The sequence below is a fragment of the Neomonachus schauinslandi genome, chromosome 6 (assembly GCF_002201575.2).
Source record: "Neomonachus schauinslandi chromosome 6, ASM220157v2, whole genome shotgun sequence".
Taxonomy (NCBI): domain Eukaryota; kingdom Metazoa; phylum Chordata; class Mammalia; order Carnivora; family Phocidae; genus Neomonachus; species Neomonachus schauinslandi.
Window position 1 is genome coordinate 20,719,614 of NC_058408.1, and position 144,179 is coordinate 20,863,792.

Genomic DNA, 144,179 nt, shown 5'->3' on the forward strand with positions numbered 1-144,179 from the left:
AGACTCCCTGCTGAGCAGGGAGCCTGATGTGGGACTCGATCCAGGGACTCCAGGATCATGACCTGAGCTGAAGGCAGTCGCTTAACCAACTGAGCCACCCAGGCGCCCCTATATACATATATATACATACAACACACAGTTGCAGCACATTCTTCATTCCCAGACCACAGCTGTTGCAGCAGGTCCTAACATCAGGGACTCCCAATGGTGAACCCCTGACTGCTGCAGATGTAGCAGTTCTGCTGGTGGGCCAGTAACATAGGTTTTGCTGGGAGTCATTCCTGGAAACCCAAACTTGAGCCTACTCCTCCATATCTTCCCATGACCATGTAAGAAACTAGGTAGCTTTCAAAATGCTCAGTTATTAATCCCCATTCCTCTTCAAATAGCTGGAGTGGTTTGTTTCCTGCGAATAAGTTGTCAATGTTACAAAGATGATAAATTGCATATCATCTGCTTTAAAAATAACTTATAGTACATAAACCTATTTTGGCATATGGGGAGGGCATGCAAGACTAACACACAGAAACACACACATATGGGGAAAAAGAATCACTAAACACACTAAAACGTCAGTGTAGTCATCCCTGATGGTAGAACAATCGGTAATTTAAATTTTATTTTTGCTTATCTTTCTTCAAATTTTTTAAAGGAAAAACCTTAAAAGCTTTTCTCCCCTGCAAGACACAAAATACTCCTACAGGGGGAAAAAAAAAAGTGATTTCTGAATGTATCTTGAAATGTTTTAGGCAACTAGATTAACTGAAGTTATTAATCTGCATATAACACCATAATACACACTGAAGTATGTATCATGGTCTAAATAGGGGAGCAAGTCCCCATGGTTCACGATCTCAGAACAAGTATTTGTCTATTCCAGTGGCACAGTCAAGCAGACTGCTCTCTGCTAGAAAAAGGGCAGCTATCTTGGGAACTAAACACATGAGGTGAGACTAGCCAGTGCAGCAGCTGCTGGCAAGCTTTCTTTGTTTATGATAGCAAAAGTATATTGCTTAGAATCAGCTAGTTATTTTAAAAGGCACAGAACAGAATGGAAGTGCCTTCACCTATCCAAGCATTAAATGAGATTTCAGAAAAGAAAGGGCAAAAGTGAAATGAACAAAGGAGACTTTCTTTTAAATACTCCTTTCAATACACCTTTTTAAAAAAGAAAAAACTTCCCACATAACTAACATATATTTCTGGATTGTTCTTCATTCATCCATTTTCTCTACCCACCACCTTCATGACCAAGACCCAGACAAAGACAAGTCATATTTCTTTATTCACTGGCAAACATTATCATGAAGGATCACAATGCATTTACAATTATCCAAAGAAGCAGCACATAAAATAAGCCGTTCTTAAGCTATGGAAATTCCTATCAAAGAATTTTATTAGAATTAGATTATAAGAAAATATCCTTATACCTATTAACACAGTTTTATAAAGCTATTTTTAATGTCATTTGATACTGGTTATTCTTATTAAAAGCATCTTTCAATGACAAGTTTTTAATTTTTATAAACAGATTTTGGATCTTTTATGGTTATTGCTTTCTGTGACCTAAGAAACCTTTGGCTACACTCAAGTCACAAAGATACTCACCTATGTTTTCCTCTAAAAACCTTTGTATTTTAGCTATTAAATGAAGGTCAATGATCCATCTCAAATTCATTTTTGTGAGGAAGGTCTTGGTTCATTTTTTTTCCACATGGAGGTTTAGCTGTTCTGGCCTCATTTACTGAAAAGACTTTCTTTTTCTGTTGGATTGCTTTGCGACCTTTGTCAAAAATCAAGTAACCACATAAATGTGGATTTATTTATAGGATTTCTCTTCTGTTCCACTAATCGATTTGTTGTTGATCCTCATGCTAGTGTCACACTGTCTTGATGACTGGATACTACTGACTATAATATTCCTTGTATTGCTTTACAAAATTTAAGCCTCTATGAAATGGGTATATAAGGGCACCTGGCTGGCTCACTCAGTGGAGTGTGCAACTTTTGATCTCGGCATTGTGAGTTCAAGCCCCACGTTGGGTGTAGAGATCACTCCAAACTAAAAAAATCTTAAAAAAACAAAACAAAACAGTATATAAATTAAGTTGAAATAATTGCATGGGATCAAGATGAGCCTAAAATAATCCTTAAGAAATCACTTTTTAAAATTGTATCATGGATTTGAAAGCACTCCATAATTACTATTGTATCCAGAGCAAAATACATTTACCCACAAATGAAAAACTACAAATTCTTTATTACCTTCATCTAAAATTATGTATGAAAAATATTTCATTAATTTTTCTACTCAATTTCCCACCAGATTTTTTCACATTAGTTATTTAATAATACCACAATGTAGTAAGTTTTAAAATAATCCTTAAAAAATTCATGTGTTTGAAGCTAGAAGATGAATAAGCAGTCACTCTATGTATGTTTAAACTTTTCCATAATAAACTGTTGAAAAAAAAAGTCATGTATCAATTTCAGAAATGTATCTAGTAAGGAAAAAAAACTAGATAATTTCCTTTATAAAAAGAAGTTCCATAAAATCTCCTTTAAAGTTTAACTTGGAGAAGATTAGGAGCAAGAATACAATTATTTCATAAAATTAAAAAAAAACAAAGCAACTCCCAAAAGTAATTTTAAAAATTCCATTGTGAGCGAACTGTACATGGTTCTTGAAACTATTGGGCTGTACCAATTTCATTCAAATTGGCATAGAAGAATCCTCCACCACCACATCCTATTTTTTTAAAAAAGCAGATAGCCTAAATTGTCAAACATCTGATTTTTTATAAAGATACAGCTTAGCAGCCTAAAAAATGTTGCCAGACTGACAGTTAACACCAAAAATCTTTTAAGATTTATCATTTGTTCTTAACCTGAAATTCTGCTTTGAAGCATAATACTCACACCTTCCTGAAATAATTCTAATAACAAATAACCCCAAACACTTAAAGAAAGTCGGCTAAAATAAACTGAATGTTTATTACTTTTTCTACTGGCAGCAATAAAAATCACTAGAAACTATACTTTTGTCTTTTTCAAATGATCTGCATTAAAACCATACTTTCTCAAGATAAAATTCAGTTTTAAAATCCTCAAAATGTTTAGATATCATACACAAATACTGATTTTTTTCATTAATGATAAGGAGAAACAAGAGATCTAATTTAATCAAGATCTGACATTCATAAATTTTAAGCATGTAACTGAGCTAAAAGATTGAGAGATTAATTATAACAATTACAGGTAGAGAATAACATTTGTTAATTCCTAGGTTCATTATGATAGTATATATCCACAGAACCAACAGCAGAAGTTCTCAGATCCAATGTCAAATAATGGAATTTGGGCAAGCACTCTGAATATCACTTTTATTTAATATGCACTACATGCACATGATGCAGGTAGGGAAAGAATCCATGCATTAAAGACAAGACAGACTGGTACTATTGCCAAACGTGCATTGAGTCAATTAGGATGATGCTCAAAGTTCTTTATACTTAATGGTTTCCATGAAAATAAGTGCAGAAGCAGAAATGTGTATACATCCCAAAGCATCTTCTTCATTTGGTTTCCTGTGCTTTCTTTGCATTCTGTTTTTCTTTTGCCTAGAAGTTAAAGATAGTATTCTATAAAATCTTAAAAGTCCATTTTAGATCACGTTAAAATGTGTGTAAGTGGGCATTCTTAAGCTAAAAGGCTTGAAATGCATTGTTTTCAAGATTTCTAGAGTATTATCTTTCATAACTCAAGACTTGCAACAAACTACTGCTGGACAAATTATAGTTATGTTTTGCCCTCAGTAAAAAAGGATCATGTTCGGTTTACACTTCTTTCTTATCTGCAGTTGAAATATATTATTATAATTGTAATAATTTAAATATACATAATTACTCATGCCACAAAGTCATACTCATTCATAAATACTTCAAAACGATATATTTACATATGTGCCCATTTCTCATTCAAATTGAGTGTAAGAAAAATCTTATATTAGTTTCTGCATGTTTGAATGAGTTTAACAGAATATCACTAAAGGATCACATGTCTGTAGTATTAAGAAACATTACTTATAGAACCTTTTTAAAAAATGCTCTTACCTTATTTCATTTGATCCTCATAACAATTATATAGCTTGAACCCAGTAATTCTATTTTATTTTTCAGCAGATGAGAAAGATAGCTTATAGATATCAAACTTGACAAAAGTCACACAGCTAGTATAAAATAGGACCTCAAGAGGTCAAAAGACACATGTCCTATAGTGGTGCTTTTCAACGTATAGACCAATGACCTGGGGACCCTGCTATAATGCTGATTCAATAAAAAGCCTGAGATTCTAAATTTCTTTTTTTTTTTTTAAAGATTTTATTTATTTATTTGAGACAGAGAGAATGAGAGAGAGCACATGAGAGGGGGGAGGGTCAGAGGGAGAAGCAGACTCCCTGCCGAGCAGGGAGCCCGATGCGGGACTCGATCCAGGGACTCCAGGATCATGACCTGAGCCGAAGGCAGTCGCCCAACCGAGCCACCCAGGCGCCCGAGATTCTAAATTTCTAACAAATTTTTAGGGGATACCAATTCCACTGGTCCTCAGATGACACTTTGAGAAATAAGATTTTAGAGTACTAGAATATAATGTTCTTTCCACTATGCCACTTGAATCAGAAAGGAACAAATAGAGTTTTGTTATCACACAACTAAGAATAAAAACTTCCTTAGATTAAAAAATAGGGTAATTACAACTACAATATTTTTATAATGTATTAGGTAGTATAATTATTATACAACTATATGATAAAATAAAGTGCTATGCCTTAGAATATATTAAGGCAAAATATTATATGTACCATATAAAATAAAATTGCTTACATGAACATTTTTAGTTAGCATAATTTATAATTTGATATGTATATGATTTTTAACAAAGAAGTTCTGTTTCCAAATAATAAAAATACAATTTAATTTCAGATATAATTTGAAATAAAAATATGTACTTTTCCCATACTGATCTCTGAATATACTCTGAATATACGGAATGTTTAGTAGGATTAACAAAAATAAACTTACTGGTTTATGACATAAATTTTACAATATAATTAAATGAGCAGACATCTAATACAGAGAGTGTACATACATTTATTAAACTATACAATTCAGATAAAGTTAAGAATAAGTGAAATAAGTTAAAAATAATTACCACCATTTATTGAGCACTTATTTATGTACTTTATAGATATTTAGTCCTCAAGAATGTGAAGTAGGTATGATTCCTAATTTATAGATGAAGAAATGGAAACTATAAACAAATAACTTGCCTAAAAGCACCAGCTAAATTCGCACCAGCAATCTAAAACCAAAAGCCTGTATTCTGTTCAGCCTTTGTTATAAATAAAAAACAATATTACGTTTCTACATAGCATGGAAAAAAGGTACATTGTTACCTTCTATACAGTATGTCAATGAAACATCAAAAATCACTGACTCAAATCAGATAATTCTGTAATAAGAGATATCAATGTAGGTATTATTGTGAATACCAACTATTCTTCTACTTTATTTCTCTTAAGGAATAGAAAAAGTAAGTTCTAAAGATTATTATTATTTTTTAAAGATTTTATTTATTTGTTTGACACAGAGAGAGAGAGAGGGGGAACACAAGCAAGGGGAGTGGGAGAGGGAGAAGCTGGCTTTCCACTGAGCAGGGAGCCCGATGCGGGGCTCGATCCCACTACCCTGGGACCATGACCTGAGCTGAAGGCAGACGCTTAACCGACTGAGCCACCCAGGCGCCCCAGTCCTAAAGATTATTACCAACTGAATTATAATGTCTTAGTAAAATGTGGACAAAATTCAGTATTTTGAAGGTGCTTTGAATCCCACAGCAACTGATTCTATGATTTTATATTATGGTAGGTTATTGGTGATTATTAAAAACCTGGGATAGACAATGATCCAGAATTACTAGGTTAAGGTAAAAATATTAAAAGAATTTTACTAAGTATACCTGAACTCAGTAAAAGTTTCACAAATGAAATCTTCAGCTAGCTGATTTTATATGTTAAGAAATAGATTTGCTATAGGGCACAAGAAGTTTAATAGCTATGTATTTTTAGGTTATTTCCCAAGCAGGTATTACATAATGTATATTCAACTCCTCAGAAAAGAGTAGAAGCCTCATATAACAAAAATGCTTATAAAAGGTAAGATCTTAACCTAATTCATTATAGCCATATGCCCTCAGGAGAATCAAAGTCTTGATCTTTTCTTTATTATTCTGTAAAATAAAAAGATGTTCAAATTCAAATACTTTCATGCCATCACAGGCTCTAACCAACTACCTCAGTTACTCAGAGATCTGATCCTGGACAGGGTTGGCATTTACACCACTGCCAAGAGTAGCCACATCTTTCCTCTTTGGTTCTTTCTACCTCTTTTATACTTTGTTCCTTTATTCTACTTTCCCTTGGCATAGGGGACTGAGGGGTCGGGGGAGGAACAGTTAAACTTATTAATTTCTTAGTAATTTCAACTTATCCATTTCTGAATTCTACATGTTATTTTTCTTAGAAGTATTACTATTAAGCAATTATCACTATTAAAGCCTTTGTATTGTATATAATTATAAAATCTCATCATTATTGTTTTTTCATTTGTAACATGTTTATCTGCAGAGAGTAATATTCAATATGATGTAATGATTTATTTTTTTCAAAATGTGATGAACAAAATACATTTATGCTTAAGGAAGCTGATTTATTGGTAGAGAATAAGCATTTGATTCTAACCACAGATTTAAAATTTTATGGATGTGAAACTTCAAGTGGCATAAGGCTATTAAGGAGCCACCCTGTGCTCCCCCAGGACTTTCAGCATGTATTGATTCTGGCACTTATCAGAACCATCCTATTCAGCACAATACTATAATTATTTATTCCTTTCCCCAACTATATCATGAACTGCTTAAGAGAGAAGAGTATATCTTAGTTATACATATATCTATAGACTTTAAGAAGTCGTGGAATATACTTACAGCTAGATAAATGTTTGATGAATAATCTTAAAATTTCAAAAATTTTAATCAAATAATGGATCTGAATTCCTTATATTCCTTAGGGGATATTCCTTAGGGGATAACAGAATGATTCCTTTAAGGGAATTCCTTAGGGGATAACAGATATTGTATATACACAAGGAATAAATGTAACCTCAATATTGCTTATGCAATATTATGAATCAAAGAGTAGTCTGAAGAAATAGGCAAAAGTAGATCAATAACTATCCCTTCAAAAAAAAGGTGTAAACACAAGAACACACTGAGCTGGTGTCCCACTAACACCAGGCATTCATATACTGCCACCCTGTGTCCAAAATGTGAAGTAAGAAATTACAGTTCAATGCCTGTTCTCCAACTATGCTTTCAAAAATATCTGGGGATATATTGTCCTCAAAATCAAACAAGAACGGTCGTTTTCCTAATTTGCACCAAAAAGTTTATTCACAGACCAATTTTAAAGAAAAATACATACATTTTAAATTTCTCTAATAACATTTGGCCTTTAGTAATATTTATCTATAGTTAAAATCTGATGCAACAGATCATATGATTTAACACAACAGTATATTATTATTTTAATATTTTTAATAGAGAAATATTTCATAGTGTTTCATACAAAGAACACAGTATCTAGGAACTTCTGAGAATCACAGAACCCTAATTGTTCATCTAAAACTTTTAAAATCAGTTTCCCATCTTAGAATAACACCATGGGATACATGAACAGAAAATCTGTATGGAAAAGAGAAGACTTAGCCGTTTTCTGCAATAATTTGTGCACTTGGTGCTAAAAGCAGAAGCACACGTTTCAGGATCTGGATAATAAGGTATACACAAAAACCTTAATTCTCATTTCCTATTATTTATGACGATATAAAAAGGCTGGGTTGAAATGTATCTTTGCTTCAGAAACTTTAAAATTAATAAGAAACACATACCTACCATGTACTCTGCTCTTAAGTTAATGGTCCAAACTTTTATTTGCCTAGTAGTATCTTCTCAAAGTGTTCCTCAAAATGTGGTACACAAACCAGCTGCTTTAGGGTCACTTGGGGTAACTTATTAAAGATTCCTTCCCCTATATCAGAATATCTGGGGAGGGGCCAGGTAACATGTATTTTAAAGAGTATCCAGTGATGGTCACTTTCAGAAACACTGATTTACAATATAAACTTAAAAACAATTTAACTGTATTGCAATTGTGCAATTAATATTTAAGTGTCTTATACTGAAGAAAAAAAATCTTAGAAATCAGAATTTTTCACAAACCTATGTGAGCTTTTCTTTGGCAGAAAGAATACTAGCTTAGGAATGAATAAAAAACCCATTTATTAGTCTAGGCTATAGTTATTTTTTCCCCCTTCAATGTCTATTCTAGTTTTAAATTCTATGATAATTCAAATTTTTCCTAAATTAAATAACAAGGAATCTATTATTTCAACTGTTACTATTAAAAAGTTGCTTTCAACTTAGGGGCGCCTGGGTGGTTCAGTCGGTTAAGTGTCCAACTCCTGCTTTCGGCTCAGGTCATAAGCTCAGGCTCATGAGATCAAGCCCCACGCATCAGGCTCTACACTCAGCATGGAGTCTGCTTGAGATTCTCTCTCCCTTTTCCTCTGCCCCTCCCCACTGCTCTCTCTCTCTCAAATAAATAAATAAAATCTTAAAAAAAAATTTGCTTTCAGCTTAAAGACAGGAAAAATTTTAAATTTTATTCTAATACTAGGTACAACCTAAGTTTTTAACACTAAGGATTTGGGAAGGCTAAAGCAATGGGACAATTCCTTATTGTGATTTTATATCAGGCTGAACTAAAAAAAATATCAGGTTGAACTAATGCTCATCTAGAATATACAACAATAGATAAATGCAAAAAAAATTAAAATAGGACTGCTTCAACAAATTTTACCTCTAGTCAAACCAAAAAAACATCTTGTTTTGGGGGAATCTAAATCTAAGTATTCATCAGTAAAATACTTACCTTTTCTACTAGTGGTATTAACTGTTGGTGTTCTGCTAAAGTCTTTAATAATTCCATAATGAAAGGCAGGTAATTATGCTTCCTTCTGATATTTTCAATCTGAAAATAAAACAAATATCAAACCACACTAACTTTACATTTCCACTAAGTTTCTGATATTTTGATCTTTGCATCCAACTCAAAATAGAAATGGGAGAAAACCTTCCATTCTCATAAGAAAAAATATTAGAAATAACGAGATTCCATCCCCACTGAGAATAAAGACTAATACAATAAAATATGTGAGAGTTTCTTGGGTGTGGCTTCCTACTCTTGGCTTAGCAAATAACACTTTTAAAAGTCTAAAATTATTTATGAAAACTTAAGATGAAAGTAAATTTAAGAAGCCCACATGATAAATTAATACTCTTACTACAACTATGCAAATAATCAGGCCACGCCTAATGAAACCAGCTTTATTTTGTGATCAAGAATAATCTTTCTTTGAATAACTTTTAATGAAGAAGACAGACTATAGGGCAAGATCTGTGCTTCAAGTGAAAACTATGCATCGTCTAGAGCACCCCTCCCAAGTTACGTGATTCTAGTTTTTCACTGCCATTGAGCTATTAAATATTCTGTCTGGTAGAGGTTCAATTTACTTCCCTTCTCCCATAGAAAAAAAAGTTTCCATCTTCAGTAAATTCATTTCAACATTCCTTTACTTCATATAAACTTGAGCTGCTTTAACTTCTCATTTGAACTAGTTGTGACTACAGATTCCTTCAATTAATTAATGAATTAAATAAAATCTTAACACATGTTCATTTTATAGCAGTAAGAGAATCATTTCACCTTTTTGAACAAGCATTTTCAAGCAATGTAGCAGGTAAAGATTCTGAAAACTTAATTTGTGTTTTATTTTAGGCTAATATTAAAACTTAGTGATGAAATAACCCTGCATTAAGAATATATAAGTGATGGGTAGTTATTTTTGTATACCACATAAAATGGAAGATAAATATTCAAGCTTTCATCCCTTACTTTCCTATCTCCATTAACTTAGAATACTCTGAGGCCAGCCCCTACCACTTCCAACTGAAGAAACCGTACCAGTTCAAGGTTCATTTATTTTATTTAACAGTCATTTATTGGCTGTTAAGTATGATACAAAGCACTATGCTAATGCTTTGGTGAGCAATAAAAAAGAAAAAAGGACAATCCTTGCCTTCAACTGAGCTTCAAATGAATAACAATGCTTTTTCTACTATGAGACACATGAGAAATGACATAACTACCATTTCCAAACTCACACAGCTTAAGAGAAGAGATGCAAATGGTTAACTTCAAGTATAAAGCCCTTTAATTCTTTCTTTTTTTTTTTTTTCAGTAGGTTCCACGCCCAACATGGGGCTTGAATTCGTGACCCTGAGATCAAGAGTCGCATGCTCTACTGACTGAGCCAGTAAGGTGCCCCAAGCCCTTTAATTCTAAATTTGAAGACTGAATTCACATTCTATTTTCTCTTCAAAACTAAAATAAGAAGCAAACAAAAATGTATTTCTTAGCTCTGAAAAGGTCTAGACATAATGACTAATCAGTATCACTGAGCATCCAAATAGTGGTTTCTAAATAACATTTCCCAACAAAAGAACCCAGGGCTTCTTGAAAAAAATGGCTAATCCAAGTCTGAAGTAGAAAATGGACAAGATGAGTCTGAACCATCTTGTCATACTGGAAATCAAGGAAGCTATCAAAGATGAAGAGAATCATATCAGAAGGACTTAGGACTTGAAGTGGATCCTAATGGCCAAAGATAAGACAATTTGATCATCATTAATTGCAGTGAACTGAAACATCAAATAGGTTAAAAATTTGTTCATAATGATACTTCAAAAAAAATTAAAAAGAAAGAAACCTCCTAGTTACCTTTGTGGGGTGCCAAGGAACCAACTCATTATTCTGAAAACTAGTAAATGATGGGGGAAAAAATCAAATATTCAACATACCTTCATGTCAAAATATACTACTCTATATTAAAACAAAGGAACAAAAAAAAAAGAAAACATACCTTATATCTTTTTAGTTTCTGTACTTCTTCTTCAATAAGCATCTGGTTTTTGGCAACCTCTGACTGAATAGCACTTAACATATTATTACCCTGGTCTGTATCCATGGGTTCCTCCTTAGGGTAAAGAAAAAGGAACAGCATACCCTAATGATTGAGGCTTGAGTCCAAAATACTTTAAAATGATAAACACAGTACAATTATTTTCAAATTTTACTCTTAATATTGGTGACAGAATACCAGTCTAACTGCAATATTAAAGGACAAAAGCCCTAAGTAGTACCTCCCATATTTCTATGTTCTACAATAACACATATGAATTTTTATCTAAAAAAACCTATACTGCAAAATACTATATTGCTACAATCTTTTGCTTAGCTATAAAATAAATTTGCTTAAATATGCTATTAAGAAAATGTCATCAAAGGAATGTAAAAAAGGTACTATTACTAATTATCTTCTCCGATCATATTTACTACAAAAAAATAATCAATTACATAGACTAGTAAATATTACATGTAAATCTAAATGTACCCAATTAATTCTCTGAGAAATATATTCTAACTTGCTTAATTATAATAATGAAATTAAACAGTTAATTGCTAACACTTACTTAGCATGTAATATTTGTCAGTCTGTTTTTTAAGTGGCTTACATATATTAGCTCAGTTAATCCTCACAACAGCTTTCTAAGGTAAATACTATTAACTTCATTTTTCATTAAGAAACTGAAGCACAGGGGCAGGAGCTCCTGGGTGGCTCAGTCAGTTAAGCGACTGACTCTTGACTTAGGTTCAGGTCATGATCTCAGGGTCATGAGATGAAGCCCTTCATGGGTTCCATGCTCTCCATGGAGCTTGCTTAAGATTCTCTCTCCTTCTCCCTGCCCTGCTACCACTTGCACGCATACGTGCTTGCTCTCTCTCTCAAAAAAGAAAGAAAGAGAGAGAAAGAGAGAGGGGAAGGAAAGAGAGAGAGAAAGAGAGAGAAAGAAAGAGAGAGAGAGAAAGAAACAAAGAAACAAAGAAAGAAACAAAGAAAGAAAGAGAAAGAAAGAATGAAAGAAACTGAAGCACAAAGAAGTATATTCCAATTCATACATCCACTAAGTGGCAAAGCCAGGAGCTGAATCTAGGGAGCCTGACTCCAGAGTGTATTCTCTTAATCATCACTCAGGACACTTAATTAAATCAAGAAGGGAGGAAGGGAGGGGGAGAGAGAGAGAGAGAGAAAGAAAGAGAGAGAGGGAGGGAGGGAGGAAGGAAGGAAATGAAAAAGAACAAAGAGAAAGAAACAAAGAAAGAATAAAGAAAGAGAAAGAACAAAGACAGAGAGAGAGAGAGAGAGAATACTTTCCCTGAGACAACTAAACTAGAACTTTGCACCTAAAGACATGGTCACAAACCTCAGCAAGTTGTCTTTGTAACTCCGCTATCTTCTGTTCATATATCATTTTTCTGTCAGACACAATGGCCATTAAGTTAAATCGAATTTCACCTTCACTGTACCTAAAAAAAGTTAAAGTTTATAATGTAATAAACAATTGTAACACTATTATAATTAAGATAATCTATTGTGACTACCCCATGGTTCTTTAGGATAAACACAAATCTATCAATTGGCTAGCAGTGAAAATTGACATTTAAAAAAAAGCTTTCAGAGATGAAAGGCTACAACTGCAGGAAAAAAACTAGCTAAATTTAATCACAAATATTTTTAAATCTTCTAAAATAAAATTATACCACTAAACATGTGAAATAAAAAAATATTTTGTTTTCCTACTTTTATAAGAAACATGGCAACCATCATTTACTTCTTCAGATCTCAGAAAAAAATAACTAAGACCTCATGGTTGTTGGATTAATTATACTGGCATTATGATGGTAATTAACTATATACTTTTTTCCAAGTCATGATGTAGTTATTTTTAGTTAATATATTTTTATATTTCACTTATACTTTATATTTTATTTTAAATTATAAAATATTTGTATAATATTTTATTAATATAATATGGTTATATCCTGTTGCAAAATTTCTGAATGCTGTTTTATTTTCACTACTCTGATACCAGGGTATCACAATGAGACATCTCATAGTATGTTTATTCATGGTAAAGACTGACATTAGAAAAATTACTGGTAAGATTATGGAAATGGTGCTTAATCAAGATGAGAATATATAGAAAATGTAAGCCTGTTTTTGCATTATTCACTTATAACAGTTTCTCATACATATTTCTATTCACTGAAAGAATATGGAGCAATATTAACTACAGTGCTTTGAACTATGTAAAAATGTTGTTTTTAAAACTCTGCTGTGGGGGTGCCTGGGTGGCTCAGTCATTAAGCATCTGCCTTCGGCTCAGGTCATGATCCCAGGGTCCTGAGATTAAGCCCCCCATCGGGCTCCTTGCTCAGCGGGAAGCCTGCTTCTCCCTCTCCCACTCCCCCTGCTTGTGTTCCCTCTCTCGCTGTGTCTCTCTCTGTCAAACAAATAAATAAAATGTTTAAAAAAAATTAAAAAATAAAAAAAATAAAACTCTGCTGTGGACAATTATCATATGATCTCGCTGGTATGTGGAATTTAAGAAACAAGACAGAGGATCATAGGGGAAGAGAGGACAAAATGAAACAAGATGAAACCAGAGAGGGAGACAAACCATAAGAGACTCTTAATCATAGGAAACAAACAGTGTTGCTGGAGGGGAGGGGGGTGGAGGGATGGGGTAACTGGGATGGACAATGGGGAGGGTATGTGTTATAATGAGCACTGGGTATTATATAAGACTGATGAATCACAGACCTGTACTCCTGAAACAATTAACACATTATATGTTAAATGAATTTAAATTTAAAAAAATAAAATAAAATAAAAATAAAATGGAACTTCCATTTCCTTATTTCTCTCACTAAGAAACACCAAATAAAAACACTAGACATAATATATATTTTTTAAAAGAAAATGAAAGGATGAACGAAAATTCTGAAAGGTGAAGAGAAGGCAGACAAGCTAGGGAACCAGGACCCAAAAATGACACAGTGGTGAACTCCTTGAGTTATCTCATTTGCCTTCATATAGCCTAGACTTGGAATTAAAGAAGCCAGCAACTAAGAAATGCCAACAGGCACAGACAAAAAAAAGCACCAACAAAAGTCTGCTCCTTCTTTCCAAATAGGAAAGGGGCGATTCATGAAACAGAAAACCTTAAGACAATTACCACTCTACCATAGGTAAACACAACTGAAAAAACACTGTGCCCTAACCCTACCCACTAGCAAAGACTGAGTAGGGAGATAGGACTTTCATCCCTGTGGGCAGTAATGACACCTATTTGCAGTGTCTAGAAGAGACTAAATGGGAAGCCAAGTGGGAAGTCACTACCATACGGTGGTAAAGAAGCCTCCCCCACTTCAGCGACAGTGAAGCCATGTAGTAAGGAGTAACAAGGCATTCCTACTCCTTCCAGCCAGGGTAGTATCAAGTGGACACCCTTTTGGGGGCCAGAACTCCCACCCCTGCCCAGCAATAACAGGGAACCTCTTCCCATCTCAGATGTCAATGGAAGCAGAGCGGGGAATCTGAACTTCTACTCTCACCTGGCAGTAATGAGGTAGCATCCTGATTTACCCAGCCAGAGCAGTGCTCATATAAACCAGCTTAACAGAAATTTTATTTAAAAAAATCCAGTGTCGTATTATATAAAACCACAAATGTCCAGGTTTCAATCTATAATCATTTGTCATATTAAAAATGATGAAAATCTCAACTTGAATGAAAACACTAAATCAAAAGAAAGCAGGACTGGGGTGCCTGGGTGGCTCAGTTGTTAAGCGTCTGCCTTCGGCTCACGTCATGATCCCAGAGTCCTGGGATCGAGCCCCACATTGGGCTCCCTGCTCCGCGGGAATCCTGCTTCTCCCTCTCCCACTCCCCCGGCTTGTGTTCCCTCTCTCGCTGTGTCTCTCTCTGTCAAATAAATAAATAAAACCTTAAAAAAAAAGAAAGAAAGAAAAAAGAAAGCAGGACTGGCTATATTACTATGAGATAAACTAAATTTCAAAACAAAGAAAATTACTAGAGAAGGACATGACATAATGATAAAAAGATCAATCCACTAAGAAGAAATAGTGATAAATGTTTAGTTTATGCACCAAATAGACCTGCAAAATATGTAAAGTAAAAACTGATTAAAACTGAAATTAGAAGTAGACAAATCCAAAACTGTCCCTATTTGCAAATGACATGATTACGGAGAAAATGCCAAGGAACTCACAAATAACTTCTAAAGCTGGTGCATGAGTTCAGCAAGGTTAAAGGATGCAAGAAAAAGAAAGAAAACAATCAACTGTGTTTCTACAGACTAACGACCAAATAAATCAAATATGAAAATACAGTATCATTCGTAATCACTCAAAAGACTAATAAAATATGTGGGTATAAATCTGACAAAACATGTACAGGACCTATATGCTAAAAAGTACAAAATGCTGATGAAAGAAATTAGAGAAGATCAAAGTAAATAGAGAGACATACCATGTTCATGGACAGGAAGACTCATCATAGTAAAGATGCCAATTCTCCCCAAATGGATATAAATGTTTGACACAATTCCTATCAAAATCCCAACAAGAATTTTTGTGGATATAAAAGATTATACTAAAATTTATATGGGATTATTATACTAAAATTTATATGGGAAGACAGAGGAACTATAACAGCTGAAACAATTTTGATGAAAAAGAATAAAGTTGTGGGTATCAGTTTATCTGATTTCAAGACTTACAATACAGCTACAGTAATCAAGACTGTGCAGGATTGGCAGAGAGCAGACAAACAGGTCAAGAGAACAGAGTAGTGAACCCAGAAATAGACTCACACAAATACACCCAACTGGTTTTTTATAATTCTACCAAATTGCTAGAGGAAGGATAGCCTTTTCAACAAAGGGTGCTAGAGCAAATGGACATGCATAGGCAACAAAATGACCTTTGACTTAACTTCACAATATGTACAAAAATTAACTCAAAATGGATCACAGACTTAAATGCAAAATGTTAAAATATAAACTTTTTAGGAAAAAAGACAAAATCTTTAGGATCTAGGACTAGACAAAGAATTCTTAGATTTGACAACAAAAAACAATTCATAGTGGAAAAGATTGATAAATTAGATTTCATTGGGATTAAGAGCTTTTGCTCTGTGAAAGACTGTATTGGGAGAATTAGGAGATAGGCTTCAGACTGGGAGATAGTATTTGCAGGCAACGTGTCTGATGAAGAACTAGTACTATCTAGAGTATGTAAGGAAACTCAAGGCTCAACAGTCAAAAAACAATCCACTTACAAAACAGGCAAAAGGCATGAAAAGATTTTCAACATAATTAGTCATCAGGGAAATGCAGATTAAAACAATAATGAAATATCACTACCCACCTACTAGAATGGCTAAAATAAAAAATTTTAACAAAACCAAATGCTAGCAAGGATGTGGAAAAACTGGATCGCTCATACATGCTAGTAGGAATGTAAAATGTACAGCCACTTTGGAAGAGTCTGGCAGTTTCTTAGAAAATTAAACATCCATTTACAACTCAGCAGTGGCACTCCTGGGCATTTATCCCAGAGAAATGAAAACTTATGTTCACACAAAAATGTGTACACAAATGTTTCTTGCTGCTTTATTCATCACAGCCAAAAACTAGAAGCAATCCATATGTCCTTCAATGGGTAAATGGGCAAAAAAAAAAAAAGATCCTACCCATACCGTACACTAGCAACCATCATTAGAAAAGAATGAAGCACTTATGTACTTAATGACCCAGATAAATCTCCAGAAAATTATTCTGAGTGAAAGAAGCCAATCCAAAAAGGTTACATATTGTATGTTTCCATTTACACAACATTCTTTAACTGACAAAAATTATAAAACTAGGGATTACAGATGGGAGGGGAGAATGGCAACAGAGGAAGGAAGTGGTTGTGGCTCTAAAAGGGCAACATGAGGGAATCCTTGTGCTAATGAAATCATTCTGTACCTTGACTGTACCAATGGCAACATCCTGGCTGTTGATACTGTGCTCTAGTTCGATAAGATGTTACCAGGGCTGGGTAAAGGGTACACAGGATCTCTCTGTATTATCTTTATAACTGAATGTGAATATATAATTATCTCAAAATAAGAGTTTTAATTTAATAAAAAAGATGCTTAAAAACAACTCTACAAAACAACTATATAAAATATCTAATGGAGATCTGCATGTTTAACTTTAGAGGACATATTACTATGTAGAATTTAAATATTTCTGAAATAGATTTCCTGAACATATTAATCCAATCAAAAGTAGATGTTCAACAAGCACTGCTAAAATAATAATAAAATAAAAGTTGAAAAGAATGTTTAAAAACCAGAATACTATGCCAGTGAGAATAGCTGAGCATTTACTTTTGTATCCTTTTTTCTATGACTGGCCTCACTGCGCTGATCCAGTCATCTTGATTGCATGCACCTAGAGAGAAATATCAAAGCAATTAAATCAAATAAAATCAACATTAAAATTATTTCAAAAGTTAGTCTAAAATATCGTTTTATAAATATTTTGGGAAATTCAGGATGGTAAAAATCCTTTCAGCATAACAATGTTAAGCTTCAATTCTTAGTTTCGGAGTAAAGGTAAGGGCAAAAAGCATTAGTGTAATTTGCATTACCACATTATTGTGTCACTTAGTAGGTATTGAACAAATGTCTGGAAAAGTAACTAATTAGGGAGTGATCCCATTACAATCCACAACTTTGTGAAATAAGAATAACTACCATTTTACAGTAATAAAACTGAGGGGTAAGAAAAATCAGCGCAAGTCAGTAGCAAATAAGGATTCAATCCTTACCAGTCTGACTCCCTACCATCATAACTATAAAATAAAAAACTAAAACTACATATAATGCAAAACCAATTTTACCCAGTTGTTTTAATCCTCTTTTTCACCATAATTTTTAGCATAGCTACCAGCTGTATAGCAAAACTGGCTGTTCTACTTTATCTTTTACGTCCTTTGTGTTTGATGGTTCTAACGAATATAGAATAAGTGACCAGATAGAAGCCAACAGAGAAAATGCAGAGATCAGCTCAACCATCAAACTACAAAAAACTTCAAGAGAATTTAAAGAACATTCTATTAATTTTTTGTGACATAGAAAAATAAATATTTTTAAACATAGAGGTAACACGTAAATCTGCATTAGACAAATTACTGGTTCTATGCAGGGGACATGGTCAAAAAGTACAAACAAAATGAACTAATGTTCATTTTTTAATCTAAAAAAAACTATAAAGTTCTATGAACAGCAGATAACATTAGGTTCAATAAAAACAGGTTTCGTTGGACTTAAAAATGAACCTAATTTTTGAAAAAAGGAAACTTAATGAGGTAAAAATAAGGAGTTAAAATTCTTTGTGGGTCTATGATTTTAGTACTATATCAGAACCACCAATTATATCCTCAACCTTGCTAACCATTTATCATTTTTGCTTAAGGTTAGAGATGGGTGGGATTGGGACAAATCTACCCTTTGGCTCAAAGGACAGCATATTAATCCACTATTTAAACAGAAACCTCAAAGAAAAACACTTCTTGGAGACTGTTAAACACTGAATTAAAGTGATTCTGAATGATCCAATTCTAAGTGAAAATATTTTAATGCAAGATGGCTAGAAATGCTTACTACCCCTTATCAGTAGGTTAAAAATGACAAGAATAACTTACATTCACTATAAAAATTAGCTTTTTAAAGTTAACTGGAAAATAAAAAATAAATTATGTAATCTATGGGTTAAAGAAATTTTCTTAGAAGAAAATTAAAGATCCCAGTTGAGCCATAGTAGTTAACATGTCCTTCCTATGTTATTTAACCTCATAAAGTAATGAAAAGCTAAAGACTTTTCATGACATTATACCTCATAGTCACCTTCCCCTTCAAAAACCTAAGCAGCATTGTGGCAAAAACAAAGGAGAATACCCAATCTTTTTTCCTTGTCAAAAGTGAAATAGCAAGAACAGGAACCAGATTACCTAAATCAATCGGTCCTTCTCTTAATCCATCTAATTCATACAATCTTCCATTTACAGGAACATAACTGACAAAGTGAAAAGCATCTTCTTCTTTTGCTGATGTCTTTGCATCAAATTCAAACATTTGCTGTCTACAGTGAAGAAAAAAAAATAGTGAGAGACAAACAAGCAAAACAGAAAGTGTTTATTTAACAAAAAGTCTCTTTACCTGGCAAAACTGTTGTGTACTTGTCGAATCACATCTGAATTGCTCAGTGCCAAACCTTTCATCTAAAATAATTGTTAAAGTAGCCTATTAAAAAGAGAACTATCACAAATAGAGCATTTTAGGAATAATAAGATTATACTCACAGCTGCATCAAAACTTTGTGAAAATTCCTTAAACTCTGATAATGTCTCTCCCAAATGGACATCTTGATGGGTACAGTTCAATAACACACTTACTATGGCTTGGGTAGCACAAGCATTGTTAATTACCTATAAAACATAAAAGCAAAAATATTATCAATTTATTTTTTTAAAAAGCAGCTTTTAACTGATGACAATGCCCTCCAAAATATGAATAATGTTAACAGTTTTCAAAATGTATTTCATATAGTCTTAACATAAACATAATAAACGTGCTTAATTCCATCCTAATGTATTTTCAGGAATTTGCTGCAATTTTGGAGTTGAGGATTCTAGGAAACCAAATAAATTAAATAAACTCATAACATCAGTGAAACCAATCCAGTTAGGGAAATAAGACCAATCTTTCCTGATCTAAACACAGCTGATTAAATCAACAGAACTTGTCCCCCCTCCTATTCACACTTCTTCCTAAATTCACTTCTGCCTATCCAAATTTAACCCATATTTCGGTATTCAGCACAAGCTCCAACTCACCTAGGTGGCTTTTAGAGAAATTATCCAACAACTGCTATTAGTTTCTACCTTCAAGTTCCTAAAAAGGATATATACTGTCCACACATTTTTTCACCTCAGTCAGATAGTCTTTACACTGCTGTCATCTAGTTGTTAACTATTTATTTAACAAATTATGTGGACCTTACATTTTAGAGGGAAAAAAACATTTAGATAGCACTTACTATGTGCCAGTTACTTTTCTAGGCACCTCACATGTATTAATTCTTTTAATTCTCTCAACAACCTATGAAGGAGTAATATTATTATCCCCATTTTACATTCATGGAAGCTAAGGCACAAAGAGGTTAAGTAACTTGCCCCAATGGCACAGAGCTAAGCAACAGGCAGATAGTCTCGTTCTAGAATTTGTGCATTTAGCCACCATATTAGGCTGGCTCTGTACATATATGTGGTCTAACAAGATTATAACCTACTGTGGACAAGGGCTTCTTCCATATTTCCTATAGCCCCTATACAGTCACACCTCAGATGACCAGTGTGAATACCAGCAATGTTAATTATAAAGTTGAACTAAATTTGGTGAATGATTTTTAAAAATACAGTTTAGTCCTATTGCTCTATTTTGTTACTACATTATAATTAAATACTATTTTCTAATTAAAGTCTTTCCAAAATGCTAATTCACTTATGATTTTACAATTTAGCAAACTATTTATATCCTGCTGGATTTCAGAAGAAAAATTTTCAATTATCTTCTGTCTTTAATTCTTATATTCCTCTACTTATTGTGTTGCCAGAGGCTTCAGACGTCTTGTGAAATCCACTAGATCTTACATCGTTTGCTGCAGTATATTTGAAAAATTCCTTGATAACACTGCTTTCTCTACTAGGAAACATTCTCTTACACCCAGTTCTCAAACAAATATAATGATACCACCACATTTCTGATATTCTTCTCTGATAATATCTTGTACTCAAAACTATCTTATAATTGACAAATTAGAGAAAAGTAATAGGAAGTCTAGAATCCAATTAATATTGCTGATTTCTTTTAATATGTATTTTTCTCTGAATCACAGTTCTTTAGTAAATTTGGAGAAAAAATTTCAATGACTAAAGGAGACTTCATAAAGGTGGTTAACTAAAACTTTGTAACACTCAGTGCCCCCTTATCTTGGACCAAAATTATCTGGGATAAAATTATCTGGGAATGGGTTGGGTAGGAGTTAAGTTAGATGAAGTTAAAATTTATACTCATTCACACGTTCTTTCAAATTCACACGTTAAGGACACACTATGTACGCAGTGCCAGGCAGAGAATACTCTCAAACATTCCTATGACCTAAGGACTTCAAATCTGTAATCCATCACTTTAGAAAACTTTTTTAAAGAATTAGAAAAAAAAAAAAACTCCTTCCAAAGTCATCAAGTTATATACATTAAACATGCAGTTTTTGTATAATCAACTTCAATATTTTTTTTAAAAAAGACAAATATCCTGTCATTACTATTTCTCCTTCAATGTTAATAATGATTCATACTGTCCATGATTTATTACAACTTATTTTGTGTGTGTATGAAGAATAGTAATCATGGTGTGCATGAATATAAAAATACCTTTCCAGGTTTAGAAATGAGTTTAGCACCACCAAGTGGTTATGCTACATGTAGCATAGAATTGCCAAAAGAAAAAAGACCTTAGGGGCGCCTGGGTGGCTCAGTCATTAAGCGTCTGCCTTCGGCTCAGGTCATGATCCCAGGGTCCTGGGATCGAGCCCCGCATCGGGCTCCCTGCTCGGCAGGAAGCCTGCTTCTCCCTCTCCCACTCCCCCTGCTTGTGTTCCCTCTCACTCTTTCTCTCTCTGTCAAATAAATAAATAAAATCTTAAGAAAAAAGACCTTAAAAAGGGTACCTCCATACAGTCATTCAAGTATTTACTAAGGACCTGCAGTGTGCCAGACATTGTGGTGTGTGGGATGCACAGTGAACGAGAGAATTAGAGAGGTCTTTTATCTCACGAAACTCACATAAAAATCACCTTATAGACATCTATTTGGCAGAACTTTAACTTTAGTTCATGTCACAAAAATTCACTGTAGCATACATTATTTTGTAGTTCCCAACTTTTTAAATCTTTAATTTGTCCTGAGTATTCTATTATATGCTCAGCTTGCAACACATTTTCAAAAAGAGTAGTAGAGTTTAACAGGAAAAGGAGGCTAGAGTAAGAGATCACAGATAGGGCTGGCCCAGGCCCTTAAGAATTTGGTTTGAATTCCTTTGAGAGAATATATTCTTTAGTTCATCCAGGCTCTTCACTCCCTATTTCTTACACACAACCAGATTCATGCATGCATGCATGTTGCCAACCTGATACTGCAGCCATTTGACTTATAACCTCTGGACTAGAGAATAACTTCTTTTCATAGTTTATATTAAAGAATATGGTGGGTGTTCAGAGGAATGCTTCTAAAGCAGTTTTAAGTACTGCATTATAAATTACAGTCAATCTTCACTGAGTTGTAGCTATAAAGTTTTCACTATTTATTTATACTCAAAGGAAAAAAAGGTTGAGAATGAAACTGTGGGTTCCTAAAGGGAAGGTGACTCTAAAATGGGGCGCCTGGGTGGCTCAGATGGTTAAGCGTCTGCCTTCGGCTCAGGTCATGATCCCAGGGTCCCGGGATCGAGTCCCGCATCGGGCTTCCTGCTAGGTGGGGAGCCTGCTTCTCCCTCTCCCTCTGCCTCTGCCTCTCTCTCTGACTCTCATGAATAAATAAATAAAATATTAAAAAAATAAAATAAACACAAAACAAAAAAAAGTATACAATAAATGCCCTGTCTGTGAAAAATTTAGAAAAAAATCCATACATGAAAGAGATGAATAAAAAACCAAAATGATGAAGGAAGGAATCATCTTTAACTGAAGTATCAGAGGTTTCTCTATGAATGTAAAAAAAAAAAAAAATTTAAGATTTATTTATTTATTTATTTGACAGAGAAAGAGACAGCAAGAGAAGGAATACAAGCAGGGGGAGTGGGAGAGGGAGAAGCAGGCTTCCCGCCCAGCAGGGAGCCCAATGCGGGGCTCGATCCCAGGATCCTGAGATCATGACCTGAGCCAAAGGCAGATGCTTAATGACTGAGCCACCCAGGCGCCCAATATGAATGTAAAATTTTTAACAGAACTTTCAAAGTTTGACCGGACCTAGGGAATAGAGAAGGAAATTCATTCAGGGAAGCGAGAGGGTATGAACAAAGGAACAAATTTACATGGTATGTTCAAGAGACAATGTGCATACTGGTTTGTATTAGTATGGTTGTGGTCAGGGTATGGCATCATTTGCTACCTTGAAAATCACTGAGCAATTAGTAGTTTGCCCTAGGAGCAAAAGATTTTTAATAGGGAAATAACATAATAAAAATAGGTTTTTTTATTATGAAAGATTCAGTCTGACAATTTACAGGAAGGATTGAAGATGGCTGAAAACAGAAACAAGATCAGCTGGATTCTACCCTAACGTACATATGAAACAATAAAAGGTGATAGATTAATGGATATATGAAACCTCTATCACACAAATATGCAAGTCAGAATTCTAGGAGTCAGGAATACAACTATAAAAAAAAAAAGTTGGGCGCCTGGGCAGCTCAGTTGTTTAAGCAAAGGCTGTCGGCTCAGGTCATGATCCTAGAGTCCCAGGATGGAGCCCCGCATTGGGCTCCCTGCTCAGCAGAGAGTCTGCTTCTCCCTCTGCCCCTCCCCTTGCTCATGCTCTCTGTCTCTCTCAAATAAATAAATAAAATCTTAAAAAAAAAAAAGGTTAAAAAGGATAAGGGAATACTAATAACCATATGAAACAATTTTGTAAATTTAAGCTAAAATGGAGAAATTTTTTAAAAATCTTATCAAAACCAAGTCAAGAAATAAGTGGTCTTTTAACTATTAAGTTGAACCAGTAGTTACATATATACTTACAAAGAAAATACCAGGCCCAGAATTGACTGTAAAGGCCCAGAATTGGCTGTACAGGCCAATTCTATCAAAATTTGAAGAAAAAGATCATCTAAATTTTATACAAATTCTTTGGAACAATTAAAAAAAGAGGAAATTCCAATTCATTCCATGAAGCCAGCAAACCCCTAATACTAAACCTAATCAAAGCCATTATGAGAAAAGAAAATTAAGGCCCATTTCATTCATAAATACAAATGCAAAACACTAAACAAATAATAAATCTGACAGTACATAAACAGAGAATATATCATGATCAACTGGGCTTATACCAGATATGAAGGATGATATAATATTTAGAAAAATCATTAACATGACTGCACTAATCTATTAAAAGAGAGAAAATAAACATGATCATTACAATAAGTACAGAAAAAGCATTTGAAAAATTTTCATAACAAAGACACTCAACTAAATTAATAACAGAATGCCCTTACCTGAAAAAGAATATTTTAAAAAATAAAAATAAAAACCTGAGTAAACATTATCCAAAACAAGAAAATGGTAAAAGCATTCCCTTTAAAATCATGATGATTTTATTGAAGGTCTTAGCCAATAAGAAAAATAAATTAGAAGCATAAGGATTTGAAAGGAGGAAATAAGACTGTTATCATTTGATATAGTAATTTAGATAGAACCCTCTCAAAAAAAACAACAAATAAATATTAGAGATAATAGAAAAGTTGAGCAAGATAGCTAAATATTAAAACATAAAAGTGAATTGCATTTTTTTACCAGCTCGAACACCTAGAAAATTAATTGAAGAGAAGATAGGATTTAGAATTATAACAGAAATATCAAGGAGTTAGGATAAATCTAACAAAAGAGGAAATGACCTCTACAGAGAAAATTATACATGTTAAAGATAATAAAGATCTAAATAGATACATACTATGTTCATGACTTAATATGAAGATATAAATTCTCCCCAAATTGATATATATAGTCAATGCTATTCCAGTCAAAATTCCAACAGAATTTTTCATACAACTTGATGACTCTGAAATTTACATGAAGAGCATGGGGCCAAGAACAGAAGGATATTTCTGAAAAAGAGCAGGGAGGGGAGACATGACCTATTAGATATCAGACCTTATGAAGAAGTGAAAGGAATTAGGACAGTGATATTGGCACAGAGACAGACTAATGAATGTAACAGAGTACAGCCCAGAAACACACACACACACAGAACTCTGATCTACAAAAGAGGCGTAATGTTAGATAAGTAGGGAAAACAACAGATGTTTAATAAATGAGGCTAGAAAAAAATGATGATCCATATGAAAAAAGATAAAACTGAACTCCTACTTCACTCACCAAAACCCAACTCCCGATGAATTATGGACATAGATGTCAAAAATTAAAATTTAAATACATAGGTAAATATCTTTTACAACTTCAGATAGATAACAATTTCTTAAACAAGATACAAAAAGCACTGGCTCTAAAATATAAAATTCTATTCATCAAAAGACACCCAGGTAAAACATTAAGGTGCCAACATGGAGAAGCAATATCAAGAATACATAAACAACTCATACAAATCAAAAAGAAAAGCACTATTCACCCCACAGAAAAATAAAAATAAACAGAAATTTCAGAGAAGAAACACATATGGCTACTTTCAAAATGATTAGTGTCCAGGCAGATGTAAACCAAGACCATAATGAAGTACCATTTTAGGACAAGCAGGCTGGCAAAAATTAAAAAGGACTGACAATACCACATCAGAGCATGTGGCTACATAGTTACTCAGATATTGCTAATGGGAGTATACTTGGAGCATCTACTTCAGAAAACATTTTGACATATTTATGTATCACATGAAGTAGTCAATTCTACTTCTAGGTATACACCAGGAGAAATCTGCACATATACAATAGCAGACATGTAGAAAAATGTTTATGGCCACACAATTCATAGTAACTCAGATGTAAAACTCAAATGCCAACCTAGGAAGAGTAAGTAAATAAACCCAGCATGTTCATGCAGTTGATATTACACAGCATGCAAAATAAAGTAACTACTATGATGAACAACTTATAGAAGAATCTTAATGATATAATATTAAATCAAAAAGTAAGTCTCCCCAGGAGTCCTGGGATCGAGCCCTGCATCAGGCTCCCTGCCTGGCTGGAGGCCTGCTTCTCCCTCTCCCACTCCCCTTACTTGTATTCCCTCTCTCGCTCTGTCAAATAAATAAACAAAATCTTTAAAAAAAAAAAAAAAAAGTCAGTCCCCCAAAATCACACAGAGGATGTGAGAGATGAAATGAAATGAATCACTTATGTCAAGGGGTTTTAAAATGGAGCCATGAGGGATGCCTGGGTGGCTCAGTTGGCTAAGCATCTGCCTTCAGCTCAGGTCATGATCCCAGGGTCCTGAGATTGAGTCCTGCATCAGGCTCCTTGTTTTATTAAATAAATAAAATAAAATAAAATGGAGCCAGGAGGCCAATAAGGAAATGGGCTTTATGCACATCCTCACAGGATAAAATCACGAACTTTGAATTGGGTGAAAGGGAATAAATTCCAAGGCCTCTGCCCATATACCTGCAACTTGCTACAGTAAGACTTTGCTTAGTGAAAGCCTCAGCAACCAATTATATTCAGTCAAGATTAGTTTTCTGTGAGCCAACACCAATAAAAATTCTTTGTAAACAACACATACAAACATTCTTTTTGTCTTTTAAAACCCTTAATTTTGGAGGCGCCTGGGTGGCTCGGTTGTTAAGCGTCTGCCTTTGGCTCAGGTCATGATCCCAGGGTCCTGGGATCAAGCCCCGTGTCGGGCTCCCTGCTCCGAGGGAAGCCTGCTTCTCCCTCTCCCACTCCCCCTACTTGTATTCCCTCTCTCGCTCTGTCTCTCTGTGTCAAATAAATAAATAAAATCTTAATAAATAAATAAATAAATAAATAAAAATAAACCCCTTGATTTTCATTCCCTAGGGAACACAATTTGGATTGCTACCCAAATCTCTGCTCCCCGACTGCAATTTTGAGACCCCCAAATAAATGCTTTTGTTTTATTTCAGCACTGCCTCTTTTCTCAATTGATAAGCATAATACTTTTTATCTAGTCAAAATTTTATATACACACACCCTTTTTAGGATTACAAAAAATACATAAAAGAGAAAGCAAGGGGGTTGCTGGCTGACTCTTGGTTTTGGCTCAGGTCATGATCTCGCAACAAGCCCCAAGTCTGGCTCTGTGCTCAGTGCTGAGTCTACTTCAGATTCTCTCTCCCTTTCTCTCCTGCTCAAACTCTCTTTCTCTCAAATAAATAAATTCGTTAAAAAAAAAAGGCAAGGAAATGATATACCAAATTCAACAGGAAGATTACAAGCAATGGAGGGAGGGAGAATGAGAGTTATGTTGAACAGTGGGTGAGAGAGAAGGACATAATAGATGAAGTTTACTTGGGTGGTGAGTTCTTAGGTGCTTAACGTATTACTTAAAATTATGAAATAAACAAATAGGAGTCATGAGTGTGTGTCATCAATCAAGGATTATCATAATCCTATTCCATGTACCTGAAGATGGATTTTTTTAAAAAAGGAAAAAAGAAAAACACAGGCAACATCATTGATTGCTATGTCCTCCTCCTTCATCCCCACATCCAATCCATTACACATTAAGGGTGCTAACTACTTAATCTACTAAGTATTATTCAAATCTGTTCATACTCATCTCTACCACCAGTCTTTCATCTACTTCTGCATGTACTTCTGCAAAAGCCTCCTGATAACTAGTCAAATTCTATACCACCGTCTCCTCCTCAAATGCATTCTTCACACTATAGCCAAAGGGAATCTCTTCTAAATAAATATCTGATCATGTCATACTTCTTTAAGCACTTCAATAACCTTCTATTACTCTTAGGATACAGACAAAAAGTCTCAATCATGGCCTAAAATACCATGCATGATATGACCTCTGTCAGCATATTTGGCAGAAGGCTGATATTCTCTAATAACCATCTTCTCCTTCTTCCATATGAATTAAGTACCCAAATTTTATCTGGGTCCATGACCACCTGGAATGAAGACAACTTTCCCACTCTCCTTTGCTGCTAAGTACAGCAATGTGACTGAGTTCTGGCCAGAGAGAATTAAGTATGTGACATCGGCAAATTCTAGAAAATGTCCATAAAAGGAGAGAAGTGTGCTGTCGTCCCCTTTCTGCTTTCTGGAGTGTGGAATTAAGATAGAATGGCTAAAACTCCAACAATCATCTTGGGCCATGAAGTAATCTTTAGAATAGAATCCACACACAAAGGAACAAAACAAAAGAGCCTGTAATCCTGACAATTCTTGGAAGTGAAAGAGAAAAACTTCTATTTCTTATAAACCATTGTGTCTCTACACCTAACTGTACCTAATTCTGATTAACATGCTGCCTGTTCAGCCTCACATCTCATGCCATCTGCCCCTTGCTCTCTATATGTCAGTTACACTGGCCTTCTTTTAGTACATTTTACTAGTCTTACTCCCTTTTGCTATATAAAGCTGTTACTAATCTGGGATGATCTTCAACCTCTTTCCCCCATTTAATACCTACTTAACCTTTAGACGTCAGCTGAACTGTCACTTACTCAGAGCTTTCTCAGATCTCCCTAAAGGGGTCAAGTCCCATTTATATATATATAATAAACAATTTAATCTTGCCCAAAAAGAGGCCTTACCTTTACCCTTGGCTTCTGGGAGGTAAACTCTAAGCTCTTGAAAAGCCAGGCCTCATAAGAGCATCTTTGTTTACTTGGGCATATGGTCCACAAAGGTAGTCTAACACTGATGTTGGGTGGAATTTTGGGCCAACAGTATCAGCTCAACCTCCAAGGTGATTGGAGACTAAAGTCAGCCACGTTGGGTGGTCAGCCAGGTCTATGAGACTGAGGCCAAATAAAAACTCTGGATACCAAGAATTGGTTGAGATTCCTTGGATGACAATACTCTGTATATACTGTCGCATACGGTTACCAGGAAAGTTAGTGCCATCCGTGACTCTACTGGGAGAAGACAACTGGAAGCTCTCAGCAAGGAAATTTCCCAGACTCTGCCCCATCCATCTCTTCCCTTGGCTGAATTTAATCTGGATCTTTCACTGTATTAAACCATAACTGTAACTATAACAGCTTTCAATAAGGTCTATGAGGTTTTTCTAGCAAATTACAGAAACTGAGGGTGGTCTTGGGGACCCCCCAAATTTGTAATTGTCAGAAGTGAGGGTGGCTTAGGGACCCTGAATTCTGTAGTTGGTGTTCGAGTGAGGGTGGTCTCAGATTGTTTTCAAACTTCGCAGTATAATATGGTTGTCATTTCACTCTACACAGTCCTCATCACCACCATAATTTTGCATTTCACTGATTAAAACCAATCTCTTCAACTAAACTCTAAGCACCTTGTGGGAAGGGATTACGACTGTTCATCATTCTTCAAGCACCTAGCAGAGTATCTGGCACATTGTAGGCGATCGTCCTTTCCTGGAAGGTTGAATAGATAGACAAACCCAGTACAGTCTTAGCAAGTAAACCAGTGAAAAATGATAACAAGACAATGATGTTTTGCAGAGAAGTATTACCAAAATGTCATTTCTTACACACAAATTATAATTACCAGATTCTTTTCTCAATACTTTATTATCAGTGATCCATGTACATGCACTCCTACAATTAGAGTGTATGACCAGCTTAAGACAGTCAGTTTTACTATTACCTCTCTAAATTGATGCAATCCCATCCATAAAGACCAAAAATACATACTTAGTTAATATTTATGAACTTATCATAAATAAATTTTAATTACAATTTCTGAAAATAGGAGACTCCTGGATAAAATTATTAGTTCTTGAAGCCTAGAGTTAAGGATTATATATTTACATAATACAAATTTTCTGGCATAGGCTCACAGGAGGCAAACACTAAAGAGACTAGAAGATATTATTGGGGAATTACTGATCTGTCAGTTCAATAAGCACTGTTGAGATAATATAGTACAAAAAACACCCAGTATTATTGGAAAATCACTAATCCTAGACATTAATAAACATGGCAGGAATAATATAATACAAATAAAACATTAAATTATAGTTAAGACAGAAATACAGACCTAAAAAAATACCACAAATTCACACCCTAGAAAAATATCACAAATTCAAACCCTAATACCACTTTTCTTTAGAGTACTTTCTTTTACCTTAAAAATACTTAGACCTCTATAAATCATTAATGCCGTAGTGTTAGTGAATACTAGTGTTAACTGTAATATTCTTAGAGATGAAGAGCTCAGTCTACATTTATTGGATATCTACTATGTGCCAAGGACTGTACATAGAAACAAAACCCCAGACTCCCAGGTTCACAACTTAGTGTGGAAGAAATTAAATGCACACATACACACAGAAAAAATCCGGAAGAATATAAATCATTTTCAGGGGTTATCTCTGAAGCAGGGATTATAAGGGACTTTTATTTCCTACATCATATAGTTACAATGCTTAAATTTTGTAAATTGAATATATACATTCATATAACTTAAAATATAAAACCTTTCTTTAAAAGGAGAAAAAACACCTGAAGGGCTTTTAAAATTACCTGTCTCCTACTTTTTCTCTACTATCAAGATCTTGAAAATCACAAACTGTGGTTTTGAAATTATAATTATTGTTGTACAATAATACATCAGTACAAGTAATATATAAATTATATATAAATATATAAATTATTTGTGTTAGAAAAATAACTAGAAACTCAAAATGTTGATCATTAAGAGAGTAGTTAAATAAATTATAGGACATTTACACCAAGAATACTTTTAAAAGAGGCAATGTTGTCATGTGCTCAAGAGCATAAACTTCAGAGCTACAGTGCCTGAGCCTGTAGCCCAGCACTGCCAACAACTAGCTGCATAACCTGGGCAAGTTTCACAAGCTCTCTGGGATTCAGTTTCCACATCTGTGAAATAATAAGGAATCTATAAAACCACATAGCATTGTTGTATCAGCTACTATAAATAAATTAATACATAAAAAATAATACATATGGAAGTACCTAATAAGCCTTCAGAAAATGTTAGCTAATACTATTATGTGCATGGAAATGGGACAGAGTCAAACTTTTATCATTAAGTGAAAAAAGATGCAAAATATTTTGCATAACAACCCAGTTTTAGTAAGAAAATTATAATGAGAATGTGTTAGGATATAAAAAGACAATGTGGGAGGTAGTATGACATGTGGAATCACAAACCTGGGTTTTAGACCTGTGTTTAAATTCTGTGCGACCTCTGAAAAATAAGTTAATTTTTCCAGGTCTCAATTTCTTCATCTGTGACATTAGGATCATAACCTTACAGAGTTGTTGCAGGATTAAATAAATATTTCTAAAGCACAGTATCTGATACAAAATAAGAATGGTAAATGTTGGCTACTGTTGGTATTGTTTTCATTATTGTTGAAATTAAGAAGAGACATGCCTGTCTTATTCACCATTATACCCCTAGTACCTAAAACAATGCCTAGCACAAAGTGGATGCTCAATAATTACTTGTTAATTAAATGAATGAATCAAACCATTCAAAGTGGTTAGTAGAGATGGGTGTGGGATTACAAAGATACTTTTATCACTATTTCTGTACTTTTAAGTTCTGCTATCAGAAAAAAATACACAATAAATGTTCTCTAAACCCTTAAAGTGAAAAGAAGAAAGTGCTAATTTCTCTAAAAAAAACACTCAATTTTAAAAAGTTGGGGGAAAATGGAAAGAAGTAGTAAGAGAAAAAGGAAAACAAGTTACTAAGTTGAACAGCAAAGGCTTGATCCAAAGGGCAGTAATGAGAATTAGCAGTTTTATTTTCAACCTTTCTTTTTTTTTTTTTTTTAAAGATTTTATTTATTTATTTGACAGAGAGACACAGCGAGAGAGGGAACACAAGCAGGGGGAGTGGGAGAGGGAGAAGCAGGCTTCCCGCCGAGCAGGGAGCCCAACGCGGGGCTCAATCCCAGGACCCCGGGATCATGACCTGAGCCGAAGGCAGATGCTTAACAACTAAACCACCCAGGCGCCCCTATTTTCAACCTTTCTAAAGGTTAAATAGATTATCCTAAGCAATTTTTTGAGTCTCAGAAATAAGTGCAATTTTCAAACAAATGCCATCATATTTAGCTTAGATTTTAAACATTAATCAAACCTCTTTTATCATTCTCTTTTTCAGCTTTTCCAAACAACGGACCAAATGTATGGAGGCATCTAATAATATTCAACACTTCACTGTATATACTAGAACAGCAGTTCTTAAGTGTGGTCCATGGACCCCTGGGAATTCCTAAGACGCCTCTCAAGGGGTTCATGGGCTCAAAAATTGTTTCCTTAATAATTCAAAGACAGTTTTGCCTTCTTCCCTGCTTTCACATTTGCACTGATAGTATAATAGCAATGGTAGATAATACTGCTGGTATTTTAGCACCAATCTGGGCAGTGGCATTAAACTGACTGACACAGATAGTTTAAAAAAAAAAGCCAGGTTTACTGACTGAAGACTGTCTTTAATGAAGCAGTAAAAGTTATTTTTATTAAAATCTGACTTTGAAGTACAAGTCTTTAATATTCTATCAAATGAAATAGGTAGCACAAATAAAGAACTGCTGCTGCAGAACAAAATATGCTAGTCATTTCAAGGAAAGGCAGTAGGACGATTGAGTTGTGAGCTAGGTTGGCTGCTTTAATCTTGGAACATCTTTTTCACTTGAAAACACAAATGGCAGACAAATACAGTTGTCCAAACAGGGTATGTGGCAGATATTTTTCTTTGAATTGAGTGAAATGAAACTGTTACTTCAAAGAAAATACCTGACAGTATTTGTTTTTTTGATAAAATTTGAACCTTCAAGTGAAAATCAGAATTTGGTAAGACTAAGATCCTCCACTGTTAGTTTAAAAGTGTCATGATACTTAACCCACTGTGAGTTTAAAAGTTTCATGATACTTAATGACTTTTCTGATGATACACATGTGACTTGTTGATAATGTATGTAATCAAATGTGTCAACATTTAGAAGATCTGTATAAGTCAGTGAACTTTCAAAATGACCAATGCACCATATTATCAAACGCTGCATGAGTAAAAGATCCATTTGCAGAACAAGCTAAACCAAAGAATTTTAATATAATAAAGAATAAAGTTCTTTGATATGGTTTCAGATTTCACACTGCAACTAATCTTTATGAAAGCAACATTTTTGGAGTTTTGATATCAAAGAATATCCAATATTCTCTGATATAAAAAGATATTAAAATACTCCTCCCTTTCCAACTACACATATGTGTGAAACTGAATTTTCTTCATATACTTCAACCAAAAACAAAACAAAACAAAAATACTGCAACAGAATGAATAAAGAAGCAGATAGGAGAATCCAGCTGTGTGCTATAAAGCCAGATATTAGATCTGCAAAAATGTAAAACAATGTAAAACATAAATGTAAAGTTTCTTGCTATTTTTTTGTTTTGGTAAGTGTGATTGTATTTCACTAAAAAATGTGTTATTTATGTTAACATGTAATGCATTTACTGTTTTTTAAAATCAATTAATATTCTCAAAATGTCTCAATCTTAACGTCTAATATAATAAATATTGATAAATATAATCCATATAAAGAGAAGCTCTTTGGAGATCTCAATAATTTTTGAGAATGTAAAGAGGTCCTAAGACAAAAAAGCTTGTGGACTGCTACACCAAAAACACAAAAGTGAAATAGAGTTCTGTTTATAGAAAGGATTGCTCTCAAGACTTCAGAGTATCCAAGGACCATACCTGCTTGGCAAAAAATATTGTGTCAAGTCTGGAGTCCTGAACTACAGAGCCTGCTGGTTCTTCTCCTGGCTGCCACTTGAAAAGAAAAATTAACCCATGAACTGGCCTACAAAATAAAATACAAATTAGTGACACCAAATCCTGCTTCTTTGTGAACACGCTGTCAATACATTACATTTTAGCAGCTACTTAACAAATACATTGCAAACAAAGTAAGTTTGAGAAGACTTTTTAAGATTTCTATTGCTATTCACAGTCACTAGAATGTTGCCTCTGACATGGCTAATAAACCTTAAAATTACATTAAATAAAATAATTATAATGAACGGTTTATTGTCAAATCTGGATTATTCACTTCCGCCTTGTATCACTTCACTTAAAAACTAAAAATAAGAACATAGCAGAACTAAAAGAAGCTGTTAACCCTAGACTGAATTCTAATCTATATGAATAAAGTCCATGTAGGATGTTTATAGATAAATGGCTTATAGCATATATATTACAAAATATATTAAGTCACCTTTATATAATTGTTGGATTCATGAAAAATTGTCAAACTGCAGTATGAATGAATGCTATCATCTTATACATAATTAAGTCATCCACTTTCCTAAAGGAACTCTTGTTGCCCATGAAACATTAAATCACCACTTTAGGATTCTCTCCAGTCTTTTGTAACTGTCTTCCATGCAACAAAACCCTTTCCTATGCTTTGAAGACAGTTCAAATGATGCATTTTTAATTAACCTTTCCTGATTACTCAGCCAGAGTTAATCCCTTATTTCATCTCAAGTCATTGCTCTTTCTGTGGGGAAGGGGAAAGTAGGGGGAAGCAAATGATCTCTTTACTATTAAAAACAGTAGCTATATCCCTACAGTCCCCATTTCCCCTTTAGAAGCCTACTCCTTGTCACATTCCAAGAAATCAAGAATTCTCCCTCCAATGAAAATTCCTCTAGCCCTCTATTTACAATACAGGGTCAATGCTTGGGGGCATGGAGATTGAGGGTAAGGGGAGTCTCAGAGAGGTGATTCTAGTCAGAAGGATGGGGGAAAAGGAAGATACTTCCTGGCATCTAAATTTGGAATTTGAACTGTAACCTCCCCAAGAAGCAATGTGATAATATATAGACAAGTTCTGAATTACTATTCATATATGTTATCTACTAAATACGTTTTTGTAGACTAACCTATTACTCACATTTTTAATGTTAAAATGTGTTCTACGATCTAACTCTATTGATCTATAAGTGAATATTGTAAAAAAATCAATCAACCAATTCTGACATGAAATTACAGAGACTTAGTTTTTAATCCTTTAAAAGTTACTTATATCTGAGTCTCAGGTCTGGGTTATAAAACAGAGTAATAATACCTATCTCATAAGATCAAAGAAAGACTTAAAGGAGATGATGTAATCAGCCCATAGCAATCCAAGTAAAATAAACAGACAACAGTCTGCTTAAAGTACATACATATTATTTTTAACACAACTAAGATCAAACTTACTTTAATTTTTCAAAATTCTCAGGCTCTAAACTCCATATTTCTTCTACTTGGGCTCCTCGGCAACCTGAAATAAGAAATTATTTCTTTAGAAAACGAAATAACTCATTTTTTTCCTTCACCATTAAATAAAATACTAACTGAAAGAAATGCACATTTAGGGACAATGAGACAAGACAAATTAAAATGGTAAAACTGATAAAGCTCACAGTCAATCCTTTTACTTCCTTTACTAATTCCTAATTATTTATAATGGGAGTATATTACTTTCATAATTTAAAGAATTTTCAAGAGTTTATTCTCACTGAAACACCACCCCAGACTTTTCAGTCTCTCTCAATCTCTCTGTCTCTTCTGCATTTGCTCTTTTCACTCAACTACCGTTTGCCTAGCTCTGCCCTTGACCCTCTTCTTCTTTAACTATACACTTTTTTTTTAAGTGGTAATAAATAACTACCATTTAACAGTAACTTTCATATCACATGTTTAGTTCTGACCCTTTTCCTAAATTCCAATTCTATATTGTCTTTAACATAATTTTATTTTCAACTACCTCAGAGTCCCCCAAACATACCCTTCCTTAGGACAGTGTTTCTCAATCAGGTGATGTTTTTTGCCCCCACCCCGCTGCCTGGGAAATATTTTACAATGTCTGGAGACATTTTTATTGTCACTACTGTCACCAGTGGGAAGGCCTTGGCATCTAATGGATAGAGGCCAGAGATGCTAAACATCCTACACTGCACAGGACAGCCACCAACAGCAAAGAATTATCTGGCCCAAATTGTCAACATTGCCAAGGTTGAGAAACCCTGTCCTAGTAGATGTATCATAGTTAAAGTGTACTGGTTAAGATGTTGGCTTCAAAAATGCCAGGGTTTGAATCCCGGCTCCTCCATTTACTAGCTGTATGACTATTTAATCTCTCTGTTCCCCATACTCATGGAGTTGTTATGAGGAATCAATGAGATAATTTAGTATGCATGAGATACATTTAATACAGTGCCTGGCACCCTATAAGGGTTTACTAACTGTTAATTAATATTATCACAATACAAAAACCAGCCATATTTACCAAGCCTTTTATCTGTAAAGTGCTTTAAATGCATTTCCCTAATCACTGCAAGGCAAGTATTATACAAAAGTAGCTTAGGGATGTTAAGTGGCTTGCCTAAATTCACTACAGCCAGTATATGCCAAAAAATTAATTAAAACCCACATCTGGTTCCAAAGTCTGGACACTTTTTAATATTCCAGATTATTTTCAAGTAAAAGCTAGAGAAGCCTTTGACCAGGGGAGGAAAAAAAAAGGTGGGTCAACCAACTACATGACTTTGGGCATTCATACCATCCCAGGACTCAATTTGCTCTGTTCAGCAAATACCTATTAAGTACCTACTCTTGTATTAAAGATATATGTACAAGGGAGAGTTACTAGGTTGTCTGTAGTAGAAAACATGTTGCTAGACATTCACATATAGGAAGTTGGAGGAAAAAGCCTTGTAAGTATGAACCTATATTTATATGAGTGTTGAAAAGGGCATGAAAGGACACTAATGCAATTGTTTTTTGGGGTCTTTTTTAAAGATTTTATTTATTTATTTGCTAGGCAGAAAGAGAGAGCGCGCGCACAAGCAGGGGGAGCACCAGGAAGAGGGAGAAGCAGGCTATTTGCTGAGCAAGGAGCCCAATGTGGGACTTGATCCCAGGACTCTGGGATCATGACCTGGGCCAAGGGCAGACGATTAACTCACTGAGCCACCCAGGCATCCCGGAAACTATTCTTTTTTTTTTAATTTGTCAGAGAGAGAGCATGCACAAGCAGGGGGGAGTGGCAGGCAGAGGGAGAAACAGGCTCCCTGATGAGCAAGGAGCCCAATGAGGGACTCGATCCCAGGACCCTGGGATCATGACCTGAGCCGAAGACAGAAGCTTAATCGACTAAGCCACCCAGGTGTCCACTAATGCGACTGTTAACACTGGTTACTGCTATTGGAAATCAATTGTAAAGAGGCCAAATATTAAAACATTGCACATATCATACTAAAACAACAAAAATCCACTGAATAAACATGTCCCAAAATCTTCTGCATAGGGTGAATTTCAAGTAGTCACACCTGTTTAAACAACCTTATGCTAAACACACACACATCTCTTTGTGTAAAGAAAACATAGTATTCAACTCTTAGTATCTATCTCCTTATATACACTCAATATCTAATAATCCCCTTATGTACACTCAATTTCAAATAATGCATGGTATAGGAAAAAGAAGCAGTGATTCAAGAGACCTGGGTTCCAATCCCAGCACTGCCTTAAAATTCTTAACCTTGAGCAAGAACATAATGTTTTTGAGCCTCACTTTCCTTGTGTTAAAACAAGGGTATTCCTACTCCCTGCTTCATCCAATCCACACAATTCTTGTGAGGTATACATTATTAAACACTAAATATAAAGAATCCCCTAACGCAGACTCCCTAACATATATTAAGTAAAAAGATGGGGGCAGAGTGGGGGGAGGCTTTAAAAAGTTAACAAAATGTTGGTATTTTACAAACACCTTTTATGTGCCAAGCATGGTACTAGGCCCTGGCAAGGACAGAAAATAATGAACTATTGTCACAGTACTTAAGAACATCACAACTAGGGGCACCTGGGTGGCTCAGTCGTTGGGCGTCTGCCTTTAGCTCGGGTCATGATCCCAGGGTCCTGGGATCGAGCCCCGCATCGGGCTCCCTGCTCAGCGGGAGGCCTACTTCTCCCTCTCCCACTCCCCCCTGCTTGTGTTCCCTCTCTCGCTGTCTCTCTCTCTGGCAAGCAAGCGAGCGAGCGAATAAATGAATGAATGAATGAATGAATGAATGAATGAATGAATAAATGAATAAATAAAAGAACATCACGACTAGGGGGCGCCAAAATGAATGAATGAAGGAACGGATGAACATCACAACTAGGGGGCGCCTGGCTGGTTCAGTCAGTAGAGCCTGTTACTCTTCATCTCAGGGTCCTAAATTCCAGCCCAACACGGGTTAGAGGAAGGAAGGAAGGAAGGAGGAGGGAGGGAAAGGGCTTCACAGCTAGTAGGAAACAAGTATATACAATTCAAAGACAATGCAGCATACATAATTTGCATATAAATAAAATTTGCATATAAAACTTCCCTGGATAATTGAACTGGGTCTTAAATAGTATGACCATAGAATCTGTCATCCAAACCGGAACACTACTCCACTGCTACCTTTGCCGATCAGAGAAACTTCCCTGGATAATTGAACTGGGTCTTAAATAGTATGACCATAGAATCTGTCATCCAAACCGGAACACTACTCCAAAGCGAAAGGAAGTGCTAAAATTAAAATGTTTGAAATATTTACGTATTGACAAACACATTTGCATCATGATACAATGATGTATGATTTTATGATGGCTCCATAAAATAGTTCTATTCAAAAACTAATTTCAAAATAATTCTCTTAAAAATATACCTGGAGCATTTCTCCCCAAGAAAAATACCCTGGTGGGGCCCTCCCTTTGGCCAGTGCCTTAAATTTAAATTTAATGCTATCTTCCAATCCCCTAACCTCACCAAGTCTACCAGAAGTAAAAGCATGGCCCCAGCTTCTGTACCTCCTACAAAAAAATAGTCCCAGATATCTTCCTTAATCGTGTCATTCCATGTTAGTTAGTGATGTGACCAAACAGGAAAAAGTGGATTGTGGGCACTCCAGGCAAGCACTCCAAAAACAAGGACTAGATTCAACTATTTGGGAACCTCAAGTTGGAAAGCTGTTAATTTGTATCCCTAATGAGAGGGTTCCATTTTGGGGGCCCCAACGATTATAAGCAATACTTGTTTCTAGAGGTACCAGGTGCACTCTCATAAGTATACTTTTACTTCTTGTGTGAAAGCCAGGCATTAACTTGCCTCTCTCCTCAAAACAAGGGAACATCCACCTCAAGAGAAGTGATAACTGACCTTCTTGTCAAGGAAACACTATGTTGGCCCCAAAAGTCATTCAGATTTGTCTCAACTCCTGGGCCAGAGTTGTGGATGATGGAATTCTGCAAGACTTCTTCCTTGCAAGCCCAGGAGGAGTCCGTGCAATCACTAAAATATCCTGCTATACCTGAGTTCATGCCTTAAGCCAAGATGAAAAGTCAATACAAAAATTTAAGGAGAAAGCCACCTGCTTTCTAATGTAAACACTACAAGAGATAAATTAAATAGATTTGGTACCAGCCCTGTGGGTCAGGTCAGATTAATCAGAGTAGCTGAGGGAAAGGCATGTTTGGTATAGAAAACAAGAATGGATTTTGTTGGGAGACAACTTTCAATGAGTTTCTCCTGTTTCTGCTTGTCTTCTGAGAGTTCTGGACTACCTTTTCAAGGACGTTATTTTAATAAACAGACTTAAAAGACAAAGTGTCTCCTCCTGGTGCAGAGACAAGACTTATTTGCTATCCATAGAATCTTCCTAAAGCTAAAGGTAGATCAGGTTTGTTAGCAACCTCTTTAATAAAATTGGAAGTTCCCTAAGCTCAGGGTTCCTTAGCTATGACATAGACCCACGTGTGCAACATCCACCTGGACCCACCTTCACTCCCATGGACCTGTAGGACAAAGGAACCAACGCAAACGTGAATCTCCTGCTGCTTACTGTGCCAACAGTAATACAATTCTTTACCTCTTTATCAATATATCAATAATACAATCCTTTATAAAACAGTGGCAGGCTAACTCATTAGCTGGCAAACAGGGTAAAATATAATAGTACATATTTATTAACAGATGTTGGATTTTATCAAATGCTTTTTGTGTCTATTGAGATAATCATATAGTTTTTATTAGTTTGTTAATATGGTAAATCACATTGAATCTCCAATGTTAAACCAACATCGAATTCCCAGGATAAATCCCACTCAGTCATGATATATTGTCCATTTAATATACTATTAGATTTGATTTGCTAAAATTTTGTTTAGAATTTTTATATATATGTTGATGATGGAGTTAGGTCTGCAGTTTACTTTTCTTGTAATGTCTTTGTCTGGATTGGGTGTTAGGTTAATGACGGCCCTCAGAGAATGAGATGGGAAATATTCCTTCTCCATTTTGGGGGGGGAAGTTTGTGTAGAATTGGTATTACTTAATCCTTAAATATTTGAAATAATTTACCAGTGAAGCAATTTTGGCTAGAGTTTTCATTGTGAGATTTTAAATTATAATTTTAATTTATTTAATAAATATAAGGCTATACTGGTTATCTATTCTTGTTTGAGTTTTGGTAATTTTTGTCTTTAAAGAAATTTATACATTTCACCCAAGTTGTCAAATTATTGTCATAATGATGTTTAGAATACTCCCTTATCTTTTGTAATCTATAAAATCTATAGTGATATCCTCTTACTCCTAATATTGGTCATTTGTGTCTCCAGGATCATGACCTGAGCCGAAGGCAGTCGCTTAACCAACTGAGCCACCCAGGCACCCTAAGATTTTATTTTTAAGCAATCTCTACACCCAACATGGGGCTCAAACTTACAACGCCGAGATCAAGAGTCACATGTTCTACCAACTGAGCCAGCCAGGCGCCCCTCTCTTTTTTCTGATCAGGCTGACTAGAGGTTTATCCATTTTATTAATCTTTGAGAAACTAGCTTTTAGTTTCATTGATTTTCTCCACTATTTTTCTTTTTTGTTTCACTAATTTCAACTCTGATCTGTATTATTCCTTTCATCTGCTTACTTCAGGTTTCATTTGCTCTTCTTTTTCTAGTTTCTTGAAATGAAAAGTTGGGGTCATTGATTTGTTGTAGGAAAAGTAAATGCAGTCCCTGTTATTCCATTTTGGCTGGAAACAGAAGTTTACAGCTTCTGTTTTTAATCAGTAGATCATCATAGTTTGTTTTGGTGCATTTACGAATTATGTATGTACCACACCAATTAAAAGTTTAAGTTCTGCTCCATCAGTTTCTTAATAAGAACTTTGTTTTTTGGGGCGACTGGGTGGCTCAGCCGGTTAAGTGGCCCACTCTTGGTTTCAGCTCAGGTCATGATCTCATGGTCATGAGATTGAGCTCCGCATCTGCATTGGGTTCTGTGCTCATCCGGGAGTTGGCTTGAGACAGGAGTCGGCTTGAGGAGTCTCTCTCTCCCTCTGCCCCTCCTCACACTCGCACACACGCATTCACTCTTTTTCTCAAATAAATAAATCTTTAAAAAACAAAAAAAAGAGTCTTGTTTTACCATGACATTATATTCCACTAAAATTTGTATTTATATATTCACTGACACCACAAATATTTTCCCCTCCAGTGAAGAAACTTTCAAAATAAATTGACAATAGCATTCATAACACAGTAAGATTGTCCACTTTTTAAAGAATGAACTTCAAAAAGCTTTTTAAATCCATGAATTGGATAAGAAAAAAAATGGAAATGCTTGGAATAAACTTATTTTCTCTTTGAAGTATCTCATGATGAGATACAACTTCCATCATTTAACTTCTTGCAGTTTTTCTGCTAATGTAACCAATCTATTAATAGCAATTGCTTCACTTTTTATATGTGCCAGTGCAGAAGATACATTTACATATCACTCTCTTACGCATGACTTTTAATCATTTTCAATTATAAGTTTTCTATACATATAGCTGTTAATGGAGTGGAGTAATTTAAAAACAAACTTGCCTAGTATAATATTTCTTAAAGTTAACTTCAGTTATGTCATAATAGTTAAGGTTTTGAAAGTAAATATTATGGCTAAACCTGCAGACATCTCAAACTCAATATCCAAAAATGAATTCATTTTCTTGTCCATCAAGCTTGTTCATCAAGCTTCACCAGCCACTCAAGCTAGAAACCACGGACTCATTCTCACACTTTCCCTACATCCAGTCAGCAGTCCTGTTGATTTAAATAGAGCAAAATTACTGCAACAACCTCCTCCTCTTTACCCATTACTTTATGTCAAGCTAATCACCTAACTCCAACCATTTTAAGAGACTTCTAGCTTCTTTCCCTTCATACCACTCCACGCTGCACACTACACATAGTAAACCCTTTTAATTATATATACGTCATTTCAGCATTCAGTATCTTTGGCAGTTAAGTCCCCAGTGACAAACTATACAACTCAGCATACAATCTGGCCTCAGTTTACTTTTCAGCTTCAGATTCAAATAGTCCTCTTGTCTGTTACATTATGTGTTTTCTGTCACTTTGCTATTTCCTATGGCGTATACTTTAACATTACTACACTTTTTCTTTGCCTGTGTTCTTCCATAACGTGTGTTCCCATAACATTTTGTATATGCTCTAACATGGCAATTAATACACCATATTAATTTGAGTGTCATATCTTTAGAAGAGCAGTCATGGTTTATTCACATTGAAAATTCCCAAGCCCAACCAGCGTGCCTGAGATATAGTAGGTAAACAATATATGCTTGATAAATTATATTCCAAATATTCAGCTATGTACAATAGACAGTATCTATATCAACGTTTAGTTTTTATCCCGAGTACAAGTTTTAACATAATAGCTAGAATTAATACCTGAAGAAATGTAGCAATAAAGTTACTGCCCAAAGAAAAGGATGGGTACAAGGACAAGAAAGGATAAAAAGTCAAATATGCTATTTAGGATGTAAGACAAGGAACACGGCCAGAAAAAAACCTGAGGAAAGCATGTGGCCTCTAGTTAAGAGCACTAGCTCAAGAAACCACACTTCACCGGAAGCCAAAAAAACAAGCAGGGAGAAGAACTAGCGAAGTGGCTTGTCAGTCCCATGCAGTCAGCGTGTGTGAACGTCCGCAGAGCTATTCACACACTCAAGGTGTTCTGCTTTGAGTAACCAGAATCTCGGGTTCCTGCGCGGCTTGGGCCATACACACCCCACCGTCGAGGAGGCACACCCTAGCTTTTCCTGCAGGACTGAGGGCCTGAGAACGTGCATCTAGACACACCTGCCGAGTAAGGGGAACGCGCCCCAGAGAAGCGACGGTGGAAAGGGAAAGATGTGCGTTAAGGGCGGGGCGGGGAGCGCTCAAGTCAATTAACAAGTAATTGAGTGCCGAGTCCTGAGGATACGACAGTGCACAAGACAGATACGATCCCTGCCCTCGTGATGTGGCTCTCAAATTTACTGCGGAAACGCGACTGCCCAGGCCTGAGGAGGGGGCGAGAGACCTCCGCGATCCAGGTTTCTGGTGTCGCCTCCCTTCAGACGCGAGGCGGCGGTGGCCGCAGAGAACCACTCCATGCCCAGCTTGGGCCTCCTCCCGTGACCCCCGGCCCAGGACTGTCCCTTGGCTCTCACCGAATCCTTTAATGAGCTCGGTGAAGACCCCGGGGTCGCTTTCCATGAGGCACCACTCCCCGGCATTGCCCGTCATGGCCCCGGCCACACACCGCCCCGCTCCACCTCAAGCTCTGGCCGCCCCCCACACCAGCAGCAGCCAGCCACTGATCTCGGCAAACCCGCCGCGGAGCTCGTCAATCCCACGTCACCCCGCCTACTTCCCGACAGCCTCCGGGCGCCGTCACCTGCAGCGCGACAGAGCGCGGGAGGACGCTCTAGCCACCCAGGAGACAGAGAAACCCTTCCTAGGCCGTGCAGGACCCGTAGCGGATTCGGAAGGGGCTGGGGCCTAAGAAGAAAGGGCGGGGTTCAGAGCGCCGTAGGAGGTAACATCCGGGATCCTCTGCAGCCAGGGGTGGGGGGAAAAAGGAGAGGGGCGGGGCTCTTTCCGGGGAGCCGAGCCTGGAGTCCCCGGCGGCGGTGGAGTTAGAGCAGTTACCGGCCGTGGGGTTGCAGCAGCTTCTTATCGTCTCCACGCACCGAGCAGGGCTTCTCCCGGTGGCGCTGCGGGTTCGGAGGGTCGGCCGCCAAGCATAGGTGAGGAAACTGCGGGAGGCCGGCTGGGGCCCTTTGTGCGGTCTGAGCTGTCCCGGGGACGCGCAGGGTTTGGCTGATCCTCCGTGTCCCTCATCCAGCATCCCGGCGGCTGAGGCCGGAGCAAACACTTCGCCAAACCATCGTTCTCCCCGGCGCTGCCTCTGCGTCCTGCCGTTGCTGGATAGCGGAAGCAGCATCTCTGCGGGCACAGCCTCGCTTGGCCCGGCTCGTTCGCTCCCGAGGGTGGGCCCTTCCCAAGTCCCGCGCCGCTCCGTCTTGTGCTTGCATAGCTTTCCACAGGCCAGCGTTCGGAGGGCCTGCTTTAGCTTTACTCCTCCTCTTCCTCCTCCTCCTCCCGCGGCTTCTGCGCCGAGAGGCGTTGCCCCGGATTTGGGGTTTGGGAAGAGGAATCTTTGTGGGAAGACAGAAGGTGAATTTATCCTCGGGGGAATGACGAGAGGAGGAAGATCTGTTCTGTAGTTCGTGGGGATGATAGATGCCTCAAAGAAAAGAGGGTGAAAAAAACGTAGTGTATTAATTTAAAATAATTTGTAGTGTTTCTAAGATTAAATGAGTTAACCCCAAAATGCCTATTTTCGCTAAACCGTGAAATTGCCCTCATTCAGCAGGCTTTTGCAGAATAAAGAGTAAAATCTTCAGGAGTATGTGTATTTATGCATCAGCTCCTTAAAGCTCTGAATTCCAAGAAGGGCCTTTGGATTCCAGACAGAAATACTTCAGTAGACAAAACTGACCTACACCTCAGAGTTAGCGAGCATTGTGTTACGGACTATGTGAAGCCACAAAATAAACATGACAAATATTACTGAGGGAAACAACAGAACAGTTTTTATATTAAAACAAGCATGGCTATGGGGCGCCCGGCTGGCTCAGTCGGTAGAGCATGCAACGCTGGATCTACGAATTGTGAGTTCGAGCCCCGCATTGGGCGTAGAGATTACTTTTAAAAAAGGGGTGGGGCATGGCTATATTATGGAGTAGAAATGAAAGTTTGTATCAAGTGTTTGATTTTTTTTTTAATTTGAAACTTTGGAGGGGGGAAGGATTTCTGTTCATTATTTGTTCCGTTAGGTATACTAAGTGGAAAAGTTTGTGAGGCACAAGAGTCTAGCTGTATTTCCTCCCAAAGCTGTTTGTGGCATATTTTAACGTATAATATTACTGTGAACTTGAAAGTGTTTTCTGTGCTGAATATGTACTCATAACTAACATTTATTTGATATCCAACTTAACATGGTGCCTGTTGCAGAAAGACCAAACTGAAAATTTAGCCTTTTACACAACCTAGAAGTAACCAGAAAGGAGGGTTGAAATTCCTTCAGTTATGTTAACATTTAATCCTAACTTCACATGAAAATCCAGATTTCTGGGTCTTTGAGAAAAATAAGAAGATTTGGTAATACAAGGTCCCTACTACATGGCAGCCAGTTGGCTGAAAGTGTGTGCCTTTCAGGATGGCATGCTGTCATGTTTGCCACAGTTCCTCACCACTTTTTATTGCATCACATTTGACTTGATCAACTCAGGTACACTACCAGGAATGATACAGTTGTTTGAATTTGTGGCCTCAGTTTTTGCAGTAATGTTTCTTTTAAATTGTCTTGCACGCTCATAGATGTATGTCAGCTTTGACTTCATTTAGAAAGGATTAAGCTGCAAAACTTGTTTGACCTCTTGGGATGAAAGCATTTTCAAATAACGATGGTTATCAAGAGACTTTGGAAAATGATCAAGAGACTTTGGAAAGATACTCAGATGTGTACATTTAAGAAAAACAGTAACCCAAGAAATAATATTAGTACTGTTGAAAGATAACTATAGGGACGGCTGGGTGGCTCATTCAGTTAAGCGTCTGCCTTCGGCTCAGGTCATGATCCCAAAGTCTTGGGATCAAGTCCTGCATCGGGCGGGAAGCCTGCTTCTCCCTCTCCTTCTGCCTGCAGCTCCCCCTAATTGTGCTCGCTCTCTCTCCTCTCTCTGACAAATAAATAAATAGTCTTAAAAAAAATTTAAAAAAAGATAACTATAAATGTTGTTCTAATGAACACAGCAGAAAGAAGTGCTATTACATATTGTGTATTAATTACTAGCGTTCACTGATTTTTGCATTCAATATTAAGAGAGAAGTGGGCAATGTATAAAATGGCCACAACCAATTTCAAATCGTGGCCATACCTTTAAAAATACTGTGATTTGTTTAATTCTTCCCTAACTTTTAATTTACTGAAGTTTAAAACAACTTTAGCTCTATTAAAGTCTTTGGAGTAGTGTGCTTTAAGAGCACTGGATAGGACAAGCCAACCCAAAGAATTAACTATCTTTTTTTGTTGTTGTTAATCTGGATTTACAACACTTGATTATTCAGGAGTGGATTAATTGATGACCAGGCTCTGACCTCACTCACTGCCCAAAATGCCTTCTAAATCACTGACAATGGAGCTTAAGCTTTGAGGAGGGAGATGATGGGAGTTGGGGAAAGGGGAGATTAGAGTCCTGTATATGTCTGTGTATCTCAAATTGCTTTCTGAAGACAAATATAAAAAATACAGGGTTAAATATCATTTGAATGTCTATTTATTTAAATAACTTCCTGGATATATTTTAATATAGTCAATTTTTAGTTTTCATTTTTTTAATGACCGATTTTTGAGACAGAATTCCTGTGTCATGAAATTCACTATTTTTAAAATATGCCATACAGTGAATTTTAGTATATTCACAGACTTGTGTTGATATAGGCAGACTGAGTCCATGGAACCAGAAGGAGTCCTGCAGGACCAGCCAAGAGGGTTCTTGGTTTTACGAAGGCTAGAAATCAAACACCATTTGAGAGGAAGTGGGAGCAGAGTTTATTGAAGATACAGAGAGAGGACAGATGGAGACACAGTATCTGAGAGACTCCGAAAGGAAAGGAGAGTGAGTCTGTTTTGCTTGGGGGATGGGGTTTTTATTGAGGATTGTGATCTGGTGTGCATGTCTTCTCAGACATCCAGAAACTGGGCAAAACAAGGACGAGTGCTCAGGTGTCCTCCTTAAGTCACTTACACCAGGAAGCTTGGCGTCAGGGTGTCTAGAGTCAGTGGTCTGCAAAATGTACATGACAACCTTGCCCTGTCACTCCTACTTATTGTAATGGAAGACTCCAAAGAAATCATTAACTCCTGGACCCTTACAAGAAGGGCATACATTTTTGTACTATAAGTATAAGGCATACATGTATAAGGTGGGGGTGCAGGTCCTAGCAAGAGTAGAAGCAGGAAAAGGAGCAAAAAAGCAGTTCTTCATGGAGTCCCTTCAGTTTCCCTATCTCAGTGTAACCATCACCACTATCTAGTTTCAGAACATCTTCACCACACCAAATAGAAACCCCTTACCACTTCGGAGAGCAGACTGGCAGTTCTTCAAAAGGTTAAATATAGAGTTACCATATGATCCATCATTTTACATTACCACTAGCAATGCATGAGGGTTCTAATTTCTCCAGATCCTTACCCACACTTACTGTCATTTTCATTGTAGCCATCCTAGTGAGTGTGAAGTGGTATCTCATTTCAGTTTTGACTTGCATTTCCCTGATGAGTGATATGAACTGTTGGGGTTCAGGAGCAAACAGTCAAGAAAGAATTCTTGAGATGTCTTTAGTGCAGAAAGAGTGGTTTTATTTAACTATAGGAACAGGACCCATGGGCAGAAAGAGCTGAATTGGGGTTGTGAGGAGTGGCTGATTATGTACTTTCAAATTGGGAAGGTGTTAGGGATAGCGTAAGTCTCCAAGGAATTTGAAAGCAAGGTTTCCAGGACCTTGAGGGGCTAGCTGTTAGGAAAATGTCATTTATTACTGTCTAATAAAAACTTAGTTATGAGACCCAGATGTATATCAGCATGATATGTATATCAGGAGGCCATATGCTTGGAGGATGATTGCTAACATATATCTGGCATTTGTATATCTTTGAAAAAGTGCCTACTCAGATGCTTTGCCTATTTTTTAATTGGGTTATTTTATTATTATTGAGTTAGGAGTTTTTTTTATATATATTCTAGATATAAGTTCCTTATGGTATGATTTGCAAGTATTTTCTCCCATTCCATGGGATCTCTTTTCACATTCTTGGTGGTATCCTTTGAAACACAAGTTTTAAATTTTGACGAAATCCAGTTTATCTTTTTTTTCTTTTGTTACTTTTGCCTTTGTTGTCTGTTTTGAGATCAGTTCTCTGTCACAGACTCCGTCCTGCACTTCAGTTCAGTTCCAGAGTTAGCTTCAGATCCCACAAGTTAGAGGGCAAGATCTCCAACAAGACTGCCCTTATTTCAGACACCAGCTAGAGTAGGGTCCCTAGTCTATGCAACCAACTACAATAAGTCTTCCCACAACCCCCCAGGGTCGATAATTTACTAGAATGACTCACATAACTCAGTAAAAGCACTATCCTTATGATTATAGTTTTAATATAAAGGATATGACTCAGGAACAGCCAAGTGGAAGTCACATATAGGCCAAAGTCTAGAGGCAGGAGAGGGAATACCCTCAGTGTTGAATCCTGGCAGTTCATACTCCCAGCACATCAATTTCTTAACCAGTTAGGAAGCTCCACTGAACTTCGATGTTCAGAGTTTGTACATGGGATTTTATTATGGGGCATGATTGATTGTGACTGGTTGACTATGTGGTTGAGCCCAACCTTGGGCCCTACACCCCTCCTGGGGTGTTTGATCTGGCCCAGAATTCCAACTCTTTAATCAAATGATTGGTCTTTCCGGTGACCGGCCCCCATCCTGAAGCCCAGAATGAATCGCCACATTAGCATAACAAAGACTCCTATCAATCTGGAAATTCCAAGGATTTTTGAAGCCCTGCCAAGAAACATGGACAAAAACTAGATACTCTTTATTATACCACTGTCTTATCACCCAGCCAATTTTAAAGTTAATTTATATATCAGCACTTAGGGACAAGGAGAGTAGCTTAGAACTGCTGCCATTCCGCTTTTCATATTTCACTTTTAAAAATTTAATTGTGGCAAATTTACACAAATGAGTAGAGAGGGGCCGTTCGTGATCTGTTCCACTGTTTTATGTTGCATCCTGGAAAGAATAGTCACCGAAGCATGTGAAAAGCTGAGCCTTTTTTCCTGCAGAAATGTTTAAAGGGTAGGTCTTCGTGGTTGTTTTTAACATATGCAAGAGTAAGATTCCTTTGATAAGGCAATGAGTAAGTAACTACATTTCTTATAATAGGGATTACAAGGATTACATTTAGGGATTGCTTTTAAGCATCTACCCTAGATTTAAAAGTTCATTTTTCTGCTTGCTTAACAAAAGATAACTTGAATACCTAATATTAAATATATTAGAAAAACTTACAAAGAGATACTGTTCTGCTCAAAAGACATTTTTACTCCGTACTCATTACTTCCTCTTTGTAACTTTTTCACGTTTAAATTTTTCTTGATTGTATATCCACTACCTGTATATAGTATATTTTTTCCTGATTACAGAATTTATCTTAAAGGCTTGAATTACATTTTTTTTTTTTTTAAGATTTTATTTATTTGACAGTGAGAGATACAGCGAGAGAGGGAACACAAGCGGGGAGCGGGAGAGGGAGAAGCAGGCTTCCCGCTGAGCAGGGAGCCCGATGCGGGGCTCGATCCCAGGACCCCGGGATCATAACCTGAGCCGAAGGCAGACGCTTAACGACTGAGCCACCCAGGCGCCCCTTGAATTACATTTTTAATTGCACACGTTGAGTCTTATTTTCAAAATAAATGTGTTACAGGAAAGAAAAACCAGTCATACATGATTCTTAGATGGTTCAGAAAATCACTTTAATACTGCTTAGTTATCCTCAAATATGCATTACTTAAGTGGTGTTCTAGGTTCAGAGAAGGGATACACAATTAAACCAGATCCCTGCTCTTAAGGGAACTAATATTAGCTAGACATACAAAGAATAACAACAAAGGAAAGAATTTGGAGGGGAGGGAATTTTGAGATTTGGATTGGGACCTTTAAATCACACCTCTTGGGTTTTGGTTCAGGAAAGCTGTTTTATTAGCATAATCTGATATTGAGTATCATTTCAATATTATTCATCTGACAAATACAACTAATAAGCAGGAATAGCCAGGTTAAAGTACCACCCAAGGGTATTTTTGTAAAAGCTTAGAGATGAAGCTAGCAATGTCAAATGCAGTGTAAAAGTCAAAATAATAGAAAATTTTCTACTGGAATTAGCAGTTAAGGTGTCAGTCTTTGAGAAGCCTGTTATTCTCAAAGTTTTTTTGACTGAAAGGCAGATAAGAAGCCATATTGAAAAGGGTAAGAATAAATAGCAGAAGCATCATCTGTTGCACCAGGAGTTTCAGCCTATACTGCTCTGGGTAACTATAAATCAGTCCTTAGTGACTAATATAATATGATCATTACACTTGACACCTGAGGCCTAGGTCTGCCCTAACATAAGCTACTTTATTCCAGAACTTTATTTGAAATATGACACTGTTTATTTCCAACACCCCCCTCCCCACCTACAGTCACATTCAAAATGTGAGGGTTTCCATTCTCCAATGCATTTATCCCCACACCATTCTGAGACCCAACCTCATTGCTCCCTTGCATACCAGACTTCCCACATTGGAAACTTCAATTTCCTATTCTTCTCTCTTTTCTCAAACCCATCTTCACCCTTAGTACCTCTTTTGCTGTCAATAGGCCAGTCTCAACCTGGATGCTCTAAAGCTCATTCTGTTCCACTTTTAGTGATCTCATTCCCTCAGTTATATTCTTTCTTTACTGTCTTCCACTCTCCAAATTGAATCATTCAACTTCAGCCTCAGTGTCTTCTCATCTAGAAAGGTAAAAAGATTTTTCTTCGTGTTCTCATCTTCTCTGTTACCATCCCAAAAGAGTAGTCCACCTTTGAAGTCTCTCACTCATTGCATACTCCTACTAATCTTACCACTGTAATCAGGCTCTCTCTTGCAGAACTCTTACTAGAGTTGCCCTTCCTCATCACTACTGTTTGCTAATCCAGTGGTCATTTTCCCGAGTTATTTTACTTCATCTCTGAGCATTTGGCAGTTACCAGCCACTGACTCCTTGAAATTCTCTTCCCTATGGTCCATGATACTACTGTTCTGGTTTGCTATGTACCCCTCCTTCTCTTTCTCCTTTAAAAAGGGCCCTTTTCTCCCTAGCTCTTTTTTTTTTAAGATTTTATTTATTTATTTTTGAGAAAGAGAGCAGGAGCAGGGGGAAGGGAGAAGCAGACTCCCCACTGAGCAGGGAGCCCGATGTGGGCCTCCATCACAGGACCCCAAGATCATGACCTGAGCTGAAGGCAGACACCCATCCGAGCCACCCAGGCGCCCCTTTCCCTAGCTCTTAATTATTAATATTCACCAGGATTCCATCTTAAGGCTTACCCACAATATATAAACATGTTCAAACTTGTATCATCCTCAAAACAAAATTTCTTTTACCTTGTGTTGCTTTTTAAGTTACTACCTTACCTGTCATTTCTTTATAGCTGTGCCAGTATACTTAGTTCTTTTTCTAAAATCTATAGATAGCAAGATTTCAGAAATCCCTTTCTGGAACACATTCCCCCAAACTTAATATACCAGTTTTTCAGTTTGCCTTCTCTGCACACGTCTTTTTGTATTACTGAAACAGCATTATTTTATTCTCCTCTGCTGACTCACACAGTACTTTTTTATTAAAGCACTTAATTACAGTTGGCTTTGTATATGTATATATTTCTGCCTCACCAAACAGAATGTGGTTTTTCTAAGGGCAAGAAAAAAACCTTTTTGGGGGGATGGGGGAAATTAAAAAAAAAATCTTTTTAATTGAACAGGAATCTCTTTAATGTCTTACACATAATATGCAGTAAATGCTGCTTAATTTTTTGTTGTTGTTGTTGGTTGTATTATTTTGTTTTGTTTGCCATGGGGAGAAGCCTAGTGCAGTGTACTATAATGGTGTAGGCAGGAGACTTGGAGCGCCTGGATAAGCAGCTCTACTGTAGTAAGAGTAGCAGTGGACTGATTAGTGGACAGTTGTGGTTGCTCCATTAGGAGGATAAAAAGGGATATTGCTATCTTACAGCTAGTTCTAGTAGCTTTAGGGATAATGGAAGGAGTAAAGCACAGGTAGTTACAGATCACATAAGCGATAAATGAGCATAGTGATAGGAATTTAATCAATTAGGATGCTCTCAACCATAGGTAACAGAAAACTTACAAATGGCTTAAACAATAAGGATACATTTATGATATATTATGAAATTTGTAAGTAAGGCATTTCCTTCCAGGTAGCTCAAAGATACCAGGGACCCAGATTCTAATTTTTTATTTTTTCAGTTCTACTGTGCTTATAAATTAGTGTGTCTTCATATACTGACTCCCCTGTGGCTCTAGCCCACTGCTCCAAGCATCACTTGTAAATGAATGTCTGAAGGTAGAAAGGGGAACATTCCTTTTTAAGAGCCCAAGCCCACTTTTAAGAGTGAAGAAAATCTCAGAAGTATTCTCTGCAGACTTAATCGTGTCGCAGTGGCCAGTTACATGCCCTTTCCTATACTTGTCACATGGCCAAAGAAATGAGAGCATCACCTGGGAACTTGTGATGAGTACAAATGCATAGGCCTTACCCCAGACATACTGAATTAAAAAAGATTTTGGAGGGGCGCCTGGGTGGCTCAGACAGTTAAGCATCTGCCTTCGGCTCAGGTCATGATCCTGGGGTCCTGGGATGGAGCCCCACATCCGGCTCCCTGCTCAGCAGGGAGCCTGCTTCTCCCTCTCCCTCTGCCTGCCGCTCCCCCTGCTTGTACTCTCTCTCTGTCAAATAAAAAAATAACAACAATAAAAAATCTAAAAAAAAAAAAAAAACTTTGGGGATGGTGGGTGGGACCACCATCTTTCTTTACTGTCTTCCACTCTCCAAATTGAATCAAAAAGAACCGCAAAGCAAGAGCCTGTGCTCTTTGCACTTGCCATCTGTTCTCAGTGTTCCAACATAAGCACAAAACAATTCCTATCACTATGCTCATTTATCGCTTATGGGATCTGTAACTACCTGTGCTTTCCTCCTTCCATCTGATGCACACAGTTTGAAAACCACTGGCTTAGAGCAATCAAGATTCATCCCTTAGGGCTGGAGAAAAGGCTAGCCTCCCCTGAAGAACTTTCCTGCTTGGAAAAAAGGGGGAGGGAAGGAATGGATATTGGATATGCAACCAAAACTGTGTACCCAGTTATTCAGAGAGATCTTTTTTAGCCTCAGCTACCATAGCTGCCCTCACTAACCCTTTTATTCTCTTTCTAGGCTCCCCAGACCCCATGCTGAGCTGCCTGCTTAGTCTCTGAAGCAACAAACTATACCTCAGAAATGTAACCTAGTTGCTTCTGGCTATCATGCTCCCACTTAATGAGCTTAAAAAATACTTGTTAAGTTCAAAGATTGTGTAACAGGGGCACCTTGGGTGGCTCAGGCGGTTAAGCCTCTGACTTCGGACTTCGGCTCAAGTCGTGATCTCAGAGTCCTGGGACGGAGCCCGGAGCTGCAGGCTCTACACTCTGGGAAGTCAGCTTCTCCCTCTGCCCCTCTCCCCTGTGAGTGCGCGTGCGCATGTGTATGCTGGCGCAAGCACGCTCTCAAAATCTTTTTTAAAAAAATCAAAGATTTTGTAACAGATTTCAAAAGGCATAGATTAATAAATGTTTTCAAAAATAAAGACGTTTTCCTTTTCGTAATTTTACTGTTTTCTTTCTAGCTATAATAACATTTTGCTTTTTGATAGGTTTCCTAAAAGACAGAAAAATGGAGGAATCAGTAAACCAAATGCAACCACTGAATGAGAAACAGATAACCAATTCTGAAGATGGATATGTATGGCAAGTCACTGATATGAATCGACTACACCGGTTCTTATGTTTTGGTTCTGAAGGTGGGACTTACTATATCAAAGAACAGAAGTTGGGCCTTGAAAATGCTGAAGCTTTAATTAGACTGATTGAAGATGGAAGAGGATGTGAAGTGATCCAGGAAATAAAGTCATTTAGTCAAGAAGGCAGAACCGCAAAGCAAGAGCCTATGCTCTTTGCACTTGCCATCTGTTCTCAGTGTTCCGACATAAGCACAAAACAAGCAGCATTTAAAGCTGTTTCTGAAGTTTGTCGCATTCCTACACATCTCTTTACTTTTATCCAGTTTAAGAAAGATCTGAAGGAAAGCATGAAATGTGGCATGTGGGGTCGTGCCCTCCGGAAGGCTATAGCAGACTGGTACAATGAAAAGGGGGGCATGGCCCTTGCTCTGGCAGTTACAAAGTATAAACAAAGAAATGGCTGGTCTCACAAAGATCTATTAAGATTGTCACATCTTAAACCTTCCAGTGAAGGTAAGCATGAGATCTTTGGGTTGGGGGAGGTTGCAGATACCTGGTAAACACCAAATTTTTATCTGACATAAGATAATTATATAGTATCTTCTAGAATAGCCTTTCAGCTTCAAAACACATTGGTTGACTAATTCAAATGTTTAATGCCAACCTGGAATTAAGCCCCTACCACAGGCAATCCAGACATTACTAATCAAGGATCAAACGACAGATACAGATTAATCTAAATCTCAGAATGTCACCATGCTAACTAGAATGCTTACCCAAGTGATTATGCACTATGAAAGCAGCATGGACATGATTAAAGTTGTAGTAATAAGCAAAACAGCTCCTAGCCAGTAGATGGCAGATAGCCAGGCTATCCTGCTCTAGTCCCTTATGATTTTTTTCCCTCCCTGTCTTCCTAGGATATATGTTCCATGGAACCTAAAGGCTACCTGAAATAGTGCCAAATTTAACAATTCAGGATGTTAATTGTCTCCAAGCAGTCAGCCAGGGGACCTGGTAACCTGGGGCAGTTTTTCTGTGTCTATGGGAAGAGACTTGAGAAGTTAGTTGGATGTATGATAATTACTTAGTCCTTCTTAGAAGGGAAATAAGAAAAACATTTGGGCAAGAATAATGTAAAATATGAACTTCCACAACATTTCCAAAATATGCTCTTTTTTTAATACCACAATTGAAACTTGAAAAGACAGCTCCTCATTAATTCCTAATTTATCCATTTTATTATGAATGGACTTTTTAAAATGAAATTTAAACAGTAAATTATTGCAAATAGTTATATAAACAAACCCATTTGTATTTTGTTTTTTTATTAGAAATTATATGTTTGTTTTAAAATAGCTGGATAATACATAAAAATATAATGCAGAAAGTAGGAGTCCTGCCCTTCAAAAGATGTGTTGTATATGACTCCTAAATATACACTGTTTTATTTTTTAAATTTTTATATACCTTCTTTGTTTCAGTTAAAAGCATATTGATATTTCTTCAAGTCAGGAGAAATAGTTGCTTATATAGCATTGTATGAATATACTATAATTTAGCTAGTCTCTTACTGATGACACTGAAATAGCTTCTGGTTTCTTATACTATTACAAAACTGCTACAGTGAAAAAACTTGCATAATGTAAATATTTATATAATGGGTAAACCCACAGAGTTCATAGAAGTGGCCGGTTTCCCCACATTTGAACACTGACTGTTACCAGTGTTTTTTAATCTCTGCCAATAGGATAGGTGAAAAATTATATCTTATTGAATTTGTGGGCAAATGTTCATCTTCTCATATGCTGCTGATTATATGTAATTTTTTTAGTATATCTTTGTCCTTTTTTCCATTGAGTTGCTATTCTTAATATTGATTGTCACCATTCATTCATTCAACAAATATTTATTGAGCACCAAATGGATGGGCACTGTTCTAAGAACTTGAGACACATAGGAATTTATAACTTCATATTATATACATATGATGCACATTCCCCCCCTTTTTTTCTTTGTCTTTCAATTTTTTTTGATGGGGGTTTCTGGCATATTGAGGTTTGGAATTTTAATGTAATGAAACTTGACTGTTTTTCTTCATAGATTTTTGTTTTGTGTTGGGTTTAGAATGGCCTTTTCCAACCTAAAGTCATAAAAATATTTACCTGTTTTTTTTTTCTCTAATGTATTCATGCTTTAATTTTTTACTTTTAAATCTTTAATTCAGTATAAGAAGAATGTAGGGATCCAGCTTTGTCTGTTGAGACACTACATGGTAGTGTGTACCTAAGTGCTAGTTCTAATTGGAAAAACTAGTTTCTGGATTTGTGCAGATAGTTATTCTGGGTTTTGAATTCTTGTTCTATAAAATGAGGAATTAGTAGATGTTCCCTAAACTTGCTCCCACAGACAGTATTCTTTAATTCTAAATTTTTTGAGGGCAGAACTCATACTTGAAATCTTTTAGTAATAGCAATATGTTCAGGCGTAAGAGATCCCTATGCTTCTCAGAGTGAAAAGAATTTGGAAAGAAACTCTAAGCTTCCAGAATAAGTAATATTGTAATACTTGAACTGAAATGTGTATTTGAAACAGATGAAACGTGTCAAAATATAATTTAACTAATCAGGTATTTATTGTATAATTACTGTGTGGCCAACATAGAACTTGAGTAAGATAAAAATAATAATAAGCCTGCCTTTAAGGAAGTTATATTTTAGTTGGAAAGACAAAATAGAAGACATGCTCACATACGAAACATTTAGTAATTTAAGACAATATAAAATTTGTTACTAAAAACTGGATAACAAGAGTCACAATACTTTAGAAGTCCCTACATATTAATATTGACTTTTGATCAAATTATGTAGAGTCCAGAGATAACACATAGTCTCAATCTGCCTTAAGGATGGATTTTATTTGGCCTGCACAGTATTTTAGGGAAAAAATGAATTCTTTGCTAACATCACTTTAAAAAAATCAGAAGACATCACATAAAAATACCTATGCTAGCACTAAGCCAAAACTTCGCTAAAACATTAGTAGGTTGTACTCTCTTTAGTTCGTTCCATCATCTTAACCACTGTCTATTACATGACCTGTGCCATATATTTATTTTACCAACATTTACCCCATAGGCCTTTTTGAGTCTGATAACTCAAACATCCCCTTCCCCCTTTTACAGAAGTGAAAGCTAAGGCCCAAATTGGTCACACAGCCATTTATTGACAAAATATAGGCTTAGAACCCAAGCTTCCTCAGCATCCCAATCCAAAGTTCTTTCCACTATTAAAAGAAATTACAAAAGAAATGAACACCTTGTTTTCCTTTAATTTGGCCTCATTTATTTAAAAACAAAATTACAAATTACTTACCTACCTGTCCACTTCCACTTATCTCTGCTACTTGTAAATGCTTATTTATTTAGTAGCAGAAAAGGACAAGTGAATAGGAGAATATTTGAGACAGATCTGTACTTTGTGACTCGTTCTGAGATTGTAGACCTGAGATAGGTATTGTCTACCAAAGTTTCTAACGCTGGTGTCTCAAAAAAGAAAAAAACTCTATAATAAAATGACTTAGAATATAGGAGATTTTTTTCCAGAGCCTCATATTAAAACGATTATGATGGAATAAACAAAATCATTTGACTCCATTGGCTTAAATGTCTTTGTTATGTCATAGAAAGCAGCCTCACAGTGTAAAGAGTTTAGCTTCTCTGTATCTAGTTATTTCATTCTCAGTAAACATGTTCTGTTTTTCACCCAGAAATTCTCATGCCATTTCAATTCTTTATTTTCTTAAAGGACTTGCTATTGTGACCAAATATATTACAAAGGGCTGGAAAGAAGTCAATGAATTGTATAAAGAAAAAGCACTTTCTGTGGAGACTGAAAAATTATTAAAGTATCTGGAGGCTGTAGAGAAAGTGAAACGCACAAAAGATGAACTGGAAGTCATTCATCTAATAGAAGAGCATAGATTAGTTAGGGAACATCTTCTAACAAATCATTTAAAGTCTAAAGAGGTAAGTATAGCATGTGATTAAACATGTAATTTGTAGTTTGTATTATGTATTAAAATTCATGATGTGATATGTATAAAATTTAAGATATGTAATTTATAAGGTGGGTAACATCAGTTCTTTTTAACAAAAATGTAAATTAATATCTTGAAATTAATATTTATTTAAAATACTTAATACAATGCCCAGATGTAGTTGGCATTCAGTTAAGTGTTATTTCTGCTTCATAAAGGCTGGTTAATTTGCCTTGCTAATTAAAAATAAATAAATAAAATTCTTCTGTGCAGTCCCTTCATAATATAGACTTTACTTTCTTCCTCTAGTAAAGAGGAAGTTAATTTGATAAGCCTTTAACCAATGTGCAAATCTCTTTATTTAGGAAATACTTAGAACCCCAAAAGAAAGCCTTAAAGAATATGTTAGTAATATTATTATTGATACCTCTATTATGCTGATTCATTTGCCCTTAATTTCTTATATTTCTACGTGTGTGTCATTTCTATAGGTATGGAAGGCTTTGTTACAAGAAATGCCTCTTACCGCATTACTAAGGAATCTAGGAAAGATGACTGCTAATTCAGTGCTTGAACCAGGAAATTCAGAAGTATCTTTAGTATGTGAAAAACTGTGTAATGAAAAACTGTTAAAAAAGGTAAGCATTGGGTGGCTCGGTTGAACATCTGCCTTTGGCTCAGGTCATGATCCCGGGGTCTTCAGAGCCCCCTGCTCAGCAGGGAGCCTACTTCTCCCTCTCCCTCTGCCCCTCCCCCCCCGCTTGTGTGTGCGTGCATGCGCGCTCTCTCTCTCTCTCTCTCAAATAAATAAATAAAATCTTAAGAAAAAGAAAAAGGTAAGCATTACCTTTGTTAGCTACTACTAATTGAAAAAGTCACCTCCTAAATTTTGGAAATGTAGCCAGTGCAGTTTCAGATGTTCTGAGACTTGGATACTTTTATCATACCAGATTTCATTTAACTATGAAGTCTATGTCCTCGTTTTTGTTTTTTATCTATGAAATATATTTATTAGCTACAGTAACAAAACCTAAGACACATAATGACTATCTTTCATTTGAATTTTGCATTTACTTTCTGTCTGTGTCTTGTTTCTAGGCTCGTATACATCCATTTCATGTTTTAATTGCATCAGAAACTTATAAAACAGGTCATGGTCTCAGAGGAAAACTAAAGTGGCGCCCTGATGAGGAAATTTTGAAAGCTTTGGATGCCGCTTTTTATAAAACATTTAAGGTAATGGTTTGACTTTTGTTTTATAACAAATGACCCAGTTGGGACTTGATTTATTTTATAAAAACACATTTTAAAGATGATACTAATAGTTTAACCATTTTTTATTAGATACTCATTTGTTTTTCCATAGTTCGTGTAAATGTGGATATGTAATTAACATTGTTAAGTTTATGAGTAAAGAATTTCTCCTTACCTGTGGACAATACCCAATCATAAAATCATTTTGTTAAGTTTTAAAATACCAAATTTAAAATTTTTTATTCCTGTAGAGTCCTTTGACTTGGTCCTCTGTCATTCTGTTAATCAGGAGTGGATCTCCTCTATCTTCGTGGGAAGTGATTTTTTTTTTTTTAGGACTGACAATCCTACATCAGAGCTATAAGTTAGTTTTTGGTTTTAAAATTTTCTTGTTATTCCGCAAAATAGTAGTAACTAAATTCATCAAATTAAAGGGATTATACAAATGAAATTTATCTTCAATATACAAAAATCAATGTAATACATCACATTAATAGAATGAAAGGACAGTCACACGATCTCAATGCAGAAAAAGCATTTGACAAAATTCAGTACCATTTCATGATTTAAAAAAACAATAAACTAGGAATAGAAATGAACTTCCTCAACATGATAAAGAACATATATAAAAAACCCACAGCTGTTGTTATACTCAATGGTGAAAGACTGAAATCTTTTCCCCTAAATCTAGAGAACAAGACAAAAATGCCAACTTTTTTCCACTTCAGTTCTACAAAGTACTGGAAGTTCTAGCAGTTAGGCAAGAAAAAATAAATAAAAGGCATCCAGATTGGAAAGGACGAAAAATTATCTCTGTTCTCAGATGACATGACCTTATAAGGAGAAAAGCCTACAGAATTCACAGAGAGCTTAGAGCCAACAAACAAATCCAGCAGAGTTGCAGGATATAAAACCAATAGGTTTTTCTAAAATACTAAAATCATTAGTATTTCTATATACTAGCAATGAACAATCCAAAGGCCTTAGCCTTTGATTAGCCTTAAGAAAACATTTCCACTTACAGTAGTATCAAAAAATAAATAAAAGACTTAGGAATAAACTATGAAGGTGCAAGATTCGTAAACTGAAAACTATAAAACATTGCTCCAAGAAGTTTAAAAAGACATAAATAAATGGGAAAGACATGGTTTGGAAGACTTGTTAAGATGACAGTACTACCCAATTCAGTGCAATTCCTCTGACATGTTTTGCAGAAATAGAACCCACTGTAAAATTTATGTGGACTTTCAAGGGACCCTCAAATAACAAAACCAATCTTGAAAAAGAACAAAGTTGGACTACTCATACTTCCAAACTTACAGGTTTCAAAACTTAGTATAAAGCTACCGTAATCACAACCATGTGGTACTGACATAAAGGCAAATACATAGACCAGTGGAATAGAATGCAGAGGCTAGAAATGAACTCCCACACGTGTGATCAATTGATTTTTGACAAGAGTGTCAAAACAGGCTAATTCAGGAAAAGCTGGTCTTCAAAAAATGGTGCTGGAGAAACTGGATAACCACACGCAAAAGAACAAACTTGCCTCTTTAAATTACACCACATACAAAAATTAAAGTGGACCAGTGACCTGTATTTAAGAGCTGAAACTATAAAACGCTTAGAAGAAAACAAGAGGGAAAGTTTCATGACATTAGATATGGCAGTAGATTCTTACATATGTCACCAAAGCACAGGCAATAAAAGGAAAAGTAAATGAATTGGGCTTCATCAAAACTTAATAAACCTTTTGTGCATCAAGGACACTATGAGGAGAGTGAAAAGATAACCTACAGAATAGGAGAAAATATTTGTAGATCATGTATATGATAGCTTTTTAATGTTTAGAATATATATAAAGTGCTACAACTCCACAGTAAAAATACAAAAACCCAATTCAAAAATGGGGAAAGTAGTTGAACAAGATATTTCTCCAAAGAAGATATCCAACTGGCCAATTAGCACGTGAAAAGATGTTCAACATCATTAGTCATCAGGGAAATGCAAATCATTGGTTCTGATCAAAAAAGCAGAAATAACAAGCCTTTGGGAGGATAGAAATTGCAACCCTAGCACATTGCTGGTGGGAATGTAAACTGGTACAGACCTGTGGAAACAGTTTGGTTGTTCCTCAGAAAGTTAAACCTAGCATTACCATGCCACCCAGCATTTCCACCACCTATGTATATACCCAGAAGAATTGAAAACAGAGAATCAAATGTACCTGTAAATGAATGATAATAGGAACACTATTCACAATAGCTAAAAGGTAGAAACAACCCAAGTGCTCATCAAGAGATGAATGGATAAACAAAATACAGTATATACATACAGTGGAGTATTCAGCCTTACAAAGGAATGGATTTTGAAACATGCTACAACGTGAACCTTGAAAACATTATGCTAAGTGAAATAAGCCAGACACTAAAGGACAGGTATTATATGATTCCATTTATATGAGGTATCCGGAATAGGCAAATTCATAAGAAAGAAGTAAAACAGAAGTTGCAAGGGGCTAAAGGGGGTTGGGAATGGGGAGTTATTAATGGATACAGAGTTCTATGTGGGATGATGAAAATGTTATTGGAAATAGATAGTGGTGGTTACATACCATTGTAAATGTACTTAATGCCATGGAATTGTACCCTTAAAAATGATTTAAAAGCAATTTATGTTATTTATATTTTACCACAAAAAAATTTTGCTAGAAATTCTGAGTTTACTTTATGAGGAATGATTTCTAAAAAGAAAACACAGGAATATGGTAACTTCTTTAAATAAAATTACTAAGTAGGCTATCTTATTTTCTTTGTTTTTCCCCTCTAGTAAAAGCTAAGCATTTTCAAGTACTTGTCAATTAATTGGTAAATCAAAAATCACGTCTTTTATCTTAGAAGTCTCTCAAGTGAAAGATGAGTAAATACGATTTTTAGGAATCTAACTGTAATTTCTATGATTGCTTTTAATGATTTTTTTTTTTTTTTTTTTTTTTTTTAGACAGTGGAGCCAACTGGAAAGCGTTTCTTGCTGGCTATTGATGTCAGTGCTTCTATGAACCAGAGAGTTTTGGGTAGTGTACTCAATGCTAGCACAGTTGCTGCAGCAATGTGCATGGTGAGAACACTAAGACAATTTAGAATTTTTGCCGCCCTAAAAAATGTTTAATGTGGGGCAAAACTATAAAGTTAGATATGGTCAAGGATTATGTTTTCACTCGTTTTTGTCATTTTGCTTCATAAGCAAAGTTTTAAGCCTGGGTGGCTCAGTCAGGTCACAATCTCAGGGTTGTGAGTTTGAGCCTGCATCGGGCTCCACACTGGGCATGGAGCCTGCTTAAGATTGTCGCTTTCCCTCTGCCCCTCCCCACTGATGTGCGTGCTTTTTCTCGCTCGCTCTCTTTCTCTCAAGAAAAAACAAGTTTTAAGTATACTGTATGCATACAGTATTGTAGGTAATATTTATAAAGCATGTCTAAGGAACAATAGAAATTTTAATTTTACCAAATATTAAATATTAACGTATTGTTGAGAAAGTAGATAATGCTTAGAGAAATTATTAATAAATATAGAAATTAAAAAACCAGGAACTAAGAATAACAGACTTTGGTTTTAGCCTGACTCTGTCACTTCTCTTCTGTGGCTGTATTCTTTATTTAAAAAAATGAGAAGAACATATACTCTGCTTCAAAGGATAGTTATGAGAACCAATTGCTTTGTAACAGTTTGTGAAAGTACTTTGAAAGCTATACTGTTACTGTGTAGTCCTAAAACAAAATAAGTTTAGAAATAAAATAAATATCTTTTCTTTTAAAGATTTTATTTGAGAGAGAGAGCACGGAGTAGGACGGAGGGGCAGAGGGAGAGGGAGAAAAAGACTCCCCACTGAGCAGGGAGCCCAATGCGGGGCTCCATCCCAGGACCCCAGGATCACGACCTGAGCCACCCAGGCGTCCCAAATTAAATATTTTCTAAAGATGAAGTTTTATGAACTTCAAGGTACTGTATTTATTTCACCCAAATCTGCTGAAAATTACCATCTTTGAATTTTTCAGGTTGTCACACGAACAGAAAAAGATTCTTATGTAGTTGCTTTTTCAGATGAAATGGTACCATGTCCAGTGACTGCAAATATGACATTACAACAGGTTTTAATGGCTATGAGTCAGGTAAGGAACTGTTTTATTAAGTTTACTTAAAGTGTTGTATAATAATCTTATTTTGATGTTATGCCTGATATTAATAAGTTTATGAGAACAAATAGTTTTATCTCAATTTTCCCATGAGCACAAAATAATAAATATATACACAGGCTTTGAGAAGGTCTGTGTATTAGCTGTAAGCAAAATGATAATGTAAAAAATAGTATTTTTAAGTATTTAATTATTTCAGACATCTCAGTATGGAAACTAGGACACTTTTATTCTTATCCATGTTTTTGTTCTGAGTTAGATCCCAGCAGGTGGAACTGATTGCTCTCTTCCAATGATCTGGGCTCAAAAGACAAACACAGCTGCTGATGTCTTCATTGTCTTCACTGATAATGAGACTTTTGCTGGAAGTGTTCATCCTGCTTTTGCTCTCAGGGAGTATCGAAAGGTAAAATTCTAATATTCTTTCTCACCCCAAATAAGACTGAGTTCTCAAATATCCACTCTGTTTTTCCAAAAAATACTGAAGATAGTTCTGTACCTTTGTATAGGGATACAACACCAGTTCAACAGTACTTGAAATAAAAAATATTGGCTATAATTACATGGTTTATTTCAACTAGTCCCAATTCTATACATTACTAAAATATCCTCTGCAAACTGTTTTTGGCAATAATAAAAGTATTTTACCTTAACTCTAAATTTTTAATAATTCATTGTGCTCCTTGAAAAATTAAAGTATCATTTATTAATTTTGTTAAAGCACTACATAAAGTTAAAGCAAAGCTATCATCTGTTTTAAGTTTTATGGCTACTTCTGTGTTCTAATCAGTGCTCTCTCTGAAATCATGGAAATGTTCTGTATCTACAGTATCCAATGTGGTAACCACTAGTCACGTATGGCTATCAAGCACTTGAATTGTGGCTAGTATGATGAGAACTAGAACTTGAGGAGTTCTGGTTCTCAGATTGGGGTTTTCCTATCAGCAGCCTTAGCCTGGAACCTTATTAGAATTGCAAATTCCTGGACCCCATGGGAGACCTGCTAAACAGAAACTGGAGAGTGGGATTATGTTTTAACAAACCCTCCTGGGGATTCTAATGTATGTTAAGTTTGAGAAGAAGGGAGAGAATAGAAATTGTAGTCAAGGCAACCTGGGTTCTGAGTCCTGGGTCTTTCTCTTTTACTAACTGTGGACCTATGCAAATTATTTAACTGATACATGTCATAGTATTTAATAGTACCAGTCTTTTAGAGTTATTGTAACAATTACATTAGATACATTACTTAAAGAGTTCATTACGGTATCTGGCATATTGTATACTCAGTGGTTATTGGGTTTTCTCCAAAATTCAATTATTTTAACCTAAAGTCATAGCTGTAGAGAACAAATTCTTACATGTGACATGTATATATCATATATAACAAAACCATAGACCAAAAGTTGAGAATCGCAGGGAAATACTTCTTTATATATACCCACACACACTGCCCCAGTGTTTCATATATTGGTAAAAATACCTGATGCCCCCAAATGTCCTGACAGGTTTCATAAGTAGAAAGTCTCTAGGCTGCATAAGAATGCACTCTATAGGGGCGCCCGGGTGGCTCAGTTGTTAAGCATCTGCCTTCGGCTTAGGTCATGATCCCAGGGTCCTGGGATCGAGCCCCACATCGGGCTCCCTGCTTGCCAGGAAGCCTGCTTCTCCCTCTCCCACTCCCCCTGCTCTCGCTGTGTCTCTGTCAAATAAATAAATAAAATCTTTTTAAAAAAAAGAATGCATTCTATGGCCCATGGAACAGAGAAGTGGGAGTTTCAGGCAGGCTGTTCACACAATTTTATTTTCTGTTCTGAAGATCACAGAGTCTGACCCTGAAAGATTAACAAATTTTATGGAGTGAAAAAAATAATGACTTTGAAATGAAAAGCTGAGATAGATTTTGAAGTGTTTTAATTTTGGAGGTTATTTGCTTTTGCTTACATAAATTTTTTAAATATGTATTTTGATCTTTTCCTACAGAAAATGGACATTCCAGCTAAATTGATTGTTTGTGGAATGACGTCAAATGGTTTTACCATTGCAGACCCAGATGATAGAGGCATGTTGGATATGTGTGGCTTTGATACTGGAGCTCTGGATGTAATTCGAAATTTCACATTAGATGTGATTTAACCATAAGCACCAGCATGATCTAAGAGGTCCGTTGCCATCAGTGATCTCACTAAAAATATGTAGCTACTTCCCAGCTAATCTTAATCCAATGAAAGATGATGATAGTATAGTATGTGCATAATGGAAAATTTACCTTACCAAAAAAAAAAAAAGATGAGCCCAAAGTTCTTTCTGTCTACTAAACTAGCTTTTGGGAAATAGCTTCAAAATACACTGTAGCTCCCTCTATCTAACAGAGAACTTCTTGTTGATAGACACTGTAAAGTAGTCAAACAGTTTTGCTGTGGTGAATAATCACATTTGTACGTAAAAGAAGTGAGAGCCAAAAGTAAGTAGTTCCTTATCATGTCACTTGTTTGAAAAGTGCTTAAAGTTTTCTTAAATGTTTGCATTGGGAAAGGACAGCTATGATAATGTCCAAATACTCTGAAATGCACTGGACCATGTAACTGTGATGGAATATGAAATTCATGTGTAAATTTTTATACCAAGCAGTTTAAAAAAAAAAAAAGACATTTGATTAAATTATGAACAAGTTTTACAAATTCCTTGAAGTTTTCTAAGATCACGTAACTAGCAGCTTTCTTACTCTGTGAAAAAGATGCTTTGATATTTTATTTACACTTGTAGGATTGTTACATTAACCAGAAAAATAGTGGAAAAACCCCTGAGAAAAGACACTAAAGTTTGTGTCAACTGAGGAAGTCTGTTTGGTTTGCATTTTGTTTTTGTACATTTTATCACTGTGAGTGGGGGCATGACTTGACAGTTTGTGCTAAAATATAACAACAAGCCAGGTGTAGCCACACTTTTTTTTTTTTCATAGTCCTACCAAATGAAAACAACAAACTGTTTTAAGCATTTAATTCCCCCACTCATAAATCTGAAAGTGACAATTAAAATCTCAACTGTAACCAGCTTAGCTTTTTCCTTACTTGAAAATAAATATTCTAATTACCTTTAACTATTTTTTTAGTCAATTGTCAGTGGGTTTTAGATATTTCCTAATTGTAAACATGTCAATGACATATCTCTGTCCATTATTCATTTGTGGCAAGACATTCTTTTTTGATAGTGTAAAAAAATAATAATAATAGAGCAAGCTAGGTCTTTCACGTTTGAAAGGCAACTTTTGAGTAACATTACCACTAACCAGTCTGTAAGAAAATTTTTTTTCTATTTTACTTGTTATGTATAATTAAACTTCCTTTTCATTACACTAAAGTGCATTATTTTCTTGAGCAAATGTCCCTTCTTTCTGGGGAGGCCTAACCTATTGAAATGCCAATATTTTTGCTCATAATTATATCATGGTTGTTTAAGATAACATAAAATTTCAATTTTTATGTATTTTCATAATAATTAATGATTTACTGAGGATTTATAAAGCCCTTCTCACTGTCATGTGAAAAGTCAAACTAGTAAATGTAAATTATAGCCTTCTGTGGTTAGGAGTTAGAGGTTTTGTTTTGAGGGCAAAGGGGACTTCAGTAGCGTTAGAATTTGTGAAGATATTTTGTTTCATGAGAAATTTGGGCTCTGGAAGTGACAAGAAAATGTCCCTTTCAACCTTATTTGACATTAATGCTGGCTCTGCTATGAGTCATTCCTTCAAGGCAACTGGTAACAATTTGTAAACATTGTGATTTATCTGAGATTTTTTTGTCAACAAAGTAGTATGTGCATACCACCCCCCCCATACATTGCTTCTGATGTCATTGTTTTTTGACACTCTGTCAAACATTGGATGTAAGGTGTTAGCTACTTTTGATAACATTAAAATATGTTCAGATTGAACTTAAAGTTTAAAGAGCCTAGTAAAATTATATAATAGTTTTTGAAGTTTCTAAGTAAACTCAAGATCTTCTTAAAAATTATCACATGATCTTTTTATTCCTAATAGAAGTGTTAACTGGAATATAGCATAAAAGTTTATTTCCTTCACTTATATACTATTCCTATAGTGCTTTTAGATGTTCACAAGCTAATCAATCCGTCAGAGAAGATTAGATGTGACCTTTTTGAAGTATTTAGGTACATCTAATTAAATGGATTAGGGTAAAATTTAAAGAAGAAAAAAATCTGAAATTTAAAAGATGATTTTTAAGTGTAGGTTAGGGATCCAAGGTCTAAAAGAGTATGGCTTTGGAGTACTAGATCTAGCAATCTTGGACTCTTCATTCCCATTCCAGAATTCATCTCCCCACAGAATGGGAAGACACGACTCACAAGAGTAGGAGGTAAAATAAAATTATTCAAGACTTTTATCTTTTTAGGTATTAGGAAATAATGTATCTACATGATTGCTTTAGGAGTAGAAAAACAGATTGTGAACATGTATACTTTTGTAGTTCATAGTAATCCTCAATTACAATTAATGTCTTAACAACCTGTGTTGCTATATATAACATAACCCTATAGAAAAAATTTTAAAACTTTACCTCATGAATAAAATTCACTCAAGTGATAAAGAAGTTTTATTTTCTGAATTACTTTTAGGATTATTGCTACATTAATATTTAGGGAAATGTTGCTTTAAAAACAATTCTAAGAAAAACTTTTCTTAGAAAATATGTAAATATTTTCAGGATATAGTTATAATTAGTGAAACAAAACTAATGTTATACTCATACCCTTCCTTATTAGTTGAAATTTCTTGAAAATGCCATTTATTAACACTTACATATTATTTAGTTTAGTTACTGTTTAATGGGAACATGAGTGAGGAAGATGCTAGTGAATGGAATTTAGTGTTACCCCTCTGGAACCTCTTGCTTTATCTTACTATGTGACTATAGACAACCAGTTTAACCTTCAATTTTGTTATCTTTGAAATGTGACCTATCTTGATGCTGAGATCTTAGAAGAATCAATGATTTAATATCTGTATAAAAGTTTAAATTAGGAGGGCTTGCAATACAAATTAGAACTTTTTTAAATTAAAAACATTCTTAATAGGAGATATATGTTTCAAATGATAAAATGTTTTCAAAAAACCGTTCAGTAGGCTCAGTAATTTGTTAAAACATTCCTGTTCTGAGTGGGAAAATGTGGAAGATAAATGTTCACACTGAAGGTGAGTATTATTGACTAAGAAGTCACTATTGTCTGATCAAGAGAAAGTAACATATTCCAAGTCTTAAGATCCACTTGGATAGACCTAGAAAAACTTATACTCTAAATGAAGAAACACTATTAATAAACATTTGATTAACCTTTTAAAATAACAGATAAATCTACAAATGATAGTATAACATTTTATCAGGATTTTGCCCTCATTTTCAGAGATTTTGCAAAAATAATATAAAATTTTGGAAATTTAAAGCAAAATTCCTAAGTAAATTGGAGGATCTGACAGTTAAGTGAAAAACATTTCAAAAGCACATCTAAACAATAAGTGAAAGGAAATCATTGTGATCACTTACCGGACTTAGCCTAATTTAACCTAAAGGTTACATACCCACAAATAAAACTTTCTTGAAAAGTGGTGCTCTTAGAGTAAGTTATCAAAATTGAAAAATTCTAGTCTTCTATGCCACAAGTTTGGGGTGATTTGTTAAGGCAAGGTCCCCTTTAGAAAGATGCTCCATAGCCTCAATATAAACATGCACAAGAAAGAATTAGAAAAAAAGGTATGAATTTAGTTATATTTACTGTACAGATTTTATTTAGCATTTCCCTATTATCTGCTTCCTAATCTTATTTGTTGGAAGATTATACGTTTTTTTTTCCTTAAAGTTACTTTATTCTGACATTTTTGTCTTCTGTTTCTAGTCCTGCTCCTACCTCAGTAATAAAATGAATGACAGGAAAATCACCCATATTTAGGGTTGGGATAAATTTCTTTGCAGATTTCCATTTGTTCCATACAGATTTAAGATCATATTTTTTCAAACCAATAATGGGCAGGTCTCTTGGAACAATAATTGGATTAATATATTTTCTTCCCAAATCAAATTACATTGTATACTTTTTACGTTAGATGGTTGCAAAAATTTTGTGGCCCTTAGGTAAGATTATTCAGCCTTTGTTTGCAATTCTAGATCTACTTTGCTCTTAGAAAAAGCACTCTTAGAAAAATAATTAACTGAATACTCAGAAAATAGCACATCATGCTCATATTTCCATATAAAAACCACTTTCAAATCTTTCATCTACTAAGTACTTCACTGAGCTTATATATACATCGTTTGTGGTATACAGGATCTTGTAAATAACTTGTATTCACATTTAACATTTTTTTAATTGATAAGTTTTTTATTTGCTTTTAAAAAATTATGAAGTTAATTTTAAAATTCTATGGCAATATTTTTTCATGTAGTTAAGCATACTGTTTGAATGAAATTATAATAAATAACACATTTTCCTAAACCATGAAAGTATCAAATTACATTAGAAACTGGTAGAGACAAAGTAGAGGAGTTGCATTGCAAAATTCTATTACTGAAATTAAGGTGATTATTTTCAATGATTATGAATTTTATAAAAACAATGAAAATACACAAAAGCTGTTTCTGAGCCTAAAGAGATTTTTCCCTTTGCTTTTTTTTAATTTAGCACGACCATGTGTCATATTAATTTTATGAACATAAGTCATACTGAATTTTAAAATATATTTGGATTTCTGTACTTTTAGAAGTTATCAGAAAACTGAACAAAAGAAACAGTAAGCTACATTTTTGCTGGTTTCACTTAATGAACACTTGGATTGTTGAGGGTAGTAAATGAGGTAAAGCCTTGCTATTTTATATATCATTACCACATACAATCGATAGAGTATTGAAACTTTCGTTTAAATACTTACTAGGCTTTATTTGCAGTGTAAACTTTAGAATCCATATACAGCCAAATTAAGTTTAAAATATTATACAACTAATGAATAGTAATCAAGAAATGTTTTTGTTGCACTATTATTTTAAATATGGACTATATATAATGTGGTTTGGTGTGAGTAGACAACATTTCTGTAATGCATTTGAGTTATATTTTCTTCCTTTATGTCAGCTTCTGATAATGAAGTTCTCGAAAGGGATGAGATATATGAAATCATCTTTTTAAAAAAGTTGGTTAGGGGAGAGGTGTTATAATCCAGTTCTAAAAAACTGTTCATTTGTTTTATATAAAGGCTTTGATTTCCATAATTGACCACTTACTGAATATTTAAATTACATAGAATAATGCCTGCATAGAATAAAATATAAGTATGCAAGAGCCTTAAAGTGAAAAAAATGAATTTTCTGACTGCCTTAAAATATGACTAACTCTCCAACAGGCATACTAGTTATTTTCCATAGGGTCTGTTCATTAAGTAATGCCTTAATAGTGTTAGTGTTTCTGAAGTACAGAACTCAAAGGGTCTTTTAGAGCTTTCATTTTTACATAATGGAAATTTAACTGTTAAGTTTTAAAACCTGATAGTACATTAGTAGTTTAAGCACCTATTAACACGATAATCTGGGTACACTGATAACATTCTACATACATGACTGTTAACATCAGTAATATTTTGTGGTAGTTTAAGGTTTTTTTATTGTTTGGTATAACAAATTATCCAAGAAGCTGGACTTTGTGTAATATAATCTCCAAGGACCAAGCTGCATATTTAAACACTATGAATGAAAAACACAGTTGTACAGTTTCAAAAATGATTACTTTTTTTGAGGGAATTTTTCAAGACAAAAGGCAAATACTTTGTTTCAAACCTATAAGCAAATTCATTCAAAGAAGTGAATATAGTTGTAAAACATTGTGATTGTTGCAATAAAAAGTAACCAGGCCAGTCATTTGTTTAATTACATTCACATTGCCTTTCAAAGCAGGAATATTTTATAAAACTGAAAGGAAACTTTAAATTGTCAAGCTGGTGCTTAAGGATACAAAGTTTTATTTATACAAGTTTCATTTCAAAGGAAGGGACCCTGAAAAGGGGGGGGGGGGTTCCTTAGGTCTGTTGATAAACTTACTGATGCTTTGTTGAGTCTTCCATATTTTCACTGTAAATAATATACCTAATAATGTAATTTTGATGTTTTCTGGTAGAAAATGGATGAAATACTAATGAATTAAGTTTATTTCATGATAAAAGTTTTCACCGATACTGTGAAATCTTGACTTTCTCTCTTTTTCTAGCCTCGCAAAATACCATACTGAATACATCACTGTAGACATGGGGTGCAGATGCACATTATGGGAACTGCTTCTGGTCAATTATATTATTGTAGAAATTGATAGATACACCAAATAAACTCTATGCACATCAAATAATGGTTTTCGTTTCTTTAAAGAAATAAGAATTTTAAGGTTATAATATGCCTTATAAAATCTAAGGCTCTTAGTAATCTAATATTTCAGTAAGATGAAATCAGTTTGATAATTAACATTAGCCTTATAATGCCTTCTAATTATATATATTTAAAATACATGTGGGGCACCTGGGTGGTTCAGTCGTTAAGCATCTGCCTTCAGCTCAGGTTCATGGTCCCAGGGTCCTGGGATCGAGCCCTGCATCGGGCCCCCTACTCGGCGGGAAGCCTGCTTCTCCCTCTCCCATTCCCCCTGCTTGTGTTCCCTCTCTCGCTGTGTCTTTCTCTGTCAAATAAATAAAATCTTAAAAAAAAAAAAATACATATGGTTGAGGAATCTTTCCCGGTGGATTTCTGGATTTAACCAAAATGCACATTCTTAAAGAGTTTTATAACAGGATCCTTTTGTGAAGAAATTACTCAAAAGTTACCTTTGGGAAGTGATGTTAACACCAAAAATCAATTATGTAAACAAAAAGTTTTAGTGCCAATGCAGACATTTCTCTTTTCTCTCTGAATTCCCATAAAACTTATGAAAACTTCTAAGATCTGAGCATATAGGTTATACAAAAGAGTAAACGCAAGTTACATCAGAATATACCTACCAAAACTTTGAACATCTGGTTGATTTTACAGTTCTCTATTTAAAGATGACAGCAGTTGTATAGAGAAAGTAAGATCACAAATTATGCATTTCTTCATGGATGAAGAAAACTAGACTTAAAAAATGTTTAACAATAGGGGGTGCCTGGGTGGCTCAGTTGGTTAAGCGGCCCACTCTTGATTTCCGCTCAGGTCATGATCTCAGGGTCCTCGGATGGAGCCCCACGCTGGGCTCCCTGCTCAAATAGGGAGTCTGCTTCAGGATTCTCTCTCCTGCCCCTCCCTCCGCTTACTCTCTGTCTCTCAAATTTTTTTAAAAAGTTTAAAAAAACATTTAACAGTATTAAACCTTATCAAGAAGACGTGACTTTAAAACTATTCAAATTATTTTTAATAATACTAGTAAACAATCCAGATCCATTTAGACAAAAGACCAATTTTTTTCTCAACAGCTTTTTAGCTTCCCTATTAGATATTTTGGCAATTCAAGGATAAAATGATTAGTGATAAAATGAGAAACGATCCATTTTTTAATATTAGTAGGGTACAGTAAACAGCTTATCTTCCAAATCTCAACATTAAAAATTAAATAGACTGAAAAAAGTAACTACCTTTTCTTAAACATCACCATTCTCGTCTTTCTAGCCTTTGGTTCTAGAAAAACAGCTGCTGAGACAACTTATACCTAGTTTTGCCTTGGATCTGTATTATACTTTTTTTTTTTTTTTTTAAGATTTTATGTATTTATTTGACAGAGACACAGCGAGAGAGGGAACACAGCAGGGGGAGTGGGAGAGGGAGAAGCAGGCCTCCTGCGGAGCAGGGAGCCTGATGCGGGGCTCGATCCCAGGACCCTGGGATCATGACCTGAGCCGAAGGCAGACACTTAACGACTGAGCCACCCAGGCGCCCCAGATCTGTATTATACTTTTATCAAGCTGTAAGATACAGTGTTCCGGAGTAAATGTCTCCCCAAAGTTTGTATGTTAAACCCTGATTTCTAGTGTGATGGTATTTGATGATGGGGCCCTGAGGAAGGTAATTAGGTCATGAGGGTGGAGCCCCCGTGATGGTTTAGTGCCTTTGTAAGAAGAGACAACAGAGCTTGTTTTCTCTCTCTGCTGCCACGTGGAGACACAGAAGATGGCCATCTGCAAACCAGGAAGCGGGCCCACACCAAAAACCAAATTAGCAGGCACCCTGATCTTGGCCTTCCCAGCCTCCAGAAATTTGAGAAATAGATATTTCTTGTCTCAACCATCCAGTCTATGGTAATTTGTTATAACAGCCCAAGCTAAGACATGGGAAGAGAAGAAATGGAAATCTACCCTCCCTAAAATCTTAACTAAGACGCTGGAAAATCCTGATGGGTCCCTAAGAAGACCATACATACTTCTGAGCCACTGTGATTATAATAGCCATTACATATTGAAAAGTCTACTGTCTATACTAAGCACCATGCGGTTTGATTTACATTATTTCCATTTCCCAAAATAAATACTAAGGAAGATGGTATCCGTATTTTATAAAAAGGAATTTATCGTTCCAAGAGATTCACCTACCTACTGGTCACACCCAGTTAAGTGTGATTTGTGTTTTGAACACTTTTCTGTCTTGATAGGTATTAATCACTGTTTAAGTACTAGGGATGATTTTCTTTCACTGAGGATTTAGTGGTTTGTTTAGTCCCTATCCAAATCCCTCCCCCCTTAACCCTAGGCTTTGTAACTAGCTCCTTTTAGTTAAAACTAAGTAAGTATTGGTTATCTGGGATGGGCATGTCAGGGCAGCTGGTCAGTCCTACAAGACTGCCCCTCAAACCCTGCTTCAGGCACCAATCTGAAATCCAGGTTGTCACCTGTTACTCTGACTGACCAGCTATAGATTAAGGGTTCCAAGGACCCTGCAATGACTGATTTGCTAGAATGGCTCACAGAACTCAGAGAAACATTTTACTTACTAGATTACAAGTTCATTATAAAAGGACATAGGAGGAACATCCAGATGGAAGAGAGAACATAGCAACCATCTAAAATTTCTCATTGGCACAATGCAAAATAAAGGACTAAAGGACATGCCATTCTGTTCCATTCCAGTGTTCTAATTTACCACATGAGAATGAAATAATCCAAATTCTTGCTTTACCAAGGTCTCCTAATGGCAGTTTAATAAATTCATGTATGAAGCATCATTGATGGCATATGGCCAAAAAAGCCACCAGCTGTCTCCTGCAGAACTGTCCCCGATTCCTTGGTCCATCCTGACCAGAAAGCAGAAGCACTTCACTTAAAATGCACTGTCCTCCCACCTTTGAGGAAGTTTTCTGTAACTAGCATCTGGCAATCTGCCCTAGTGACTCTGTGGGATCAGCTAGGAAAATGCTTCCTAGGAAGTGCACTTAAAAAATTCTTGTTGATAAGAATTTTGAAATAGGGATGTGATTAATCAAGTATCCAAAATATTTTTAATTATTCTATTTTTTTTAAGATTTTCTTTATTTATTTGACAGAGAGTGAGACAGCACAAGCAGGGGGAGCAGCAGAGGACGAGGGAGAAGCAGGCCCCCCACTGAGCAGGGAGCCCAATGCAGGACTCGATCCCAGGACCCCGGGATCATGACCTGAGCTGAAGGCAGACGCTTAACCAACTGAGACACCCAGGCACCCCTATTTTTAATTATTCTAAAATAAGACTTCCTATAGACTAAATCTTGTTTGCTAAGTTTATCTGAGATAAAATCAGTTTGAATCAGTCAAAGAATTGAAGAATATCTACATCAGAAATTACTTTAAGGACAGTCTAACCTCCCACCCAATACTTGGATCTCTTATGGAATGTTTCCAACAGCCTTTCGACACATTTTGGAAAGCAGAACTTTCCACCTCACAATAAAATTCAAGTACATTTCTGAACTATTTCAAAAGTTCATCTTCATACAATGCTGAAATCTTCTCCTTTTAATTTCTGCCCCTTACGTACAGTTCCATTCTCTGGAACTACTAAGACATTAAAGGAGTAATTTGGTTTCTCTGAAATAAATTTCATTCCATCCTACAAATTTAATATACTTCTCTTACTCTAGAAGTACGAAGTGTGAAGATTTGTCACAATACAGTACAAGGATATCCCTACTGAGTTGACAGCTATATATGGGAGAACCTTCCATTTTAAAGAGAAATCACAAATCAGTCCTCACCACTGAAAGCCATAAAAAGTAAGGAGTAACTTCTTCTGAATATTACACACAATAAATAATCCCAAATGCTCACCTTCTAGCTCTTGGCTGTGAAATTCATATATGAATTATTAATAAAACATTCTTTCCTTATATTTTGATACAATTTCACTCCTGTAGTTTTAAATATCATCTCCTTTGGTCAAGAATTGGCAAGTAGGAAGAAGAGATTTCCACAGCAATTTATTATTAGTTTTACAACTTTTTCAGGAAGATAATTTACATATTTAAAACATCCTCAAACATTTAAAAGGCATTATCAGGCATTATCACTTTAAATCACTGACATTTTACTTGTAGCAAGGTTATGAGCACCTACATAACTAAAATTCTTTCCTCTTACTTTTTTTTAAATAACACTGATGAACTAGTGGAAGCAATTTCCCTTCTTTGTGAAGCCTATGAGTGTCAGTTGCACCTCCAATAAAAGTTCCATTGATAAATATTCTTGGTACCTGTTGGATAAACAAAAGATTAGCTGTCACTCTATTGTCAGAAGTATTAAGACCTTTCACATAATAGTCATAGATGCTCATACTCTGGGTACTTTTATGGGCCAAGCACCAGACTAAGCTCTTCCACAAAGTACTTAAATCTTTACAACCCTTGAGGTAGCTACTAATTTTAGCCTTATTTTGGAGGGAAATGAGGCACAGGGACTTGTCCAAAATCACAATGATAGCAAATGACAGAGGTAGGATTTAAATCCAGGGCAATCTGACACTCAAGCCTTTCCTTCTAATTGCTATGGCATATAAAAGGTAAAAGAATACAGTCTGTAATTATTGTTTATAAACATCTTCCATGCACATTAAAACAAGAAGGAAAATGGCAACATTATATATTTTCCCGATAATGCATTTCACTGAAAAAATGCATATGGTTGGACAAATTTCAGGAATCTAAAAATATGAAGAACTAAAGCACTCCTATTAGCACAGTAACTGAAGACTGACCCATGGTCTGTACTGTTCAAGTAAAGGGAGGAAGGATTTCACCTTGAGAAGAGCTCCAGGAGGATCTTAAAGATTCACAGACAAGCACTCATGACAACACCATCACCCCACTCTCCTAGTCAAAACACACACACATACACGCACGCACGCACATATGCCAAGAATAAAAATAAAATGAATGAATTCTGCTGTTTCCCAGTCTCTGAATCTTGTTCCCAGATCTGCCATTTCTTTATCCAAAAAGGATTCTCAGAGTCTCTCTCTCTCTCTCAGAAGACAGAGAGAATGCCTGGCTCACTTTACATAAGCGTCTAGGCTCTAGGTGACCCAGGTACCACCTATTTGGAGAAAAAGCACCATAGAGGATACACTTACAGTTTTTTCACCAGTCATTTTGTAGAGAGCATCTTGAAATTGACTTCCATATTCAAGCATGTCCAATTCCACCACTTTATACTTAACATTTATGTCATGGAAAAGTTTTTTTGCCATTGCACAGTAAGAACAAGATGTTTTTGAGAAAATCACCACACAATTATCAGAAATTGTTTCCTGAAGTCAAACAAACAAACAATTTTTTTTAATTCTAGACATTACCTTCTGGAAAGAAACCATTATTATAGTGGAAACGGGATGGATTCTGGAGTCTCATGATTCAGTGTTCAAACTAAGTCTCCATCATCTATTTTCTCATTTGCAGATTAAGAATATTATTATTCATTTAAAAGGGATGTTTTTAGGAAAAAAGGATATAACAGATGCAAAGTTGGCATGAAGTGATAACAATAATCACAGCCAATTCATATACAGCAAACATCTCTGTGTGCCAGACACAATTCTTAACATCTGACTTTTACTAGCTCATGTAAACCTCACTATAATCCTGAGATAGGTCTTATTATTATCTCTACTCTACAAATGGGGAAAGTGAGGCACATAAGAAGATCATAAGAAGATAAGTGACTTACTCATAGTCCTAATAAGAACTGGAAAGCTGAGATTTGAGCCCAGGCAAGTCTGATTCTACAGTCCAGGCACTTACACTCTGTTACATTGCCTCTTAAATACTCAGTAGGTGTTTAGGAGTTAACTCCTTACCTTCCTTAACTTTTAATGGTGAGGACTGATATATGATTTGTTTAACATGTATGGCTTTCATTGATCCAGGTATAAACAACAGCTTACCCCCTCAACTTCCACTCCTTCCTATATATCTTCATAGTTTAAAAAAACTGTCATTGTCATGACAGTATTGCTAAGGCATTCTTTTTTTTTTTTTTTTTTTAAAGATTTTATTTATTTATTTGAGAGAGAATGAGATAGAGAGCATGAGAGGGGGGAGGGTCAGAGGGAGAAGCAGACTCCCTGCCGAGCAGGGAGTCCGATGCAGAACTCGATCCCGGAACTCCAGGATCATGACCTGAGCTGAAGGCAGTCGCTTAACCAACTGAGCCAACCAGGCATCCCTGCTAAGGCATTCTTATATTGTTGTTCCTGGAAAAGCTACTACCAGAAATGCTGATTCAAAGGGTTTCAGGCAGGGCACCGGGGTGGCTCAGTCATTAAGCGTCTGCCTTCGGCTCGGGTCATGGTCTCAGGGTCCTCGGATCGAGCCCTACGTCGGGCTCCCTGCTCAGTGGGAAGCCTGCTTCTCCCTCTCCCATTCCCCCTGCTTGTGTTCCCTCTCGCTGTATCTCTGTGTCTCAAATAAACAAATAAAATCTTTTAAAAAAAAAAGGGGGGGTTGGTTTCAGGCAGAAGTCAGAAACTTTTTTTTTTTTTTTTAACTTCCCAGATTATTCTAGTATCAACCCGGTTTGGAAACTACTCTCCAGGCCTTTATCACAAAGACTATGAGATTTTGCTATGCATCTGCATTGCTTGTAAAATTTGTTTTCTCTTTTGTTTCTAAATATATGAATGTCCAGGTCCTTCAAGAGATTCTGAATAGATAAGTAGCACCCAAGCATCTGTCTAAGTTGTTCTTATGTGGGTCATAAGCAACACCTTCAAGATGAAAGCCAAAAATCAGAAAGTAGAGTACCCAGGCAAAGTAATTCTAAAGTTACATCCATCCTTGGGTGTCAGAAGGGTTTTAAGGCACAGTCTAGCTCTCTGGAAGTTGGTCTGTTTTTATGCTTTCTCTTCTAATTACTCATAATATTCAGTATAGAAGTCTGTCTCGGAGAAAGCCAGCCATACCAGAGATGTATGCATGAATCCATTTTATAGATGAGAAAACTGAGGCTAAGAAGTTCACCACACTAGGATTTAACCCAACCTGTCCCAACACTAAAGCCAGTGCTCTCTCCTCCACCATGCCACCTCAGGTTATAGGCACACTGAGACCATCGTGTAGAGAGAGCTGAGCATCCTGGGTGCTGATATGCAGTAAAAACACTGATGAAGAGATTCCAAAGTGAGTTGAAACTCAAGATGACAGTGCCAGAGTGTCTCGAACAATCCTTCTCACCTTCTCTCGAGCTCAACCTTGCTAAATTTTCATCATTTTGTATTCTTGTTTTAAAAAGGAATTCCCTCACAACAGGTTTCTAGCATTGCTGTTACATTCATCAGCTGTGAGTGAATACTTTCTTAGCCAAATAAATTAAAGGCAGAAATGTTATATATGTGGTGGTGGCTGGTGGTGAAGAACAGAGCAAGGAAAACATGAGTATGTCTTGTAGACCGCAAGGGAAGAAAAACATACGAGAGAAGTTTTTCTGAGGCAGAATGAACTGGGTTTTGCAGTTAAAGAGAGGAAAACAGTACCCAGCAGCACATGGGTGTCCCTGAGAGGATCATTTATAGAGTAACTACAGCATACTAAGTTCTGTGTTAGGGGAGAAAGCTGTTAAGCAGCTTCCCAGGCCAAAATCAAACAGTATCCCTGGCTAAGAGCAGCTTGACTGGTGTCAACAGGATACCTGAGGTAGGTCTGAGGGAAAGGAAGAGCTAACCTCACAGACCCAACTTAGAGGGAGTAAAGACTCCGTTAATAATAAATCTCATAAATTCTGACTGCCAATATGATCTAGAACTTTTCTGTCACATGGATTATTTTGATAGCAGATTTTAAAGTATACATTTAGTAATTCATTTGCTGAACTACGTCAGGCTGGATAATGAGTAAACATATTAAATGTGTAAAACACAGTTCTTTTTCTACAGAAGAAAGGTTTCTCCTATGTCTCCCACATCACTCACTTGAATCTGATTCACAGGAACAGTTGCTGACTTCCCCAAAGATGATGATGTGTTGTTCCCCATCCTAAAAAGAATTTTAAAAGGCAGTGCAGCTTTAAACATTAAAAATAGTCATTAATGATAATATAGCAAATGAGATCCATTTGAAGAAAACCTGATATGCAAATATATATACAAATCTATGAAATAGAAAAAAGTTTTACTTATTATTAGTACAAAAATAACCAAAAGGGACTGTATGCTTCTCTAGCCTCCCAATGTCCTTAATTATTTGGTAAAACTACATTTACTGTGTTTAAAGCCTGGCACACTCTTATTTCCGAACACCAAATTTCAAATAGACTGTCCTAATGATTGACCTTAACCTGACCATTAGTTTAAAAAAAGTTTCCATTTTCGTATTAAAATATGCCAAATCTCCATGAACATGCTGTGACACAGAGAACCTACAAAAATTCAAAGATTTTAAGGAAACTAAGGTATGTCAACCACAACATTCATAGCTCTAAGTTTCCCAATCTGTAAGGTAGGAATAATAGTCACACCCACCTCAAAGGGTTTTATGAAGATTAAATGAATTGATAGAAAGCAAAACAGTGCCTTGATCACAGTAAATGTTCAATAACGTTTAACACTATTAGTATCATTTTCTGATTACAGGGACCCTCTAGGTATGTATTATCTAAAACCCAGCTGTTGGGAGCTTGTAAAAGGAGGCATTTATTGTAACAGGAATATATTCACTAAAATATTGACCAGTTTTATATCATCGAATCTCTCTGCCTACCCCTAGAGCTTTTCCCCATCCACTTTATCTTTCTTGATCAGCCAGGCCCTATTGCATTGTCCAAACCGTATACAACATCCTGATGCAAACTAGTTAGAGCAAAATTACAAATCTTAGAAAAGAATCAGAATAGTATGGGCTTCAAAAGAGAATTTCTTGAATATCTAAAGATTAAGAGAATATCTTAAGATAAAGAATTGAAGTTTCAAATATTTCCAAAAATAGTCACCTTATGATTATGTTCCAAATTCAAGTTTTGATAGAAAAACTTCTCCTTGCAAACACTTCATTCATTCATTTTGAGTGCCTTTAAAATTTAAATGTTGGGGGCACCTAGCTGGCATAGTTGGTAGAGCATGTGACTCTTGATCTCGGGACTATGAATTTGAGCCCCACATTGGGTGTAGAACTTACTTAAAAAAAAAAAATTAAATGGATTTTTTACATTTTATCCTTGGATGATGAGTGGCTGATCTACACAGCCATGCCCACACACTTAGAATAAGGATGCTGTAACAAACATCACCGTCAGTAATTACAAAGAGTTAGAGGCAGGAACTACTCCAAGGGAACATTATAACATTAGAACTCCCCAATGTTTACAATCTATTATTCCTTACTTCCCAATAGTCGGTAAGGAAATCTTTAAAACAAAAAGGGCCTGTGTACTTAGGAAGGGGTTAGGAGTAGTACGCCAGGGAGACTGCAACCAACTTAGGTGGAGGGCAGAGGCTGTGTGTTAAGAAAAAAAGCAGACTGAGTTCCTGGAGCGTAAACAAACAAACAAACAAAAATGTTAATCGGCATGGCCTGGACCCAAGAACTTGTTTTGGTGTAATAAATCAGCAGCCTATTTGGTTTATCAGCTAAGAAAACAAGTCCTTTTCATCTCTGGTCCAACATCTAACCATCATCCCCAAACCATCTACCACAATATTTACTACTGAAGCAGGAGTTCCAGTAGAACCTTCATCCCCAAGTTATCTTGGGCAGTGAGAGGAGGTAGGAGGTGCATCTGAAATATCACCCCCTACCCTCCCAAATAAAAGAAAGTTTCTGGAAAGCACCTTTCTCCTTTAATTCTGGTTGAGCCTGGCAAAAGTTATTACCTAGTAAGGAAAGAGACATCAACAGAGAAGCGCACAAGAAACGTTTCACTTCAACACTGATGTACCCATCAGCCATGCCAGATTTATGGAGCGCCTCCTATATACTAAGTAGGCGAAATGCTCAATGCCCCAGGGATACACATCATTGGAAAAACACATCAGGGGCTCAAGGACCTGTCAGTCAAATAGGTAACACCACGTGGTCAGCACCTTCCTGAGTGGGTCACCAGCTTAGAATAGAAAGATAATTAACAGTTCCTACAGTCTGGCAGAACTGATCAGAGTTACCAAACCAAGTAGGAAGGAAGAGATTCCAAGGCAGAGGGATGGACGCACAGGGGCAGGCACAGACATTCGAACTGGCAGAACCACCGTGGAGCACAGGCTCGGGCCCGAGGGCGGCACAGCATCAGCCCAGGCAGTGGGTCCTCCACCGCAGGCCTGGTACTGGAAGCGGGGAAGCACAGGGAAAGCAATCCTCGGTCTAGCCAGAGGCGACATCTACATGAGTAAGTCACAGTCCCCATCCTCAAAGACTGGGCCATTTAGTAGGAAGCGTCCCCTTCACTTCCTGCGGTAGGGTTGCCAGGTTTAGTAAATAAAAATGCAGAACGCTCGATTACATTAGAACTTCACATAAAAAGCGAGTAACCGGGGTGCCTGGGTGGCTCAGTCGTTAAGCGTCTGCCTTCGGCTCAGGTCATGATCCCAGGGTCCTGGGATCGAGTCCCATATCGGGCTCCCTGCTCCGCGGGAAGCCTGCTTCTCCCTCTCCCACTCCCCCTGCTTGTGTTCCTGCTCTCGCTGCCTCTCTGTCAAATAAATAAATAAAATCTTTAAAAAAATAAAAAAATAAAAAGCGAGTAACCGTTTAGTCTAAGTATAATCCGTGCAATATCTGAGATACACTAAGACCGAAAATTAATCGCTGTTTATCTGAAATCCCAATTTATTAGGCGGGGCGGGGGGGGGGAGGGTCCAAGCCTCCCCAATACCACGACTCGGGTATTTTCGACGTAAGAGTCACAGGATCCGTGAGAAGGCACAACCGCTTAGGGCATCATTCACCGGGCCCCAACCCTTCCTGAGCTCCCGCCGCCCTCCGAGGGCCCTCCGCTGACTGGACCCAGGGCCCACCCCGGTGCCGGGGAAAGAGGCGCCCGCGCCCACCGCTCCGTCCAGACCCCTGCGAGGCCTCCGCGCCACGCCGACCCCCCACCCCCCGTGTCCTGCCCGCCGCACCCCGTACCCAGAGGCCGCAGCTCCTGCTGCCCCGCCGAGCCGGCCCGCCGAACTGCTCCCGCTCCGAACCAGCCTCGTCCCCAGCAGCGCCGCGCTGCGCCAAGACATGGTCCGAGCGCCGGGTTGCGGCGATCGGAGAGGGCGGCGACCGCGGCCGGGGAGAGCCCGCCTCCGCCGGCTGGCCGTGCCTCCGCCCGCCCGGCCCCTACCCGACCTGGCCCGCCTCTCCGCGCCCCGCCGGGCTGCCCGAGCCGCCGCCGGTCTCCTCGGCGCGGCCGCGTGAGTCCTCCCAACGCTGGCGGCCCGGCGCCCGGCGGTCCCAGGGCGGAGTCGGGGCGAGTGCGGCACGCGTGTGGTTAAGCTGCGGTCCGGGCCGACGCCGACGCCTCACCTGCTGGCTTCGAGGGCTCGGCCCAGCCCTGCACCTGTTTCTTTAGGGGCTAGGGACGCTCATAAAGGCCCACAGGCCCGTGGGAACAGCGCGTGGGGACTGTGGCCAACATTCTGGCGAAACGGAGAAGAAAAAATGTCCGAAAGAAAGACTCGAAATGCCTGGGACGTTTACATGAAGATGGTAGCGTCATCACAACTTCCGGTCAGACAGGTGTTTCTGTCGGTGAAGTAAGAGCCTATGTCATCTTAAAATTAGGCTGCTGATCCAGAAGCCATATAAATCGTGGGACTATTAGATTTTACATCCAGAATTAAAAGAAAAAAGTAATCAACGTAGAACATTCATTCCAGGGAAAACAAAATTTGTGTATAAATAAAAATGAAATTAGAAAATAAAACTTGAACTAGCCCAGAGGGTTTTTGCCATGGCTGCGGAAATAGCTGAGTGCTAAGGACAACATTGTGCCACTCGTAGTAATGATAGCCCTTTGTGCGTCACTATTTGAGGGGGGTAGGTCTTTATTTACTGAGGACGTTGAAATCTATTTGTTAAGGTCAAAGGGCAAATATGGTGTTTTTAAAATTCTAAACAATTATTAGAACAATCCAGACCTTTTATGGTCCTTCATATTCAACTAGATAAGTTTAAGATTCGTGTTACCAAATCACAAAATTAGAACGTCTGTTTCTGACGGGTTTTTTTTTCCTATTTTCAAGTGAGTTGTTTCATTACTTCATAAAAGTTTGAAAGTTAGTTGCAAAAACAAATACCCTAAAAGGTGTGAAGTCATTCTTCATAAATTCAAAATTAACTTTAAAATTTAAGAGATGTTTTCTGTAGTGTTGTGGGGTTTTGTTTTGTTTTGAATCAAAGATAGCTATTTAGGAAATTTACTGTGTTATTTTTGTTTTGAAATAAAATTTTACCTTATTGTTGTAAAGTTTTACAAATTAAAGGCCATTATGAAGTGAAACAATCATGTCACAATTTAATTTTCATACAGTATAGGGCTATGTTAAGCACAGAATTCACTGGACAGGGGCGCCTGGGTGGCTCAGTCGTTAAGCGTCTGCCTTCGGCTCAGGTCATGATCCCAAGGTTCTGGGGTCGAGCCCCACATCGGGCTCCCTGCTCGGCAGAAAGCCTGCTTCTCCCTCTCCCACTCCCCCCACTTGTGCTCCCTCTCTCGCTGTGTCTCTCTCTGTTAAATAAATAAAATCTTAAAAAAAAAAAAAAGAACTCACTGGACAGGTTTTTTAAAAGGGATTCCCCAAAGAACGTACTTCAAACAAAAGTGTTATGTCTGAATTAAGCATAATATATTCATAACCTTCAGTTTCTTTGGGCTTCATTGGGTAGCTACAGAAATGCTGATTCTTGGTCATGATTTTGATGTCCATAATAGTACATTAACAAGTATGCCTGCCGGCTGTTCACTCAAGTGTATGGTGTGAACATAATGGGGGATGGCCAGTATAGGTACATCAAGAATAAACGATTAAATACAGCCTTATGAGTTCTGTACTTTTTTTTTCATGACTGAACATGATATCAATTAAAAGTATTGACATATCTTGGGGTGCCTGGGTGGCTCAGCCGGTTGGGCGTCTGACCTTGGCTGGATCATGGTCCCAGGGTCCTGGGATCAAGCCCCGCGTCAGACTCTCTGCTAAGAGGGGAGACTGCTTCTCCCTCTCCCTCTGCCTGCTGATCCCCCTGCTTGTGCTCTCTCTCTGTCAAATAAATGCATAAAATCTTTAAAAAAAATTTGACGTATCTTTAGATATTCTTTCAACTTGTTTTTTTATTGCTTAAATTGTCAAGTAAAGCTCATACTTTTTTTTTTTTTTAACCTCAAAAGAGGTTTATCCCCTGCCTAGGGTTGAAAGCTACTGTTAAAAAACAAAATCCAGCTGAGTAAATTTGAAGCTCTAACTGGCTTTATTCAATGATTCGTAAATTGGGCAGCATCTCCAAATAGAAAGGAGCTCTAAGATGCTGTACAAATGGAAGGCTTTAAAAGGCAGAGAGGAGGTGGGACAAGGACATCATAAACAAATGAAAGGATTATTTCAGGCAATGTCACCTATCTTTCGGGAAGAAAGAGGTCTATCAACCAGATTACCTCACTAGTTCTCACCAGGAAATTCCCAACTAACCTATTAAGATTATATTCCTGGGAAAGGCTGAAACTGCAATTAGTTTAGGTATTAAGTCTCGGTTTGGTGACAGGGGCTTATTTAGCACAAGTGACTCCATTTTGGACCTGTTTTTTTTTTTTTTTTTTTAACACTTTTAAGATCAGTAAATTATGAAATCTACTTGAAATGGCCCTTATGGGAGGTCCTCTATACTGGGTCCAACCTGTGGACCTTAGCCACATGGGAACCTTCATAAATTCTCCCTCAAAGAAACTTTTCTAAAAAGAGCATGATTGTGAACCCTAAAGGGTTAGCTATTGTATCCTAAGGCTGCTATAACAAATTACCACAGATTTGAAAGAACAGAAATTTATTTTCTCACAGTTCTGGAAACTAGAAATCCAAAATCTGGCAGGGCCGTGTTCCTTCTAGAGGCTACTATAAAGGAGAACTCATTTTCTTCTTCTTCTACCTTCTGGTGGCTTCAGGTGATCCTTGGCTTCTTTGACTTGTGGCCATACCACTTCACTCTCTGCACATATCTTCCCGTTGCCTTCTCCTCTGTCTCTGATGATGAGATTTAGTCCACACCTGGATAATCCAGGAGGCTCTCATCTCAAGGTCCGTCACTAAATTGTATCTGCAGAGTCAGTTTTCCAAATAAGGTAACATTCACAAGTTCCAGGGATTTGACCTGTATATTTTGGGGGAAGGACCATTTTTTAGCCTATCATCACAATGACAGTACTTAGCCTGGAGAAAGCCTAATATTTCATTAAAGTCTTGGGTATGTTAAAAATTCTGTGAATGTTGTGTTATATTCATTTTCTGTTTTTGTTTTACTGTATTACTTCATTCATCCTTTACTATGTCAGTCACTGGTCACACGATACAGACAAGGTCCTGCCTATAAGAGATAAAACTCTTTTATCCAATTTTTTGAACAAGGTATAAAATTCATGGTTCATAAAAATGTGTCATATTTTTACTTTGGCATCACTGTTAAATAGCCCCATCTGAAAAGGTAAAAACAAATTTATGTGTGCCCATGCATTCTTCTGGACTAAACAATGTCTCTCCCGTATGTCTGTTTCCCAAATATACTGCAGCTATAATTAAAATCACATTAGTTTAAAACCATTACTGAAGGGCACCTGGGTGGCTCAGTCAGTTGGGCATCCAACTCTTGGTTTCTGTTCAGGTCATGATCTCATGGGTTGTGGTATCCAGCCCCGCATTGGGCTCCACGCTCAGTGGGGAGTCTGCCCCTCCCCCCTCTCTAAAATAAATAAATCTTTAAAAAATAATTACTGCAATTTATCATAAGCCTTTTATCATTATAGAGTTTCTCATTTTACAAGTACAAAAGTACAAAAATTATAATGTTATGATTTCACAAGAAGGCTTAAGAAGGACTGTTTGCTTTTCCAAACAACAACCAATTTTCCAATGCTCTCGTATCAAGTGGGTGTTCTACAGTTCAATTCCATTCTAACACAGACAACCTGGAGTTAGTACAGACCCCACAGGTTAAGGGCTCAGTCCTACAAGACTGCCTTGACTTCGACACCCGCCACAAACGGCGTGTCCAGACCCCATTTCTGCACTTCTGCCTGGCCAAGTACAACTTGGGGTGTTATCATGACCCACCCTCAGGTTCAGTAATTTGCTAGATAAACTCATTAAACTTGGGAAAATACTATCCTTAACAATTACAGCTTTAGGGCGCCTGGGTGGCTCAGTTGGTTAAGCGACTGCCTTCGGCTCAGGTCATGATCCTGGAGTCCCGGGATCGAGTCCCGCATCGGGCTCCCTGCTCGGCAGGGAGTCTGCTTCTCCCTCTGACCCTCCTCCCTCTCATGCTCTCTGTCTCTCATTCTCTCTCTCTCAAATAAATAAATAAAATCTTTAAAAAAAAAAACAATTACAGCTTTATTATGAAGGATACAACTCAGGAACAGGCAAATGGAAGAGATGCATAGGGCAAGGTTAGACAAGGTCAGGTGCAGAACTTCCACACTCTCTGCAGGTACACCACCCTCCCGGCAAATCAATGTTTTTACCAACTCAGAAGCTCCCCCCAAACCTTGTCGTTCAGGAGTTTTTATCAAAGTGTCATTGCTAGGCATGATTGATTAAATCATTTGCCCTTGGTGCTTGAACTCAATCACCAGTGCCTTCCCCTCCCCTGAGGAGTGAAGGATAGGGGATAGGAGGAGAACTGAAAGTTCCTTAAGCATAGCCAGCCCCTCTCTTGAAACTAAGGGACATCAAGAATCACTTCATTACCATAAACACAGGTACAGGGAAAGAGACTTGCTATGAATAACAACACTCTTCAATCCCTAAGGAAATACCAAAGGTTTTAGGAGCCAGGGACCAAAAAACCAAGTATAGTCGTGCCTGGCTAGCTCAGATCTTGGAGCGTGCAGCTCTTGAACTGGGGTTTGTGAGTTCAAGCTCCACAATGGGTGTAGAGATTACTTAAAAATTAAATCTTAAAAAAAAAAACCTTAAAAATTAAAAAAAATTAAAAACCCAAATATATATTTTTTATTAAATCACAAGGATCTATCTTGTTTTTGTTTTTGTTTTTAAAGATTTTATTTATTTGAGAGAGAGAGAGCACATGAGAAGGGGGGAGGGTCAGAGGGAGAAGCACGCTCCCTGCCGAGCAGGGAGCCCGATGTGGGACTCGATGTGGGACTCGATCCAGGGACTCCAGGATCATGACCTGAGCTGAAGGCAGTCACTTAACCAACTGAGCCACCCAGGCACCCTAAATCACAAGGACCTATCTTGTCTTTTTATAGAAACGAAGGGATAAAAGCAGTAACAAATGGAGGTGTCTGATGTTATTTGAAATTTTATACTCAGAAGGCAAGAATTCAAGAATTAAAGGAATAAAAAATACTTTTGTTGGGTAGAATATCTGACAAAATAGTAAGAATGGAAAGGATTATTTAAGGATTTACTCAGAATTTTTAAGTGTCAAGTTGAAATATATGTAAATGCTCCAAGCCCAGGGGAAGGAAAACAAGATAGTATTACATACCTATACGGAAGAATTGGGAGCAGGATATTCCTGAAGTAAGTATGTCCTGGATGTATTTATGAAGGAAATGAAAGATATACCATAGATTAGGGGAACTTCTGTTTAAAAATGTGGTAAGTTTATCACCTGAATTTACTGAAGAATTAGCATCCAGTATGTTCTAACGAAAATACTTATCTAAAAAGCTTTTTATTTTTTGCCAAGCATATTTCCTTCCTTCTACATCATTTCTATATCCATAAAATGCGTGTTCTTAAGTCTTTGGGCCAATAGACTTGGAATAATAAGACCAGCAAATATATTTTCTTTTGAAGTGTGAGCAAATTACTTTTTTAAAGATCTCACGTCTGTAAGGTCTGTAAGCCTTTCACTAGACAAATTTATGACTAACTCAGAGTGCCATCTGGTGTTGAACAAATAGCATTTTGTGATAGATGTTTCCTAACCTTTGCATTCTGAAATATTCTTTTCGATCTCTATGGAGAGGTTAATGTTGTTTTGCCCAGTCTTATTTTCTTTTTGTCAAAGGGAGGTTAAACTTGTATTTTTATTCTTACTTTTCTTATAAATTGAAAGAGAGAGAATGAGTGGGGAAACTATGTTTTCAACTTTACTGGTGAATTTAATCATATTGGAGACTAAAAATTTACCTAATAGTATGGAGAGTTTTAACTATTGATGCAGATGAATAAAAGATGTGTCTTGCAAAATTTAATAGAGACACATAGCGAGTAGGTAAATTCAAGTTCATAATTTAGTAACATTATTTCATTCAAACTAAAGACTGAGAAATTTCAGTGGTGTTTCAAAAAAAAAAAGCTATAGTGTTTAGTCGTGTCCCACCAAATCTCTCTTTATAATGTAATGATTGATACAAAAGTGTGAGAGAACAATGCAATAGGAGTGCATCTAATCAAATTCTCTTAAACCTAATCTAATTCCTCTTTAATCTTAGAGGACTTTCCTGATCAACTTATCTAAAATAATACTTTTACTCTGCTTAATTTTTCTCTGAGACATTTATCACCAACTGACTTTGTACAGAGGTATATATGTATTTATTGTCTCCTTCGCTGTGCAAATGAAAGCACCAAAGGGCTGAAAATTTGTTTTGTTCAATGCTAAATTTACTTAAGAAACTATAGTTTTGGGGGCGCCTGGCTGGCTCAGTCTGAAGAGCATGAAACTCTTGATCTCGGGGTCATTAGTTTGAGCCCCATAATGGGTATAGAGATTACTAAAAAAAATTTTTAAAAAAACTGTAAAATTTTCACTATAGTTGCAGAAAAAAAATTTGTACACTTTAAAATTTGTACAATTTAAAATAGCAAAATTAATAAATGCCACAAAATACAGTATAAATAAATTTACATTGGAAATGTAATAACATTTGGTTAGAACAGTAGGCTGATAATTCTCAGAGAAAAAAATTATGATGATTTTTTTTTTTTTAAAGATTTTATTTATTTATTTGACAGAGAGAGACACAGCAAGAGAGGGAACACAAGCAGGGGGAGTGGGAGAGGGAGAAGCAGGCTTCCTGCGGAGCAGGGAGCCTGATGCGAGGCTCGATCCCAGGACCCTGGGATCATGACCTGAGCCGAAGGCAGATGCTTAACGACTGAGCCACCCAGGCGCCCCCCAAAAATTATGATCTTATTACTCATACTGAATTAGCTAATTTAAAATTTAATGGTTTCTACAATATAATGTGGGAGAAAAGAGGGCAATCATTTAGGAAGACATCTAATCAAACTCCTTTCAATCCATTCTAGCTCTTTTTTTTTTTAATATAATGAAGCAGCTTATCAGAGGTCTTCTCTGATAATATTATATGAAATAGCTAACACATCCTGGACTCCCTATAGCTCTTACTGCTTTATTTTTCTTCAGAGCATTTGTCATCTCTTGACACATCTGTTTGTATTTATTATCTGTGTTCCCTCAAAGAAGGTAAGCTCCATGAAGGCAGGGGCCTCAACTATTTGGATCACACCAGATTCCCAGGTTTTAGAACTGGATCTAGCATGCTGTAGCTATTCAATAAATAAATGATAAATGCATGAATTATTTCATTATATTTGAGTACAGAATATAATATTTTAATTTAGCAGTCCTTAAAACAAATTCATAGCAGTCTTTTGAAAAATAATATAATTTTATTATAATAGTTCATATGGTATAATTATCTCATTATAATTAATCTAATATTTCTACTCTGTTTCTAATTTGCAAGTCATAGAAAAGAAGGTATTTGACTCTAGCATTTCAGAAAAGATAATCCTTTTATCATTTGCTCCTCCAAACTAGATCCTCTAGCAATTCCTATCTCAGGAATTCCATTAGTAGTTGTCTGATCTCCTTTTAAATTGCAAAAAATAATGTTAAGAACACACAATTTCAATACATACATATATCAAATTATTGTATTGTACAACTTAAAACGAATACAATATTATATGTCAATTATCTCGAATACGCATACACACATTGCTTATTACTCTTCATCATTCTTACTTAGAATTGGAATAAAAATGTGATGTTTTAGAAAGAGATTATGATTTTGTTATGAACCTGAAGTTATCTATACTCAAGTGGAAAGATGTTAAGCATATGTGAGATGGGTTCCAGAAGTAAGCAACTGCATAATTCTCAAACTAAAAATCTGCTATTATGAATAAAACTTCAAGATACAAATTCTTTAGTGATAATAGCAAAAACATTTCATTGTGATGTTTTCCTTTCCTTTTATAATTCTTGTCATCATGTATATTTTATGTCTTTGTGCTTATCTGCCTTGATATAAAGTAAATTAATTTTAGTATAGGCTCTTTATGTATTTCATTGCATTTCCCTATGTTTCCCCAAATCATTTTTTTGTTTGTTTGTTTTCCCAAATAATCTAATTTTTAAAAAGTAACCCAGGGGAGGGCGCCTGGGTGGCTCAGTTGGTTAAGCAACTGCCTTCAGCTCAGGCCATGATCCCAGGGTCCTGGGATCGAGTCCTGCATCGGGTTCCCTGCTCTGCGGGGAGCCTGCTTCTCCCTCTCCCACTCCTCCTGCTTGTGTTCCCTCTCTCGCTGTGTCTCTCTCTGTCAAATAAATAAATAAAAAATCTTTAAAAAAAAAAAAAAAAAAGTAACCCAGGGGTGCCTGGCTGGCTCAGTCAGAAGAGCATGGGACTCTTAATCTTGGGGTCATGAGTTTGCACCCACATTGGGTGTAGAGATTACTAAAAAATAAACTTTAAATGTAACCCCAAAAATAGAATAAAATGAAAATAGTATTTTTTAGAAAGGATACAGTTATAACTGAAAAACAGTCCATACTCAGAAAATAATTTCCCACTATAAAAACAAACGAAGACTATCCAAATGAGAACAAACAGAGGATATTTATTAACAGTTCGCTATAGTAAGGGAGTCAGCACTTAGCACTTCGGCAGAAACTCAAAGGCAGACATGGGAGTGGGAAAGTTTTGTCATTAAAAAATAAAGAGGCTTCAGGTGTGCTCTGATTGGAGTTGTTGCCACGGGGAAGCTGGAGGCAGGCTAAATGGAGGCAGGACATCTCATGTAATGGGACTGGAAGCATATCTGGCTTTCTCTGGTTAATCCTAAGGCACAAGTGGGGGCAAAAACTGGGAAGCTGGCAGTCATTAACCAAGTCCTGATTTTTTGGCTGTTTGCTGCAGAGTTGTAGTTTGGCTCCCTGGATTTGGTGCCACTGAGGTTGTGAGTCAGAGTTCTATTGTCATATATAGCCCGGCCATTGTCCATTTGTATATTCAGTCTCTCATCACTAAATGATGCGAGTTAAACTCTTGTTCCTGCACTCAATACATTTTATGTGCCCATCATATGCCAGGCACTGCAATGAATAATATAAATATTAGAGGGCAACCGAGATTGAATTTGAGGATTAGGGAAGGCATACCAGAAGGTAAACCTTCTAACTCAAGGTTTCAACAAGAGTCAGAATTAGCTAGACAAGGGGGAGTTGGGAGGGAGATGGGGAGGAAGGGGAAGAGGGCTCTAGGCAGTAGAGAAGAAGACAAAAGATATTACGTTCTTCCTTTTAAAATACTTTTGATATAATCAGATTTGGAATTTAGCCATGTTCTTTCTTGTACTGTGCTGGTGAAAAAAACAAGCATGAGTAGTTTCTCTGTTTCTATATTGCAAACTCTGAAAGAGCAATCAAATCAACAAATCCAGTTTTGTCATGTGCCTTACTTTTTCCCCCTCCTTTCTTTTCTTCGTTTGGCAAAGACTATTCATTAGATATTCTTGCTGGTGTGAAAGTTTTGATTGACTTAGGCTTTGCTGCTTCTTCCTGTTGGAAATCCAGTACTTCATTCTTTTTAAAAAATTCATTCTTGTGTTGCACCAGTAACCAACCAGATAGAGATGAGACCATCATCTTCCCTCACCCTCACTTCCAACAGGTCTCTGATATTTCTTGGAGCATCCTGAAAAAATTATCAAAAGAGGTACAATTTGTGTTAGGAGACACATATTGTGTGCATTTTCATAGCTCAACTCAGTTCTGGAAAAAAAATTGTGATGGTTAATTTTATGTGTCAACTTGGGCTAGGGCATGAGATGTCCAGATATTTCCTCAAAAATTATTCTGGGTGTTTCTGTGAGGGTATTTCTGGATGAGAACAACATATATATTGGTAGACTGAGTAAAGCACATTGCCCTCCATAACGTGGGTGGGCCTTGTCCAATCATTTGAAGGCGTGAATACAGTAAAAGGCTGACTGACCCCCAAGGTAAGAGAATTCTCCTACCTGATGGCTTCTTACTGGAACACTGGATCTTCCTGAATGACAGCATTTGAGCTGGGATATCAGCAGTATACATTTTGGACTTGTCAGCCTCCATAATCCCATGAGCTGATTCCTTATAAGAAAACATACACATAATCTGTTTCTCTGGAGAACCCTGACTAATACAATATCCAACTGTTTTATCAAAGATAAGAACATTGTTCAACTCTTCATTAGCTGTTTGTTCAAAATTACTTATGTCTTTATGGTTCCTCAAAAACAAAAGTTCAAATTCAATGAGCCTCAAATTCCTTTTCTCTATAAAGTTCCCGAACATTGCCAATCACTAATTACAGAAACCAATGAATCAAATCAGAATCCATTCTACAGGGAACCTTTACAGTGCTCAGTCCTTTCATTTAAAATTTTTTAAAAGATGTATTTATTTTAAAGAGAGAGGGAGCATGAGTGGGAGGGACAGAAGGAATCTGAAGTAGACTCCGCGCTGGGCAAAGAGCCCAACGCAGGGCTCGATCCCATGATCCTGAGATCTTGAGATCTTGACCTGAGCCAAAGCCAAGAGTCAGACGCTTAACCAGTTGAGCCATTCAGGCACCTCAGCCATTTCATTTTAAAAGATGAGAACAGTGTGGCATAGAGAAGTTGTCTGACCTACTAAAGATCACACACTATCTGGAGGCAGAAAGCAGATTAAAACATTCATGTTGTAATTTCAAAGATTTTATTTATTTTATTTATTAGACAGAGAGAGACAGAGAGAGAGGAAACACAAGCAGGGGAAGTGGGAGAGGAGAAACAGGCTTCACTCAACCGACTGAGCCACCCAGGCACCCCGTAAAGCGTGTATCTAGTAGGGCATCTGAGATGGGCAGTCAGGACAATAGTGGTGAGAGAAGTCAGTACAGCCCTCTACGTATTCACAGACAAAGAGAAAAGCTCTTTTTTTTTTCTTATGATCATTAATTTATTTATTTGAGAGAGAGAGGGCACACGAGCCCGGGGGAGGAGCAGAGGGAGAGGCAGAGGGAGAAGCAGGCTCCCCGCTGAGCGGAGGGAGCCCGATGAGGGGCTCAATCCCAGGACCCCGGGATCATGACCTGAGCCGAAGGCAGCCGCTTAACCGACTGAGCCACCCAGGTGCCCCGAGAAAAGCTGCCCTTGATATCCAAGATCTAGATTGGCACCAACAGCTGGGCTGATATGTTCTTCTATCAAATATAGTTTGACAGACCATCAATATCAAATGCGTGACTGTAATGAATTAAGACAAAACAAGACCACTCAGTACTCGTGTTTGAACACATATGCCAAATGACCACTATGAGTCCTTTGCCAGTTACAGCTTGAACTTCACTTTGTTTCTCCCACCTGCTGGGTAAGACAAACTACAGACTTGCTGGCCATATCTGGGCCTTGGCCGTTCTCGTACAGACTTTCAGCTAAGAATGGTTTTAACGTTTTTAAAGGGTTTTTTTGTTTTTTGTTTTTTAAGGAAAACAAAGAAGAATATGTGAGAGAGACCATATGTAGCTTGCAGAGCCTAAAATATTTTCCATATGGCCATTTACAGAAAAAGTTTGTCAATCTCTATTCTAGAGAAAATGATAAAATTACCTTTGCTTTCTGATAGGATCCAATACAAAGCAAAGCTACACATCCTTGAATGCTCCCCAAAATTACCTAATATGAACCCCAAATCCTATAATAAGTCCTATTTAACAAGCTGTTACAGAGATACTGCACAGATATAATGTATGGTCTTTCTTATAGCAGTCAATAAGTCCAACTTTGTTTTTTGTTTTTGGTTTTTTTTTAAGATTTTATTTATTTATTTGACAGAGAGAGACACAGCGAGAGAGGGAACACAAGCAGGGGAGTGGGAGAGGGAGAAGCAGGCCCCCCACTGAGCAGGGAGCCCGACACGGGGCTCCATCCCAGGACCCTGGGATCATGACCTGAGCTGAAGGCAGACACTTAATGACTGAGCCACCCAGGCGCCCCAAGTCCAACTTTGTGTGACTCATAAATGAGTCAAGAACAATAGTCAGCAAACCCAGAGTCAGCCAAATCCCATATATCACCTGGTTTTGTATGACGGTGAGAATGTTTTTTTTTTAATAAATTAAAGGGTTGTTTCAAAACAAACAAATGAGGAAGAATATGTGACAGAGACCACATGTGGCCCACAGACCCTAAGGTATTTACTATTCAGTCCTTTACAGAAAAATTTGCCCAGTCTTGGTCAAGAACTGTGAAGAGTCATATTCTATTGTACTGGCAAACTGACAAGTTAATTTGGAACAATTTCATGGATGATGACAAAATTATACATGAAATTTCTGGATCAGAGATGAAAGGTTTATTACTGAAAGCAGTAGCCAGAGTATCAGCATATTTGCTCTGGTTTCCTGAGCCTCAATTCCCAAAGGGAGATGTGGAAGGCCAGATGATACCAGCATCTTCAATGGGTGGCTTTACAGGAGAAGAACCCAGGGCTGAGGGCCCAGCACTTTGTGAGCAAGCAGCAAACATGATAGGATGATGCAATTAAACCAGTTCTTTTCACCTGGGGACTGAGCAGTGGTCATGTTGCAGTTACCTTGACATATTTAGTTGCCTATGGGACTTTCTACAGCAACTGTTCAGGATCAAGAGATGGATAGATAAACCTTATAGTCTGACATCCTTAGTAAAAACACTCAGGGATGCTCAGGACCCCACACTGTGCTCCTGGTGATCTCTGTTTGAAGGTCATGATGGAAGTGAAGTTTCCACCAAGATTCAGGGGAAACCTTCACTGCCACAGATTGGCACCCTTGCCTCTCTAGTCTGGACATCTGAAATCTCTTGTGTCTCCTTCTGGTGAAGGCCCTCATGCCTGGAGTGGGTGGGTAAATTTGTGCTTAACTGAGCTCTGATATTTTATTGAAGTCCTTCACATTGGGTTTTCTTTTCTTTTTGTTTCATTTTGTTTCTTTCTTTAGGAATAAAGTCTCCTGGGATCTTTCTGTTATTTGACAGATTGGTATTGTTCCTTAGTGAAACTGTTCTTGCTAGCCTTCTAACATTTTCTCCTGTGGTCTGTCTGCTTGTCTAGTTGTTTATTAGAGGACAAGTCTATAGGAAGAGGACAGGCGAAGATCTGTCTATGCTCGAGCTGGCCCCAGGGTCAGAGAAGCTCAGGTCTTTAAATCAACTTTACCTTGAGTCTCCACTTTTAAAATTATATAAAGACTTCTTCAGTAGTCTTGTCTTTGTACCCCTGCTTTGTGTAATTTCATCTGCTTGGAAGCAGGTTTGTCCAACCTGTATTTGGTGACAGCCTTTGGCCAACTTCCGGAGATAGGAGGTTGCACAAGTATCGTCTTTACGGAACAATGCAGTTATAGGGTCTCCTCAATTGAAAATTGCCGCTTCCATGCCAAAACACTGCTTCCTTAATGTTTTCACAATGTAACATTAACTCATATGCTTTTCTCTCTAACTTGCACAATTGTACCAGAAACATTTGGAATTATACTAGCCACTTTAGCTACTTTTGACAAGAACAAGATTGTTCATTTAGGAGGTGCTTTGGAACAGAAAAAGGAAGAAACCCTGATGAGGAAATTGTCTTTCGTGTGTACAAAAAAAAAAAAAAGAACTTTTTTACTTAAGGTAGAAAACACCCCTTCCTTCATATCCATACTTTGAAGATTAATAAAGGCTGGCTTTTTAAATTGTATGGCTAAATAAAATTGTCAAGGGCCCAAGTTATTCTTTAAATTAACTATAATAAAACTCGTGTGTGTGTGTGTACATGTTAAAATGGTATTTCTATATAAATTCTCTCTTTGCATAGAAAATATAAATTAGCCTTTTACAGTGGTAACTCCATATTTGTCTGAAGCTGGCTTCTTAACATTTTGTTCTGTTTTTCTCTCTCGGAAAATGTAAAGATTAACTGATGGATCAAACAAACAAACAAAAACATTTAGTTTTAATGTGCTCATTCTAGAAATATCTAGTCCAGATAAAGGAAAAATCTAAAAGAAAAAGCAGTTGTCAAATTCTTACTACTTGTTTTGTGAATCCTGAAAAGCATATTTACTGAATAACCCTTGTTACATAGTTACAAGACAAAATGACAAAGCTTTAGTTAGTTCCAAAATAAAGGAAGAGCTTTTGATATGATTCAGAGTTTTTTTTTTTTTTTAAAGATTTTATTTATTTATTTGACAGAGACAGCGAGAGCAGGAACACAAGCAGGGGGAGTGGGAGAGGGAGAAGCAGGCTTCCTGCTGAGCAGGGAGCCTGATGTGGGACTTGATCCCAGGACTCTGGGATCATGACCTGAGCTGAAGGCAGCCGCTTAACGACTGAGCCACCCAGGCGCCCCATGATTCAGAGTTTTTATATTTTAATTTACTGTATAAAAATTATGCCAACACAGTATTTTGTTTGTACAGGATTAGGGTTAAATTTTTTATGATTTAAACTTTCTAAATTTCCTATGTTGGTTTTATAAGTTAAATAAATTATCATTGTTTTTATAACATGACTAAAATTACATATAGGTATGTGTTGTACATATATGTGAATATATAAAATATATGAAAATATAAATGTATATAAAATGTATATTAACTAAATGAAATGATAGTAACAGATATCTTTTCAAGGGTTAAATTTCATGAAATTTTTATAATACTACAAATAATAAGGATTTAATGTGTTAGCTAAAATTGTAAATTCCAGATCCTTAACTAATTTTAAGACTTCATTTTATTTTATTTTTTATTTATTTATTTTTTTAAAGATTTTATTTATTTATTTGAGAGAGAGAATGAGAGAGAGCTCATGAGAGGGGGCAGGGTCAGAGGGAGAAGCAGACTCCCTGCCGAGCAGGTAGCCCGAAGTGGGACTCGATCCAGGGACTCCAGGATCATGACCTGAGCCGAAGGCAGTTGCTTAACCAACTGAGCCACCCAGGCGCCCCTTATTTTATTTTTTTAAAGATCTTATGTATTTATTTGTCAGGGAGAGAGAGAGTGAGCACAAGCAGGGAAAGCTGCAGGCAGAGGGAGAAGTAGGCTCCCCACCGAGCAGGGAGCCCAATGCAGGACTCGATCCCAGGACCCTGGTACCATGACTTGAGTGGAAGGCAGATGCTTAACTGACTGAGCCACCCAGGCATCCCTAATTTTAAGACTTTAGGCAAATGGTTAACTAACTAATCTTTTGATGCCTGGGTGGCTCAGTCTGTTAAGCTGCCAACCTTGATTTTGGCTCAGGTCATTATCTCAGGGTCCTGGGATGGAGCCCCACATCGGGTTCCCTACCCCCCCCCCACACACTCTCTCTCTCTCTCAAATAAATAAATCTTTAAAAAAGAGAGGTATTACTGCTTATCAAGATGTTAAATTTTTTTTAAAATTTTTTATTGTTATGTTAATCACTATACATTACATCATTAGTTTTTGATGTGGTGTTCCATGATTCATTGTTTGCATATAATACCCAGTGCTCCATGCAGAACGTGCCCTCTTTAATACCCATCACCAGGCTAACCCATCCCCCCAGCCCCCTCCCCTCCAGAACTCTCAGTTTGTTTCTCAGAGTCCATCATCTCTCATGGTTCGTCTCCCCCTCCGAAGACGTTAAATTTAATATGATGCATACATCTTGATCTCGGCCGGGGTAGTGTTCTCATGTGGTGAAGATGGAAACTTTGAGGCCTCTTGAGGTCTGAACTTCATAACCTTCACAGCACCACTTCTGGCACAATCTATTGGTCAGAATCCTGGGGGAGAAGAGGTTCTGCTGGAACAAGCTAATGCAGGTGCAAGTGAAAGCTCTGAAGATGTAGGCCACTCCTCTGATGCCAGAGAAATGCTAAAGCAGTACTATATTGGTGGTGTGCATTCGAATGACCTTAAACCTGAAAGTCGTAGCAGAGACCCTTCCAAAGATGCCACATGCAAATGTTGCTGGTCACACTGGATTTTGCCCATCATAGGCGCTATTGTCTTAGGTTTCCTGTATTGTTACTACACGTCAGAAGGCAAATCCTTCTGAGATTGTGTGGAGTCAGAAAGCATATCCACTGGAAGTGCGAGCTGGAGACTTGTTTGGAGGTCTCACGAGGACCTCTTCTCGAATCCTGCCAGGTGTGTGCTTCCCCCTTGGAGCTCAGATGGTTGGCCAGACATCCACCCCAGAACTGGGGCCAGTGTCCTTCATCTCCTAGAGCCTTACTCCCAAAGCACCTGCTCATTGCTCTGTGTCCTGCCAGTGGCCCTCTCTCTGCTGGCTTCCACTAGCCAAACTTTGTTTTATAATTACAATCCATATGTCCTAGTGACATCATCCTGTGGGAAAAATGTCTGCTTTCCAATACTTAGAATGCACATTAGACTTTCTTAACAGGGCAACACACTCTGGTTTTGAAACTTTTCTTTTTCATTTTTCTTTGAGGTAAATATATATATTTAAATAAATAAACACATACATATACACATGTATACTATAAATATTAATATACATATTTTAAGGCTATTGTTAAAAACTTCAAACATCAGTGCACCTGGGTGGCTCAGTTGGTTAAGTGTCCAACTCTTGATTTCAGCTCAGGTCATGATCTCAGGGTCATGGGATCAAGCCCCACATCAGGCTTTGTCCCTCTTCCTCTGCTCCTCCCCTCGCTGGCTCTCTTCCTCTCTCTCTCTCTCAAATGAATAAATAAAATCTTTTTAAAAACTTCAAATATGTTAATTATTTCTATATATATTCATTTGTGCCTAAATATACACATATATCAAGGTATATTTATAAATCTTATATTGACAATAGTTATGCGAATAATGTACAAAAAGAGTAAAGTTAGAATATGGGTGTTTTTTTGTGTAAGAAGATTCCGTTATTCTGTGTCCAAATTAGTAGATGTTCCCTTTGTCACCAAAATATTTGTTAATTCTTAGTGCTTTATCACATTCTTAAACAATTTTGAAGAGATTCCTCTTTACTTTTGAAAAAATTCAGCCTGCTTCTCCCTCTCCCTCTGTCCCTCCTCCCCACTTGTGCTCTCTCTCTCAAATAAATAAAATCTTAAAAAAGAATAAAAAGATGTACCACTTTCTCCTGATTGCTAGACATTTATTCTATCAGGAGAATTCAAACTGAAAATTGCTAGGAATTCTTTGGAAGCTGATGACTGGAGAAGTGGAAAGCTTTCACCCAAGACAAAGAAACAAGACTAATTTTCCAATTTTTTTTTTTAAGATTTTATTTATTTGACAGAGAGAGAGACAGCAAGAACAGGAAAACAAGCAGGGGGAGTGGGAGAGGGAGAAGCAGGCTTTCCGCAGAGCAGGGAGCCCAATGTGGGACTCCATCCCCGGACCCTGGGATCATGACCTGAGCTGAAGGCAGACACTTAACGACTGAGCCACCCAGGTGCCCACTAATTTTCCAATATTTTTCTGGTTAGTTTTCTACGTTTTTAGTACTAATCTTGCCTTTTATTGTATTTTGCAATGAACATCACTGAACGAATACTAGTAGTATTTGCACGGGATTTAAACAAAAAAAAAAATGATCTACACATTTCTTTAACTGTTATAAGCAACAAATTACTAATGTCATATCTCATTACATTGAGTTTACAAATCACTACCCTCAAACTCACAATTTATCCTAAAAGAGACTGTCTGGTCATTGCTATAGACTGAATTTGTGGTCACTCCCTTTTTCCTTCTACCACGTGAGTATGCAATGTGAAGACTGAGGTCTATGAACCAGAAAGCAGCCTCTCACCAGACAATGACTCTGCTGGCAACTTGACCTTGGATTTCCTAGCCTCTAGAACTATGAGAAAGAAATTTCTGTTATTTATAAGCCCCTCCAGTCTATGGCATTCTCTCATAGCAGCCTGAATGGACTAAGTCATTGTTTGTGTATGAAATAAAATTAAGTATCATTTGAGGGAACTATTGTTGATTCTCCTAATTTACCCATCAAATCTTGAGTTTGTTGAACTCATCTATCCATTTATTAATTTAACATTTTCTAGGAGGCAGTAATGTGCCAAATAATGTGCTAGACACTAGGATATGATGACACAGGTCTATTGCCCTTCAGTTTTGCAGGAAGAGGCAGGCAAGTAAATAATGGCGGTCAAGGAGCGCCTGGGTGGCTCAGTTGGTTAAGTGACTGCCTTCGGCTCAGGTCATGATCCTGGAGTCCCTGGATCGAGTCCCTGGATCGAGTCCCTGGATCGAGTCCCGCATCGGGCTCCCTGCTCGGCAGGGAGTCTTAGGGAAAAAAAAAAAAAATGGCGGTCAAGTAATACTGGGTGCTCTGATACAAGTATGATTAGAGAATGTGGGAGATCAGAGAGTAGTAAGTTCTTTGTAGTAACTGTTTTTGCAGTGAGATCCAGGAAAATACCACAGGGATGGGTGCATTTGCACAACAGACAAAATTTCTCAAATTCATTTGCAAAATGGCTATAGATAGTATAGGAAGCGAATCACACACTTTTATATCCCTCTGTATTGCACATAATAAAAATGGATCCCTTTCAAAGCAGGTCAAGGTATTTGGTTATATCAATAAAGAAGTTGCCTTCCCACCCCCTCCTTTCTACTACAGTACAAGGAATAAAAAAATTATGGGCCCCACAAGATGATTGTTTTAAGGTACGCAGGCCACAGTATATTGAATTTAAATCGTTTCCAGCATGGCAAGGACACCCTTTAGCCTTCTGAGTGCCAATAAAGAATCAAGTAATCCGAAAGTGTTCTAATTCTGACAGTTTGGAGTTTGTGTTTTCTAACTTTTTCATTAGCATCTTTGAACAGAGCCATTTAAACGTACCTCTTTAGGGCTGGCAGGGAGAAGGGGCCAGGATGGAAAAAGTCATCATCTAAGGAATTGAAGTGGAAGATCCAACATTTACGATATTTTGATGATTTGCTAGATGCTTTCTTTCATCTTATTCTCATACTAACTCCTTTTCTCCAGTAACCAAATTAATGCTATGAGAAGGTATGTATCGTAGCCAATGTCAAACAACAGCTAACAAATACAGGTATCCGGGATTGATCTCCTCCGGACTAGGTCATTACCACTATGTGAATACACTAAAAACAAAACAAAACACCCCCAAACTAAGCCCCCCAAAACCTCACCCTTCTAAAGGGTTTTAATAAGATCACTAAGACTTAGAGGCCATTTAATGGGTCCCATTTAGTTGGTAAGGTAATCCTAGTGTTTTACAAATCTTCTGCCAAGCTCAAGTCCTTCCAAAGGAACGAGCCGAAAGCCTTTGACCGCAAAGCGGGTCCGCGATCACTCAGCGCGTGCTCAAGGAACGCAAGCATGCCGCTTCCTTGCAGGTGCGCGCGCACCTGTCGCTAGCCGCGTGAGCGCCGCGAGGGAGGGAGGTACGTGTCCGTGCGCGTGCGCCAGGCAATATTCCCCGTACGTGCGCCGTACGTGGGCGCGGTGTCCCTGCGCTCGGAGTTTCGGGCCGGCATTCGGCCCCGTGCCGAGTGGGAGTCTGGGAGGGGCGTGTTCCTGGGTGGTCGCAGCTCCCCCTGGTGGCGGCCCTGCAGCGCTGGAGGCGCGCAGTCAGGCGTTCTCCGAGGGCAGCCGGCGGCGGGGCCTTGCCTTATAGCGCGGGGTCCTCGGCGGCCTGGGTGTCTACTGCCCCAGCTGCTGTCGTAGGCGAGGACGGCTGCTAGTGCGGCTGCTGTTGGTTCGCGGCGGCGGCGGCGGCGGCGGAGGAGGAGGAAGAGGGCGAGGCGACAGGGAAAGAAGGAGGCAGGCGCGGCGGCGGCGGCTTCGCCCGGGGCCGGCGGCGGCGGCGGCGAGGGGGGGGAAGATGGCGGACGTGCTCAGCGTCCTGCGACAGTACAACATCCAGAAGAAGGAGATTGTGGTGAAGGGAGACGAAGTGATCTTCGGCGAGTTCTCCTGGCCCAAGAATGTGAAGACCAACTATGTAGTTTGGGGGTAAGTCCGGCATGGCTGTGGCCTGGGGATGGCCGGGCAGAGTTGGGCGCCCCCAGGCGACCTCTTTCCTAACCCCTCCCCCCGATTCCCTTTGGGGATGGAGGAAAAAACGGGTCTCTGGGTAAAAGTTTCTCTCTAGAAAAGAAGTTACCCTTTTAGGTGAGGAGGGCATAGGCGAAGGTGCGTCTGGAGTGGTCCATTTTCTTTAAGTCTTTTAGGACGCCAAAGGGAAAGGTACCAAGGGAGTTCCTGACTTTTCTAGTTCATTTTTGCCGGTATGTGTCGAGTGTTAGCAGTGGGTGTAGGTGCAGAAGAGGGCACACCGTCCGGTCCTGGAGACGTCTTTTTGTGTTCTTTAGTTTTTTCTTTCTCTTCGAGGCTACCATGTGTTGTTAACTATCCCTGCTGCCCCTTGCAGCTCCTGGTCTGTTTCTTTTCCTTTCGTAATTCCCTCAAGAAGAGAGAAGGGAACCAACTACGTGAAGTTAGAACGGGAAAAAGATTTGGTCACTTTGGAACAGAGTCCTCAAAACCCGTGTCAGAGGGGAAGGCATCCTCAGGGAGAAAGTTACTGGTGAAATGGGGTGAGCTTTATAGATCTAAGTAAGATACTGATGGTGTTGTGTGGTTTTAGGAAATGCGTTTTAAAGAGAAATGTTTTGGAACGTTGATCCATGCGGGGTTTTCTGAATTTAAGTCATTAAGGAAAATATCTAGAAATAGGTCCTATAATCGTTTGGGGCCTTTTTAGTGATGTTTCTGTCACTGGTATTTCATTTGGATAATTAGAACTTTGGGCCAGAACTTCCATACTCATTTTGCTTGATTGAATGGGAGCACTAGGCTTTATGATGGAAAGCCAAGGAAAATTTAGTTTGTTGGTTTCTAGTTTTTTGGCCTTGAGGGCTTATGATTCGATTAGCTTTATGAAATGTTGATGCAGTGACATCATTCTGAGTTTCCTGCATTTTGTCCTTTCAAAAGAATTTGCACAGACACAATTATATTTGATTGGAATTTTAACTGATTTTTTTCTTTAAAAAATGGTTAAAGAGTAGTCACAGTGTAGGGTGGTTCAGTCTGAGAAATAGAAAAATTTCTTAGCATCTTGGTCCCTGACTCAAAGGAGGTTAACTTAATCAGAGTAGATGAGATAAAACAGATAGATTACTTGGTAAGAATTGCATTCTGGCCCGTAAGAGAGTTATCACTTCTAGCTTGGGGTATTAGAAAAGGTTTCGTAGAAGTGTGTTTGGGATGTAGATGTGCTACGAATTTTTCTTGAACAACTGAGTAAGCTTTAAAGAATGGGTAAAGAACTTGAGGGTGACATGATGGGTTAGATCTTAAAGGACATGCTTAAGGGCATGAGAGCTGGAAGGGAAATGTTTTGATAGTTCAGTGAAGCTAGTGGTGAAAAGGGACTGCTTAGGATAGATTTCAAACTTTAACAACAGTGAATTACACTAATAAATACATTTTCATTTCATTTATTCGTCTCTGCACGTGTACATATGTCCAACTTCATAACTGTAAACAATAGTTATCCTTATTGCATGCTGTACATTGTGTTACTTTGCTTTTTTATTATGTTTAAATAACCTGGTTACTTGTATATCACATTTCAGAGTACAAAAATTGGTAGTGATATATGATTTGAAATATGTCAGTTTAGAGGAAAAGTGGAAATGCAGGCTAGAGAAATGTAGGTTGGGGCTGATTACTTTGGGCTGTATTCAGATGAATTTAAATAATACATTGACATTTTTAGGTGAGGATAATGTAGTAGGAAGGGTGAGATTGGACACTAATATTGTTGAGCAAATAGTATTACGTGCTTTCATTAAAGAGCCTGCACCTCTAAACTGCATTGTTTTATCACAGGTAGAATTCAGTATGGTTTTACATCATTGGTTTAATTTGAGGGATGTCATAAGAATTATACCTCTGAAATTCATTGTTGTGTTTACTGTAAGAATGTTGCTAAGGATGGTGTTTAGCAGTATCTTACTTAGGAGACATAGGATAAATTTCTTCTAAGTTTAGCACTGGCAGTAGTTGTGCTTCTCCTAGTCAGTTTGTTTTCTCTTGTGGATCCTCTCCAGTCTATAACTGATTAGATTTCTCTCTCTATTGACAAAAACCAGAACCAAATTTGGGCCAAATTCTAAAAAGTGTATAGTGCCTTAGAGTATGAATATGGTATGCTTTCCTTCTTGCTTTTTGTCATTGTCTACCTTTGTGTTCTTTGCTTTAATGACAGTTCCACTTACTAAATTTCATACTTTATGGGTATTTTTGTTAGTCATATTAAATCCATTGTTGGGTAGCAAAGTAAGTATAGATAAGTTCGTACATATAATTAAGTCCAAGGAGTTGAATTAAAATTGAGTAAAAATCTTGTCTTAATTATTTCAGGACTGGAAAAGAAGGCCAACCCAGAGAGTACTACACATTGGATTCTATCTTGTTTCTACTTAATAATGTGCACCTTTCTCATCCTGTTTATGTCCGACGGGCAGCTGTAAGTACAATTCATTTTAAAACTTTTTTGGTTTTTTTTTTTTTTTTGGATGGTAGGTATCATTTTGTCATTGTGCACTGAAATAAAGTTCTCAGACACTAGTCTTCTACAAGGGAGAACAGCCCTGCAGGGCCAACACTCAGATTGGTGTCTGAGAACTTTATTTCAGCACGCGACAACATTTGGCGCCAAACAGGGACCTCTTCAGGACTCAATAGCGTCCTCGTCCACAGTGCGGACAACATCATTTGGCATGGATCACTTCCCTCATGGGTTTCAAATCAAAAGAATAAAAGGTTTGTCTGTATGAAGTTCTACTGGAGGGTCAAAATTAGATCACTGTGATTTATGCAGATTTTTAAATCTATGACTTTCATGTAAAACATGGGCACTGTTTACAAGAACAGAAGTTTTGAAGGCATTTGTAGGAATGTTTTAAGAAATTCATAAGCCTGTGGAAGGACCCTGAAATTCAGAACTCTAGTTTAACTAATCTCAAGACTTTTGGGGGGGGGCATCAAAAAGAATCAAGATTAACAGACAACTTTAAAATTAAATTTTTAATCAATTTAATAAACGTTTTTATTACTTTATTGACAAACTCATTTGTTTTCAGTTTTGCCTGCCTTCAGCATGTCAGTATTTGAACACTGCACTTCTGAATAGGAAATAAATATTCAGCATCTAATACATATAAAAGAAGTAATATATAGGGTGAAACTACTTGAGATTTGAGAAATAGTGGGATAAAAATAACGGCATTTCTATAAACTATGTTACCTCGTCTTAAATCTTTAAAAACTGAGTTAGGCAGGGGCGCCTGGGTGGCTCAGTTGGTTAAGCGACTGCCTTCGGCTCAGGTCATGATCCTGCAGTCCCAGGATCGAGTCCTGCATCGGGCTCCCTGCTCAGCAGGGAGTCTGCTTCTCCCTCTGACCCTCCCCCCTTTCATGCTCTCTATCTCATTCTCTCTCAAATAAATAAATAAAATCTTTAAAATATATATATAAAAATAAAAACTGAGTTAGGCAGTAATTAGAATCTTTTGTTGGCTACATTATTCATTTTGTGGTAATAAAGATGATCCAGCTACTTGGTTTACATTTAGAAATTATATTATTGGGAAATGGTTGTAGCATGTACTGATGGCTGTAATTGTTACCTTTCTTCACATAAGATTTAAATCTTTTGTTTTTCTTAAATACTTCACAGACTGAAAGGGCAGAATTCTATAATTCTAGGGTTCTACAAATTTTGTTTTTTCCTCTTTTGTGTTATTTGCTCTTTCTTGTGAGCACACCATTTCTGAAATAAGTTTTCCTGAGCTATAGCTACTATTTTAGTGTGAGTAGACTTGTATCTTTCTCAGTTGGCTGTATTAGGTCCATAATTCATTAGTAACCAAATGATGAAAAGTGTTATCAGACTTAGAAACAGTAATTTAAAGAAAATTAATTCGAGCACCTGCGTGGCTCAGTCATTAAGCATCTGCCTTCAGCTCAGGTCGTGATCCTGGGGTCCTGGGATTGAGCCCCAGATCAGGCTTCCTGCTTCGTGGGAAGCCTGCTTCTCCCTCTCCCACTCCCCCTGCTTGTGTTCCCTCTCTCGCTGTGTCTCTCTCTGTCAAATTAAAAAAAAAAAAAAATGTAAAAATTAAAAAAAAAAGAAAATTAATTCAAATCTTTTAATTATTTATGATATACTCCATGTAGGCTAGTTTTTAAAAACAAGCACACAAAAACCTGTAGGCTCTTAAATGTTTATACTCCCAGCAGAAATTAAAATTTAGCCTGCCCTTTAAAAAAAAGTTAATTTTAAGTGATTAAGTATAGTTTATTTCTATCATCAAGGACTGTGTGCAGAATGGTGCAGTAGTCAGTATGAGATAATTAGCCAAAGGATTCTTGTTACTTCATTTTTGCTTGTATAAAGTGGCAAAGGGATTTTAATATATAATCTTGCAGCCACCAGTCATTCTTGTACTCATGTGTTGTTGATATTATAAAAATGATAGGAAAATTGTGGTAATTACAGGATTCATTGAATTCATGGCCCGAAGATGACTTGGTGACTAAAGTATACAGTTTTGTTTTGCATACCTCTTTACAAACTGCTAATGTAGGAGATTAAAGGAAAATATCCATTTTACCAAAATAGATGCATTTTCCAGGTTTAATTTTTTAATCTTTTCCCCTTCCTTATAGAATTTGTATACACTGAGGGGTAAGAAAGAAATGTGTAATGTGGAAAGTAACCACCATTAATGGTTTCCTATATAATCTCCTAAGTATTTTCCCATGCTTAAATAACACATACCTATTGTTAATTATGAAAACTTAAGCTAATGGCTAAGTTGGTGTATTTTGGAGTTCAAGTAGAATATTTTGAGGAAGTCTGTTTTGTGTTTGAGGCAAAAAGGCACTTGGGAATATGTAAAATGAGCAGGCAATAGGACTAAAAAGATAATTGCCTAAAGCATGCGAAGTATCATGAGTAAAATAAAATACTTAAGGTAAGCCAAGGGAACAAAAAAGATTGGAATTGATATTTTGAAGAGGGATGGGTCATTTTTTCATTTCTGATGATTATTTTTTATATATCTTATTTGAATTTCAAGAATGAAGTTATTAAAGTTAATATTCTTAAAATTTTTCAAGACTTTTATTGGGTTTTTTAGCCTAGTTCCGTAAAGATAAGATCCTAAGTAAATGTTACCGAGATACGTTGGAATGAAATTCATACATTACATAATGTTTGTCTTTATTATGTTTCGCATAATTGTTGTTGTTTTGATAACTAATTTAAAATTTTGACTTCAGACTGAAAATATTCCTGTGGTTAGAAGACCTGACCGAAAAGATCTACTTGGATATCTCAATGGTGAAGCATGTGAGTAATTTTTTAACTTGCTCTCACTCTTAAATAGCCATTGTTTCTTTGCTTGCCCTGTGAAATAAGCAGTGGAAAGAGAATTTGTATTTTCACTAAAAAATTAACCTACCAGCAACATATGTGTGCATATACTCTCCATTCTTTTCTGTTATGGTGAATGCACTATTTTCGCTCCTAAGGCCAGTCACCACTTCCCTGTCTATAGATTCCATTTCCTTTCACACTCTGAAAGACTTTGCCTTTGTGAATTGTTGCTTCTCTCTTACATCATCATCTTTCTCCTTTTCTCTGCATTCCCTTTAAAATGCATACTGTAAGATCTCTCATTTAAAAACAGTTTTTTGACCCCACATTCCTAGTATCTACTGTTGAATTTGTCTTCTCCTTTTTATTGCAAAATTCTTTGTTAACAGTTGTGTGATATCACTGCCTACCTCTTGAATCCCCCACTCTAATCTGACTTTCCTACTCACAGTCTCACTAAAATTACTGTTGTAAGGTCAATACTGACTTAGGGCTTATCAATTCCTTTAGTGTCTTATCCATATCAACACTGTTGATTACTCCCTTTTGGAAAGCCTTTCTTCACTTGCATTTGGGGCACCAGACTCTTGATTCTCTTTCTATTCGTTACCCATCTCTCATTTTATTTTGCTTACTTATCTTCAGCACTGACCTATTCCTAAGCTCAAGTTATAAATCCACTGTCCACCTCTTTCCTTGGATATTTAATAGGTATGTGAAATACAACATATCTGAAATAGAATGCTGATTCCCTCCTTCCCTTCACCCCTTAAACAAAACTAAAATAGCAGGTCTGGTCTCCCAGTATTTCCATCACAATAAATGCTTTCCCATTCATGGAGTTGTTAGGCCAGAAACCCTGGAAAAAATCTTTGGTTACTTTGATGAATTTCATGAACAAGTCCTTTTCTTTAACTTTAAAAGTATGACAGTTTCTTAACCATTCTACTCCCACCATGTTTCATTCTTCCCCTTTAGACTTGCATAGCTTTCTTAAGGTCCCCACTCTATAATTTCCCGTATAGTCTTTGCCTACCCATTAGAGTGACCTGTTTTTGAAAACACATATAAACTTGATTGTGTCACTTATTTGCTCAAGCCCATCCTGTGGCTTCCCGTCATACTTAGAATAAGGCCCACAGTCTTTATCCTATCCTGACCTACGTGATCTTGCTTCTGCCTAAATCTCTGTGGCCTCATCTTCTTCCAACTTTCTTTGCTCGCAGCAGTCCAGTCTTGTTGGTTCTTTTAATAAACTATCCTAACTTTTCAAGCCTTTGTACTTGCTGTTTTCTCTGTGTTCAGTTGTTTCTCTACATTGTCACATGTCTTACTTCTTACCACCTCATTCACATCTGTGCTTAAATCTTCTGTCAGAAAGAACTTACCATTCTAAAATACAGAATTGCAGTGTTTTCCCACATATGCCCATGTATGTACAGCATCTTCCTGATTTATTTTTCATCAAATCCCTTACATTGACTTGAAATTACATATTTGTTTACTTAATATATTGTCTGCCCCACTAGAGGATAAACTGTAAGAGGGCAGACAGTTGTTAAATACCCAGCATTTTAGAACAGTGGTTAATAGTGGGTGCTTACCTGTATAAATGAGTAATCATTAACTTGGTGTCTTAAAGAATATGAATAAAGAGGTATAATAAATTGATATATAAATTGATGAGTATGAATAAATTGATATAATCTTAGAATAATATGAATAATCAATATAAGACTGATTGGCCCTAACCTTCCTTGGGGTGGAGTTTATTACCTTTAAGTCATTAATAGCTGTCTTATCACATATTGTGCTCCACGGCTATAACAGTAAGATTGATTTGCACAGAGTCTCTTGCATAATGGAAAGACCATCATCAAGAGTCTTGTCTTTCTGTACTGTCCTCACTGAACATTCAGCAAGTACTTATGAGTGGTATTCTTTTTTTTTCTTTTTTTTTTGATTTATTTATATATTTATTTGAGAGAGAGAAAGCGGGCACCTGTGCACGAGCAGTAGGGAGGGGCAGAGGGAAAGGGAAGGAGAATCTCAAGCAGACTCCTCCCTGATTGCCAAGCCCAAACTGGGACTCCATCTCACGACGCTGCAATCATGACCTGAGCTGAAATTAAGATTCAGATGCTCGGGCGCCTGGGTGGCTCAGTCGGTTAAGTGACTGCCTTCGGCTTAGGTCATGATCCTGGAGTCCCGGGATCGAATCCCGCATCGGGCTCCCTGCTCGGCGGGAAGCCTGCTTCTCCCTCTGACCCTCCCCCCTCTCATGTGCTCTCTCTCTCTCTCTCATTCTCTCTGTCTCAAATAAATAAATAAATAAAAATCTTAAAAAAAAAAAAAAAAAGATTCAGACGCTCAACCGACTGAGCCACCCAGGTGCCCCTTGAATGGTTATTCTTAAAGGCATTGTACTCGGTGCTATACAAAATGCAAAATTCGTGTCCTGAACATGTTTACCATCGTGAAAGATAGACTGATAAAATAAGGGTTAAAATCTGGGGAGAGGATTGAGGCGGGATTCTAATTCTGCTGTGAGGAGAATGGAGTTGAGGAAGATAGGCAAAGCCTTTTTTTTTTTTTTTTAAACCATATGGTGCACTCGTTAGATTTTTTTTGCTTCAGAAGATCTGGTATAGAGTCTAGGATTCTCTATTTTTTAAAACTGTCTCAGGCAAGCTTGATAAATAGGCTGGTTAGTGGGGGAGAGTACTTTAGGGCAAGTAAATGGTTTTTCTTTTCAGAAACAAGAAAAAAGTTCCCCATTATTCATCCATGTCATTACCTGTAGTTTCTATAGGACAAAAAAATTGAGTCATCAAGTATATTCCTTTGCCAATTTTATTTTTTTTATTTTTTAAAGATTTATTTTTATTTATTTATTTGACCAAGAGATAGAGCCAGAGAGCACAAGTGGGGGGAGATGGGATGGCAGAGGAAGAAGGAGAAGCAGGCTCCCTGCAGGGAGCCTGATGCGGGGCTCTATCCCAGGACTCTGGGATCATGACCCAAGTCGAAGGCAGACGCTTAACCAACTGAGCTACTCAGGCGCCCCTCCTTTGCTATTTTTAAAACAAATTGTTGAATTAATGGTTTAATGAACAAGTTGAGGAAATATTAAGACATTCCATGTTCTTAGACAAGAAGACGTAACAGCTTAAAGATGTCAGTTCATAACATAGATTATATATTTAACATAATCCCAATAAAAATCTCTACAGTTTTTCTTGAGGGAAGGGTGGAATAGACATGATGATTCTAAAATCCATTTGGTAAAAGTAAATGTCATAAAAGTTTGGAGAAGAGCAATGTGAAAATACTATTCTAGGGTTCAGAACTTATTATAAAGCCCTAGTAATTTAAAAAATGTGAATAAACTGATAGAACAATTTTTTATCTGTTAAATGTTAAATTATGTGAATTTGACACAACTAAAAAGATAGGTCAAATTAGTGGGGGAAAGATAGGATTATTCAAGTAATAGGTTGGTAAAAATTAAAAAGTTCTGTATTATTAAAAAAAAGACCTGACAAGTTGGGAAAAAATACTTCAACTCATCACAGTGAAAGGACCAGTCTTACTGATAATATGAAGTGGTCCTAGAAATACATGCATAAAAGACCAACAACCCAATAGATTATAGTCATAAAATTCAAAGAAAAGGTGATGAGATCGTATGAAAAATGTTTATTTCACTCATAATTATAAATCGAAACTATATAGAGATAGCATTTTTTTTACTTCATTGATAAAAATTTATCAGTTTAATAATACACTTTTGAGTCTCTGAGGAAACCGATACCCTAATATATTTTTAGTTGTCGTGTCAATTGATACAACTCCCACTGAAGACATTTGGCAGTATCTATTATTACAAAATCAACCCAGAAATCCTACATCTGGGACTTTATCCTAGGGGTATATTTGAAAATGAATGAACAATGTGTTATTGTTTGTAGTGGCAAAAACCTGTCAGAGTTGAACTGCCCGTGGATAGATAGGGAACTAGTTAAATGAATTATAATTACCCCATACATTAAATACTATGTAGATTTAAAAAGAAAGTTAAAGAATGCTCCACATCCTGATATGTTAGAGCTCTATTGTTAGGTCAAAAAAGAAAGGTTCAGGACAGTGTGTATAGTATGCTACATTTTTTGTTAAAAAAAGGGAAAAATAAAAGCATAACTTTGTATTTCTTGTAACTACAGAAAGAAACTAGAAAGATACATGAGACTGTCAAATAATTATGTAGGGTGGTGAGAACTAGGTGGATGGGGACTGGTACATCTTTTTGTTAGTTTCATTATTTTGAACCATTCAAAAATTAAATGATTTAATTTAAAAAATATTTTTTACCAATTGTGAATAACTAAAAATTGCATTTTTTAAGGTGAATGCTAACTTAAAAAAAGCTTTTTCCTTTATACATATATGTTTATGTATTTATGTTTAGATACATTTTATGTTCATGTGTGGTAATTAACATCAGAGTATATGTTCTTTGAAGTGACCAGTTGATTCCACATTTTCACAATAATTTGTAAGCTAAATTATTAAAAAATTTGTCCTTTTACAGCCTTTTAAATACAGATTAATCTTTTATAATGTTTTTATAAAACGGCTTTAAAACTTTTTTTCCTGGGGAAATCACTGTATATAAAGTAAGAAATAACAAATATTGAGCATTTCACTTGTAATAATGTCAAGTGTATGTGTTCAAATATTGGTCTTCTCACATAAATCTTTTTAAATCTTCAGCAACATCAGCAAGCATAGACAGAAGTGCCCCTCTAGAAATAGGTCTTCAGCGATCTACCCAAGGTACATTTTGTCACATATTTATATTGAACATTCAAAAACTTACTCCAGAACGATGTACTTACTTACTTTTCTTTTCTTAAAAGTGAAACGAGCTGCAGATGAAGTTTTAGCAGAAGCAAAGAAACCACGCATTGAGGTAATGGGACTTTATTTTACATGTGAATTGTAGTATTACAAAATTGGGTTTGTATATGAATAAGAATTCTTTCTCATAGTAGTCCTAGGAGCTTTTTTTCTGGAAAAATTGTTGTAGTATAATGAATGTTTGATTAATAGTAGCTTGAGCTATAGTTTGAGATCTCTTACGTAAGCTGTGTGTTGGACAAATCACTTTCTTTTATATACTTATTGACGAAAGTGTTGGGCTAGGTCAGGAGTTGGAAAACTTCTTCTGTAAGGGATCATATAGTAAATATTTTAGGCTTTTTGGGCTGTTTAGTGTCTGTCCAGTTATTCCACCCTGCTATTATAGCGTGGAAGCAGGAAGAGGCAATACATAAATGAACTGGCAAGGCTGTATTCCAGTAAAATTTTATTTTGTATTTATTTATTTTTTAAAAGATTTTATTTATTTATTAGAGAGAGAGAGAGAGAGAGCACAAGTAGGCAGAGAAGCAAGCAGAGGAAGGGGGAGAAGCAGACTCTCCACTGAGCAGGGAGCCCGACGCGGGGCTCGATCCCAGGACCCTGAGATCATGACCTGAGCCGAAGGCAGACGCTTAACCGACTGAGCCACCCAGGCGCCCCTCCAATAAAATTTTATAAAACAGATGGTGAGCCTGCCTTTGGGTTGTAGTTTGCCTGCCCCTGGAATAAGATGGTGTGAGAATTTGCTTCACTATTAAGAACTGTGAACATGAAGTGCTTATTACAGTTATTTCTTTTTTTTTTTTTTTTAAAGATTTTATTTATTTATTTGAGACAGAGAGAATGAGAGAGACAGAGAGCACATGAGAGGGGGGAGGGTCAGAGGGAGAAGCAGGCTCCTTGCTGAGCAGGGAGCCCGATGTGGGACTTGATCCAGGGACTCCAGGATCATGACCTGAGCCGAAGGCAGTCGCTTAACCAACTGAGCCACCCAGGCGCCCCTACAGTTATTTCTTAAAATACTGGTGTATGTTAGGGGGTACCTGGATGGCTCAGTCAGTTGAACATCCTACTCTTGGTTTCAGCTCAGGTCATGATCTCAGGGTCATGCACTCAGCTGGAGTCTGCTTGAGATTTTCTCCCTCTGCTCCTTCCCCTCCTTGCGTGTGCCCCTTCTTTCTAAAATAAATCCTTAAAAAAAGTACTGGTGTATTAGGTTGCATGTTTTTTGTAGTGTTTTATAGCCAGCAAGTGGAATACTAATATTGGTAAATAAGGATAGTTCACATGAAATAGAAGCTGTATAGGAAATGCAGTTACCTTTAGAAAGAAAAATCGTTCAACGGCTAGGGTACTACAGAAGAAAGTTAAGTCTTAGAAATTAGCTATTTATTTAAATTTTTTAACAAGCGTCAGATCAGTTACATATAAAACCCCCTGACAGTGGAAGATTATGTACTAGAGGTACACTTAACATCTGAGAAATGACTGAACTGGTCCATGTATCAATTAATAATATAGAAATAACACTTGTAGTCATCACTAATGTTAATATTACTGGAAACCATAAATCTTTCCCTTTCACACTTGTATAAAAATCAAATAGTTGTACCTTTTGCCTGCTACATAAACAATAAAGCTAAGGATAAAAAGGTAAATGTTAAAGGGACAGGGTTGTTGGTAAGTATGTTCTATATAATCATTGACAGAATTTGATGCTAAAACAGTACAATTTTATTTTAATTAATTATAAAACAATTTTAATTAAGCATACTCTGAGACATGGACTTGATGTATTTTAGTTAATGATCATAATGATAATTAGCTCATTGTTTCTCCTCTGTTCCGGGTTACTTTTGTATACTTTATGTATATTAACTCATGTAATCCTCAACCACAACCTCCTGAAGTTGGCAGTACTATGCATGTCATCAATGAGCAAACAAACCCCTCAGAGAGAGTAAGTTATTTGTTGATGTTCACAGAACCAAGATTGGAGCCCAGACTATCTGGCTTCTAGCCATTCTACTATATATACTGACTACAAATTTTGTAGCAGTAAAACGAAAGTTTTCACCAGCTCTATCTGTATGAAAGAAGGTTGTGACCCATTGTGAACAAAATGAGTGAATTTAGACACACTACTTATTTGGAAAAATCTGAATTTACAGTTTAATTATTTGAAATAAATTGAACATGACAAAAATGCTAATTTGCTAGGATACCATTAACTTGAAACATCAGCAAGAATATCATAATAAAATTCTTTGCAGAGTATTTATAGAGTTAAAATGATTTACATAAACAACTATGTTACATAAACAGTTTTCAGTTCAGTGTATATATATTGGGAACCTGCAAGGCACTGTGCTAGGAGAAAAACCTTGAGGGCAGAGATTCTGATCTAATCTGATTAAAATCTAGGCTGCAGTTGTCTTTAAAATCAGTAGTTTCCTAAGGAACTTGAGTAATTTGTGTTATACCTTCATTACAAATGGCTAAAATTTAATGCATTTTGCTTAAATACTATCTTTGCATTCATGTCAGCAAAATGTTTTAAATGATAGGTTAATATTAGAGCATGAATTGGATGGAGCACAACATTGAATATACTGCTGCTTTTTATACAATATCATATTTTGTTAGCCATAGACACTAACTCTGTTCCTTAGTTTTCTCATTTGTTGAATGTGGGCATTGAACTAGATCAAGTTTTGTTTTTAACCGAACACTTTCCAGACTAAATTTTATCTGAAATTCTAACATGCAGGTTAGAGAAAAGCTGAGCTACCAGGGTTGAACTCAGAGAAGTGGCCCATGAGGCACTTTGTAGGAAATGCCTAATGTTCTAAGGAACATGCTTTGAAAACATTCAAGTTTCACTTCTGGTCATTAGAAATCCTGATGGATTCAGGACCTGGGGCAACAGGTGCAAAAAACTATCTCCAAAATGAAATTTTTTACTGTGGTGAAGGCTTTTCATAAAATTTAGTGATAAATTTTCCTGAAGAGAAGGAATTTATTTGTGGTATAATACCTTTATGAATAAAAATAGGTATGATACATTACAGGAAGAACGTTTAATCATAGAAAAAAGTTGCTGAAGTTCTTTGGTAAGCTTTTAATCAGTTCTACTCTTATGTGATCCAACATGTATTTATTATTGTTGTCTTTATGTAACTAGAAGTAATCTTAAAATCAAGCTGACTTAAGGCAGCGATGCTTGGCATGTTATAGGCAGGAACTTATGTAAGGAAAAGTTACATGTTGTTTTTTTGTTGTTGTTTTTGCTCTACAAGTTAAATAAAAATGTGCAATATTCACTAACCAGTGATTATTTTCAGGATGAAGAGTGTGTGCGCCTTGATAAAGAGAGATTGGCTGCTCGTTTGGAGGGTCACAAAGAAGGGATTGTACAGACTGAACAGATTAGGTAAGATTTTCTTTAGTAGAAAGTGTTAATTGTATATGGAAAAGGAGATATCAATATGTTACCTACATTTACCTTTACCTCTTGCATTTATTATGTGCTTCTGTGCCCTAAGTTCAAAAGAAGATGTGTGGGCATGTTTTATGGTAGGGGAGATTGAAAGTTAATTAAGCTTTCCGGAAAGCCTTCTTGGTTCTATTACCATATTGATCTTCCCTTTTTTAAAATTCCTCCATAACCAAGTCTCTCATTTATTTTGTGATCTCTTGTTGATTTATAGCAGAGGTCAGCAAACTTTTTTTGTGTAGTGACACATAATTAAATACTTTCAGCTTTGAAGGTCACATGGGGGTTTTTTTGGTAACTAATGCTTGTGGTAGGGAAAGCAGTCTATGATTGCTTCATTCATAAAAGAATTGGCATGGCTGGATTTGGCCTGTAATATTTTGTTGATCCCTGATTTTTACTATAATTGGAATCACTTCATAATTTTTCCTTGGCACAATATAATGCTTTGGAAGTTCTATCCAAACTTAAAAATTCAATGCCTAGTTTTAAAAGCTTTATTCAAGATGACTGACATAACAATAAGCTGCACATATTTAATATAAGTTGATAAGCTTTCATATATATATACAATCTGTGAAACCATCATCATAATCACCATAATGAATATAATATCACCCGCATAAATTTCTTGTGTACCTTTATGATTCCACACTTCTACCTGTCTCCACCTCCTTTCTTCTCTAGGCAACCAATTATCTGCTGTTACTATAAATTAGCTTTTTCTAAAGTTAAGTATAAATGGAATTATGTAATATGTACTTTTTTTGCGGGGGTCTAACGTCTTTTACTTAGCGTAATTTTTTGAGATTCATCCATATTGTTGGATGTATCAGTAGTTCATTTTTTTATTGCTGAGTAGTTCATTCTGTTCCATTGTACGGACGTAACACAATTTGTTTTCCTAGGCAACTGTTTATGGACATTTCACTTGTTGCTGTTTTTTGGCTATTGCAGCTAAAGCTGTGGTCATTTGTGTACAAGTTTTTTATGGACATATGTTTTCATTTCCACTGAGTAAATACCTAGGAGAGGAGTGATTGAATTGTGTACTGTTACAGAGCTGCCATTTTAAGAAATCGTCAAACTGTTCAGAGTGATTGTACCATTTCACATTTCTACCATCAATATATAAGAGTTCTAGTTTCTTCACAGCCTTGCCAACACTTAGTGTGATCAGGCTTTTTAATTTTAGCCATGCTAATAGGTATAAGATGATTTATCTTGCACTTACAACATGATTAATGATATTATGAGCATCTTTTTGCATGCTTATTTGTCATCTTATATCATGTTTGGTGAAGTGTGTTCAGATTTTTGTTCATTTTTCTTATTGGATTGTTTCCTTATTACGGAGTTTTGAAAGTTTGTTGTATGTCCTGGATAGAAGTCCTTTTCAGACATAGGCTTTGCAGATACTTCTTCCAGTCTGTGACTTGCCTTTACGTTCTCCTAACTACCTTTTGAAGAGCAGTTTAATTTTTATGACATCTCACTTGTCAACCTGTTCTTCTGTGAATTGTTTTGGTGTTATATCTAAGAAATCTTTGCCTGAGCAAAGCGAACAAAGATTGTCTCATATTCTTTTGTAGAAATTTTTTAGTTCTAGGTTTTACATCTAAGTCTATGATCTATTTTCAGTTAATTTTTTGTGTGTGGGTTATACAGCATGGATCAAAATTCATTTATTTTTTTATGATCTAGATATTGAAGTTCAGTTTTGTGCATGTGGATAACCCAGTTATTTAGCATTATTGGTTTCCAATGAATTTTCTTTGCACTTGTGTAAAAAATCAGTTGTTCATGTGTAGGTCTGTTTTTGGAACCATTCTGTGCTGTTGATCTATTGGTCTTTTTGCCTGTACCAAACTGTTTTAATGATTGTTTATAAGTTTTGAAATCAGATAGTGTTAGCTTTACAACTTTGTTCTTCTGTTTCAAGGATATTTTTGCTGTTTTAGGTTCTTTGCATTTTCACATGAGTTTTGGAATTAATGTGTTATTTCCTACAAAAAAGCTTACTGGGATTTTGATTGGGATTGCATTGAATCCGTAGACCAGTTTGGGGAGAATTGACATCTTAAAAATATTGAGTCTTCTGATTTATGAACAAGATGTATTTATTTCCCTTTCTTTTACTGGAAAGATATTTAGAGCTTCTGTAATTTAACATTTCTTAATTTTCAGTATATAGGCCTTATATATCTTTTTGTCATATTTCATACTTTTCGATCCTGTTATAAGTGATATTTTAAAAAATATTTCAATTCTTGACTTATTGCTAGTATAGAGATACAGTTGATTTTTGGGTATGGATCTTGTATCCTGCAATCAAGTTAAACTCATTGATAAGTTCTTGTAATTTTTTTTGTAGCTATCATTAGCTTTTCACATAGATAATTATGTTGTCGAGACATAAAATATATCTTTTCTTCCCCCCCCACCCCCTTTTTTTCTTTCTAAACAGGATGCCTTTTATTTCTTGCCTTACTGCACTGGCTAGACTTACTGATCCTCACTAATCCAATGTTGAAGAAGCAGTGAGATTAGACATTCTTGTTTTGTTCCTCATCTTAGGGGAAGCACTCTTTGACCATTAAGCATGTTAGCTTAGATTTTTTTGTTAGATACCCTTCAACAGGTTGAGGAAATACCTTTTTCCTTGTTTGCTGAGAGTTTATCAGAAAGGAATGTTGGTTATTGTCACATGTTTTTTTCTGATTCTACTGAAATGATCATATAGTTTTTCATTAATATGGTGAATTAAATTAAATTTTTGATGTTTGCACTTCATGGATAAATTCTACTTCATTATTTTATTAGTTTCTTGCTGCATAACAAATTAACCTGAAACATATTGGCTTAAACTACATATATTTATTTTCTCATGGTTTCTGTGGGTCAGGAGTCTTGGGGTGACTTAGGTAGCTTCTGTGATTTAGGGCCTCTCACAGTGTTGCAGTTAAGCTGTTGGCCAGGACTGTGTTCTCATGTTTAGGCTTGATAGGAGAAGGATCTGCTTCTAAAGCTCACTCATATGGTTGCTGGCAGAATTTAGTTCCTGACAGGTTGTTAGACTAATACTTCAGTTCCTCAGGTGTTATCTAGAGGACTCTTGGTTCTTTGGTTCTTGGTTCTTAGAATATTTCACAGTATTACAGCTTGCTTCATTAGAGTGAGCAAGCAAGAGTGCAAGAGAGCTGTCAAGCAAGATAGAGGTTATTTTTTTTTATAGCCAAGTCTTCAGAGTGACACCCTACCCTGTCACTTGTACAGCATTCTATTTGTTAGAAACAAGGTTCAGTCCCTACCGCCACAGGAAGTGGGTTACACATGGGTGTGAATGCCAAGAGGTGGATATTGTTTTAGTGGCTGCCTACCACAATCATGATGTATTATTCTTTTTATTTATTGTTGAATCAGATTTTTAAAAATCTGTATAGAATTTTGTACCAATGTTTTTGAGGTCTGTAGTTTTCTTGTAACGTCTTTGTCTTGTTTTCTATCAAGATAATTCTGGTCTCAGAATGAGTTGGAAAGTATTTCCTTTTCTTCAGTTTTCTGGAAAAGTTTGTTTAGAATTGGTATGTCCTCCTGCATTTGGGAAAATCTATTGATGAAGCCATCTGTACTATAGTTTTATTTATTTTCATATATTTAAGGTAAAGTTTTCAACTGCATATTCACCTTGTTTAATAGTTAATAGGTCTATTCTGGTTCTCTCTTCTTTGAGTGTTTCTTTGAAAGAATTTGTCCATTTCATCTACATTGTCAAATTTATTTGCGTAATGTTGTTCATAATGTCCTTTTAAGATGTCTAGAATCTGTAGCAATGTCCCCTCTTTCATTCTTTGATATTAGCAATTGGTGTTTTATGTGTTTCCTTATTGCCTGGCCAAAATTGACCAGTTTTATTGATCTTCTCAAAGAACCAGATTGGGATTTTCCTCTTTAGTTTTTTTTTTTTTCTTCTTTTTTAATTCTTTAATTTCTGCTCTCATCTTTATGAGATCTGTCTGCTTACTCTGGATTTAATATGCTGTGTTTTTTATGGTTTTTTAGAGGGAAATCAATAACCTCAGCTTCCACTCTAAGTACTGCTTTAATGGCATCTCATATTGGTATGTTGTGTTTTCATTTTCATTCAGTTCAAAATTACTGTCTTAATTTCCCTTTTGATTTCTTTTACTCATGGATTGTTTGCAAGGGAGTTATTTAGTTACCAAATATTTGGGATTTTCTGGAGATCTTTGTTACTAATTTCCAATCTATTCCAAAGTATGGTTATATTTTATATGATTTTGAATCCTTTGGTAAGTATTAAAACTTTGTTTTTGGCCCCAAATAAGGTATGTTCTGTCGGCACTTGAATTTGTATTCTGCTATTATTTTGGAGTGTCTTACTATGGTCAGTATGGTTGATAGTGTCAGTAGAGTCTTCTATATCCTCACTTGTTTTTTGTGTTGTATTATTAATTATTGAGATGGAATTATTGAAGTCTCTGGCTGTGGATTTGTCTTTTTCTTTGCATTTCTATCAGATTTTGTTCTCTGTCTACTTTGAAGCCCTGTTACTAGGTGTAAATGTTTAGGGTTATGTTGTCTTGATGAATGAATCTTTTTATCATTATGGGGTGACCTTTATCTCTGGCAATATTCCTATTAAAAAAATCTACTTTTTCTTATATTTACCTCCACACTCCTCCTGCTTACTTTTGGCTTATATTAGCATAGTATATTTTTTTACCTTTTACTTTTTAAGAAACATTATGGTAAAAAACACATAACAAAATTTATCATTGTAATATTTTCAAGTGTGTAGTTCATTGTCCTAAGGACTTTCATATTGTGCAACCATGTCCAGAACTCTTTTCATCTGAAAATTGGATTCCTTTTACTTTTAACTTGTGTGTCTTTAAGTACTTTTCTTGTGTGTGTAGATCTTTTATACTTAATGTGATTATTGATATGGTTAGTTTTAGTCCATTTTGCTTATTGTTTTTTATTTGTCTCTTTGTCCTGTTTTGGGACTTCTTATTTGGAATAAACGAATATTGGTTGTAATTCTCTTTTTTCTTGTTGTTGTTGGCTTATTACTTATAACTGTTTTGTTATTAGTGTTTGCTTTAGGGCTTTTACTATGCATGGTTTATAGCATCACAGTCTACCTGCAAGTGTTATACTCACTACTTCATGTATAGTATGGGAGCCTTAAAATGGTTTTCTTATGCATGTGTTGTAAGCACCAGTATGCATTGTTCTTTTTTAAAGTGTTACCTTTTAAAGAGCTTTAAATAATAAGAAAAAAATCTCATGTATTTACAGATACCCATTTCCATTGTTCATTTCTTTGTTCAGATCTATTTACCAGTTCTTTTCCTTCTTCCTGAAAGATTTCTTTTAACATTTCTTTTTGGGCAAACCTGCTGATGATTAATTCTTTCAACTTTTGTATTGCTGAAAAGCCTTTATTTTTTTTAGGAATTTTTACTGGATATTAAGTTTTAAGTTCTTTTTTTTTTTTTAGATTTTATTTATTTGAGAGAAAGAGAGAGGAAGCAAGCACAATCAGGGGGAAGGGCAGAGAGAGCGGGAAGAAGGGCAGAGAGAGCTGGAGAAGCAGAGTCCCTGCTGAGCAAGGAGCCCAACTCAGGGCTCAATCCCAGGACCTTGGGTTCATGTTTTGAGCTGAAGGCAGATGCTTAACCAACTGAGCCACCCAGGTGCCTTTTAAGTTACATCTTTTTAAGTACAGGTCTTCCTTGACCTAAGATGAATTACATCCTGATAAACCCATCCTAAGTTGAAAATACTGTAAGCCGAAAATGCATTTAATATACCTAATATACCAAACATCATAACTTAGCCTAGCCTACTTTAAATATGCTTAGAACACTTTCTTTAGCCTACAATTGGGCTAACACAAAGCCTATTTTATAATAAAGTGTTGAACATCTCATGTAATTTATTGAATGCTTTACTGAAGATGTAAAATAGAATGGTTGTATGGGTACAGAATGATTTTAAATGTATCAGTTATTTATCCTGGTGATTACATGGGTGACTGAGAGCTGTGGCTTTGCCACTGCCAGGCATCCTGAGGGAGCATCGTACCACATACCACTAACCTGAGAAAAGATCATAGTTTGAAGTATTGTTTCTACGGAATGCATATCACTTTCATACCATTGTAAAGTTGAAAAATTGTAAATCAAACCATTGTTAAGTCAGGACCATCTGTACTTTAAATGTTACACCACTGCCTTCTCGATTGCATTGTTGCTGATGAGAAGTCTGCTGTCATCCTTTATTTTCTTAAATTGTTAAATTTTTTAATGAAATGTGTCCTTTTTTTCCCTCTGGGTACTTTAAAAGTTTTCTCTATTACAGGTTTTGAGCTGTTTAATTATCACATAACTTGGCCTTTTCTTCATGGTTCTTGTGCTTGAAGTCCATTGAGCTTTTGGAAGGAATTTTTGTGTTCATAATTTTTATTGAGTTTAGGAAATTTTTGGCCTTGTTTCTTAAAATATTTGGGTTTTTTTTTTTTCTGTTCACTTGACAGTTTCTATAGTTGTGTCATTCACTAATCTTTTCTTCCATAATTATATTTGTGATGTATTTGTAGTCTCCAACATTATATTTTTTTTATCTCTGCAGGTTGGTTAAATATATAGTCCATGTGTCATTTAATTTGTTGAATATATGAAATAGAGTTATAAAAATACTTATTTTAATGCCTTTGCTAATCCTGCCTCTGTGTCAGTTTATAATTGGTTTTGATTTAGATTTCTTCTCATTCTGGCTTGTATTTTCCTGCTTCTCTACATGCCTTGTGATCTTTGGATACTAGACATTTTGCATTTTACCATATTGAGTGCTAGGTATTTTTGTATTTTTCTAAATTTTCTTTTGGGATATAGTTAAATCACTTGGAAACAGTTTGTTCCTTTTATGTCTTGATTTAAGATTTGTTATTTGGGCAGTGTTCAGTTAGGATAATTATTCCCCACCATTGCCTACACAAAACCATTCTGAGTACTCTACCTAATGCCCAGTGGATGTGAGGTTTTCAGTTTGGCTGGTGGGAACAGGAACTGTTCTTCACCCTCTGTGTGCTCTGGGCATTATCTCCTCTAATTTTGTTGGATGGTTTCTATACCTGACTTTTGTTTTCTCATAGTCCTGTGCTAATCAGTATTCTCCTGGAATACTTGATGGGCATCTTCATTGCAGCTCTTTCTTCTCAGGTACTTAGGCCTATGAATTCCAGCCACCTTGGTTTTGCTGGACTCTAGCACCATTTCTCAAATCAGGTAATCCACTCAGTTTTGCCTGGATTTCCTCCCTATGCCATTTTGAAAACTTACAAGGTGGTTTCAAACTGCAGCATTCATAGGGCTCTGTTTATCTGGTTTTCATTTGTCAGAGATCATGGTCTCTCATTGCTTGATACCAGGTATTTAGTAAGCTACTGTTTTATGTATTTTCACTGGTTGTTTGGAAGCAGGAGGGATAATCCAGTCCTTGCTACTTCATTTTAGCTGGAAGTAAAACTCCAATGACTGAAAGTCCAATTCACATTTGATTATGATTTAGAAAAGTATTTGAGTTTGATTTAAGTTATGCTGGTTTGCTTTAGATCTTAAGGTAGAATTGCACAGCATTATATAAAATGAATCAAATACTAGATGCATACTGAGCATCTGCTATAAAGTATCTTCATACCTTATATAAATAAACTAGTATACTATATAATACTACCATATTTAAACCTGCAGGAATTCCTGTCCTTTTTCCAGATGTTGTTTAAACATATTTCAAGATTGTCACCTTGTGATTAGAGTAATAATTTTGTCAACTGTTAAGGTACACAAACCCTTTTTATTTTTATTTTTTAAAATATTTTATTTATTTGAGAGAGAGAGAGCATGAGCAGGGAGAGAGGGAGAGGGAGAAGCAGACTCCTTGCTGAGCAGGGAGCCAGATGTGGGGCTCAATCCCAGGACCATGACCTGAGCCGAAGGCAGATGCTTAACTGACTGAGCTGCCCAGGCACCCCTACCCAAACCCTTTTTAACTCTTTTTCTCATTTTGTGAAAAACAACACTAAACTTTGTGTTAAGTCTTTTTTTAATAGTTCTCAAAGTATAGCCCCTGTTTGCTATTTTGCCTGTTACTTGAAAATGAGGTAAAAAAAAAACAAAACTGCAAAATATGGTTTAATCTTTCAGAGAGTAAAAGGAATATATGTTGATATGGCATATAAAAGCCTTCATCACCTATAAAATGGGTATGTTATATACATTATGAAGGTTTGAAACCTTGAAATAAATTTCAAGGAAAAGCTAAGCTTTGAATTCTTTACAGAATGAATTTTTGACACACAACCCCCCCCAAGGTGGGGTGTGTTTTTGTGTGTTTGTATGTACAATTTGTGTGGCTAGAGAGGCATTGGCAAATAAAAGTCTGAGAAAATGTTAAGGAAAGCAGCTATATTAATGGGTTCTTCCTTTTGCGGGGGCTAGGGGGGAGATAAACACAAGTGCAGGGATTTTTGTTGCATTGACCCTTCTAAGAAGTTACTGATCTGCTCATAGAGTAATAATGCTATGTGGACTCTTGATCTTACATGATTATTAAATACCAAGTATGTAAGTTTTAGATAAGAAAATCTTAATTATTGCCACTTTTAAGGTTATTTTTTTACCAAAACCTATAAATGTAACAAAATATATTTATGATGTGCTCAAGAGATCTTTGCAATGAAAATTTAAAAAACGGAAATTGCTTTCAGGTCTTTGTCTGAAGCTATGTCAGTGGAAAAAATTGCTGCAATCAAAGCCAAAATTATGGCTAAGAAAAGATCTACTATCAAGACTGACTTAGATGATGACATAACTGCCCTTAAACAGAGAAGTTTTGTGGATGCTGAGGTAGATGTGACACGAGATATTGTCAGCAGAGAGAGAGTGTGGAGGACACGAACAACTATCTTACAGAGCACAGGAAAGGTAAAGTATTTCACTCATTCATTAGAGTGAGTATGTGTATCTAATCTGTGATTGGTTATAGAACTGGCTAAAATTTGCTATTAGGATCAATTTTCAAGTTTTATCTCTGAAAGATCAGTAATAATGTAGATTTCTAAGTGGCCATATTTACCGTTTAGTGGTTGGTCACCGAAGAAGCTGATGTAAATGTCTGAATCACAGTGCAAGCCCCTTGATTTGCACCTCATTTGTAAATCCAGTGAATAGCCCAGTTTTCTTGTTGATCAGATTTTTGCTTTAACTTAATGAGGAGGGGATGATGATGGCCAGCTCTGTGGTCATTAATATCGTTATTAATTTTTTTCCCCACAAAGTAGACACTTAAGAAAATCAGCATTCATTTATTTGTGTATTTTATACATTATATCCTGTTGTGTGAATGTAGCAGTATTTATTTATTCTTTATTAATGGCGTTAGGTGGTTTATTTGTTTTTGTAGCTATAGGATTGTGGAATTTTTTTCTCTCCCTTTTCCTCATTTCCTCCCTTCTGTCTCCTTCCCTCTCTATTCACAATTACAAGTAATGCATTAAAAAACATCCTTGTACATGTACTTCTGTGCATTTATGTGTATACAAAATTTAATTCCTAGAAGCAAATTTCTGGTTGAAGGAGATGTGTACTTTAAATTTTGAAAGATAAAAATTTGAAAGATAGTGGATGTTTAAGTATCTTAATGCATCTCCAAAAAGATTGCTTTGGTTCTGTTTCATTTACATATTTTCATTTGTCTTTCCCTCACCTCCCAATTTTCTCTTAAATGTTAGTTCTCCACTGATGTGCAGTTGTTAATATGTTATGGTAAGAGAGTGTGTGGAAGTATGTGAGGTTACCAGTGAAAGTGAACTTTAACTTTGGTCAAGGCAGACTGGTTTTATTTGCAGATTCTGGATTCTGGTCTTAAATTTATTGTGCCATATTAGTAGGAATCGGGTTACTCGAAAAGAGTACATGAAGGAAAGAATTTTCGTCCTTTTGTACTTTGTCATATTTTACAAAGTACTTGAGGTCAAGATTAGGAATCATTCCCCAGAGCTTAGAATTATAGAGAAATCTGAGAATATAAATAAACTTCAGTTTTTGAATTTACAGTAAAATGATCTGTTGATACTCATTTTCACTGCATAATATGGCTGATAGTTGAATATTGCAACTGCTAATGTTCTACCAATGTTCATTATAATAGCCAAAAATTTTGAATCTTACAGTAAAGGAATAAAACATACGTGCTATGCTCCATCTTATTTTAGACCAAACATTAAATTTTCAAAAAACTGAGATGAACAGTTTTCTTTGAGCTCTAGGTGGCAGGGTTTTACCATTATTTCAAAACTTAGTGCTCTCATTTAAGTTAGTGTTGCCATCACAGGGTAATTTAAGAAATAAATTATAGTTTAAGAATTGTTTGGTAGCTAGGTTTACTTCTGTGATCATCAACATTTTTAAAAAACCAGAAACAACTGTTTTGACTGATAGTCTTTCTGTATATGGTTTTCATTTTCTGAACACTAGAAAACCTTTTAGGTACTCAGTCCTAATAGACCCTATGATTTTATTATTATTATTATTTTTTATTGTTATGTTAATCCCCATACATTACATCATTAGTTTTAGATGTAGTGTTCCATGATTCATTGTTTGTGCATAACACCCAGTGCTCCATGCAGAACGTGCCCTCCTCAATACCCACCGCCAGGCTAACCCATGCTCCCACCCCCCTCCCCTCTAGAACCCTCAGTTTGTTTTTCAGAGTCCATCATCTCTCATGGTTCGTCTACCCCTCTGATTTCCCGCCCTTCATTCTTCCCCTCCTGCTATCTTCTTCTTCTTTTTTTTTTTTCTTAACATATATTGCATTATTTGTTTCATAGACCCTATGATTTTAGATAGATCTTCATTATTACCAGGGATTAGGGCCTTCTTACCTTCTAAATTTCTGGAATAAAAGGTTCATGAGAAAAATAAGTATGTTCCTTTACAGTTATATTATTATTGCAAGCAACCCACATAAAGCAACCTGATTTTATAATGCCATTAAGAATATACTTTTAAACTTAAATAAGTTGTTGTTCCTTGTTGAAAAGTTGTTTAAAAGAGATCATTAAAAGGAAGATAATAATCACCTGTAATTCTTCCACACAAAAATTGCTGATAACATGGATTCTTCTAGGTTTAGAGTCTCACACACCGTACTTTATTATTTTTAAAGTATGAAATTTGATTTTCATGTATTTTCAGTGATTTTCGATTAAGACTTTGTTTGCATTTGTCACTGTGTTGACTTTTGTACTGCTGGTGCAGAAGCAGTGGTTGGTTAACTCCTGGCATCTTGGCATGAATCAAGTTTTTAAAAATACTTCCCAATTTAAAAATCGTTTAAAAGTGTACAGTAACTCCTAACAAACAGTAACAAACTCCTAACAAAATTTTCAACATCTCATATAAATTACAGCAATCTGAGATTAGTACTGGAGTTTATTATACTTAGAAGAAGTATAGTAATTGATTTCGTTACGAATGGAGAAGCCTCTTGTGACAACAAATCTCATTTTTATTTCAGTAACTTGTTTCCTAGCTACATATTTGAATAGATGCAGAATATGAATATATTTATAGCCAATTAAACAGTTTAAGTAAAATAAAAATAAATGAATAACAATATGTTTATAATAATTTGGTTTGGGGATCAATTTTTAGTAGTACTTCGATTTTTATTTGTGTGTATAGTAAAGAACACCTCAGTGATGTAGTAGGGAAGAACTAATAGGAAAAAAAAAGTCTGAAATTGTTTATTAAACAAACTTACTGCCTTGAATACTTAATTTTAAGTGGGCTAATTAAGATCCATTTATATTTTAGAATTTTTCCAAAAATATTTTTGCAATTCTTCAGTCTGTAAAAGCTAGAGAAGAAGGGCGTGCACCTGAACAGCGACCAGCCCCAAATGCAGCACCTGTGGTAAGAATGTGTTACTGCTTATATATTAATTTTAATGAAAATGACTCTTTTCAGTATTGTAATTTTGAAAACATCTCATCTTGAAGTTTTTAAATGAGTAGCTTTTAAACCTTTTGCTGCTTCAATATTCTTGAAATATGTGAAAATCTTCCCCACCATTAACACTTACACCGTGAGATCTCACCTCACACAAGTTAGATTGGCTGTTATCAAAAAGACAGGAAGTAAGTGTTTTCAAAGATGTGGAGCAAAAGGAACCCTTGTGCACTCTTGGTGGGAATGTAAATTGGTGTAGCCACTAGGGAAAACAGCATGGAAGTTCCTCAAAAAAATTAAAAATAGAACTGCTGTATGTACCAGCAATTCTGCTTCTGGGTATTTATTTGAAGAAAATGAAAACACTAACTTGAAAAGATATATGCATCTTCATGTTCATTACAGCATTATTTACAATAGCCACGATATGGAAACAAGTGTCCCATTGATGGATGAACGGATAAAGAAATTGTGTTATATACACACAATTGAATATTATTCAGCCATAAAATATAATGTAATTTTGACTTTTGTGACTACATGGATGGACCTTGAGGGCATTATGCTAAGTGAGATAAGTTAGAGAAAGACAAATACCTTGTGCTCTCTCTTTTATGTGGACTCTAAAAACAAAACAAGCTTTATACAGAGATATAGATAGAGATATAGATGTGGTAGTTGCTAGAGGTGGAGGGTGGGTGAGGAGTGTGAGAAATAGGTAAAGGGGGTCAAAAGATAAACCAACAACAACAGTAACAATTTAAAAAACCCCAAGCAACCAAAACAGAAAAATAAAGTTACTTAAGCAATAATTCTTAGAGAGACACACTTGGGTTAGAATCTGAAAGGGGCAAATTAGGAAAAGCCCTCTGAGAAGTTGTGTAAAGTAAGTAACAGACCTATTCATTGTTGCTTGGGAGAATCCTTACCATTGTTAGAGATAAAAATCCCTATTACCGTCTGTTTTGGGGCTTTTTCTGAAATCATTGGTTATGTGTGACTTCCTGGTGGATATGTTGTGTTTCTCCTGATCACAGATCATTTGGTTCTTTCATGGTACCTTAGTTTTAGCCATTTGGAGAGTTGACTGCCTCACTCATTGAGTTGCTACTTAGGACCCCTCCAAAGTAAATTTCATGTATGGCGTATAGGTTATATTTAAATTTAAACTCAAACATGTCCTCCAGTTTTGTTGAAAATCCTTCCAGCTAGTTTCATATAAATCAACAAAGGAAATAAACGTAGATAAAATTGTTTTTATGTTATATAGGGTTTTTTTTGAAAGTATATTAAAATTTGAAAGCGCACCAACACAGTCTTCGCTTGTTCATAAAATCATTGGTATTTAATTCTTAAGAGGTAGTAGACTTTTATTGGTATTTAGGTTGATACTTTGAGTTGACTCTCCAGCAAGTGCTTAAGTGCCTACTCTTGTCAGGCAGTGTGCTGACAAAAATACAAGAGATATCTGCCCTCTTTGAGCTTAAAGTCTAGTAGGACTTAGAGATGAGTAAAAAAAAGTAGTGAGACAAATGTTGTGATGGTAAAACACAGGGTGCTTATAATTATGAATTGGTTGATTTGAATAGCAGTTGGTAGGAAACATGTCAGATCTTAAAACAGTTAAACCATTATCCTTGTGATTGAGTTTTTCCTGTATTTCTATAATCATTAAGATACATAAAAATTTTAATTTTGGCCTTTAGCTATAGTGTATACCTAGGGAGCATCTTGAATTAACTATCTTTCTATCTTTTGTCTGGATTAATATGTAGGGTAGCATCCTGTTGTAACAAAATGAAGAGTACTTTAGTCTTTCTGAATACCATGAATTTCCCAAGCAGTTTTGGGAATGTTCTTTAAATATGCTTTTTTAGATTATTATAGACTGAATTTTATTTTTTTAAAGAATTTTTTTAAAGATTTTATTTATTTATTTGACAAAGAGAGAGAGTACAAGCCAGGGGGAGTGGGAGAGGGAGAATCAGGGAGCCCAACGTGGGGCTTGATCCCAGGACCCTGGGATCATGATCTGAGCCGAAGGCAGATTCTTAACCAGCTGAGCCACCCAGGTGCCCCAAACTGAATTTTAGATAAAGTGTTTGTGAGTTAAGTTTACAACATTAGATTGACAACTTATTCTAAGTATCTTAACAAGTAACACCTTTATAATTTAGTTTCAGTCTTATCTCGTGCATTTATAATGGGTTTATTTCATAGTTCTCATTTATTTAAATATTAATAACAATTTGGAGAATAATTCTGTTAAAAGGCTCTAAAATGTCAGTTCAGTAAGCTTTGAATTAAGGTTTTTTGTTAAAAACAATTCATAATTGGGGCGTTTATTATTTCATGAAGAAATTTAAGTACTTAGAATGAAATTATTAAGCACACCTATTTTATTTCTCCAGTTTGTAGGAGTTTTGCATTTTGCCTTGATACAAGTTTATTTGGAGTCCTTTGCCCTGTCCCTGATAGCAATGGTAATTTTCTACCAGTAAACAATATCTTGAAAATAAGCATCAAATGACTCCCCACTTTTGTCTTATTGGCTATTGTAAGAAAAAAAAGCTTAGAAAATAATACACTTATTGTGATTTTTATTCTGAGTTTTAAGTAACAATTTAAAATGGTAATATGTAACTCATAATTAATTTTTCTGCAGGATCCCACATTGCGTACCAAACAGCCTATCCCAGCTGCTTACAACAGATATGACCAGGAAAGATTCAAAGGAAAAGAAGGCAAGTTACTTAATTTTTATATTCCCCTTACTGTGGTGGTGCTGAATGTGAGATGTGTGTGATGTTTACGAGCAGGTGTTGGCAGACATCTGCAGGCCAAGTCTGGCCCAACACATATTATAAATAAACTTTTGCTAGAACACAGTGGCATTCATTTATGTATTATCTGTGGTTCCTTGGTGCTGTGACAGTAGTGTTGAGTTGTGACAGAGATTGTGTGGCCTGCAGAGCCTTAAAATACTATCTGGTCTTCTCCAAAATAAATTTGCCAACCCCTGGGGCTCCTAGGTGGCTCAGTCAGTTAAGTATCTGACTCTTGATTTCAGCTCAAGGCATGATCGTGAGATTGAGCCCCGCGTTGGGCTCCGCAATGGGTGTGGACCCTGCTTGGGATTCTCTCTCTCCCTCTCCCCTCTACCTCTCATCCCCCAATGATGGGTTGCGTTCTCTTTCTCTCTCTCTCTCAAAAAAAAATTGCCAACCCCTGGTTAACGGCGTGAATTCTGGATCCAGATTTCCTGTACCACAGTTACTTTTTGCGTGAATTTTGATAAATTAACTGCATTCTGTTTTAATTTCCTCTTGTGTTTCATTGCAATACTAATTATAGTAGTAGTATCTATCTTTTAGTTTCATTGTGGGGATGAAACTAGTTAATAATGTGTCTAGAATAGTGACTGGTATATAATAAACTATCTATAAGTATTTCCTGTTATTAACATTCTGCTTCTCAAAAGTTCAGACTGGAGATTCTATATATCAAATCATGTTTCTGAAATTATAAAGGTATACATTGAGAACTTGGGAAGCATAGATTTTAGTAACTATGTGAGGGCTTATTTGGGGGTAGCTTACATAATATACTGGCTAATGCAGTAGTGAACCATTTCCATGTTATTGTGGTGGTTAGTGAAGTGCACTAACGTCATTGTAATTTCTCTTGGGATCTTCATTTATCTTGATTTGTGGAAAAAGATGAGGTAGAAGCAACTGAAAGTTTAACTTTTATGATTTTTTTCCTGCATAATCTGAAATCTCCACTTCTGTTTACAACATTAGATTGACAACTTATTCTAATTTCTACATGCTGTAGAAATACAGTGGTTTATTCTTTTATTCATTGCAGTGTTTTTCTTGTGGAATGCATTATGTAAAGTAGGGTTTGGCAGATTACAGCTCACAGACCAAATCCGATCGATCCTCTGTGGGCCAAATCAGACCATGCCCATTTGTTTATATATTTTGTTTATCTTGCTTTTGCACTGTACCTGCAAAATCAGTAGTTGTGATAGAGACATATAGCTTGCAATGTGTAAAATATTTAATGTATTTGTATTAATGTAATATGCCTTTACAGAAAGGCATATTGAGACTCTGTCCTGGAACCTTTATCACTATATACAGCATGGCTTTTCTACAAGTTATGTAATATATGCCTATGATTGTAATTTTGAAACACAACTTATTATAATTTAATGCCTTCTCATGATAGTAGAAGCTTTTAGTGCTAATGTAATTGAGTATTGGAAGTAAATAATTTGGAGGTTATAAAGTATTTTATTCAGTCTATTTTTGATTTTCCCAAAATATCAAAACTTTTGAACACAATTGTAGAAATTAGTCTTAAGCAACTTCTTCTATAGAAAGGCCTCTCTGGCATGTATTGAATATATTTTTGGGACTAGTATCCCTTTTAAAGTTTTTATCTTCATAGGTATGTAATTTAATTTTCTATGTATAGTACATTTGCTGCTTTGTTATACTATTAACTGTCAGATTATAACACAGATTATTACTTAGGTTTGTTATTGATCACGAAATACATAAAATCTAACAGCAAACCCCCTTTCTTTGTAGAAACGGAAGGCTTCAAAATCGACACTATGGGCACCTACCATGGTATGACACTGAAATCTGTAACGGTAAGTCACTTTGACTGCAGAGGTTCTTTTGTTCCAGGCATTTAATGTGCGTAGCAGATGTTGAAGAAAATCTTTGTTCTCCATTATTTTCTATTTCAAACATTTATCTTTAATGACTAATTGTGCCGATAGATCTGTACGTTGATTATTTGATTTGTGGATATCCTTTTTTTGGTTTAATTGAGTTGAGCTGTTTTGATTAACTTGCAAGAAGGATGGATGCTACCTGGTTAGAGTATTTAATGCCAGTGAGGAGTTACAAGGTCCAATTTGGGAGAATTATTTTCCATACTATCTTACGTTCTTTAAAATGTAATGCCTTATGCTCTTTAAAAAAAAACAGGTTGTAATGGTTGATGTAATATTTACAAAGTGCATACTTGCCAGAACCAAGTACTTGGATGTCCACAATTATAAGCCTTTGGCTCACTTTTGGCAGACTTTCTTTTATATAAATTTCTGGATGTTCTGATTAGGCCATATTTAACACTTAATTTTTATTTAGTCAGTGATAGGACTTGGTAATGTAGAGCAGGAATTCTGTTAACCTTATTTTGAGTATTTATATTACAGATTATTATTATACTTTAAAATACTATGTGGATGTATTAGAGTACCTATATATTTTAAAGCTAATACCAAACTTACTTTGTCTTTGTTTACGAATCATCAGATCTTTGAGGACTCAATATGACATGGAATCATCATATATTTGCTGTGATTTTTCAGAATTAAGATATATCTTGTCATGCTTTTCCAGAGCAGATAGCAAATAAATGTGGAGAATCTGATATTAAAAGTTGACCTTTTTTTTTTTTCCTGGACTTCAAATTGGAATTGAGTATTAGATATTTTGCTAATACACTTGTTTTTAAGCTGTCATCAGATTTGTTTTTGTATGATTGAAATTGTATATGAGCTCATTAATTCATTTAACAAGTACTTATTGAGCACTTGTGTCAGACCCTGTTCTAGTTACTGGGACTATAGCTATAAATAAGATAGATAAGGCTTCTGTAGAGGGAGTAGTCAGAGAGGCCTCTCAGCAGGTGACTGTTGAGCACAGACCTTACAGAAAAGCATTCTATGGAAGACATTCAAGGGTCAAGATTGAGGCCCAGTAGAGTAATAGTATGAAGGCCGGTATCCACAGCGTAGTGAATGAGGGGAAGGAGGTAAAAGATTAGATAACACTCATCTTATGAGATCTGCCTAGTACTTCCTGACTTCAAAATGTAGCTAATGACTGTAGGATTAAATTTTTAAAAGATTCATTTATTGACATTTTCTTGGGAATAGAACTTGCCCACTGGCCATTCCCTAAGTGAATTATCGTGGAACTATAGTTGTTATCCTTAGGTAACCATCAGGGGGAGTTTTTTGTGGTTGTGGTCTTTGTTGTTTTAACTTTTGTCTCATCTGAAATGCCGTGAAATTGGTTTCATTACTGAGCTTCTGTGCAAATAGTAAAATTAGTGATAGTTTTTATAGTGATGCTTTTTACAGAACAGTTTTTCTAAAATCCAAGGACAGCTTCTTAATTAAACAGAGTGATAGGACTCTGCTTCCTCATTAGACTTTGCTTCTAAATATACTTACAAGAGAGACAAATTTAAACAAATTTATCGTGTTTGTTTTTACAGAAATAATCACATAAAGACATTGTGTGGGAATGCTCAAATTGTTGGTACTTTCTGTATTTTAATACCCTGTTTGAGTCTCTGTACTGTTTGTGACCTGATTCATTTTAGCAGTTAGAGAATACATGCAGAGGTTTGAACTTGAAAGCTTTGAAGTTGCTCTGATAATTGTTTCTTTTTACTTGAATCTCAGGCTTATGCTTCCAGTGTAATGTTTTTTCCTTGTCTCTTTTCTTTTGGAATTACTACCTATTTATGAGCTTGTGAGTTTCACCAACTTTGTCTTATTCTCCAGTGAAGATTTCTCCTGTGATATCCACCCAGACACACAAAAGCAGTTAAACGTATGTTAAAAGCTTTGTTGCCCAGATGTGACTTCCTTTCTAGTTTACATATGAGCTCATTTTAGGTACCACTGCTTTCCAGGGTTTTGACATGTTTAGTTGATCTACATAGTTACTAAAATTAGTACCAGTCTATATTAGGATTGGTCTATATATCTTTTAAGTTCAAGACACCAGAGTCTTAACTTAATCTTATATTTAACAGGACTCTGGTTAGATATGATTAAGTTAATCAAGTTGTGCAGATGGCTAGAAATTTTTATGTAATTGATTTTTTGTCTTCATTTGTTATAGAAAAAGGAGTATGTGTTTTGACAGTATTTCATAAGAATCTTAAGTTATTGGAATTTATAAAAAATTAAGGCTCTGGTAGGGTATTAGGTAATATTTGTTTTTGAAGATAATTTATAGAAATTCAATATATGAATAGAATCCCAGGTATCTTTAAAGTTACTTGTTTGTATAGTTAAGTCTGGTTACCTTTTGACTTAGGCCAAGAAATACAACGGCATAAGACATGGATGTTGGAGTTGCTAAGGGGCTTTTCGGAGTTGGTAGACTTTCCCCAAAATGTGTTAGTTGGGTTGTATAATGTTTAAGAAACACTAGATTAAACAGATTTTGTGGTATAGGAATTTCATCATTTTTAATATATAAATATCTAAATTGGAAGACAAGAGTATGCGCATTTTCCCAGGCTTGTTTGCCCCTTTTCTCCCTCCTTTTGAGAACACTGGAAAGAACTAGAATTGTGTAGAATTAGTTTAAGTGAAACTATCTTAGTAGTTCTGGGTTGGGACTAGAAACCATTTAGTATAGGGAACACCAGAATGTATTTGTATGGATCCCTTTTGTGAAAGGAGCCATCTTAGACGAAGAAAGTGCCACTTAACAGTGCTTTTCATTATATAGAAAAGAAAAGGAGATGATGAAGACTTTTCTATGTTGGCAAAGAACTTACCTGTGGTTCCACTGGAGAAGGAATAAAAAGATAGATCACAGTTCACTCTTGTTATTTGTGAGGATTTGATAATTGAATTGAGAACTACTTCGTTTAACCTCCCGATCTAGCTTATTAATGTTCAGGTAGGAAGGTCACATAATCTAGCCCCTGTTTATTCTTTTCTTAGTTCTTACTGAATATCATTGACTCTCAGTTACCTTGCTGTCTTCATTTTTGAGGAAACATTTTATACTCTGAAATTGTGCAGATCAAAAGCTTTTCCTTTAAGATTGTTCTTTGAGTTGACTCCAACAGAATTGTAGTTTTTAATAATAAGCCTTTTTTTGGGGGAACCATTTTCCTAATAGTAAGTACAGTTGGATGGATATTCAGTATCTACATTAGAGGTGTAATCACCATCAACTTTCACTATTTAGTAAAATCCAGAATCTCAGTCTCTTAATTTATATAAAGTTATATTCTTAAGCAGGAACACATTTATTAGTATCCTTCCAGCTCCCCTGTTTCATTCTCATTTGGTTGTTAATTAACTTGTTCATCTTTGCTTGGGGTGTTATGGGAGTGCTCTAGTAGCAGTAATGCTCTAGAGTTGTGTCTAGAACCTAGGTTAGCAGAAGATGGAGACAGTTGATTAAGACTTTAGTAATAAACACTCTCCTTTTCCTTCAGCACATATTTTTGAGTGCTTATTGTAATGGTTATTGTGTAGATTTTAAGGGTGCCTATGGGAAATTTTCTTCCCAGAGTTAGATGCAGCCTGTCTGTTTGTAAATGCTAGTGCACTGACATCATTTGCCTCTCTCAGCGTACTTCTGGGATCATTCATTGTGCCAGTCTAAATGTGGTCCCACATATGTTTTATTAGGCATCCACTGTCATTTAAATTTTGTTTTATGCACTAAGATTTAAAATTAAAAGTATGTCACAGGGCGCCTGGGTGGCTCAGTCGTTAAGCATCTGCCTTCGGCTCAGGTCATGATCCCAGGGTCCTGGGATCGAGCCCCGCATCGGTCTCCCTGCTCCGCGGGAGGCCTGCTCCTCCCTCTCCCACTCCCCCTGCTTGTGTTCCTGCTCTCGCTATCTCTCTCTGTCAAATAAATAAATAAAATCTTAAAAAAAAAAAAAAAGTATGTCACAAAAACAGTCTGGATTTTCAGCTTCTTTTGAAAAGCTGTCTGGCATGACTGGGTACTGGTTCTCTAGTAAGAGTCACCCTGATCCAAACAATGGCTACCTTTAGCTGGGATGTTTTCTGTAGGTTGCCCATAGGCCTCACTGCTCTATTGTCCTTGATCTATTTATTTATTCACTTATTTATACAGTTGACCTTTAAACAACACTGAGGTTAGGGGTACTGACACTCCCTACCCCCTGCAGGCAGTTGAAAATCTGCATATAACTTTTGACTTGCCCAGACTTAACTACTAATAGCCTACTCTTGACTGGAAGCCTTGTGGATAACATACAGTGTATTAACACATATTTTGTATGTTAGATGTATTATAATAATGAAGTAAGCTAGAGAAAAGAATTATTTAGAAATAAGAGAAATACATTTTTGATACTGTACTATAAAAAAAATCCACATATAAGTGCATTTTGCAACTCAAACCCATGTTGTTCAAGGGTCAGAGGTACTACCTTCTTAGACCCTACTGGCCTTTCAGTTTGAAATTCTTGATCTAAAGGCAGTGTTATATTGTTAAAGAGAAGGTAATCGGTTGAAAGCACTACATATTTAAGGGTTCGAACTCAGTTCTGGCTCTCAATCCCAACTCTTCCACTCATCATGCCACTAATGAAGGTGAGATTATTTAACCTTCCATTGAGTGGTCTTGTTTTTATTTTGTAATAAAGATAATAGAACATATCATAGTCTTGTTGAGGACTAAAAGACTATATAAAATGCTTAGCACAGGGAAGACTCAACAAATAAATGATGGTTACTTTTATTATGAATTTATAATTTTATATGTAATCTTACTTTGATTTAGGTGTAAATGTAGGCAACTATAGCTTCACAGATATATTTAATATTACGTGTTTAATGGTGCCATGTTCATTCAGAGTTACGAAGACTAGTTTATTTAAATGTTACAAAAACTCTTTTCCTCTTTAGTAATTGGGATATTTTTACTGTGGCTGTGTATGTTTATCTTAGTGTTCTTTATCCTGTGAGAAAAAATTGCTGCAAAGAAGTTATCATATGGTGGGTAATAACTTAGCTAGGTTAGGCTTTTCTCCCTACCTGTTCGGACTCAAATATAAAAAGAAATGAGGGACGCCTGGCTGCTCAGTTGGTGGAGCATGCAACTCTTGATCTTAGAGTCATGAGTTCAAGCTCCACATTTTTGGCGTAGAGCTTACTTAAAATTAAAAAAAAAAAAAGAAATTTATTTAGATTTAAATTATTTAATTTGATCAAAAAAGGTATATGGGGGGATGGGTGAAATGGGTGGTGGGGATTAAGAGGTACAAACTCAGTTATAAAATAAGTAAGTCACATGGGATGAAAAGCACAGCATAGGAATATATTTGGTATTGTAATACACTTATCATGGTGAGCATTTCATAATATATATAATTATTGAATCACTATTTTTTATATTGAAACTACTTTATGTGAGCTATACTTCCAATAAAAATTTTAAAAAATTAAAGAGAGTAATAAGTATTGGGATTTTAATATGTGGTCATAAATAAGAATATTACTTTTATAATTCATAATTGCATTCTATATTTACATTAGTATATTATTCTCCTTGAATATTATATTGCACTTGAAATAATTTTCAAAACTTGTAGGCTATCTTGATATTTCAGGCAGCAGGGTGGTACTGTCCTCTGTGAGCCTAAGCAGTATAAAGGTGTACCCCCTACACAAAACAAAATATTATTTGGTTTCTGTCAGTAACTTGTTCTATGTCTTAAGCTTTTGAAAGTTAATCTTACATGTTTACTACCTGTTACATGAAGTAATACTTAAGTATTAATATTTTGTACAGTTTATTTCTAATATTTGCATTTTTATAGACTTTTCTAAGAGTTCATCACTTAGACAATATTTTTTTCTCTGTACTCAAAACACCTCTCATATCCTTTTTATAGTAGTTTTGCCCTTGTGATTTTTCCAGCTTTTTTTCTTTTCTAAAACGTGCTCATTATAGATCTGGACTATGTCTATATACAGGGAAGATAAGGTACAAGAGAGAGCTTTCCGTTATGGTTTTTTGGCCTTATTGTTGCAACAGATTAGGCATCAATTTTGTCATCTGAAGAATGGTACTATAGTAACTTCTCTGGCATTTGTTTTGAGGTTTACATGAGTACAGGCATACCTTGTTTACATATTTCTCTTCAGTGCTGTTCAGTTATAGCATTGAATTATAGTTATTGAGGAATATTTTTATATTAAACATAGGTAACATTTGTAAACTTTTTAAACCGAATAATACAGAAAATACCCTCCTCCTCTCCTTTTTAAAGTTAGGTAGTATTTAGACTGAACACTTATTTAGATGAGTGTGTATTAATCTCCTTACACTGATACTCCTTGTGGTGAGAGATATTAAAATCTAATTTTACCTTAGTATTTTGTCAACATAACATTTGATGCTAATCTGATTCAAGAAAAATGAATTATAAAAACATTAATAGGTGTCAGGAAATTTTAATGCATATAAAGTACATTATTTTTATAATACTGCTTTTTTGTTTCTTTTAGTTTATGTATTTTATTGAGCTTTATTGAAAATCCATTGCACAGTTAATGGTACTTTTGGTATAAGCCTATACAGTTAAACTCCATTAATTTAGCTTTGCATTTCTTCAAAGAATAATTATTGGTTTATCCAAAGTGTCTTAGAGATTTTAGTAATACCTATAAGATATCTTTAAAATTAATCTAGGGATGCCTGGGTGGCTCAGTCGGTTAAGTGTCTGCCTTCGGCTCAGGTCATGATCTCAGGGTCCTGGGATCGAGCCCCGCATCGGGCTCCCTGCTCTGCAGGGAGCCTGCTTCTCCCTCTGCCTCTGCTTCTCTCTCTGTCTCTCATGAATAAATAAATAAAATCTTTAAAAAAATAAAATAAATCTACTCATGACCATGTAGTTAATATAGTCACAGAAGTTCTGAGACTTATTTTTGAAAGAAACAAAGTTAATGTTAGCACATATGTCAGAAGTAGTCTAGAAACTGTTGTGTAATTTTTAATAACAATGTTAATGTCACCTTTTTTTCAGTGCTTTAATGTTGATCAATGTAAGAACAGGAGAAAATAGAAACCAGTTTGGAAATACAATATTTTGTTAACAGCATGATAAAAATTTATACTATAAAATTTCATTTTGATTATATAAAATCTTTTAATTGTAATTCCATGTGTCATTATAAATACCTATAGTTATTTATGACCCAGATGTGCACAAAAGCATACTTTTTTAAAAAATCTCTCTTGGACCTACTACGTACAGCATTTCATTCCAGTTTCTATTTACCTTCATCAGTACAACTTCAATCTATTGAACATACTTCATCACTTTTAAATTCTAACTCCTTCTCAAGTATATTTTTAGACTAACTACCATTGTTGTTTAATACAGGCATGACTATATTTTATATATTATGTATTTTTCTTCATTATTTTGAGGCAAAAAGTTTAATATTTAATATTTCCTTTAATTTCATGGCAAATGATTTGAATCAGTTTGTTCATATGAAAAAACCTAGTATATTTAATAACTTTCTGTAATTGGATGTTTAGGTAATTCCTTGATAGGTACTTTTCTATTGGTTGTTGTTGGCAGAGTTTTAGTTTGCTTTATCATTTCTAGGTCTTCATAAATTGATTTAAATCTTCAGTGAATTTCAATCTTTTATATAAATCCTATATTCAAATTTTATTTTCTTTGTTGTCTTAATTATATTTGTCTTAATATTCATTGCATTTCTAGTTAGTTCATCCCCTTCCCTTCCCTCTCCCCAGCCCTGCCAAACCTCATTTGATCTTTAATTCTAGGTTTTGGTTTCTTTTCCAGGTCTTTTTCTTGATGGATGTTTCTTTTAGTGTTGTTCTTCTTGTCTTTCCTGCTTCTCATGTTCCTCTGTGAGTGACTGTTCCCATGTTCATTTTAAGTATCTGTTTTTAAACTCTTTATTTACTTCTGGTCTGGACAAATCTTAGTATTTAGAAACTGAGTTCTTATTTGAAATTTCAGAGTGGTGCTTTGCTGTGAATAAGTTGAAGACATTCATTTGAAATGCTAAGGAATTAAAGCTTTTTTAAGATTTTTATTTTTGACTTCATTGGAGATAAAAGGCATACCATAGAACTCAGGTAATTGTCTCACTATTGAAGTTGTCATATTTTATGTTGTCATTAAAAAGCATTTGTTCTTTGCATTGGGATTTTTGCAGTAATATATAAGATCAAAGAGTTATTTTGAAATCAAGTCAATTTAATATTTTACAAAATTTTAAGTCAGAAATAACTGATTTAGTATCATCTACAAACAGTGAATTCTGGACACTATCCATCTAATGATTTACCATCCTAAATTTGGTAGATGCTTCAGTCTTTTGGTGTCTTTTTGTCATTTCTGTCTTATACATGCATTGCTATAAATATTCTGGAATTGAATTCCTCATATATTTTAATGTATCAAATTTGAGAACTAAAATTAAGCAGTTCTTTGACCTTTCAGAAGAATTTGAACTTCTGTTATATAGAAGGCTTTTAGTTTTCTATATTAAAAAAAACAAAAATTCAGCTTCTGCTATGATTAAAATGTAATTTTATCTTAAAAGGTTATATGAAATATTTCATTGTCCTTAGGAATTGTTGAGTTTTAACATAGAACTGCATCATAATAACCAGCATTCTGATAGTAAATTTGTGGGTACATCATAATTCATCAAGAACTTTTGTATATATTGTCACATTTTTTTCCCCTACAAAAGTTACTTTAACAGGAAAAATAAACATTAAAAGCTTAATTATTTAAATAAATTTATATTGGTAACATTTTTTCCTTATCTTGACTAAATGTAATAGATATAATTGATCTAATATCTTCCAATAAATTGGTAGATACCAAGTTTTGGGAGACCCATAGTACACATATGATTTATTTCTAAACATTCAGGAGTCATTTTTAGTATTTTTGAAAAGTTTGTATATTTTTTAAAGCTTTATAAATATCAGCATGCTGATGCAACATACCTCGTTATGGAATACTGGTGGAATTACATTTATATTTTATATTGGAACCCTTTTGTGGATTACTGAAGACCAGTCTGTGGTCATATAATCGGGTTCTAATTGTGTTAAGAATTTTCGCTAACAACTTTGTTAGGTAACAAATCAAAGTGTAAATAACTGCTGCTGATGAACAGCGACAGAGAAGGTTATAGTCCCTGGGGATGATTAGTTGCATGTATCCCAGGTTGCCTACTAAGGTGGCATTTCCTTATTAATTTGCTATGGCCCAGAGAAAGGCTGAAAAACTGGGTAATAATACCACGGTAATAATACCATGAGATATTTGTTACTCAAGCTTATGAGAGTAGCATTTGAAATGCTAAATGATGATTTATTAATTTATACTGAGGAATGTAATTGCCAAGAATCCCGAATAGTCAGCTCCTATATCTAGCACATACGTGTTTGAAGCTCATGGGAGATCATGGTATAAAGATAAGTTTGCACAGTGACATTAAATTATATCCTTCAAACGTTTAATTGTATTAAAGTAAGACTGCTTGATATTTGCATCTCTTCAATAAAGACAGACCTATTTGCAAGGCCAGGGAACCTTTCTCCTTGGTCACTGCTTAGAGGGGCTTTGTCATCATTTGCCATTGTGACTTCTGTTCTTACTGGTGTGTCTGACTAATTCCAAGTGAATATGATATATTTCTTTAGATAGATTACTGATTCAAGTTTAAGACTTGAATATCTCATTCTCTTCTGTTTGATTTATTAAAAAGTATTGATTAGGGACTAGGTCTTTTGAATTTAAGATTCATGATGTAGATA

The 144,179-nt window shown here is 36.2% G+C and overlaps 4 protein-coding genes across 9 annotated transcripts in view; 2 read left to right on the plus strand and 2 right to left on the minus strand.

The window, feature by feature from the left end:
* Positions 1–3,374: 3,374 nt before the first annotated feature.
* Positions 3,375–43,940, minus strand: UCHL5 (ubiquitin C-terminal hydrolase L5). Of its 4 annotated transcripts, XR_002480117.1 has the most exons (12): positions 43,685–43,940; positions 35,367–35,430; positions 33,858–33,963; positions 19,517–19,642; positions 19,374–19,435; positions 19,166–19,296; positions 17,541–17,604; positions 12,502–12,604; positions 11,100–11,213; positions 9,050–9,148; positions 8,011–8,160; positions 3,537–3,620 (listed from the first exon to the last, which is right to left on the minus strand). XR_002480117.1 is itself a non-coding variant. In XM_021686633.1 (11 exons), the coding sequence occupies exons 1-11, from the start codon at positions 43,758–43,760 to the stop codon at positions 3,576–3,578; spliced, it is 990 nt and encodes a 329-aa protein (XP_021542308.1). In that variant the 5' UTR covers positions 43,761–43,938; the 3' UTR covers positions 3,375–3,575. The 4 variants fall into 4 exon arrangements, 3 of the variants coding, with proteins under 3 accessions (XP_021542308.1, XP_021542309.1, XP_021542310.1); XM_021686633.1 differs by lacking the exon at positions 8,011–8,160 and having other exon boundaries at positions 3,375–3,620; positions 43,685–43,938; XM_021686634.1 differs by lacking the exon at positions 8,011–8,160 and having other exon boundaries at positions 3,375–3,620; positions 11,100–11,210; positions 43,685–43,936.
* A 173-nt stretch (positions 43,941–44,113) lies between these two features.
* On the plus strand, positions 44,114–67,018 carry RO60 (Ro60, Y RNA binding protein). Its single transcript, XM_021686631.2, has 9 exons — positions 44,114–44,263; positions 54,096–54,695; positions 57,989–58,209; positions 58,712–58,858; positions 59,319–59,456; positions 62,475–62,591; positions 63,529–63,642; positions 63,926–64,072; positions 65,647–67,018. Exons 2-9 carry the CDS (start codon positions 54,116–54,118, stop codon positions 65,797–65,799), a joined length of 1,617 nt encoding a protein of 538 aa, XP_021542306.1. The 5' UTR covers positions 44,114–44,263; positions 54,096–54,115; the 3' UTR covers positions 65,800–67,018.
* An 8,882-nt stretch (positions 67,019–75,900) lies between these two features.
* Positions 75,901–83,814, minus strand: GLRX2 (glutaredoxin 2). 3 transcript variants are annotated; one of them, XM_021686655.2, is made up of 4 exons: positions 83,632–83,814; positions 80,103–80,166; positions 77,271–77,447; positions 75,901–76,394 (listed from the first exon to the last, which is right to left on the minus strand). In XM_021686655.2, the coding sequence occupies exons 2-4, from the start codon at positions 80,163–80,165 to the stop codon at positions 76,263–76,265; spliced, it is 372 nt and encodes a 123-aa protein (XP_021542330.1). In that variant the 5' UTR covers position 80,166; positions 83,632–83,814; the 3' UTR covers positions 75,901–76,262. The 3 variants fall into 3 exon arrangements, with proteins under 3 accessions (XP_021542330.1, XP_021542329.1, XP_021542331.1); XM_021686654.1 differs by lacking the exon at positions 83,632–83,814 and adding an exon at positions 83,248–83,362; XM_021686656.1 differs by lacking the exon at positions 83,632–83,814 and adding an exon at positions 81,119–81,225.
* Positions 83,815–103,431: 19,617 nt separating this feature from the next.
* The window catches only part of CDC73 (cell division cycle 73), a 111,068-nt gene continuing 70,320 nt past the window's right edge, over positions 103,432–144,179 (plus strand). Inside the window, exons 1-10 of the mRNA XM_021686657.1 lie at positions 103,432–103,622; positions 106,041–106,146; positions 108,966–109,035; positions 113,836–113,898; positions 113,982–114,034; positions 117,330–117,418; positions 126,279–126,495; positions 129,394–129,492; positions 132,194–132,272; positions 134,130–134,194. Of these exons, the coding sequence (XP_021542332.1) occupies positions 103,492–103,622; positions 106,041–106,146; positions 108,966–109,035; positions 113,836–113,898; positions 113,982–114,034; positions 117,330–117,418; positions 126,279–126,495; positions 129,394–129,492; positions 132,194–132,272; positions 134,130–134,194 (972 nt within the window). The 5' untranslated portion in view covers positions 103,432–103,491. The remainder of the gene's footprint in view (positions 103,623–106,040; positions 106,147–108,965; positions 109,036–113,835; positions 113,899–113,981; positions 114,035–117,329; positions 117,419–126,278; positions 126,496–129,393; positions 129,493–132,193; positions 132,273–134,129; positions 134,195–144,179) is intronic.

What these genes read in the sequence shown, in the direction of transcription:
- UCHL5 (XM_021686633.1), bottom strand. Translation starts at nt 43,760, where the DNA reads ATGACGGGCAATGCCGGGGAGTGGTGCCTCATGGAAAGCGACCCCGGG. An exon ending in GTACACAACAGTTTTGCCAG is followed by an intron (nt 19,297 to 19,373) that starts GTAAAGAGACTT and finishes TCTTCACTGTAG; the next exon opens with ACAGCAAATGTTTGAATTTG. An exon ending in ATAGAAAAAAGGATACAAAA is followed by an intron (nt 12,605 to 17,540) that starts GTAAATGCTCAG and finishes AACTTTTTTTAG; the next exon opens with GTACAGTGAAGGTGAAATTC.
- GLRX2 (XM_021686654.1), bottom strand. Translation starts at nt 83,348, where the DNA reads ATGTCTTGGCGCAGCGCGGCGCTGCTGGGGACGAGGCTGGTTCGGAGC. An exon ending in TTCCTGTGAATCAGATTCAA is followed by an intron (nt 77,448 to 80,102) that starts GTGAGTGATGTG and finishes GTTTGACTTCAG; the next exon opens with GAAACAATTTCTGATAATTG. An exon ending in AAATGACTGGTGAAAAAACT is followed by an intron (nt 76,395 to 77,270) that starts GTAAGTGTATCC and finishes TTTATCCAACAG; the next exon opens with GTACCAAGAATATTTATCAA.
- RO60 (XM_021686631.2), top strand. Translation starts at nt 54,116, where the DNA reads ATGGAGGAATCAGTAAACCAAATGCAACCACTGAATGAGAAACAGATA. An exon ending in ATCATTTAAAGTCTAAAGAG is followed by an intron (nt 58,210 to 58,711) that starts GTAAGTATAGCA and finishes TCATTTCTATAG; the next exon opens with GTATGGAAGGCTTTGTTACA. An exon ending in TTGCTGCAGCAATGTGCATG is followed by an intron (nt 62,592 to 63,528) that starts GTGAGAACACTA and finishes TGAATTTTTCAG; the next exon opens with GTTGTCACACGAACAGAAAA.